The sequence below is a fragment of the Malaya genurostris genome, chromosome 3 (assembly GCF_030247185.1).
Source record: "Malaya genurostris strain Urasoe2022 chromosome 3, Malgen_1.1, whole genome shotgun sequence".
Taxonomy (NCBI): domain Eukaryota; kingdom Metazoa; phylum Arthropoda; class Insecta; order Diptera; family Culicidae; genus Malaya; species Malaya genurostris.
This window is the reverse complement of record NC_080572.1, coordinates 183,038,852-183,160,747: the sequence shown is the minus strand read 5'-3', so window position 1 is coordinate 183,160,747 and position 121,896 is coordinate 183,038,852. Positions and strand designations below refer to the sequence as shown.

The following is a 121,896-nucleotide window of genomic DNA, read 5'->3' as shown; positions in this document are numbered from 1 at the left end:
AATAAAACATAAAAACCTGTTTTAATCCACCTAGTGATGTAATGATGCCTGTTGTGATTGGTAATACTAGCAACACGGATATGCGGTCAGTTAATAAAGTGAGCTCCCAACTTACACACGTGGTTTTATTTAATCCCAACATTTTGGCGACTTTGGCTGGGATTTGTGATTAAATTCGGGGAGAGTCGATTAAATTCGGTGAGGAAATACTAAATTCGGTTCAACGGTACGATTAGATTCGATATTCAGCTGATAGCGGCGGAAAAAATCGTGTTTTCTGTGGAATTAAATCCGAAGTAGAAGCGTAGCACCCAGGGTTCGGTGCTATACGAAAAAAAAAGAAGAAGCGAAAACAGTGAACTCGCCTTAGTTGCGTAAAATTGAATATGGAAAAACCTTCGCTGCAACCTTTTGACATATCGGATACTTCATCGATTGGAACACGGTGGAGAAAGTGGAAAAGATCATTGGATCTATTCTTAGATGTAAGTTGTATCGCCTTGCCATCGAGAAAGAAAGCGTATTTACTCCACTATGCAGGACAAGAAGTTCAGGATATATTTTATGACACGGAAGGCAACGATAATCCCCCACCTCCGGGATCGGATGTTTACAAAGAAGCTATCCGGATTCTAGATGAGCATTTCGCTCCATTTGCGAGCGTTCCCTATGATCGGTTTTTGTTTCGGAGCATCAAACAGCAAGACGCCGAGACTGTCGAGAAATTTACTGCCCGACTTCGGGAACAAGGTCGACTGTGTGAATATGGTGCAGCACTTGATATGCGTATTACAGAGCAAATTTTTGATAATTGTCGATCCGAAGAATTGCGAGAAGTCATCCTAAGAAAAAAACTTATGACGGTTGCCGATATTTTGGAACAAGCACGAATAATAGAAACTGTGCAGAGAAACAGAGAACAGATGAAAAGTCCCAACGTGGTCAATGACACTGAAGTCAATCTGGCGAGAATTTCGAAAAAGGATGTATGCTATCGCTGCGGAAACACGGGACACTTCGCGAGCGACAAGCGATGCCCAGCAAAGGATAAAACGTGCGACCGTTGTAATATAGTTGGCCATTTTCATAAAATGTGTAAAACAAAACCCGAAACTCGACGATCTATGATGAAGAAGCACAAGAAGAAGATCTGGCAAATACGTGACAATTCGGATGAATCATCTCCTGTGGAAGACAGTGAATGCGAGACTGATGTAGAAGGAAGCGAAACCGATGTGCAACAAATAAATACAACTGGTGTGAGCCACGATAAGGTAACTTGCTATATAGGCGGCGTTAAGCTGGATTGGATTGTGGACTCGGGTGCCCACGTCAACGTAATCAGTCGCAAGACGTGGTCATTATTGAAAAATCGTGGATGTACGGCAAACAATCGACCAAATCCAAGGAAGTTTTTGCGTGTGTATGGAAATGGCAAGCTTAGAGTGCATAAAGTAATCAAAACTGATATCGCCACTCGTTCGAAGTCCGTTAATCACAAGGTATACGTTGTTGACCTTGAAGATGGTGCTAACTTGCTGTGCAAAAATACTTCAATTGCCCTCGGCATACTGGAGATTCATGGCGAAGTGTTTTCTGTGTCGAACGGAGAATTACCAGTCGGAAAAGTGAAGAATCTTCAGGTGGAAATCAAAATAAACGATTAAGTCACTCCCGTGCAACAACCATGCCGCCGTCTACCGATTCCTTTACAGAGCCTGGTTCAGGACAAGTTAGACGATTTACTGAAACAAGACATTATCGAGCCAGCTCCGTTGAAAATAACCTGGGCGTCACCGTTGGTAGTCACACCTAAAGACGGAGGGCGAAACGTTCGTCTTTGTATAGATATGCGGCAAGCAAACAAAGCTATTATTCCAGAGCGCCATCCTTTGCCGACGTTCGAGGAGATAATGCCACATCTCGAAGGGGCAAAAATATTCAGCAAGATCGATCTCATAAAGGCATTCCACCAGATTGAATTGGCCCCCGCGTCCAGGGAGATTACAACGTTTGTTACACCAAACGCCTACTACAGGTACAAAAGATTGATGTTCGGCATGAGCTGCGCGGCGGAGATCTTCCAACGCGAAATAGAACGCATTCTGAAAGGCTTACCAGGCACCAAAGTGTTCATCGATGACATACTGGTTTTCGGAGCTACGAAGGACGAACACGACAGGAGAGTCCTTGCAGTAATGACCAGACTGAAAAAGCATGGCCTCACAGTTAATATGGAAAAATGCGAAATTGGTCAACATTCTGTGAATTTTATGGGACACACGTTATCCGAGAGCGGGATTCTTCCCATGAACGACAAAATAAGCGCGATAAAGTCTTTTCGTCGACCACGTAATGCGGTAGAAATGCGAAGCTTTTTAGGGCTGGCAAACTATGTGGGAAGATTTATCCCAAACTTATCCACGATCTCTTCCCCTCTTCGGGAAATGACTCTAAAAGGTTCTAAATTCCGTTGGACAGACGAAAGTGAACAATCTTTTGACAGGATAAAAACAGCGTTATCAAATCCCAAACACTTGGGATATTACAGTCCTACTTATCCTACCACATTGATAACGGATGCGAGCGACTGCGGATTGGGTGCTGTGTTACTCCAGACTATAAACAAAATGCCACGAGTCATTAGCTATGCGAGCAAGAGCCTTTCCGCCACAGAAAAAAAATACTCAACATTAGATAAGGAGGCTCTGGCTATCGTGTGGGCGGCCGAGCGTTTTCAGATGTATCTAAAAGGCCTCGAATTTATCATCATGACTGACCATAAGCCGCTGTTGAATATTTTCAACGAAAAGTCGACACCGAATCAACGTCAAGAAAGGTGGATTCTAAGAATGCAATCATTTCGATATAAAATTACTCACGTGCCCGGTAAAATTAATATCGCCGACCCGTTGTCTCGGCTCTCCGAAGTTCTGCGAGAAAACACATTTGATAGGCGAACTGAAAAAGAGTTATACTCCATTGTTCAAATTAATAAACCGCCCGCGGTAACAATGAACGTGATGATCATGTATTCTCAGGATGACAAGGAGATTCAAGAAGTAAAACGTGCTCTCCATAACGATATATGGAATGATGTAAAAAAGTACATGCCGTTCAAGTCCGAGCTGTGCTTCGCGGGAGAGGTGCTGCTGAGAAAAAACCGCGTTGTTGTTCCAAGTAATCTGCGAGAAACGGTCTTATCGCTGGCCCATTGCGGTCACCCTGGCCGTGAGAAGATGAAAAGAAGACTTCGTGTAGCAGTTTGGTGGCCGGGCATAGACGCGCAGGCCGAGCAAAAGTGCAAAGAGTGTTTTGATTGCCAACTAGTAGCACCGTTTGATAAACCAGAACCCATGCGCATAAGAGAATTACCGTCTGCTCCCTGGGTACATTTAGCTGGCGATTTCCTCGGACCACTTCCAAATGGTAATTATTTGTTTATATTGATCGATCTATACAGTCGTTATGTGCTCGCTGAGCCTATGAAACGGACTACCTCCAGCGACGTCATTCGTGTCCTGAAGCAGAACTTCACTAAGCTGGGATTGCCATACGCACTCACGTTCGATAATGCAAAAAACTTCTCGAGTCAGGAGTTAAAAGATTACTGTGTAGACCGTGGTATAAAACTGCTGCACACTACACCGTATTGGCCGAGTGCAAACGGGGAAGTTGAGAGGCAGAACCGATCGTTTCTTAAAGTACTGAAAATTAGCAGGCAACAAGGAACTGATTGGAAGGAAGCACTCCAGGAATACTTGTACATGTATGCGGTAACGCCGCACTCGGTAACAGGTGTATCTCCCGCACAGCTGATGTTCGGAAGACGTTTTCGTGATGTAATTCCTCATGTTCATGATGCCTGGGACGACGGTGAGTTGAGAGATCGCGATCTATTAGCAAAATGTCACGCAAAGGAGATCAGGGATAAGCGAGTCGGTGCCAAGGAATCCACAGTTACTGTTGGTGACACAGTATTAATGAAAAACACGACACTACAGGACAAACTCGCATCGAAGTTTTTACCGACTCCAGCAAAAATCGTTAGTCGTTGTTCAAACAGTCTAACCCTTGAAACACCAGATGGACAAAGTTACAAAAGAAACACATCTCATGTGAAACCATTTGTAAACACTGCAAAACAGAGAGAAACACGCTACGGGGTCACGGAAATTACACAACCAGATAATCAGTCCGTAGCGGCATCAACGAAAAACAACATTCTAACACCCGTACGTCAATCTGTACAAGAAGAAAAAGTCCAAGGTAAAATTGAGTTACGACCAAGACGAGAAGTAAGGGCTCCCAAATGGTTTAATGATTACACACCGTAAAATTAAATAATAATTTCATTTCTATGCTTTTAATATATGGATTCTACGACTTTTAATAAAATAAGGAAGATATGTTGTGATTGGTAATACTAGCAACACGGATATGCGGTCAGTTAATAAAGTGAGCTCCCAACTTACACACGTGGTTTTATTTAATCCCAACAATGCCTTTCTCATATCAATCATACCATCATATATAATACTGTGGTATTCTTAAAAATAATTTTCTTCGATTCCTAAAAAGAATAACCGAAATCGGTTTGTTTGACCGTCTACTGATAAAAACTATTAATTGGAGAAGATTTGAGGTCGATTTAGAAAACTTTTTCGGTTTTTCGCCCTTTTCAGTAATGGTATACAATTTTTAACACACTTTACCTTATATTTCCGAATCCGGAAGTCGGATCCAGATGAAATTCAGGAATTACGTATGGGACCACAGGACCTTTCATTTGAACCTAAATTTATGAAAATCGGTCGCGCCATCTATGAGAAAAGCTAGAAAAAATGTTTTCATTTTTTTGCACATTTGACCCCATAACTCCGGAACCGGAAGTCGGATCCAAACAATATTCAGGAATTTTGTATGGGACTACAAAACCTTTCATTTGAACCCAAGTTTGTGAAAATCGGTTCAGCCATCTCTGAGAAAAGTTAGTGCACTTATTTTCACTTTTTTTGCACATTTTACCCCATAATTCCGGAACCGGAGGTCGGATTCAAATAATGATCAAGAATTTTGTATGGGACCACAAGACCTTTCATTTGAATCTAAGTTTGTGAAAATCGATTCAGCCATCTCCGAGAAAAGTTAGTACAAAAAAACGTTACATACACACATACGCACATACACACACAGACATTTTGCGTACTCGACGAACTGAGTCGAATGGTATATGACACTCGGCCCTCCGGGCCTCGGTTCAAAAGTCGTAACCTTTATATATGTAAAAGGCAAAAACCTTTCGTAACCTTTATATATGTAAAAGGCAAAAAGAGCTAACCGGCCTACCGGCCTCTCCAACCCCGGATGTTGGAGCGTAATGCAATCAACATATTATTCAAGTCGTTCCATATATTATTCATTCAATTCAATTATGAAACTAAAAGCTGTAATGCATATCTTTATCAAACTGTAACGCTAATTGATTGTATGTGATGATGTTTGCAATACCGTCAAGTCCACCAACCAATGGGAGGGATGTTTTCAGAAGCACCGGAAATAGTGGTCACAAAGTCTAAAAAGGAACGAACTCACTTTCCTCAGTGATGGATTGACCGATTTTTGCAAACTTAGTTTCAAATTATGTTGGTCTTATGATTCCATACATAACTTCTGAATTTCTTCCGGATCTGACTTATGGTTCCGAAATTCCAAGATGATGAGTGTACCAAATTTAAAACCGTCTTATAAAGCGCACCGGTGCATATATGCAGTGATACGAAAGAAGAAAACACAACACCGCGTCTACGAACGAAGCACGCTATGTGAAAAACACAATAAAGAAAACGAAAACCAACAACACGATTTTGAAAACACAATCGTATTCATCACCACCGAGCACACATGACTGTCTGTTACCGGTGTATGATTTTTGTTAAATACGATGCTGAGGTAAAGATACTATAATGAAAGATAAAAATGTCTAGACTGATATGGAAAAGTTCGAAATTTTCGAATCAGATTGTAAAATTAGTCGAAGTTGTAGGTCTGCAATTTACTGCTGCAACTTCGACAGTCTCCCGATTCCGGTTCCGGAGACAGTTATTCAAGATGTCCAATGTGAAATGTTTATGGAAAAAGCACCATTACACCACTAGGTGGATTAAAACAACATAATTCAGCAGCATAATAGACACCATTGCGTTTATCTCCCCCTCACCATTGTTCACAAGTTAGAATAATGGATATATAATGAAAGGAATGTATATAAAAGAAAGGAATCCTTTTCCTACTTTATGAAAAGACGGCGACTCGTTAGACTCTTCCGTAGGTGTCACTGAGTTTTAATGGTTATGAGATATAGGATTCGTTCTAAGCAAGCGATGGGACATGAAGCAATAAATGAGCTTTTATTACCGTCCTTAAGACGTTGCCAGAATGGTTTCCTTTCGAGCACGACACTGCACAACGAAACTCTCATTATAAATGTAGGCTGTAAAATGTTAGCAATTTATTATTTACTAGAAAATGTGTGAGTTCATCTTTTCTAAAACTTGGAGAGAATTTGGGACCAACACACACGCCTACTGCGGGTCGTCAAATGGTGAGATAACTAAGTCCTCACAAGTCCCTATCTCATGCCTCCCCGAGCATCTATGATGACATTTGGTCAATAGAACGGCGTCGACTGGGTGCTATCGCCTTCTGCGTTAGTAGCAGAATGAGAGGGTGCGAAATGGCTTGTAGGTTGAAGCCCATCCTAAAGTGCAGTGTTTATCATAGTATATTACAACATATAATTCTGTTGTTTATTACATCATGTATTATTATTATTATTATTATTATTAGAAGAGCGTAATTTACACTGCGACATTAACTGTTATATTGTATCATAGCATATTATTTCATATATTATCGTCTTACACTATTTTATGTTATTATATACTACGTTGTATGGTATTATACTGCATTGCATTATATCATATTATATTGTATTATATTATATTATATTATATTTATTGTATTCTATTATATTATGTTATATTGTATTGCATTATGTTGTATTATATTATATTATATTATATTATATTATATTATAGGGTTTATTATGAGTAGTACTACGTACCTCTGCGCAAAATATAAATTTGTTTTCCTTATAAGTTATCATTTTTGAAGTAACTTTTAACTAAATATCAAGGTCGTCACAAGGTGAGCTTGGTCCTACTGGTTCCTGTTTCATTCCTACACGCTTAGAAAAAGTTACTCAAAGTTTGAGTACTAGTTACTCATTTTCAAATGATACATGGAAACGTCAAAAATTGAGTAGTTATCATCAATGATATTGAGTAACTCCTACTCTAAATTTGAGTTTAACGCAAAATCTCGTTTTATAGTTACTATTCGCATTCGCGATAAGTCTAAAAGTTGTAATAACCATTTGTAGCAACAGGTTGTATTTTTTGTTAGTGAGACGCGTATTTCGAGGGTGAGTCGATCAACACAAACGGTGTTGTGTCTGCAAAAACCGGAATGATCAGCTTCGTGTTGTGCTTTAGAATGGAAACGAATATGCTCAAATGTCATTTATGAGGAATAAGTGTATGATTGGTGCCTGAGCATAACACACTACTCCAAGCGACCACCACTTGATATAGTATTGAGTTCAATTATTAAACATTTTAATACAATACACTCAGAAAAGGAGCAATTTTTTTGCAAATTTGGTATATGTGAAATAAAATTTCACACAAAATTTGAGTGATAGTTACTCTGTTTTTGTACATGTACGAATAAAGTATTACTCAGTAAATGAGTAGATTTTACCCAAATATCGTTTCCAGTGGAAGAACTCAAATTTGAGTAACTTTGGAGTTACTCTAAATTAGAGTTGTTCCACTTTTTCTGTAGATGAGTGAGATCTTACTCATTTTTGAGTAACTATTTTTAAGCGTGTACACGTGTGTCTGTGGTGACAATTGGTCGATGGAATGCGTTGATGGCAGAATGAGAGGATGAGAAGGACATATAAATTCAAGTAATATAATATCATAGCATATCGCAACATATCATTTTATTCATTCTATTATTTAGTATATATTTCATTGTACTATATTATATTGTTTTTTATTATTATTTTCATTATTATATTTATTGTTATTATTATTGATTTGTCATCAATAATAATAACATATATTATTTTTATAGATGTGTATATTATTATTGTTATTAGAACAGAAATATTCTACTTCCTGCAGTATTGCGAAGATAGAAGAGCATAACTGACACTCTACATTAACTGTTATTTTATATATTGTTTTATAATATATTATATTCATCCCTATTCTGTACGTCGATCGATTCGAAATATTCCGATCGAATGTGCAATTTCCATTCTGCATTCCGTTCGAGTTGGGTATGAACTCGAATATCATTCGTTCGAGTTGTTAAAATTTCGAACATTACTCGATCGACTTGCGTTCCATTCGGTTCGGACTTTTTGAGTGCGCCATATTGGTTTTTTTTAAAGGAGCGAAAAAATCTAGAAAAATCAGTGAATTAGACGTTAAATTAGAAGCGACAATAGAATAACTTATTTAAACTTGTGTTATCTTTTTTCGGAAAGTTGAATTTCATCAGGAAATACAGTTTTCACCGTAAAATACAGTATGGCGAAGCCGCCGGACAGGGGGCGCGCTTACCAAGAATACGAATACAATGATTCGGACAGCGCACCGTACAGAGTCATAGTACAACTGCTGGACAATAAAAATGACAACCTACGCATAAATAAATTGACATTTGGATATTTGATGACGAAATCAGAATATTACCGACAGAATATAATTAACATCCGGCCACTTGGAAAATACAAGCTCATTGTTTTCATGTCAACGCGTCAGTCGGCAAATCTGTTGCAAAAAGATGAAGCACTCAAGGAAAATAATTATAAAGCATACATTCCACGGAGTTTCATTTCCGTTTCCGGCGTGGTTGCTGGAGTTCCGGTAGAAATGACCATGGACGAGATCAGAGAGAACATCAAAAGCGAGCTCCCGATTATCAACATCAACAGACTACATCGTTACAATAACGGGGAAAAAATTCCAACCAACCGAATTGGTATTATATTCCGCGCAAGCAAGCTGCCAAAAGATATTCGCATGTTCTGTTGTGTCAATACAGTCCGTCCTTTTATAAATAAACCCATCTTATGTCATAACTGCTTAAGATATAACCATCGTACGGAAAACTGCAAGTCTAAGAAACGTTGCTCGACCTGCTCGCTGGTGCACGAAAATACTGAAACAGAATGCCATACGAAATGTTTTTACTGCAAAACCGATCATCTCACATCGCACATGGAATGCCCAGAACGAATCCGACAGCGAAACATCAAAACAATTATGGCACGAACAACTCTAACATATATGGAAGCTAAGGAACAGCATCCTATCTACACATATAACAGATATGATGTATTAGAAAACGAAGAAGATTATCCTGCACTGCCGCAATCATATGCGGACATGGTAGCCGGCCAATTTACTTCAAAACCAAGCTACAAGAAGAAACAGCAAGGAGAAAAACGATCTATTACTGCCGAGATGGAGATGGAATCGACCGAAATATGTGCAGACAAAAAAAAGAAAGACCACAAAGAGCTTGGAGATGGAATAGCACTCTTCAACAAATTTCGAGTCACTGACTACGAAAGATGGGCTAAGAAAATTGACGAACAACGATCGCAGGAGATAATACAACAATTAAGTGTCAACACAAACACTTCCCAGGATAGCCTAAATACCTACACAGTTTTAGGTGCCGTTCCCCGAACAGGAAAGAACGAATCGAGTAGCAGACACAGATCACGAAGCAGAAATAATCAGAAAGATAAATTGAACGAGTCAAATCGTAAGTAAATGTCAGACAATATTAGAATATTCCAGGTTAACATTCAAAGTTTAGAGAAACACAAGGAAGAATTAACACGTGTGTTATTCGGACAAAAATACGATGTCTGTTTTATATCAGAGAGCTGGAGTAAAATCGAGTTTGAACACTCCAAATACAAAATACCAGGGTACTTGACATTTCTCAATTCTAGAAGTGACGGTTACGGTGGCGCGGGAATAATAATAAACAAAAAAATTAAAACCAGAGAAGTTCAAATACCTTATTCTAGCAAAATACAGACAGTGGGTCGATATCTTATCGCTGAAGATATTCTGGCAGTATCGCTGTACGTGTCGCCATGCATACTAGTATCAGATTTTGAAAATGAGTTGAAGATGATATTTAAAGCAACAGCCAAATTTAGAAAGATAATAATTGGAGGTGATTTCAACTCACATCATCACTCTTGGGATAACTGCCATTCAGATGGAAAAGGCTCCATTCTTAACGATCTAACGAATGAAGAAAATCTAATCATCATGAATAATGGTCAACCTACATACTTTCCTTTGGATATAAGCAAAACCCCTTCAGCCATCGATTTAGTTATGGTATCAACATCACTTCTACTCGATACGTTTACGAATATCTTGGACTACGGTATCGGAAGCCATCATGTAGCCCTAGAAACAGTTGTGCAACTGTCAGCTCGCCAAAAACCACAATATTTCATCAATAAAAAAAAAATCTTCGAGCAAGTCAAAAATATAGATACAGACCGCGTTACTTCCATAAACGACCTCCAGAAAGCTGCTAAATCTATTATAAAACTCTCTAGGCAAAAGAATAAATATTCGCCGAAATTCTGGTGGTCTGACGACGTTGAACGAGCATGGAAAGAAAAAAGAGTCGCAAGGTCCCTTTTCAACAAAAACGGAGGAATTAAGGAGCTTCTAGATTTCAAAAAGAAGGAGGCGATTTTCGTCAAATTGAAGAGAGAATCATCGAAGGCAAATTTTCACAATTTTGTTTCCAGTATCGATCCTCAAACACCTACTACTATAATTTGGGATAAACTAAGAAAGCTAACAGGTGGCAGAAGGAAGAACGAAAACGTACTAGTACACACAGACAAAAGCTTAGCATATGAATTCCTTGATAAACACTTTCCGTCTGAACCCTACAAGGATGACAATCCTGCGCGCTTTGCAGATTATGATGTGATCACAGAGGATATATGGGAAAAACACCTAGCAAAGAAAACACAAGGAAAAAGCAAAATCTCTTCTCCAGGATCCGATGGCATCTCCTACGAGATGCTGAAAATATTAAAACCAAACGTAAGAGATAACATAATACGGGATTTAAACACTATTTGGAGGACTAAGAGAATCCCAACTGAATTAAAAACTATCAAAGTCGTTGCAATACCTAAACCAGGGAAAAATCCAGAAACGCTAGATGGCACACGTCCGATCTCACTTGTGAACTGCGGGATTAAGTTGTTGAATTCGGCAATCCTCGATAAGTTAGAAACCGTTTTGGAAAACAGAAAAGTTCTTCCCGAATTATCTTTCGGCTTTAGAAAACGAACGTCGACAATTACTTGCCTCGAATTTGTCACGAACAAAATCGGTCAAATAAAAAGTAAAAACTGTGTCGCTGCTATAATTTTTGTTGACCTCACAAACGCTTTCAACTGTGTTAAGGTAGAAAAAATGGAAGAAATATTACTTAACTGCAGTATTCCCCCGGAGATGGTTAGCTGGTTTGTAACCTTCCTAACCAACAGGAAAATCCTACTTCAGGTATCGGGCGAAACGCTGACTCGTTTCGTCAGTCAAGGATTACCACAAGGAGACGTATGTTCACCTACACTATTCAATATCTACACATCAGAGTTCCATAACATCTTTGTTGAAGGTGTAACACTTGTGCAATTTGCCGACGACTTTGCAGTTATCATCGAAGGAGCAAGTAAAGAGCAAGTAGAAGAAAGAGGAGAGAAGTTCATAAGAAAGTTCAAATCTAAAGCCGAAGAATTAAATCTCAAAATGAACCTACAAAAAACTAAAGCGATGCTGTTCAACAGCAGCCCCAAAGACTTGGACATCAGCATAGACGATACAAAATTGGAAACCGTTCGCACGCACAGGTACCTCGGTTTAGTCATAGATAAACTGCTTCGGTATGGTGCTCACATAAGAAATTTAGTATATCGTCTGTCAGAACGGCTAAATCTGATTAAGGTCATAAGCGGGCTCAAGTATGGCGCCCATCCCCAGACAATGCGTATGGTCTACAACGCTTTATTTAAAAGCTGCTTGGATTATGGCTCTACGTTGTACGGATCTGCCTGCAAAACAAATTTAGAAAAAATAGACGTCCTGAACAATCAGTGTCTGCGAAAAGTAACTGGTTGCACGAAAACTACACCGATCAATACACTGTACGCAATAGCTGGACAATCCCCACTAGAGTTCAGAAGATTAGCGAATACTGGTAAGCAGTTGGCAAAACACTACTACCGAAACTCCGTTGTCAAGCAACAAATCGACACTGTAACTGAACAAAGAAAAAATCATAGTTTCATTCAACAAATTGCCTTGAAATACTTACCGATCCTCGATTTGACAACTTCATCCATTATAAGTCGAAAACAATGGGAAAATATCAAGATTGAAACAGAACTACCCGAGGGACTATGGAGAAAAAAAGAAACTAATACAAGAACATTGAGACAAATAACGCTATCGTTAATTCATGGCAAATACACATCACGACGTATTATTTTTACTGATGCATCCCGAATTTGGGATTCGTGCGGAATTGGTATTTACGACGATTTGACAAATTTCCACCTTAGCTTAAAATTAAAAAACTCTGTGTGCATTATGTCGGCCGAGATAGAGGCTATCTGGGTCGCTCTACAATATTTATCACGTTCCGGAATCAACAACGCTGTTATAATGACCGATTCTAAATCAGGCCTTGAATTCATTAAGTCGAACATTAGGGCTCGTCACCGAGACGAAACTATTGAGAGACTGTTGGCGATGGCTTCCACGACCGGCACAACATTGCAATGGATACCCGGCCACACGGGAACAACTGGCAATGAAATAGCAGATCGATTAGCGAAATCAGCCCTAACTCAACAAAACATCTGCAAAAACAAAATGTTTTATCACGATGTAGAAAATTTTTTTCGTCACGAAACAGAGGTAAATACACAACAATGGTACCTTGAATATGCTGCCATCCATGGCAAAGGCAGAAAGTTCTTTCAGTTCCAGAATGTAATACCTAACAAACCCTGGTACACCGGATTAAAACTCTCCAACATAGAAACTCGTACTCTGAATCGGCTGGCAGCTGGTCACGATTATTCCGCTTACTGGTTGGAAAAAATGAAAATACAAGAGGATCCCTTTTGCGTAAACTGCAATGTGATAGAAACCGCAGAACACATAATATTTGCCTGTAACAAATACGTACAAAGCAGAAACAAATTTATGCTAAACAACTTTAGCAACATCTACCAAGTATTTGCCACCAAAAATACAACACTTCTCCGCAATGTGGTTGCATTCCTCGAAGAAATAAATAAACCAATCTAACATATGCATGTCATTTGACAGTAAAGTCGACGAGACTATAAACAAAACAAACTGGCAATATAGCGACAGCTGTGCCATCCCCCACCATCGCTCACTGTCAATGATTGTCACTGAGCAAACCAGAAGAAGAAGAAGAAGAAGAAGACTTGCGTTCGTATTACTTCTGTTCGGTTTAGAATCGTTCTAATTTGTTTATACAAGTGTGACCGTTTTCTTTTACCAAGAAATGAATATAAAAAGAAAAAGAACGTGTAAGTAGTGTTGATAGCTTTGACAGTTAGTGTTCGAAATTTCAAGTGTCCCGAACGAATCATACAAGTCGAACGGAATAAAGAATGCAAAATTCGAACTCGAACGAAAATGTAGATTCGTTCGTATCACAAATCCGTCGGATTTCAGAATCGGGGTGATTATATTATATTATTTTGTAAACTATTATATCATTTTATGTTATATAATTTCATTACACTATGTTTCATTGTATTTATCAATATAAAACATTTTGTACGGGGGCGTAAAGGGAAGGGAGCATCAGGGCATCGGACGAATTGATCACTGGACGAGGGATTGTGGATAGCCAGCCCAAGTCACTTGTTTCCTTCTGAAGGTTTGAAATGAGTCTGACGCGCCCTTCTCAAACAAACCATCAGGCGGTTTCAAGCATGTATAGCGATATGCTTCATCCACGCACTGGATATTATGGTTGGAAGAGCATCTTTTATTCCCGCGGAATACGAGTAAGTGACTCTACTTACATATCCGCCCAACCCTTTTTGTTCGCTTTTCGGTAACAGCTATAGTAAGAAGGTGAATGGATGAGTCATATCGGGGCTACTGTAAGTCTACCCGCATCCACTGGCAAGTCCTTGAACTGATGGTGGCTTCACTTCACATCACACATCACATCACAACACACACGCCTACTGCGATTCCAATCCCCAGGTGAAACGGAGTGTGAGATTCGTTATAAAAACTACACAATAATGTACATTTAATTAAACATATATGGATTTCATAATAATAATAATAATAATAGTTTATCTTCGTTTAAATGACTGGTTGAAAAGATATGAAATTAGTACCACCATATGATACCTGCGATTATTTACTAAATAGCACAGAAATTACAACCGTTTTGATGCGGATGAAAGTATTACGATTATAAATGACTTGATTCGTAAAATATCACATTCGAAAGTACGCTTCTTATATGATCAGTCGTTTGTTTTTTTTTTTTTTTTGAAAATGCGACAGACTACTAATTTTATTTAAACTTTGTCTTCCGCTTCAGTTCTTCGTTTTGCTCCAGAAGTGAGATTGCCATATTTTTATATTTCTCGTACTTCGAACGAAGCATTTCAACTTCATCCTGGAAAATCAATATTTATAGTTTAATTCAAAACGATATTAAACGAAACTGCTTACATTTTTTGCCGCATCAGTTTGTACTGTTTTCTCAACCTTGTTGGCACATTGCTTATTTTGGTACGTGTTTAGAACCTGTGAGTACTTATCTTCGCTTTCTTTTAGTTGATGTTTCAGCAAAGAAACTTCCTGCTGGAAATTTCGGTTTGCAGCGCCACTTCCGTTTTCTTTCTCAGCAATATCTTGACTCAAACTGACAATTTTCTCGTTTCTGATTCTGCACAGTCGTTTCATATCTTGATACTTGCTGTTTAATTTCCGAAGTTCTTCTTGTGTTTCTTCCAACTGCTTGGCATGGTTCGAAGGAGTCGTATGCGTACTTTCACACAGATCTGTGTTGACTGCTTTGTCGCTTCGAAGTGAACGCATCCGTTGCGTTCGCACACAGGTACTGCATTGTTTATCAATTTGCTTTTGTTCTCGATCCAAAGCAACCGAAAGTGTACGGATCTCATCCTGAAGCTTGAAAATATCGCTCTCACGATCCTTCACCAACCGACGTAGCTCAATTACGTCATTTTTCAATGGGTTAACCGAAGCCATCATTTTCGTTGTGTTCAGTTGACATTCTTTGATGGTCAACTGTTTTCGTAGGTCCTTGATTAGAGCATCCATTTCCAGACAGCTGCAATCGGTAGCTAAAAAACAAGTAATTTATAGTCACTGTTACTAGTGAACCGCTCGGTGAAGCTTACATGTAGGGTCAGTCATGGTGGTTCCATCTCTAGTGTTGAAGCACATGCCACGACGATCGTCATGCGTACTCTGCCGCCTAGATCTTCGATCCCTGTCCGCCAGTCTGCGCAAATCGTCCATTTCCATTACCAGGTTCTGATGTTTTACCCGCAGCTCATCGTTCTGTCGCTGAAGCGATCGATGTTTGTTCTTGGTCTCTTCATACACCTGCTCATAGTGATTGATTTTTCCCTCGAGTGCAACGATTTGTGTTTCTTTTTCCTGGAAACTCGAATTGTGCCTAGAAAAGAAGGTAAATATGTGTTTAATAATTATGGTATCAGAATGAAACAAGGCGTACATACCGCATAGTAGAAAGTTCTTCCTTAAGCTCATCGATTCTCTCTTGAAATTGGTTAGTTTTGAACTGATGCGTTTTCTGCAGTTCATTCAACTGCTTTAGCAGATCATCGTTTTCCTTCCGGAGCGCTTGGGCAACTTTCCCATCGCCCAGAGAGGGTCGACCGTCGGGTTGTAATGCTGGCATTAGTTTTGCTTCTTCGAGTTGCTGTGCCAATTGTGAACTGTTCGTTTTTTCTTGGTTATAAAGCTCCGTCAGTCGTTTCAGTTCAAGGGTCTGGTTAGACAAATCTTCGGTTTGGGCTGACAATTTTGCACTAAGCTCTTGCTGGCGATTCTCCAGCTGTTCGATAGTCGACCGCAGCGAGGGAACCTAAGAGACGGATAGTGAAACTATATTTTGAGCAACAGTTCATTGTCGTTCCAAGATTAGCTGTCCCATATGTATAAGAAATACCACAATATATGGGACAATTACACATAGAATGGCAATGCTTAAAAGCTATACAATTCCAGGATGCGTATCAAATGAGCGATGAAAAAACAAAATCTGATTAGAAAAGCAAAACTTAAAGTTCGATCGTTCAAAATATTGGGTCACTCCTAGCTACACATGCCTAGTGAACGTGAGCGAAGTGACCGAACACCCATTCTAAAAATTTGTGGATTTCACGCAAATAAAAAATCCCTCACATTGGATCGAATAATAAACCTACGAATTTTTGTCCTTTTTCCGACGTCCCATTGACGCGAATAGATAAAAATCTAATGGGACTAGGTCTGGTGAGTTTGCCGCATGCGATATCACCATCCGAACTTCTCTACCTGTTTTCGGATCGTTTTCGAAATGTGAGACGAAGCATTGTTAGGAAACAGTATCAATTTCAAAGTAATTGGCTGGTATCAGATCTCGTGGCCTTAGAAAAAACCTGGGCTTATTAGTATTTTGTAGATGCTCAATTTCGTGCAGTGGCGTACTTTACTCGTTCGAAGGTTTTTTTCCGAGTCCAAAATACGCCTCTGCTATAATTATCGGTGGTCGCCAATGAGCCCAAATACACAAACTCGTCAACTACCTGTATATCCTCACAGTCTATCAATATTCGTGGTGGGAGGCTTAGTGTTTCTTCATAAGAACCTCTCATGTATTTTGTAGCATTTATAGCCTATCCGATACGCCTTGCTTCGGCTTTCAATCCGATGTATGTTACCATCATCTTGTCAAGGTTACGTATCACAATCCTCTTCGAATCATTTCTTCCAAAGTAATATTAAACAAGAAATACCTCTCCGAGACCCGAAGGGAACAGAGAGCTTCCCAGCTCTTTAGTCGACCGTTACTTTGACAAATCGCAACAGTTTATCAGTATTCTTGCATAATATGCAACAACTACCTTCTCGATCGATTGTGTTGTTTGCCGCTTTGAAGTCAATGTATCGGTAATGCGTGAGTACGTTGCATCGTGACACTTCTGGAATACTTGTATAATAGCGAATACGTGATACGTAGTGATACGGGCGCTTGTAAATTCCGCTTGGAGCGACCTAAAAAACCTAGACGACGGCAAAGATTGTAAGATTGGAATTGTACGGGAGTAGGCGGGGATCAGCAAGGCGATTGCGTGGCAGTTGCAACAGTCAAACTTATTACACTTTCTCTAGATTAGACTTACTATTTTTCCATTTATTTCTGCGGTAGAATTTCTCAATTCTACCTGGCAATTGGTCATTGCCAGCGGCTTTGTTGTTCCTCACCTAACCCATTTTCTCTTCTTTCTCCGAATCTATCGTCGGTTTAGCGTGCACCCAGATTGGTTCCTGTGTCGTTCTCTGTATCTTGTGTTTCGCCATTCTGATGCTCGTCGCTGTAGTGCTTCTACCTGTCTATCACCTCACATTCGTTCGTGAGATTACCATCGCTAATTCTGCACATTTCGGTCGGAAGTTGCTGATTAAGCAGGATACCCGCCATGTTTAGAGTATCTTTTTGGTGCGTTTTTTTTGGTCGTTTATAAACCAGTCGCTACTTATGAAGGACCTTACGCTAGGGCTGACTTCAACAGATGCGCGTCTCGTGTGGGTAGTGTACGTTGATGATGCGGCGACTTAAGAAATGGCCTTTAATGCTCAATACACACATCTTGTCGGGTTCACGCTTTGGAACATTGTCAATACTTAGTACATTGAATGTACCACCACTCTGCTAGAAGTTAGCCGCTCGATGCCCGATCCCCGATGCCTCCTTTATTCATCGCCTAGATCAGGGGTTCTCAAAGTGGTCGATATAGACCCTTTGGGGTCGACATCCTTTTTGCGGGTGTAGACGTAAATGAAACTGACTATGGGAGTCGACGAGGTCTAGAAATCGACCCCCTATTGTTTGATATAAGTTATTTGAAATATTTACGCTAAAAAGTTGTGTTTATTTTACCATTCGCAGAAATTCGTAAGTATTTTACATCAATATTTGTTTACGGACGTAAGCGGCGAATGATCCATCATTCCCGAGTCAAAGATTGGCTCACCCGCTGACAAAGAGCAGGAATGAGCGAAGAGAAAAAATGGTTGCCAACAGAAAATGTTATTTGTAATTTCCGCCAACTTCTTTTTTTTAATCTTAAATTAAATTACACATGTATAGAGTAACACGCGTTTTTTCTTCCTCTTAAAAAGGCACATGTCCGAGGTAAAAAATTCTCAAAGTTCTCATCGTGACCCATTCGCCGTTTCCGTTGGAATCGACTTAGTTTCGTAACGTAAACTGCTCGCCGTCGGGCAACAATATTCAAAAAGCAAGAAATTGAATTTTCAAAGGAATTTGTTGATGGGGGTCTGAGGCTTAAGTTAATTTTAGTAAAGTGGTGCATGACCCAAAATAGTTTGGGAACCCCTGGCCTAGATCGTTGCCCGATTCGTATTTCTTGCTAGAGTGTTCGCAACAGAACCTTAACGAGCGACTCGGCAAGCCTGTCCCAACCTCCTGTCCAGTGGTAACATTTCAAAATCTGTGTTTTATTTTGAAAAATCTGTTTATCATATGTGATGCATATTTTCGTTTTAAAATCTGTGATAAATCTTCTAAAAAGCTATCAGTTTGACAAAATATTAAGAAAAATCTATGGAAATCTGCGAATTTTGAGAAATCCTCCTTCTGCCTCGTCGGAGGGCGATCGTGGTTTATTGATTTATTTATTCTTAATCGACTGACAAACTTAAATTTTATGATTAGGGGCTGGGGTCCACTAGGAGATTGATAGTACCTATTAGCTCTCTCCGGACTGTACCAGCCTAGATGCCGTGTGGAATCCGGCGGAAAAAAATGAACCAAGAATAGATCCACTGGGTTCCTGCTTCCATGTCGTAAAAGGCGACAATTGCAGGAGTTTCTTTTTCCTTTCAGTTATCAGATATTTTCAATGTTTTACTTCTGATTACTCTATTTTACTAAATCATCTCTTCATTCAACCTATCAATTTCCGTCTAGCTTCGTAGAAAAGTTTTATTAGGAATGATTTCTTCTTCCATGTTATTGATTGTTTATATTACAAACTTAATAACAGAGATGACATGTATCGGTATATTGAATACATAGTAAAAAACACTTGATATTAATATTTCAAACAGTAAATTAATATTTTTCTCGGTAGCCGGCTGCCCAGATCAACAAATATAACCAATTAATAATTTTAATAAATAATTAAATTAATAAAGCGGAAATAATAAAGAATCAAGACGCGTGTTGACCTTTGTTTGGTGATTTGAAATGATTTTATAATAACTGTTTAGAATATTTCAATGCAATGAATCAACTTTTTTGTATAAATCCTATTCGCTCGTTTATTTTGTATCACGTAGTTTCATTTATAAAAACGTGCTTAATCCACCTAGCAGTGAGATGATACCTTTTTTTTTATCAATCCGAATGTGTTTTTTTGCATGACTAAAAAAACGCGAAAGGTAGATGCATAAACGAGTGACTGCATACTCGACAGCCGGCTGTCCGGAGTTTTGTCAATTTCGGAGATTGACTGTTTCGTGCATTATATTGCCAGCACAAAGTACCACATGAAACGATAATACTTTAAAACATTCTTTGTAGCCGGCTACCCAGAGCAATAAACACATGATAACATTATTAAAACATTTACTAACAAAGTATCCTCTCCTGTGATGCATGTGGGAATGCAGAGGATTCCTCGGTTCTTAGTAGCAACAAGCATCGAACTAATAATCCTTTCCCTCCCAAGTAGATCTGCATTCGGACGTGGCCGGCGTCGGTATTGATCAGCATGCTTGGTTCAATACAGTTTGCACAGTGTGAAACAATGTGTTATTCCCAAACATGTTACTTCAAAAAATCATTTTGCAATCTCAATTGGTCCAGATCAATAACGGAGTAGCAACACACGGGCGGTCTCTAATGCTAATGACAAACTTAAATTTTATGATTATTTCTAAGAATATTCAAAAAATTCACTTTTATTTTGTATAGTTGAAGGTTCGCCGTAATCCAAAAGCGGCACCGTTGATTCCGTAGTTAATAGAACGAGAATTTCCAGAGGCATTCTGAGCAGGTTGTTGTTACGAAGTGCTCTAGAACGAACATTGATATTGATTTGACAAAGTTGTGCAGGGCAATCAAAACATCGGCAATTAGCACTGCACGGAACATTTCTCGGCGCACTAGCAGAGTAGCGAGACCGATAAGCATCCCACGGCTTTCGTAACTCGGCAGCTGATGAGGGATATTCCAGGGCAAATGACAAAGAGCGAAACGAACAAACCTGCACTGTATTGATTCAAGTCTTAGAGTACCATTATGAAAGTGAGGGTTCCATGCAGCCGAACAATATTGGAGCGTTGACCATACAAGCGACCAGTAGAGAGCCTTCAAACAGTATATATTTGTGAAGTGCTTCCTATGTCCATTCCTAAACAACAAGAAGCCTTTGCCACAATGTACGAAATATGTTGCTTGTAATTCGGTTGTTCGTCGAGAAGAACGCCAAGATCTTTGGCACAATTGACTATAAATCACTGATCCTCGAAGACAATAAATGAAACGTATGGGTTGTTTTTTTTTGTGTAAACGTGATAATCGAGCATTTGCAGATATTTAGCGTCATTCTATTAATTTCACACCACTCCGTGAAAATTTCCAGGTCACTCTGAAGGAAAAAGGCATCGTCAAGAGTCTTGATAATTTGGAATAATTTTAGGTCGTCAGCAAAAGATAATCGTGGACCTTTCAATGAAAAGTTCAGATATGGACTTGTGAGTAGCGATTATCCAGTTCATTTTGAAAATAGATCAACTTTTCATCACCAGTCATAATCTGATGCAGAACCGATTTCCATGTGAACTTTTTCAGTAGCATTTTACAAATGGATAAATTGTCATTCGTTTAATTCATGTAGTACCCATTTTCCCATCTTATGCATTTTTCTGTGGCTCTCAAACGTTCGGAAATTGCCGACAAATTGACACATTTGATGACTCAATCAATTGTTTGCGTCTTCAAACATGTCTGGAATTAGGTGACTTCAAATTTGTTTGACGATATTCCACGTTTCTCGTTTCTTCTACAAAATCACCATATTTGAGTCAAGGACTCAAATGTGGTGATTTTGTAGAAGAAACGAGAACGTTGGAAGATCGTCGATCAAATTTGAATATAGTTGCATATTGATTCTGATAGAAACTTTTTCGGTACTGACTCAGCTGCAGATTTCTTCAAACGAGAACAAAAATACATCATTGTTGTTCGCGACTGCTCGTTATTTGGTACAAACAAAATTCGTCATATTTCGACTAAAACGAAGTACGATGTGGTATAAAACGTGATCTGTTGTGTATTGGATATTGTTGACCGATGTCAAAAGAATAAAAAAATGTGACAGTTCAGAAAAAGTACAATTTTAATTGTTTCGCGTTATTTATAGACGCTCGTTTGATACTTACATACCGAATATTTGATACTTACCTCAGACTCCGTCAGACTAATCACCTTAGATTGTTCCCGTTTTAGTTGATCTTGCAGCAGTAGCTTCTCCTGCTCGAGACTCTTTATCTGTTGGCCCATATCATAGTTAAGCTGGGTGCTCTTCGTCAGAGCTTCATTGATTTCTTCGGTTTTGTGATAGTGATCCAGTTTCAGTTTGTCGAGATCGGTTAGTTTACTAGCCAGCTCTCGTGTAATACTTTTCAACTTTTCCTCGCGAATGATCAGTTCGGCGTTCAGATTGACAAGCTGTGCGTCCAACTGAATATTGGACTGTTCCAGTAATTGAAATTTTTCGACCAGATTGGTATGTGTATTCTGAAGATCTTTATAATTTTCTTCCAAGATCCCCTTTTCACCTTGTAAGGTTAATTTAACCTGCTCTATTTCTTCTATGTAAAGTTGTAGTTTACTGGAAGAATTCTTTTCCCGAGAAAGATCGGTTTGATGCGCATGTTTTTCAGTTTCTAACTGTGCAATGAGATTGGAAATTTGTTTTCGTAGGGCCTCCAGCTGCGTGGATTCATTCGTGTACTTGGAAACGAATTCAGACTCCTTTTCGGTAAGCTGCTGGCTGAGATTTTTTACGGTGTACTCAAGCTCCGATATGTTTTCTTTCTGGTTAGCTATCGTGATTACACTTTCAGAGCAATCTTTCTGCTTTGCATCGAGTAACGATTTTAGTACACTGACTTCCTGTTCTAAATGTTCTTTCGTGTGAGTGGTTTCCAGTTGATTTAGTTCCATCTGTTCCATTTCCAATTTCAAATCGGACACTTGATTTTCCAGAGAAGCCACACGACGAGTAGCTTCTTCAATTTGCTCATCTTTTGACACCATTTGTTGCATCAATGAACTTTTCGCGGTAGATTCTTGCTGGGCCTGTTCCTGGGCGGCATTTTTGGCTTTCTCCAAAGCATTCAAGTCCTCCTTTAACTGTTTCACTTCGATCAAACTCGATTCCGCTTGTCCCAGCTTGGCAGATAAATCGGTTGCTTGACTTTCCAACGACGTTATCTGTTGGTAAGCCTGTTCTAGGAATGCATCTTTTTCCAGCAATTTTTGCTTCAAAAAGTCACGTTCGGTCGATGCTTCTTCAATTTTTTCCAACAGACTGGCTTTTTCATTCGTGAGTTTTTCCAAAGCTGATGTTTGCTCCTGCCTACAACTTTCGGCTTGTTGCAGCTTTTCCATCCATTCACTTTCGTTTTGACTCGTGGCATCGATCTGAGACAGTTTCTGTTCTAGCTGAATCATGGAGTTTCGCAAATCTTTCTGCGTTTGGCAAGCACGCTCAATTTCTTCCGACTTGTGACTGAGTTCCTGTTGGTATTGATTGTTTTGCTTCTGGAAATGCTCAACCTTCTCGTTATTTTCGTTCAACTGTTGTTCCAGATTACAAAGATCGGTTTTCAGAGCTTGAACTTCACGCTCCAAAAGTTCCCGAATGTTGGACGACTCTTCCATCTCATTCTCGAGTGATTGCAGTTTTGCGGAAAGTTTAGTTTTCTGTTCGTCGACGTCGACGAGCTGCGCTTCCAACGAGCTGATATGATTTTTCAACCCACTAGTTTCCTCCTCCAGCTTCAGTTTTGCTTGCTGTAACAGATTGATCTCATTTTTCAGCGTTAGACGATCGTTTTCGTTGATTTGCTCCTTTTCCGTAATGAGACGCGATAGTTCATTGCAAAGATTTTCGCATTTTTCATCCACTTTATTCTTATCGGCCAGCACGGCCCGGTGATTCTGCTGGAGGTCGTTCAATTGGTGAGCCAGTGAAATGTTTTCCGCTCTGAGGGAAGCTATTTCGGCTAACGATGCCTGAAGGTCTGTTCCATGATGCGATAAATATTCAGAATTCTCGGTTTCCGGTAGCCACTTCTTCTCACGCTGCATTTGCGATAGTTGCTCTAGCAGATTCGAATTTTGTTCGTTGGAGCTAGCCAATTTGCTGGAAACAAGTTGTAAATTGTTCTCTTTATCCGATACAGTTTTTTGTAGGGCAGAAATTTGTTCCAATAGCTTTTCGGCTTCTTTTCTAAGATTGGTAATTTTGCTTTCTTGTTCGGATATGACAGATAGAGTCTCTTTCTCTTTTTCCTCGTATTTATTTTCTACGTTGATTTTCTCTTGTTTTATGTCATTCATTTGTTGAATTAATCGCTGGTTTTCTTGCTCCAGTTCTCCAACTAAGGATATCTTCTGCTCAAGATCATTCCGAATCGACAGCATATCTTCTTGGTATTTATTGTCTTGTTGGAGAAGCAATTCTTTACTCTTTGTAAATTCTTCAATTATTTTCATTTTTTCATCAAGTTCTTTCTGAACACTCGACAACCGATCGTTGGTTTCTTTCTCGCTTTCCTCATTTCTAATCTGCAAATCATCTTCTAGTTTTTTGATCTGGTTCTCATTCTCCAGCTTACACGCGAGAAGTTCTTTCACTTCTTCTTCGTGCTTCGACCTCAAATCGATCATTTCATTTTCCGTCTCACGCATTTCCTTCGCAAGTTGTTCCTTCTCCAACTGAAGAACTTTTACAGTTTCTTCGAGAATCTTGGAATTTTTCGATATTCTATCAATTTGATCTTTGTAGCCGTCGATCTCCTGCACAAAGTCCATCACCTGAGTCGATAGTTCATTGTATTCAAGCGTCATTTTGTCCAGTTCTAGTTTTTTATCTTGCAAACTTCTGGTTGAATTGTTGAATCTGGATCGCTCCTGCTTCAATTGTTCAGACACTTCCTTCAATTGAACCTCCTTTTCGTTCAAATCTTTAAGCTCGTTTTCATATTTCAGCAAAAGGATGTTCATCTCCTTGTTCTCCTTCTCCAGTGATTTGATTTTCATCTTCAGTTCTCCGTTTTCAATATTCATATCCAACATCTGACAGTTATCATTATCGTAAATCACATTTGCCTTACCACTGTCATTGGTTAGCACAATTTTAGTAGGTGACTGACGATCCAAACTCTCACTGAAACTGTCATCTCCTATGCTATCCACCAATTCATCCGTATTGATACTGGTGTTTATAAGCAAGTCTTCTTCCGCCAGTATCCCCCTAAGTTTCGTAATAATCCGAAACAGTTTCTGTGCATCCTTCCGGCTAATGTCCTTATCAAGCACATTCCTAACTTTACCGACCTTTTCCGTTTGCTCCTGTGTAAAATTCTTCAACTTTTCCAGCTCAATGCTACAGGTTTCCAACTGCAACTGTAGCTCGTAGTTGTGCACTTCGAGCTGTTTGAGCTCTTTTCGGGTCTGTTCTAACTTTTTGACACTGTCAGCCTGTCCAACCTTATCACCGGTAGTGCTGACCCGTGCCTCCTGTAGACACTCTATCAGTTCCTTTTCTCGGTTTTTGGCCCGCTGCTGAAACAATTCGTACTCGACCTGAACACTGTTCTGGAGGTTACGACAGTGTTCCGCATCTTTAACAGCGACATCCCGTTCCTTACGAGCCACAATCAACTCTTTTTCCATGTCGAAAATTTGTTCACGCTTCTGGCGCAATTCCTCGTCCAGGTCTCGGCATCTGAAAATTCGAAAACGTAAGTAAAATAATTGATAGAACTTATTAGGGGTTTTTGTGCTAAAATAAACTGCTAATACGCTGATGAGTCGAAGACGAAACGTAAAAATCTGTTTTAATCCTTTTAATGGCGTAATGATGCCTTTCTCATATAACACATATCATCAGAAATGTTACTGTGGAATGCTTAAAAAACTGTTCATTGTTTAGAAACAAAAAAGTGCGTTCGGACGTAAAAAATCAGAAATTCTGCATGAAAGCGTAAGACTTTACATTTGAATTTAAATTAATGATAACCGGTTTGGAATCGGTTCGATCATCGGCCATCTTGGAGTGTGAGTGAGATCCATTTTAAGAATGAGTGAGATCCATTTTGCAGTTTTTAATCACTACTACCGGGACTTCAGGAAAACTAATTCGAATTTGAAGTTGAGGTCGAAACTTTATATGGAACCATTCAATTCGAATTTTGTGAAAATTGGTTTTATCATCTCGCAGAAAAGTGAGTGGGATTCACTTTGAAATTATTGATTACTATTTCCAGTACTTCCGGAATACGATTGTATGGTCATCAACAATAATTTCCTAAAAATTGGAGTTGTTTAAAGTAAAATTTTAAAGAATTTTTCCCCTTTTTTGCGTTGTCACTCCGAACGATGCTACTGTTTGAAATTTTTATCTTTCATAACACTGGAACTGGAAGTCGGATCCGTAGAAAATTCAAGAATTTCTTATCGGCCTGTCAGACATTTCATTTGAATCCAGTGTTGGTGATTGCCGAAAATTTGACAAAAGCTGCTTTATTGCTATCTATATTGTATACAACATTTTCAATCCGGTAGAAGATGCTACAAGAACTCGAGTCTCTCAATGCATGAACCGCGAGAGAATGTTTCTACATGCCTTCGCTCCACTTCATACTCTAAGTATTTCACGGCCCTTAAAAAAATTTACAGTCTGATAATGATTGTTGCTGTGTGGAATTTCCCAAGAGAGAATCGCAAGTTGACAATTATCGCAGAAAATCGAGTCGATGATTCAACTTGATGATTCTCATACCAGGTTGCAATATTTCAAAACCCTTGTGTGGAGCATTCACATACATTTTCATAGACACAACTTATAAAGGGTGATTTTTTAAGAGCTTGAGAACTTTTTTAAACAATAAAACGCATAAAATTTGCAAAATCTCATCGGTTCTTTATTTTAAACGTTAGATTGGTACATGACATTTACTTTTTGAAGATAATTTCATTTAAATGTTGACCGCGGCTGAGTCTTAGGTGGTCCATTCGGAAAGTCCAATTTTGGGCAACTTTTTCGAGCATTTCGGCCGGAATAGCCCGAATTTCTTCGGAAATGTTGTCTTCCAAAGCTGGAATAGTTACTGGCTTATTTCTGTAGACTTTAGACTTGACGTAGCCCCACAAAAAATAGTCTAAAGGCGTCAAATCGCATGATCTTGGTGGCCAACTTACCGGTCCATTTCTTGAGATGAATTGTTCTCCGAAGTTTTCCCTAAAAATGGCCATAGAATCGCGAGCTGTGTGGCATGTAGCGCCATCTTGTTGAAACCACATGTCAACCAAGTTCAGTTCTTCCATTTTTGGCAACAAAAAGTTTGTTAGCATCGAACGATAGCGATCGCCATTCACTGTAACGTTGCGTCCAACAGCATCTTTGAAAAAATACGGTCCAATGATTCCACCAGCGTACAAACCACACCAAACAGTGCATTTTTCGGGATGCATGGGCAGTTCTTGAACGGCTTCTGGTTGCTCTTCACTCCAAATGCGGCAATTTTGCTTATTTACGTAGCGATTCAACCAGAAATGAGCCTCATCGCTGAACAAAATTTGTCGATAAAAAAGCGGATTTTCCGAATGGACCACCTAAGACGCAGCCGCGGTCAACATTTAAATGAAATTATCTTCAAAAAGTAAATGTCATGTACCAATCTAACGTTTAAAATAAAGAACCGATGAGATTTTGCAAATTTTATGCGTTTTATTGTTTAAAAAAGTTCTCAAGCTCTTAAAAAATCACCCTTTACAAAGATTATATGCACATAGTTAGAATAAGCGGCAATAGTAAAATGATTCTATCGCAATTATCAACTGCCTGTATAGAATCGGATCGCGAAACGAGAAAAAGCGACCGTTTGTTGCTTCAGAGAAGATCCCCTCAGCAGCGTGCTAACCTTTGATTCTCAGAAATGTCATAAAGAGAAATTTGCTCTCGCACTGGTGTCGATTCTATGTTAAATGAGCCATGCCGGGTTTTCGTTGTTGCGATGATATCCGTTTCTCCTTGATGGCACTGATTCAATCGTGTGAAGAGTTGCTGGTAAGCGTTATTTGATACGATAAAAGCCATCCTTGTTTGAATCTAATGTCGTTTTCGCTTGATGACAAACCTAACCCATTTTCCATCCTAACTACTGTCAAACCGTTCGTTTGAAGCCAGTGTCGATTCCAGTTTCAACACCGTTTAACTGAAAATCGAATCAGTTTCGAATTCGATTCTTATATTTGGTTTGCACAGGGTGTCATGTTGCTAAGTGCGAATCTAACACAGTTTAGTGAAAAGTGTTTGTTTAATGAAACGGATCCAGATGAAATTCAGAAGTTTTGTGAAGGACCATAAGTCAATCCATTCTTATCCAAGTTTGTAGAAATCGGTTTAGCCATCTCCGAGAAAAATTGATGCATTTATTTTCACAAATTTTTGCACTTTTTTATGGAGTAAAAACCGGAAGTTAAGTTAGATCCAAATTGTTCTCAGGTATTTTGTAAGGGACCACAAGACCTTTCATTTGAATCTAAAAATCCTTTCATTTGAATCTAAAACCACCAAAGAGTAAGATGCCTTTCTTATATTACTTATATTTTCAAACACTTTCATAGAAGTTTCTTTTTTTAAACTTGAATAAATTCAAAAACTTTCTTCGGTATAAACTACCATCACCTTTTCAATTTGTTAACAGTTATGCCAAGTTAATATAGATTTAAATGTGGCAACCCTGCACGCTATTCAAAATTGAACAAAGCACGCTGTGTGCTAGACGGTGGCGTTTTTTTCTTTCGTACCAGCACGTACCGATTTTGCATTATTTTTTTAAAGCCGTTTGAAAATTTTGATACTATATTTGAAAATTTTGGGACTATCCACCAACTAACAAAGTCTGCCAACTAGATGAATTTACCAGTAAATTTTATAAAAATGTGCACCTCGTTTCGACATCACTTAAGAAAAAATACTCATGAAATTGAAATTTTTTTACAAATTAAGCTGTAATACCGAAACTGGAAGTCGGAACTGTTCGAGAACGTTTTGAAGAATTTCAAGACCTTTCATTTGCATCTTAGTTTGTAAAAATCGGTTGAGAAATTTCCGAGAAAATTGAATGCGCAATTTCGCATAGAGTTTCACATATTACCTTGTAATTCCGGAACCGTGAGTCGGATAGAGATAAAAACCAATAGCGATCTATGGGACTATGAGACCTTTCGGTTGAATCTATGTTTGTGAAAATCGGTTCAGCCATCTCTGAGAAAAGTTAGTGACATGACACACACACATACACAGAGAGAGAGCAGAGTCGAATGGTATTCTGGTATTAGTTTGGGTCAAAAGAGTTTGAAATTGAAAAGGTTATGCTAATGTATGCTCAAACTAACTTTTTTGTTCTTATTTAATATTCGAATTTTTTTTCTGAAATCCCATAGTAATATAAATGAGAACATGAGTTATATGAGATGATGACAGCACTAGGTGTATTAAAAACCGTAGGTTATCGCGACAGATTTTAAGTTTCTCAACAACGCAATGATAACGACATATGTTTTTATATAAAATTAACCAATGCTTAAATCCAGGTCGTCAAATGGTGAGATAACTAAGTCCTCACAAGTTCCTATCTCATGCCTTCCCGAGCGTCTATGATGACATTTGGTCAATAGAACAGCGTCGACTAGGTGCTATCGCCTTCTGCGTAAGTAGTAGAATGAGAGGGTGCAAAATAGCCTGCAGTACTGCTACGAAAGAAGAGCATAACTTACACTGCGATATGAACTGCTATATATTGTATCATAGCATATTACTTCATATATTATCGTCTAATGTTATATTTTGTTATGTTATATTATGTTGTATGATATTATACTGCATTGCATTATATCATATTATATTGTATTATAGTATAATATATTGCTAGAATATATTATATTATATTATATTATATTACATTATGTTATGTTATATTATATTGTATTACATTATTTTATATTATGTTACATCACAGAGAACAGATATCCAACAGACATTCATGCGTACAAAGTCGTGTGCAATGGTGATTTTTAACGGATTTTCACATGTATGCTTTACACAGCTTTTTAAAAAGGTTGTACTAGCTTGGATGTCTGTTCTCTGTAGTTACATTATATTATATCACGTTATATTGAATTATATTATGTTATATTATATTATATTGTAATGTATTATATTAAATTATGTTACATTATATTGTATGATATTATATTATATTCTATTATATTGTATTGTATTATATTATACATTTTTATATTAATTTATATTATACTTAATTATATTATATTGTATTGTGATTAATTATATCGACAACGGGGAGGGGTAGGGAGTGCATCAGGGTATCTTACAAGTGAATGACTGGATGATGGAGTGGGTTGCCAACCTGAGTAACCTTGGGGAAGCTTCGTGTTACTCCCTGAAGGTCTGAAATGAGTAAGACGCAATGAGTAAGACAAACAAACCATCAGGCGGGTTTAAGCTGGTACAGCGAAATTCTTTATTATATGGCCGGATGTTCTTGCTGGAAGGCACCGGGTCCTCAAAACCCAGTTATATAAAACAGCAGTTATATAAAAGCTATCTGATAATCAAATTCGGATCTACTGTAAGTCTACCCGCATACACTGGTTATGCCTTGAACTGATGGTGGCTTCACACATACACACATACATACATACATACGAAATTACCCAATGCTTAAATCCAAGTCAGTATTAGTCTACATTGATCTAGACATTCCTAAAAATCCACTGATAGCAAAATTAACCGATTCGTTTTAGTATCAACGAAGATACAGCCATTCAAGAATACCGTTCCGACTGTTTTTGTGGCTTGATGGTTAAAAATTGCAACTGTTTTGAGGAATTTTTGACCACTATTTCCGGTATTGCCGGACTCAGTATAGCACTTGTTTCGTCCAAAGACGTCACGTTAGATTTTGTGCGCTTCGGTGCAAGAGCTAAAAGTGTTTTGCAAATAGCATAAACTTTACGTCTGAATAGCGGTTTATGTTGAACTGCTAAGTCACGTTAGTAGTTCAATAAGAACGGCTAATGCACTGATGAGTCGAAGTCGAAACGTAAAACAAGACAAACATGGTAAAATTTCCTACCGAGCGATCACCTTACCGTTCTTCCAAACTATCCAATCCCTTCTCTCTGCATTTGATGTTCGCTAGATCCAGATTCTTCTCCAAATTAGTAAACTCTTGCAGTTCGAGTAGCTCCTGTTGAAGTTCGCGACATCTACGACGGGAAAAAAGTGTAAACAGAGATTAAACGACAATTGCGACAGAAAAAAACAACATTCCTAACTAACCGTTCCTCGTAGTTCACGTAGCTGGCTGGAGAGTCCCCGGCGGATGATCTCCGTGACCGTCGCTTAGTCTTGAATCCACAGGGGGTATGAATTTCCCTGGCAAGGCTCTGCGGTGATCGTTCACCGAAATCGACTAGCTCTGCCGGAATGAACTCGTCACTGTTGTCGAGTGTATCCACAGCCATGAAATGCCGAACGGGCGTTGTCGATCGAACATTTCGCACGAGGAGGTCCGATCTGCCACGCTGGGCCAACTCCGGCCGAACTACCGGAGATTTTTCGTCTCTGCTGCTGGTGGTGGTGGTGGCGGTAGCAGACGATAGAAACGGCGGAGGAGGTGGCATCAGTCGACTGTCTCCGCTCGTTCTGTGTTCGGTATAATCTACAGGTCTTGGAATGCCTGACGATGACGGGCACCAGGTTCGACGACGAGATTTGTCAAAGTAAATATGAGTCTGGGAATTTATTATCTGATTTGCTCGCATTGTGATGGCATTTTGTAATTCCAACGTTTTTATTTTACTGTTTTTACTTTGCTCTGACTTCAATTCGTCCTGAAGACGTTTTATTTCGCGCTGCAATCGTTTCATCATAGCTGCTTCCGAGATCACCTCGTTGACAATTGGTTTATTTTTTATGGTTTTAGCACGCATTGCAAAACTTAGCGTATAATAACTTTCATCCAGTGCTGCAGGTGTAATGTTGCAAATCATGGAAGTAGCTGCATTTCCTCCCAACGATGCCTGCAGTATTCGGGTCAGTTTCGAATCACGATAGTTGATATACTTCAAGTTATCGGCATTCTCACTAAGCTTCTGAATGACGCAACTCAGCGACAGAAGACTTTTGTTAATATGAGCCCCTTCTTTCAGTCTGGACCCGGTAGCACCTGTCTGATCAGCCCTTTCGCTTCCCGCCAAATCTACCAGATTCAACGTACTAATCTGAACCGCATCATTCTCATCTCCCTCTGTCCTACCGACGTCACTGGATTCGATCGTTATCCGAAATATGGTATGGGACCGACTGGACCGCTCATTCATGTTCGTATCCCCGATCCGCTTGATCTTATTGCCCTCTTCCAAATGCTGCATTATCTGTTCCGGACAATTTGTGATTACTTCTTTGTAATTTAATGTTACATCGCCGCAGGCGGTTTCGAAAATCTTCAGATTAGCATTACTCTTATCCAGTAAATCGAAGATCTTCTCATTATAAATCTCTATGTAGCCGACTCGAATAAGGAACTGTCGATCTTTGCTGTTCTCAATTTCCTTGAAAATTTCCTGTGCCGTTAGCGGAACCACTCCCGGTTCTTCTTCATTTCCCATCATGGTGTAGGTCTTTCCGGATGAGGTTTGACCGTATGCGAAAATCGTTCCATTTATGCCGCTCAGGGCAGACCGTATGATCGGTCGACAGACACATTCGAACAGTGCCCTGGTACGAATCGTTTCATCGAAGATGTGATCTAGAAGAAGGAACAATTTACAATCGTTATTGAATTTGGTGTAGGGAACGGCGATAGACAGTCAGAATAAAACTATTTTGGGCAAAACTCAATTTTTACTGCCTTTCAATTTTCAAATGTTTTGAAATAAAGAGTAATTATAACTGCCATGTGCCTCACGCAAAAAATCGACTATGCAACAACCTAATTTAAATCGTAACAAGGAAATTCTTGAATGAATGTTATCAAATACAGAAATAGGTTTTTGCAAAAATGTGTATTTAAACCAATTTCTTAGATATTTTAAAATTATCAACAACTAATTTTAATTACAGAAGTCATTTCCCTGAAGCTTTACTCATCTACACATGCTGGTCCAGAATTTCCGATCTGGATGTACGATCCCTGATCTCCGACAACCAGCGCCGGTAGTTCTATTTTTAGCAGATAAATAACCGGGCAGCGTCGTGTTTTTGCTAACGCATGGGCACAAAACTCAACAAAATAAACAAAGGAAGCAAAAAGGAAAACCCTTCTCACCGAACACGAACGGTTCTCCATTGCCATCGATGTGAGCGATCGTGTTTTGCCGGATCCGCCATTGCGACGACAGTTTGAGATCCTTTTCCCGTTTGATCAACGGTCGAACTTTTATCGACACGGTGATATTATCGGCCATTATTCGCCTTTATTAATCCACTAAAACACAATACACTTTTAACTATCACTACGAATAATACGAAAACAAATTGCAGTGAATTGATGACAATATTCTATTTCTCGTGCAATATGCGTCCACCTGTAACGGCTGCTATTCTTTTCTAAAAGCCATCGCAGCAACCGAAAAACGATATATTTTAAAGCTTTGGCCTTGTGATGCAATTTTTGTTTTCCTATTTGTATCGACCGTTTGACGTAGGAAACGTTCAATTCAAGGGTCATATCACGTTCACAGTGAAAGGTTGTCTTGCGAAGCTCGGTATTTTGCTGTCAAAGCTGAAATATTTCGACAGTTATTCGCAAAGGGCAAAACTCGAACCGTAACCCGACAATGCCAACTGAGAGTTCCATATGAACACGTACAAAAGTTTGGTTTCAGTAGGCTGATTTCGGTGTGGTCTTTTCGAAGCATAGTTTTTTTTTGACGAATCGACTTCCCCGGATAGGAAAAATTACGGGTTCGAATCTTGTATCTGTGGTATTTCTAGGGTGAATTTTAAGAACAAATTTCAAAATAATGTCATGTTATTTTTTTATTGGAAATCTTCCAAGTAACATTTTTAGTTTAAATAAACACTTGTAGCCGAGCTTGTAGCAGTGTTTAGCGTTATTTCATAAATATGGCATTGAAACTATAAACTTCACGAAAATCATCTAAACAACACTATACGATCATATTACAGCCATGTGGACCATAGAATTTTTAAAGCAAAAAGAAGACTTACCCAATGTTGCACATATTCTTTGTGTAACTAATTCATTCACCCTTCCTCGATGCGAATATAATGTCTATACTCATGCCCGTCTCGAACACCGTTAAACCAAATACAAATAATAATACCCCTAAGTCCCATATAAACGAATCGCCAATGTTTGGTTCACAGCATGAACAAGTAAGCCTAGCAAATATCTCCCTTTCGTTGCGATAGTGTGAAAATGTGAAAGAAGATCGTTTCTGGCAACGCTTTATGCTAGTTGCTACGGTGCAAAAAAAACTTGTTTGTTTATCGTTGCTGTATTAAACAGCAACAATCAGTCTAAATATCGCCGGCTAATAAACCGAGGCCAGAAGAATGAGCGTATCGGGAAATAAACTAGTTCCCGTTAACGTGCAGAAAAATACTAAAATTACAAAACCTGACGATACGCAAATTGTTTTAAAGTAATCTAATGTGATTAAACCACATTGCATTATCCTGATCGTACATACCGTTATAGAGATTTGAAGCATATACCAATAAAATAAATTTTGCAAAAGTATTCTAGATACGAAACAGAGATGAAGAACATTTTCAACAAGTATAAAAATTTTAGCGAAAGGCAATATGCCATAGTTCTTCTGACCTCGCTTGTGTTTACATATTTTTCACTATAATAAACAGTAACTATAGTGAACTTGTTCTTACCCTACAGTGTTGCTAGTTTTATAGGAAATTCGTTAAAGTACATTGTCACTCTGACAGTGTATCATGACAATGTACCGCACGATGTAAAATGTGTCCTTGAAAATTTGTCGGAGTACTCCGTATTATAATTTGTATTTGGTTAAACTATTTACTGCACGAAAGAGAGAAGGGTAAAAATGAATTAGTAATAATCGTAGAGAACCCGAATCTACTGACACATTCTTCGTTGCTGGTATACATCGTGCATGTTCGTTTTATACATTCGTTTGTCATTCGTTCAATTACTTCACTCTTCGAATTGGTTCGAATAGCGTCACTGCGATGATCGTTGGATTCCATTCTTCGCGAAACATTCTTCATCTAATAAATTCATAATATAATGAGGTGGCAGCAGTGGAGAGTGCTGGGCTATGGTTCATCACAAACACATAAGACTATAAAACTAGTACAGAGGAAAACGATCATCACGAATTAGATTTTGACGATCGGACTTACTATAAAACTATGTTAAATCTCCTTCAACAGGAATTTTTAGATTTCAGGATATTCTAAAATCAGCTTAAAGATCATGTCATTTTGAAACATATGTGGAGTATTCCATTTCAAAAAAATGATTTAATGGTTTTAAAAAAATGAGATTTTATTTACGATTTTTAGTACCTTATGCTAAATGACCATGTAATGTGTAATGTCACAGACATAACTGGATGTCGTGAATACGAATATAACTGAAACGTGTTCTTCTTACTTTCGAATATCAATTAGTTGATCACTTGTATTAATTATGCCAGTTTTCCCCTTTTTCACTACTAGAATTTGAAACGATGCACCTAAACTGAGCCGGTGCTATGCATTTTATACAGCAAATTAATAGATAGTTCCTACAACTGCGAACTCCAACTGGTTGAAAAAAGGACCGTATATAGTATACAGTAAAGTAAAATTTCGTATAGTTCTTTGGGAATATGTTAATGGTTCTAAAAAGAACCGATTTGAAGAATTCATGAATTAGGAACTGGACCTGAGTCCAAGAAATAAATTCAGAATTTAGAATAGGCTCAGAATTCAATTGCAATTTAGTTTTTGAACTAGTTTCGAAACTGAACTCAGTTCCAGAATCCAGTTCCAACATGCAGGTTTTGAATTCTAAACCTGTATTCTGGAACGGAGTTTCTGAAACATAATTCTGAAAATAAATTTTCCTCCCGACGATGGAAGTCCAAATAAAAGCACGACCTAAGCATTTAGGCCAAATAAAAGCACGACCTAGCATTACCACGCAAAAGGTCTACTTTTATTGCCGACTGTTCCACCTGACGACCGAAATCCAAATGAAAGCACGACCTAAACGTTTGAGGCTTTATACTTGGTTTGTTCTTACTGATGATGGTGGGAGAACCTCACTTCGACACCCAGCACTATGAACGAATTTCAATCAAAGTTTACCTTTTAATCTGGTTGCAGTTGAAATCTGGAAAATACTTCCAGTGACAATCATTATTATCACGTGCGACGTGGGATATATTGGTTCGAATAAAAAAAACGCGTGATATGATGTCGCAAATACCGTGCTTTATTCGTTAGTGATGCACTAGTATGCGCACTAATAGCGACGTTATGGATTAGCCAATGAATGTGATAAAAACAATTATCGCTGGTTGCGTTTTCCAGACTTCAACTGCAGCGACAATATACTCATCCAGAAGATAATAGGAACTGATATTTTCTTGACTACCTCAAAACCGCCGTCCGTATGCCAAAAAGGGCTAGTAAGCGTGATGAATTTTCCTCATTATTTCCAAAAGTTTTAGAAAACTTTGTTTTTCAATTATTTATGGTTTTCTCACGCTGTTGAAAATTCAATTACACATTCCTGATCACATTTCCGATAGCTTGTAGAAAAAATTATGTCGCTGGGTTAAGTACATCAAGAGATATTCGAGATAAAGTTCTGCCCATTCTTGTACAGGGTGAATTTTGGAAAGGCGCCCCATACTAAAGTAAGTCGTATTCACGACAAAAAAAAAAACAAACAGAAATTTAGTGAAAAAAAAATGGGAAATGGAACCTATCCGTGGCATATAAATTCTCGTTTTAGTTTTTTTTAAATCAAGTTTTATGTCAATAAATGAAGACAAACACGAGAAAATGTTCTAAGTGTAAATGAGATTTTCTCTTTTTTACTTTCTCTTTCGATTATCACGGTCCTATCTAATATATATATATATATATATATATATATATATATATATATATATATATATATATATATATATATATATATATATATATATATATATATATATATATATATATATATATATATATATATATATATATATATATATATATATATATATATATATATATATATATATATATATATATATATATATATATATATATATATATATATTTACCTAGAATAACGACTGAACCCATCGACTTGCGATCTGTAGTTAAGAAATTATTGGAAAATTACAGGAATATGCCGTAATAATTGAAAGAGTAAGTAAACAAATGGAACTGGCATTTGCAGTTGGGACTTTTTCTAACGTTAATCGAGAAATGTTTCGATCGAACATTAAAATGGATATAGAAATTGCCTAATTACAAAGACATCATATTAACAAGATATCCAGCTCTCACATTTCCCGAACAAATCATTGGCAACAACATTTTTTGCGAGCATGGCGTCCTCAGGCGAGTTCGCATCGAATCTCGTACACAGAAGTAGGGAAGAGGAATGTCAAATTCGTGCGCGCCAAAATAGCAGCACTGCGCGCCCATACAATTGACATGATATGTTGAATGTGACACCGTGCGATGGCGTTGCTGAACTGAAGATTGATTTCGCTCCAAGCTGACAGGGTCTGCTAATTATTAATTACACTTAACCAAAGAAGTAATTAGTCCTAAAATTATCCTTTTCTGAAAAAATTCCAGCTTCACGAGAGGTTCAAATTGGCAACATTCTTGAGGATGATAATTGAAAGTATTTGATTATTATTAATCTCATTTATTTTACCCCGGCTTTAACCTTTTGGTCGTTCACCGGGGGTGAAAGTATTTAATTTATCTTACACCGTTTTCGTTTATTGATCAGAGCAGCCCGAGAGCTGACCCAGAGTCGCCCAAACAACTTTTGAAATGTTTGTTTTAGCAACCTGGGGTCGCTCTAGACTCTAATCGCGTAGTTTCGCTCTGAAAATTTTCTCGAGTCGCACAACGATTCACGCGGGTTTATTTTTTCTTTTTTTATGAGTTGTTAAGACCGCGTACCACGTGTTCGTTTTACTCGAAGTAGGTTCGAAAAGGAAAACGGTATTAGATTAGCACTAATTATTAACGATTGGTGTTTTAGTCTTTGTTAAGACGTAGAGCTACCTTGAGCTAGTTTTAAATATGATCAGTATCTAATGGGAAAATAGATTGGAAAATTGACATGCGAATTCAATTATGTAATGAAAACCGCAGAGACTCGATTGAAAGTAATAATAATTAATGCTATATTGCATATTCATTACAAATAAGTTTAAAAATTAATTCATGGGGCATTCAGGGGCACCATCTAATCACAGGAGCCGTCATTGGGACCATCTCTCCAACGCTCGTTTACCTTAGAACAATCGAACTCTGGCTTCCCCAGCTTTGCATTGACCTTGTTGTGCATACGACAAAGCCACTGTGATAGTAAATGCTGCGAGTTTGTTTCTGGTGGCGACTTTTTCAGTCTATAAAATAGTATAACATTAGTGAACAGTACTTATACTGCGTTTTATACATACTCATTTTGAAAATCCTTCGCACAGTATTCACACGGGTAAACCTTTGCAAACGAATCAAAAAAACGCCGGACGTTGTTTTGCTCTTCGTTGGTAGGGCTATCAGGAAAGTAGGCTGCCATCGTGTGTAACAAACCCCATGTGTGTTGCCCTAGGCGCTCTTTATCCAAGGGACAGTGTGCAGGAGGACCACTAGGAGGGGAATCCGTCGGTTTGGAATTATCTCCGACATTAGATACTGCTACCTCTGACGGTTTGTTGTTACTTGCATTGGTAGATAGAGCTTTCCGCTGTTGCTTTGACCACGATTTAAAATCCACACATGTTCGGCAAGGTACCGGTTCTTTACCGGTCGGTTGCGATGATTCTGCTGCTGGCATTCAGGAATTTTATATTACTAAAACAATTTATATACAACTGTGCACCATTTGTTTTGAGTGATGTAATTTAAACAGTGTTGGTGAAATATTTCACCGAACGAAGTGATTTCGATATTTCACTGTTCTGCTTTATCGACATCAGTGAAATATTAATGACATTGCTGTCACAACACAGCGGTCGAGAAACTTCTTCTACATGTTACCTTCTTTCTGCGGTAGTAAAAGAGTTGCCAATTTAGTAAATGATTAAAATAAATGTATAGCCATTTTGATGTAATATAGCAAATGTGTTGGTGTCGTTCTAAAGGTTGTAATATTACACGAAAAGATGCATAATTTCCTACCAGAATCGTCGAAGTATTCAGTCAAGCTGATGTAATCTACTCAATACGTTGTTTCGATGTAATAACGTGTAATTTATCTGCAATATTTCTTGAAAACAGAACATTATTGCATTTGATGTTCAGTACGTCTAATATTTTTCACGATTAATAATCACATTGAGATTGTTACAATTCATTACTTTCTGTATATTACAGAATCATGTGACGAAGAGGGAATTGCTCAATTGCTATGTTTCGTTTTTGTGCTACATAATAGAATTCGATCGACCAAACTTTCAAGAGTATAGTTTTTCATTATTATTGTTACCTATTTTAATAACGAACTTAAACGTAACTGTCACGTTTTTTTAACTAAAGCTGAGCCAGTCTAGTCAACAGTAATAGAATGAAAAAGTTTTCTCTTTCGTCTGATGTTAAATTAATACTCAATTGCTATGGCCCCCCTACCGTTTCTCTTCGAAGTGGTTATTGAACAATCCAATCAGCGTGGTCACGACGATATAGCGTTATGGTGATTGTTTTGACATATCCCATGTATTTAGAAAAATTTTTGACGAATTTTTCAATTTACTTGAGAATGCAGATGGCAAAACCTTACAAGTATGGGTAAGAAAAACGATTATTCACGTGTTGTCATCGAACATATGATTTCAAATTGTCCTACACTCTTGACAATCTCGGATGAAATTTGAAATTTTCAGTTCACATACAGATTTGATTTAGATGATAGAACATGAGTAAATGGACTAGTCATAAAACTTTTGATCATAATTTATCAATTAATCTCAAAATCCAACCCAAAAAACAAAGAATATCCCAGATATGAACACAGTACCAAACCTCACTTCATCGAATTTGGTATTTTATGTTGCGATTTCGCCATAAATATCAATCAAACATACCACGGAAAGTTAATAAATCATAAATGATCGATTTTTTACCAAATTTTCACACGTTTTTGTATGTTAGTGTTCGATTCATAAGAAAAAAATAAAAATCCTGCATTTCGTTCGAATCTTCAAGCAAAATCTGAAAATTATCACCATCGCTTAGTTCAAAGCTCGCCACTCGGGCAGCGCAGCGATCGCAAAAGAGTTGGTTGGATTCTTCAATTCATTGGTGACATGGATTGTTTCTCGTTTTAAGAACTCAACTTTTGTTCTTAACATAAAGTTTGGCAACCTTTGCTTCATTTGTTGGAAGCAGAGATGCCATTTATACAGATTTATCTGTATTATACAGATTTTTATATGCGCATACAGATTTCATACAGAATACAGATTTTGTACAGATTTCCTTAACTCAATACAGATTAATACAGATTTCACAAAAAATTGGAAAGAACAAATTAATTTTTTTCGACTGAGCTCTCTTTGCGGCCCTTATACGTGACAATATTATTGTCAATCCAAAGTATTGTCAACCCGAATAAAAAATATTGTAGAAAAACAATACGATTTGCTGTTACAAAACCATCCACAATTTTGCTTTGACCATTGAAAAATATTTAAATGTATTGTTATACACTATTCAATTAATTGTGAACATGCTTTTTACAATGGAATGTATAGGTTGTTAAGAATCGTAACAATTCAAATCATAAAATTTTCTCATACATGTTTTCTTGGAAAACAATCAAATGTACAGTTTGCATATTGTTTGAATTGTTCAATTGTAGAATCGTCGAAACAATACATTGAATGGTTGGAAATGACAACTATCTTGTCAAGATACAATAAAATGTATTGTAACCAATAGATTTAATTGTGAATCAATTGTTTATGATGTAAAATCAATGGTTTATTTTTTTACGGGAATACCGTCAATCCAACTGGATTGGTAATTTCTGTTCGCATTTTTCGAAAAAATCTAGAGTTTGGAGCTTTAAATATTGTACCGAATACTGAAATCTTCAGAAAAGAGTTCATAGCACACATCAAACAGTTTCCACTCTGGAGAGAAAATATTGTTGGATTGATGAGCTTTGAGTTTTGATTTTTTGACAATATTTTCAACAATCCGATATTAGTTTCCACTACACGGTCAATAGTATTATCAATACTCCTTGTATTGACAATAGTATGGCCTCGTGTGAAGGCCACATTTGCTACTAGTGACGATATAAATGATTCTTAATTGGTATTGAACATCTTAAAATGTTGTTAGTATTTGAAGTTGAACACTGAGATCCCACATCAACTAACCAAGTCAACATTTTGAATGTATTTGAAAATGAAACTGTTTTATTGATTCTGATTGTTGAAAATTTGAAAACATTTCATTTCGTCGTTGTAGAATGAGATATAAATATTGAACGCTCCTTCAATTTCTCATCATAAAACAATAAAATGTTGGAAAAACATTACCTCAACACATTTTCATTTGAAAATGTCGGTTTTATAGCGAATACAGATAAATACAGATTTTTCATTTAGAGTAATACAGATTTTCTATGAAAATATCTGGCATCTCTGGTTGGAAGAACATGACGAGCAGCCATTTTACCTCACCCAAGTCATATTCGTGAACGCAGTGTGTCTAGGTGCCTGTGGAAAATTTTCTTGAGTATCCTGAATAAGGTAATTTTGATATTTTTTTTTGTCTTCCAGCGGGTGTAAAACATCCGACTCCTTTCCCTCAAACAGTGAGAAAATGCATTTCGCGCAAATATTTAGTTTTAAGAGGAAAATAGTTGTTTTTCCAAAAAGGGTGCAAAAATTCTTTCGCATCGAGGGGTTACGAAGAATCGATGAATCTGAAAATGTCTATATGGATTGGATTGCCGAAATTATGTAATATTGGAAAGATGTTTGCAAACTTTCCATGTTACAATAGCCAAACTCTTCGGTGGAATCTTGACTTGATTTAAGTCCATCCTATTCTAATTTATTTTTCATACAAGGCGGCACCTTTTCCAATACAGACACTCCGTTTCTTTGTGTTACATAAGCGTTTTACTTACTCGTAAATATCTCATATAGTCACCTACCTGATTGTTCGTGGGAATGACAATAGTCGAATGGGGAAATTTGAAATGTTTATCTAATGTTAAAGAAAAGGAAGTGTTTCGTCGGTTTCTCCAAGGATCATATACAAACCAAGGTCTAACAAATGTACGAAGCTACATGGAATCAGAATGTTTGCGAATTGTGCAAAAATCGCTCGTTGGTTTGCAAAACCAAGGCAAACTTATTTCAGGTCTTTGTAACAGAACAGAATAGTCTGAAAGATGCAAAAATATACAAGCAAAAAAAGTAATTATATACTGTGTAAGTTCCGCAAGAATTCGAAGAAAAATTCACGTTGAAGTGCACATTTTTCCAGGACAAAACAAATCTCAGATTCAGACAAACAAGCGCACTTTGCCAGATATTCTACTACCGCTGATGCTGCTGCTGCTGCTGCTAGAAGGAGGATTTTAACAACGGTTATAAAGCTGGTGTCAATAAGGAAGGACGAGGCCGGTCAAAATAAGCTGTCGTAGCTGACGGAGGCAGCGAGTCACCAGGAGGCGCCACAACTGAGTAATGTACCATTCTTTTTAAAATTACTATTTACGTTTCTATCACTATGCTACACATGTTTTGTTGGAGTTTCCCAATCGTGTTTGACATTTGCTATTTGGTTAATGTTCTGGATTGATCTATCAAAATAGTGTTCCCTGCATTCGATGACAGGTCAACAATTATCAATGGGACTGCGATGTGCAATCCTGAAAAGATGCACAATCACTTTGGTTGGTTATGTCGGTTCCCGGTTTCCTCAAGCACCCGAAGGTTGCGTATCGAAAAATTGAAGTTGTTCTACATAAAAGAAAAAGAATAGCTATATGTGATTCTCGTCAGTCGTCGAGCTTTTCGCAATGAATTTTAATGGAATGCCCTCTCGGAACAAATACAGCTGCATTCGAATGTGGAGAGATTTGAAATGTCGGTTCACTAAGTACGTTAAAATTTATTCTATTTGTATATTGTTTCGGTTTGACAAGTAACTTTTGAGTTTGATCGAGATTTTTCGGTGTTAATTAGAAACCAAAAATTTGGATTATACATTTACCCCTATTCGGTATTTCGATCGAATCGGATTACTTCAATCGAATGTAAAAATTTGCATTCTGTAATTCGATCGAGTGATGCTTTTGTATGGAAAACTTGAACTCGATCGAGCTGTAGAATGCAAAATTTCGTATTCGATCGAAACAATCCGATTCGAACGAAATTCAGAATCGGGGTGATTATGTTGATTCTAACTAAATTGGATTGTAAAAGAATTGGCACATTGCCGCGAAACTGAATTAACGGTAGCGACACCAGCCAATGAAAAATGTAACCAAGAAAAGGAGGATTCTTTCGAAAATTTTCATATCGGCAGTAGTGATTTGCAACATTTTTATCGTTTATTCAATAGTACAAATAGATATCAGCAATACAAATACACTCGGAGTAGAAGAAAATTAATTTCAAAGTGATTACTACTCCTTGCTTTACTGTAAACTACGATCAAACATGAAATGTGTGAAATTGGGTAAGGTTAGATTTTTTCAGACCAGCATTTTTTTTAACAGAAACTAATGTAATAATGATTTCTCCAGAACTAGAATACTTATCAATCGAGTACTATTTATATCGGATACTTTATTTGTTATTTCCAGACATTTGAAAAATGGTATCAAACCAAGTATAATGCTCCAGTCTTAATAAACGTTAGTTTTCGCACAATGAATTAAGATCAACATTACCACCTCAGAGTAAAAACATTTTTTTCAACTGCTACTATGATTTTTCAGATGAATTTGCCCGGTTTTATAAGAAATCGTTGAAAAGGTGAAGTAATTAAATATTTTCCTACCGATTTGACAGCTCTTGCTGAAAGTGCAACAAACAGCGCCTCTACATTTCAGTTTTGCGACAATGTGCCAATAGAACTCAACACCCTCAATTTCGACTGGGACATCATTAAATATGATGCCCACACCGGTGAACGTCCAAAAAGATTAACGCCGGGTTAGAATAAATGATATAAAAAAATAAATAAATAAAAATGATGGTAAATAACCAATTTTCTAAAAGAAATCAAACACTTTCAATTTTGAAATAATATATTATTCGAAATTGGTTGACAAAAATGTGGGCCAATTTACAGCTTTGATTTAAAACAATTTTTAAATTTGATTCCATAATAATATGAATTAGAATTTAAACCATATAATTCTGTATACTCACTATTTTTTTTACGCTGAATCTCGGCAAAATAGTTGCCGAGATTTGCACCGCCGAGTACTCGGTAATCATCTCGGCAAAAGATAAATTTGCGGAGTCTCGGCAATATCAAATTTGACAAACGACAGTTATTACCGAGATTGTCAGGAAAAAGTTCACGGTCTGTTCGGCATAACCTTCACTGACTGTTTGGCGAAAGAGACGAAGTGAAATTTATGAGTTACTGAGCCTTCAGCAATTAAAAGTGAAAGACCTCGTGTTTTTAATTGTAAACGTTCAGTTGGGTATTAAAATTTTATTTTATTTGCTTATAAACATACACAAAACATACATTGCATTACTTATGTTTCGAGGACGTATAATTGTAAAATATGCAATTCAGACTGTTGTCAAATATGTTGGATTCTCAGGTCTCCCTTTTGGACTAATTCCATATATTTTCTCTGAAATATTTCGTCAGAAAATAACTGCGTAGTACCAATCAAAAATATAAAACGTAAATGACATTTGTCTTGCCGAATTTTGGCTAAAGCTAATAGGTATTTCAAAAATTCGGCAAACGCAATTGCTGATTCCGGGATGATTGTTAATAACCGATGATTTCAGTGCACGATTTTGCCAAATCTTGGCAAAAAGATGCACTTTGCCGAAATATCAGTAATTCTAGTAAACGAATTTCGGAAAACATGATATTAACTATTGAGCAATCAGCAAAATTGTGCGTTGCCAATCTGTATCGGCATTTTATTTAATCGAGCTTGAGAAATAGTTTTGAGTGTGTAGATTTAGGATTAAGGGACAAACGATGGATTATCTTTGTATACTGTCTCGTTCGATTATTACGGTACTCTTAGCAATCATTCTCTCTAACTATTTGCTAAGAATAATGACTAAAACTATCATCTTCAAATCTACTTTGGAGAGACTATCGAAAAATTCAGGAGTATTCCGCAATAATTGAAAACGAAAGTAAACGAAGAGAATCTGTCATTTGCACTGTGGTCGTAATGAAAATGTTTAGCAGGTAAAACAAGACAGCGCTTGCGATTGATAACATTTTCAATCGTATTTACATGAAAATTCGTGACTTAATCCATTTAAATCGATTCGTAGAAATATTTCCAATCGGTAAAATAAGAAAAATATTACAAATCGAAATAAAATTGACTGAGCTGTAAGTGTTCAAAACCTGTCCTGACTTTTCTGTACGTTTACTTCTTCATTTCGTTCAAACTCAAGCATATTGAAAAATTCGGCCAAAATTTTACTATTTCAAGAGAATCACCATAACGCTATCTCGTGGTGACTCTGATTGGATTCTTCAATTGATAATTAATATTTTTTTAAAAAGCATAATATTACATGACACATCTTTGATACCTGATCTCTATCTTGACCGGAATGATGAAGCACGAAATCATTGGTTTCTATAAAAATTAAAATTGAAAGGGCTTGATTGTGATATGTAAATAATTAGATCGCATCGCGACAAAATGAGTAAATTAGAGCCTCTCTTTGATAACTATTTCGATTATCACGCAGTCATAATAAAAATGTCTACAGTTTCCAATATCAATTGAAAGCTTGGTTTTCAAGAAGTTGAAAACGAACTGTTGCAGCCAACCAAACCAAACCGGATTTATCCGTAGATCTACGGATTTCAGTTTTTTCTACGCTACTACGGATGAGCTATTTGAAATCTACGGATTTTTTCTTATCTCCGGAAATTTTATTTTATTTGCTTATAAACATACACAAAACATACATTGCATTACTTATGTTTCGAGGACGTATAATTGTAAAATATGCAATTCAGACTGTTGTCAAATATGTTGGATTCTCAGGTCTCCCTTTTGGACTAATTCCATATATTTTCTCTGAAATATTTCGTCAGAAAATAACTGCGTAGTACCAATCAAAAATATAAAACGTAAATGACATTTGTCTTGCCGAATTTTGGCTAAAGCTAATAGGTATTTCAAAAATTCGGCAAACGCAATTGCTGATTCCGGGATGATTGTTAATAACCGATGATTTCAGTGCACGATTTTGCCAAATCTTGGCAAAAAGATGCACTTTGCCGAAATATCAGTAATTCTAGTAAACGAATTTCGGGAAACATGATATTAACTATTGAGCAATCAGCAAAATTGTGCGTTGCCAATCTGTATCGGCATTTTATTTAATCGAGCTTGAGAAATAGTTTTGAGTGTGTAGATTTAGGATTAAGGGACAAACGATGGATTATCTTTGTATACTGTCTCGTTCGATTATTACGGTACTCTTAGCAATCATTCTCTCTAACTATTTGCTAAGAATAATGACTAAAACTATCATCTTCAAATCTACTTTGGAGAGACTATCGAAAAATTCAGGAGTATTCCGCAATAATTGAAAACGAAAGTAAACGAAGAGAATCTGTCATTTGCACTGTGGTCGTAATGAAAATGTTTAGCAGGTAAAACAAGACAGCGCTTGCGATTGATAACATTTTCAATCGTATTTACATGAAAATTCGTGACTTAATCCATTTAAATCGATTCGTAGAAATATTTCCAATCGGTAAAATAAGAAAAATATTACAAATCGAAATAAAATTGACTGAGCTGTAAGTGTTCAAAACCTGTCCTGACTTTTCTGTACGTTTACTTCTTCATTTCGTTCAAACTCAAGCATATTGAAAAATTCGGCCAAAATTTTACTATTTCAAGAGAATCACCATAACGCTATCTCGTGGTGACTCTGATTGGATTCTTCAATTGATAATTAATATTTTTTTAAAAAGCATAATATTACATGACACATCTTTGATACAGGATCTCTATCTTGACCGGAATGATGAAGCACGAAATCATTGGTTTCTATAAAAATTAAAATTGAAAGGGCTTGATTGTGATATGTAAATAATTAGATCGCATCGCGACAAAATGAGTAAATTAGAGCCTCTCTTTGATAACTATTTCGATTATCACGCAGTCATAATAAAAATGTCTACAGTTTCCAATATCAATTGAAAGCTTGGTTTTCAAGAAGTTGAAAACGAACTGTTGCAGCCAACCAAACCAAACCGGATTTATCCGTAGATCTACGGATTTCAGTTTTTTCTACGCTACTACGGATGAGCTATTTGAAATCTACGGATTTTTTCTTATCTCCGGAAATTTTCAGATTTCTCATCATTTCTCCAGATATAATCCAGATAGAATCATAAAATCGCGCACTTTTTTCTGAGAACGGCCAATCTGTCAACATTCACTTAAAAGATAGATTTTAAATAATTCGATGATCACTAAGAGTCATTTATAGCATTAATTAAAATGAAAATGTTTTATCTTTCATCTGATGTTAAAATCAATACTCCAAAATTTATTAATTAAAGTTCATTTATTCGTCACCGATCACTCATTTTTGGAATCCTGTCTTTATGGCTTAGAGCTTCAAGCTGTTAAATTTAAATATACGAGTGAAACAGAATCTACGGATTTTACTTCAGGGAAAGTTGGCATCACTGAGTGACAGTCACGCTGCCACTGCGTAGCAGAGATGCCAGATCTGCAGATTTGTCTGTGAATCTGCAGATTTCGTACATAGTGCTGCAGACATTTTTTGTTGTGCGGACTTTTGAAAAGTTTTTCACAGACTTTCGTCAAAATCAACAGACTGTTGAAATTTTCGCGAACAAGTCAGTTTAGCGTATCATACTTTACAGACTTTTGCAACCCTATCTGAAGATATTTGAAATTTTTACCTCTGCTGCGTTGACACATATGATTGCCGCCAGTCCGGCTAGAGTGAGATCCAGCACAGGTTGTCTTACAGTACAAATAACTTCTTTTATTGTGTCTTGTGTAGTATGTCCCTGTATTTAATGCCGTTTTTCATTGAAAAACACTGGTGGCGTGGATTGCTCTGATTTTGCACTTTCGAGCAGAAATGCAATATTTTGACGGTGTTTCATTGCCATTTCTGCTCGAAAGTGCAAAATCAGAGCAATCCACGCCACCAGTTTTTCTCAATGAAAAACGCCATAAGTCTAGTAGTTCAGTTACAAATGTGTATATTTATTACTGGTCTGTAAGGACACGCTAATACTGTTCGGTGCTGTCCAACCACACACACACACACACACACACACACACACACACACACACACACACACACACACACACACACACACACACACACACACACACACACACACACACACACACACACACACACACACACACACTCACACACTCACACACACATAGTGACATCAAACATTACCATGCAAACTATTTCGAAAGTAATTATTTGATTTTAGCAAATAAACAAAACTGTATCATTTTAACGAACAAAAATGTTGGTGGAAATAACTAATCGTTTCAAGTTCATTTATTTCAACTAAAAAGTTTGCAAATTCGAAGCACTACAATTTTTAACTTCATCTAAAATTCGTTCATTTAAAACTGATTTTTCAAATTGAATTTACTGTAAAATTGTTTGTTAAGGGCTGAGGACAGTACCGTAAAGTGGTAGGTTTTTTGCTATTTTCCCGTTTCAAATTAAATTTTTTTGGAAACGGTGCAGAATATAGAAAAACCCACCTGACAATGTCTTCGAAATTTAGTTGAGAATATTCTGTGAAATTTACAGAATGAGCGAGTTTAGCGGTCGTGTTGTATTTTTTTCTGACTGAAGAACTGCTGAAAATTGGAACGCTCGGGAATGCATACCTCTACTTGTTCATCGAATATCTCGGCTTTGAAGGCTTGTATCATAAATCTACCGTGACAAATTCTAGATAATTTAGTTTAGATACGATTAGTACATAAAAACATATATGTTATCGCGATAAAAATAAAGTCTTGTATTTTTCTGTGAAAAAAGTCAGTTTCAATGTACCCGCCTTTTTTTCGCTTTGGTTTTCTGATAGCATTCTGAAAAAGGAGAGAAATAAAATTGGCTCGACAAGGCTGCCAAACACACATACATTCAATCTTTGTGAAAGTTGAATATTTTTTCATTGTTCATTGGAATCCATGTAATGTCCAACCCATACGATAGATTAATATGATAAAACTTCTCATCAAAATAATAAAATGTATGCTGGCAACCCGGTACAATTTGCTCATATCTCGGTTAATTTTTCAAAAGGGCGTATAAGCAAGTGACAGTTTCTCTTTGTTTACTTCCTCTTCTATTAATTACCAAGCGGCTTCCACGTTTATCACTCATGATAAACACTCTTTGCATGAAATGATACTCGAAACTTTCGAATTTCAAACAGAATAGTGATATCAAAGAAAATCTTTTCAATCACATCACAATAATCGAAAGAGAGAGTGATTAAAGAGAAACTGTCACTTGCTAATACGCCCTATTGAAAAATCAACCGAGATATACGAGAGAGTACAAGAGAAATACGATGCGTAAAGGGATTTGAGCGAGCCACGTGGTCGATTTAAAACTCAACACGCGGCCCTCTTTCCTTTTGCGTGAAACCCAAACTGGGTTGTTTTGATATTTTTTGCCTTTCTCATATAGCATATACCATTCGATTAAGCTCTACGAACTGAGCAAATGTCTGTATGTGTACGTGTGTGAGACAAATATTGTCACTCACTTTTCTCGGAGATGACTGAACTGATTTTTACAAACTTAGATTTAAATGAAAGGTCTGTTGGTTCCATATAAAGTTCCTGAATTTCATTTGGATCCGACTTCCGGAATTACAGGGTGAAGCTGTGAAAATAATGTCATTCACTTTTCTCGGAAATGACTTAAATTCAAATGAAAGGTCCAGTGCTCCCAAGTTCCTGGATTTAATTTGGATCCGTCTACCGGTTCCAGGATAACAGGGTGACATGCACCAAAAATGTGAAAATAATGTCATTCACTTTTTTCGGAAATGTCTGAACCGTTTTTCACAAACCTAGATCGAAATGAATGATCCTAAGATACCGTAAGAATATCCCAATTTTAATTCGGTTTAAACCCTGCTTCCGGAGGTTGCGTGCTTAGTGTAAAAATGTCAGTTTCAAGCATTTTTTTTTCATAAGCTACCTTTTTATATTAGCTAGTCAATTGCTCTAGCTTGCAGACCATTTTTTTCAAAAATTCAAATCTTCATAGAGAATCGCAAATAAATTTGTAGGTCATATTAGTGTATGGTTGAATGAACCGAATGTCACTATGCCGATATCCAGCTTTCGGTTCCGGAAGTACCGACAATAATAATCAAATATGATAAAGTGGAGCTCACTTCACTTTCTCACATATGATTGAATAGATTTTCACTAACCAATGTAGTAGTATTAATGTATTTCGAAGAATTTCTGCTGTAATATACAGGAGAAAATTAAACTGAGAAAGGCATCGTTACACCACTAGGTGGATTAAAACAGGTTTTTTTTGCGTGTAGAGATTAATGATGATTGGTGAGTGAGTGAAGCATTCATATGGGACTGTATAAAAATAACGAATGTCTGGGAAATACCAAGAAAAATTCTACAACGCAATCTAAGGAAGAACTACATAACATGTATCATGCAAACAAGTTACTAGGTGTGTCGATTTTAGACGATGTTGTCCATGCCATTTGCGGTTTCTGAGGACAGCAAAGAGGATATGATTCGGTTATCATATGATCGAAATACTGCAATAGAGATAAGATTTGATTATTAGATCGCTTTTCGTCTATGAATCAAAGCGTAGTATCCGTTCTAGCATGGGCAATGGCCATTATTACGGGTGTCACTACGCGGTGAAAACCCTTATTATCGGTATCAATTCACGGTGACAATCGAGTGAAGTGAATGTAGGTCCTTATTACGGAAGACGCTTGAGAGACAAAAGTAATTACATGGATGAACTTAATGTCATTATGAACATCACTACACCAGCATTATTTTGAAAAAAAAGTGTTTTCCCACTACAGTGATCATTTTACTATGTGAAGTGGAAGTGAGAACTTTAATAAGGGCCAATGTCTGTCAAATTTCTCATATTTAGAATAATGAGCATAACAATTTTGTTTATTTATTTGTTTGTTTGGGAGCAAGGAAAAGCGCGCTGGAGCTGAAATTTACAATCTCTCTAGCAGGCATAAAACCTCCTCATCTTTTGTCTCAACAGATTACAAAAATCCCACAGATATATTGCTTAATGATAAGGGCTTGAAAATAAGTAAAATTATTGTTCCACTTCGGTGTACTTTTGCCTTTTTGTCAGATATTGTGGTGTGGGTCCTTCTCCATTAAGTACGGATACAAACAAGCCTTGGGACCGTGGCAGCATTATTCAATCTGTCTCAAGGTTCTACTAATGCCCAGGGAATTACAAACATTTAGGATCATTGGTAAATATATACAAAGAAAACTAGAACTCTTGGTTCAAGTGTTTGATGTTTATTAAAAATATTTGTGTAGTGAATGTATATTTCCAGAACGTTGCTCACATTTATCAAAATGGATCTGCGATCATTTTGCTGACGGTCGTTAGCCATACGTTAATTAGTCCTACAGAACATTTGGCATACGATATTCATGCATACGATTCATTTGACATATCGTCATTTAGCATACTGTTCTAAAAAAATGTAATATGACTTAACTAACATTTTCGGAAAATCCATTTAAAAGACAACAAAAACAATCGAGTATAAATATTATACAAACAGCAAACAGCCGGCTGCCATGGTGCCCTTGTCCTCGCTGTGTTATTCCAAATGGAATTTCTACCAAATGACGTTTTGTCAGATTATCTCTACGCCAATTGATCGCATGTCAAATGACCGTGTGCGATGTAACTATAATAATGATTTTGTCATTCCGTCAAAAACACTGCATTGATAGATCAATCCTCCAACCGGTGCAAAACCTTCAAATCTCTTTATTCTGTCGTTTGTATTTGGGAAACATTATTCTGAAACCGTTTGGTCACCCTGCTTATGTGTAGTACTGTGTGATTTCAGATTGATCGCCGAACATCCCGTCCATTGGCGCGCACCGGCAACGGTTCCAGAGCAAGTGGCGGCGATTGGCCGGGCAACGATGCAGCAAAACGATTACCGCTCAGCTATAGTCCGCGACAGAGATCGCGAGGAGAGACACCGTAGCCGTGACCGTGAGCACGATCGTGACCGGGATCGAGAGCGTGAGCGAATGCGAGATCGCAGCCGTGACCGGCAGAAGTACCACGACCGGACTCGTGAGTATCGTCGCGATGAATATCGCTCGGATCGTCACAGAGATGATAAACGTAGAGATCGGCACCGGGATCATCGGTTTGACCGGGAGCGTAGTCACAAGAGTTCACGCAGAGATAGCAGAAGTAGAAGTCGGGACAGTCGACGAAGACGAAGCAAGTCTCGGTATCGAGAAGGTTCGCACGAACGCCGGCACCATACTAAAGACCGAGACCGATCCAAGCGCGATTTATCGGTCGAAATTGAGCAAGAATTGCAACATTTGAGAAAATTGTCTGACTTGAAACAAGCAGCTGCAGCGAAAATGGAAAAATCAAATCACAGCGAATCTGAATCGGAATCTAAACCAGTGTCTGCGGAAAATTCCAACAGTAATAGCTCTCAGCAAAGGAAAATGGAATCAGATTTCCACAAAATGTTCAACAATAGCAACAGTAAAACTGATTATGTGCCAGAGATCCAAACCGAAGAGGAGCGCATAGAATTCCAGAAAAAGATGCAAGAGAAACTGCAAGCTCATCTGGCTGCCGAAGGCAAACTGTATCCTCGGCCGAAGCCTTCGCCGGCAATCAATTCCGTGACGGGATTTGCGAACGATGGGTCATTTTTGGAAATGTTCAAAAAAATGCAAGAACAGTCCCAAACTGCGTACGCCGGTTACCAAACCATGACCGATGAAAGTACAATCGCACAAACCTACCCGGGCTATGTGCCCCAGGTGGCACAATCGGTCACGACCCTGCATCAGCAACAGCAGCAACTACAACAGCAACCAGTCCCTGTGTCGATTGTTGGTCGTCGACGGGGCGGAAAGATTCTCAAAACCGGTATCGTGAAAAAGCAGAGACCAATTGAAGATTCGTACGTTGAAACCCCCAACGATGCCTGGAATCTATACCTGCAGGAGGTGCAGAAGTACAAGAACGCTTCATGTGATGCCGATTCCAAAACGCGTCCGTTAGTCAAATAAAATGGTCCTAACAGTGTATGACTATCATATCTATCTGAATGAATGAAGTTGAGGAAGAATGACGAATTTGTATTACTACTCTAGCGATAGCTCTAGATAAGCCAATTTCATTAACTGAAAATGAATTCGAAAGTGTTCCGGATGTTACCGGGAGATCTAATCACTTCTCTAGTGTAGTTATACTTAATTTTCCGTTAGTAAATAAGTATTTTGTTCTAGTTTGGTAAGTCTTGCTGGCCGAAATGCATTTTCTTGTAACATGTCTCCAAATCCCGTAACCTGTGAAATCACGACCGTTCAATTTATTCTAACGAAAACCAAACTTATTCCCTACCCCGCTCGTACAACAACGCGTCACGAACGATCAGAGCAGTCGTTTCTGCTGAACCCCAAAGACGTGAAATGGCACCAGCAGCACTGCCGTTGAAGGCGGCCCCTTTCGATCCTCGCTTCCCGAATACCAATCAGACCAAGTACTGCTACCAGAGCTATCTGGATTTTCACCGTTGCGAGAAGGTGAAAGGCAAGGGCGATAAAGTTTGCAAGTACTTTAAGGACGTGTTCAATGACTTGTGTCCAAATGCGTGGGTTGAAAAATGGGATACCCAGCGTGCCGAAGGAACATTCGCTGGCAAAATCTAAATTCGACGGATTCTCATTAGTACATGCTGAAAGCACAGCCATTTTAAGGGGGGTTAGGGGAACGTTACAGTTTGCTAGTGGCTTGACACGACATGAGTGAGGGCATCGAATACAGCTAGGATTTTTTGTTTATTTGGTTTTGGTTGGAAATTGGGCGGGAAACTACAATTGGACACTTTGATGTATGGCTATTTATTTACTGGATAGTTAATTTGATTTTGTAGTTTTCTGTGTAAACTGAAACAACATTTACTTGGAAAGTGTTTTCGAACTAGACGAGAAATAAAAAGATGGCTGTTAAATAAGTGACGAATGTTTTTATTATGCCTTTAAACCATAATTCAAAATAATACAGTGATGCAATTCATAAATAGAAATACATGATCGTAAAAACCGTAAAAAACTTATTAAACATCTAAACATTACACATATAAATATTCTAATAATCTACTAAAAAGTATAAAAGAAAAACATAAATTACTAATGAAGAAAGAATGAAATCAAATAACAGTTCTATTAGAAATAAATCAAATAGTCAAATCATATAAAGGATTTCGTTTTCAAAGCGCTCACACTTCCATCAGACGCTCCCTGTCTTTGTTAATTTGTACGCATTTATTAAACGCTACTCGGTTTCGCACGTTTTTATTCTTCTAAAAAGTAGAGGACATTCTAAATTTTATATCAATCAGACATTAAGTCATAAACCCAGAAAAATGAGTTGATTTTTTGAGCGCATAATTGTCCCTTATCCTATAAGATTTCTTATATATTCTTGTCCCTTTTATGTGGAAAACCCCATGTGATATGGGACAATTATGCGTAGAAATGCAATATAAACAAGTAACAGTTTCTTTTTTTTAACTTTCTCTTTCGATTATTGTTACGTAATCATAAATATGGATGGATTATACAGCACTGATCTAAAATCGAAGGTTTCGGGTTTCATTTGACACGGATAGTTAGATAGTAAACGTGAAAATCGCATTGTAAATAATAGAAGAGAAACGATTACTTGCTTAGATGGCCATTTGAAAAAAATCAACCGAGAGTTTAGCGAAGATAAATTTCTCATTCTACAGAAACAACCCCCATCATTTTGGGTAAAAATAAACTTGCTTTAATCGATAGCGGCCAAAAAAGCGCGCGTTAGAAAAACAGTTTCGGAAATGCTAAAAAAAATTAAATCAAGAGAACGGAAAAAAATTTTTTGTAAGCGTGTACACTCTTAAGTAAAAGTTATCTTGAATAGATTAGCAGGTGAACATTAGAAAATGTCCTAAGTGCGAATGAAAGTTCTTTGTTCACTTTTTCTTTCAAATAGACTAACGACTAAAACCATAACCTATAGATTTTACCTGAAGAAATTTTTGGAATTTGAAGGAATATGTCGTACTAATTGGAAAGAAACAGGAAATTGACATACGAATACAACTATGACATGAGAACTGCAAAAAAGCTACCGCAGAGACGGGACTCGAACCTGTAGCTAGCTCCTATCCGAGGAAATCGTTTTTCCAATGAAATTACCCTGCATTTGGATTGTTGGAAAGTTAGAAAATATGTCGTAATAATTGAAGCAGAAAATGAAGAGAAACTTTCATTTGCACTTTCAACTTTTTAAATGTTCATCGTGATTAGTTCTCAAGAGATATTATGTGTGAATGGGTCTGTCTGCAAATGACACAAGTTGTTTACCGTTTCTTTCAATTATTATTGCTATATTTTCGTATAATTTCTTCGGTACGTAACGAAAGATAAAGGTTTTAGTCATCATGTTATGAAAAGAATTAGAGTGAATAATTTGTCGATAGTGCCCTGGATTCGCGATAAAGGGTTAGAAATGAAAAAAAAAAAAATAAACAGAGAAACTGACATTTGCAGATGGGATCTTCTCTTATTTTTCACTTCGGTTTTCTCGGTTCTTCACCGTGAAAATGAACACATCAAAAATGAAGTGTTTTGCCAGCAAGGTAAGGCGCTCTAGTAAGTGCTATCCCAGCTAACATCTCGAGTATTTGGTGGGCAATCAGAGTGCGCTTAAAATGTGGTAAACAAACAATGAAGCATTGTTGATCGAGTACAATCTTTATTTCTTTATCGTAGTGATTATATACTGATCGAAAATGTATGGGAAAGTATGGTAAAAGGCACTGAATAAATGTGTAATTAGAAATATCCGATATTTGCTGGTTATTCTTCTTCATTGTTTTGATTAGAGTGACTATAACCAGAGTGACGACAACTGTTCGTTTGGAATGACGAAACGTTTTGGTTTGTTGCCAACATTACGGATGAGACGTCGTCACTCTGGTTATAGGCACTCTAGTTTTGATCTTTGCAGAAACATGTTAACCACAGAGACATGACTTCCCAGTAGTGGGCTGTGTTGTACACTTATCCGCATCCCACATGTTTAGTTCGGAATTAATTCTGAACCAAAGCAGAATGGGTAAAACCTTTTTACTGGGAATTATACGTGGAATTCATAATGAACTCTGAATCAACGCCTACTCCAGTAACCGATTCCGAATGGAATGGCTTGGTATCCATTGATTCATTGGTATCCAATGAATGTCCAAAAAATGGTCCAATGCAACGGAAATTTTTCCGTTCAGCGCATTCGGCAAAGATGTCCATTGTTCAGCCATTTTAAATTTGAAGCTTCGAATAAGTAGCATAACGAGTCAGTAGTTTTGCAAGTCAGTAGACCGAGGGGACGACACTTCGTGATTTGATACAGGAATAATCCTGCTATGACCTATCGACGTGAACATTTCATAACATTTTTAGCTGAATATCGCTCGCGTACCCGACGGTAAAATGTTCCGTGTCCCTTCATATGACATATGTCACGACGCCATCCTGATGATATCAAAATCAGCTGATTGCAACGTAAATAAACAATCAGTAATGAAATTGCTCTGCTGTTTTTGACTTCTTGGGAGGACTGGTTAAGACCATAGAAATGAAATTGTTTAACAATTTACCTTGTTTATTGGACGAAAATTAGAGAATTTTGGCTCGACTCTCTCACAATAACTTGTCGGTTTACCTAAATTATGTTTTGGGACATAAAGTAGAGGTAGTTTTCACAATTCGAGAGTCGTGATGAGTATCAAAACATCGCAGTGTTTGGGGCTCGAAACGCGAGGGGCTCAACGTAATCGGTGTACTTTCAAATGGCTGGTTCTAAAATATCGGTGTCAGATGTCTCCGTATTTGCCACCCATTTTCACTAGGGCCGCCGTTCATTTTTCACAGGCGCATAGAAACCTCAATTCTGTATAAAATGTTCAAAACGATGAATGTAACAATGAGAGATTCTCTTTGTTTACTTTCTCTTTCGATTATTGCGGTACTCTTAGCAATCCTTCTCTCCAATTATTTACCGATAATAATAATTAAAGCTATCATCTTTTAATCTGCACTGAAGAAATTACCGAAAAAGCAGGAATATTTCGCAGAACAAAACAATATGTGAAAGCGATTCACACGTAGCATCAGGCGACTATCACCGACATGGAACGGTTACGGAATAAAAACATTAATTGTAAGCAATTAATATGAAGGGGCACTACGTCAAGTTCACGGAACATTTTAACGTACGTACGTAACGGGTTCGTGAGTAATATTCGATTTAAAAAAATTAATAAATTTGTCTTGACGTCGACCGAAGTTGATTGATCGTCTGAATAGTATTTAATACATGCCTTTCCTGATGAAAACAAGCGAGAGTAGAGCGAATCTTACAAAAGTAAACAAATCGAGTTTCTCTCACCTACCAATAAATGCTTCGAAATGCAACAATTTTGCCTTAAAATTCGGATTCTATAAAAATCTCAATCTTAGTAATATAAAGAACTATAAAGGGCGAAACTGTCATTCCATTTGTTTACGTAAGTTTCGCCCTCCGTGTTCCATGCCAACAAATAGGGCGATACTTCAATTGTTAGTAAGGAAGGGCGAAACTATTTATTTTATTTATTTTAGATAGTTTCCGAACCTTTTAATACTGGAAATAGTAAATGAGACGATGAAATTATCCGCAGTTTTATCTTGGTTGCGGAAACCACCAACAAATTTCACAAAAAAATGCGCAAGGGCGTAACTTCATAATTCACACAGGAAACATAAAAGTAAACAAATCGCAAAAAGGGCGAAACTCTTTTTATGTTCATTTATTCAGTACATATAGAAGGAAAGTGGTTAAAATTTGCATGCCTTTTAAAGATAAACCAACAGTTCATCGACTAATCAAAAATTGATCTGAGAATATAGAATAATTTCCAAATAGGATTTGAAACCATAGTCGAAACATTTATCGTTGTTTTTTCGCCATTTGCTGTCTATGTTAGATTCGCCCTTTTTTGAAAAACAGCTGATTTGTGTTTGTAAGTGAGCTGTCAGAAAGCCTAATTCGAAAGTCCCACGACAAAAGGACCTAACTGCAAATGAGAACCTCTTTTGTTTACTTTCTCATTTGATTATTACGAAGCCATTACTGCAATTTATTCAACGTTTCCAATATCAATCGAAAGCTTGTGGTTTTAGCTTGAAAGTTTTGCGAAGAGTAAGGCGTCAAATATAAAATCAGTGCGGTAAATCGTGTAAGAAAAAGTAAACAAAGAGAAACTGTCATTTGCGGTTAGGCCCTTTTGTCGTGTGACTGTCGAATTGAGGTTTCTATGCCCGGTGAAAAATGAACCACGACCCTAGTGGAAAATGGGTGGCCAATATATTTCCTGACATGGTGCTAAAAAATTTTACATGGGAGATGGGTAGAACGGAAACATGAACAAACGTATTCCTAGCAAACCGTTTTAGTTTCATTTATTCGAACAGTTCTACTGGCAGATTTTTTTTCATACAGGGGTGGTCTTGTTTTAAATGTATAATTTCAGACAGTTTTAAAATTTAAGGGCATGTTCAGGAATTTTCCAGTTCCAGATACATAAATTAAGACAGTTTTAAGATTTGAATCTGGAAATTATAACAAAATGAATTGGAAACCCCACCAGCATTTCATTCGTGTTTCAAATACTGAATAATAGAAAGGCAACGTATACCAGTTTAAAATTTGACAGTAGATCTGTTCGAATAAATAAAGTAAACGGCTTTCTAGGGATCTTAGTGCTCGGTATGAACATGTTTACACTTGAGATTCAAATGTAATGACACTCACTTATGTATGATATAGTTTAGTGTTTAGAAAATTGAAATGCGTTTAAAGGAAGACAAAAGTAGCTCATCTGAAATTCTTCCGCTAAATCGAATTCGAATATTTGGTTTTACGACTTCATTTTCAATCATTGTTATAGTTTCAAGTTTTTTTTTCATTTTGTGCTGAAGTTATAAGTAGAGCGACATCTTAATCGAACTGTGGGCAACAACTCATAAAAAAATAAATCTGAAATGTAGTCGATTTCTAAAATTTTACTACATTCGACAGGCCGTTTGTTCGTTTGGAACGACACCGACGGAAAATATTTTTTTCCAATTGAAAAATTGTCACTCTTTTTATACACTCAGATTTAGTGGAACAAAACCGTTGATAGTTTTTAAAAGGAACAAACCGTTGATAATCGAATATATCATTATACTGCATTCCATTTTCGGCTGTTTTATCATATTGCATTAAAATTATAGGTTTCCCAAGACTATATCGAGATTACTTTCATTTAAAATTGTACTTTCGGATATTTGAGTAGAATCTAATATTCCAAATAAATCTGATTGCATCAACTGACAATTTAACTGAATAACCGATTAACAGAGTACGTGTGATATAAAATTCCTAAAAGTAAAATATACAATAGAATAAGAATTCAATATAAAAAATAAAGAAAATAATACATATCGCGACAAATCGATGATGACGTTTTTAGATTATTTTGTTTCAAAATGTGGACTTCGGAAGGTAAATAATTAAATCTGTTATGGTTGTAGTTTTATATGCACGATACTATAATTAACACAACTTTCCCCTAGCTTAAGACGGAAAACATTGTCCAGTATTTCGGTATATTTAGACCTGCATGCTACTAAAACTGGTTCTGATTACATCAACTAGTTTTGGGTAAAATTCATCTACCAAATATAGTGGAATGACATTTGTTGACTTGAACAATGACACTCCATTGAACTCTGATTGGCAAATTATTGGAAAACTAACAGCATCAAAATTTGTGGAAAAAATGGTTCACGTATTTCCCCACTAATTGGTTTGCTAGGACTTGTTCGTTCCTATCGATTAACCCTCACATGATCAGAATCAAAATTATCTGGAAGTGCAATGCTCAAAATTGGTACTAAAAGCATTGCGAGGATTGATCCAACTTAGAAAAGTTGCACACATTGCATGGTTGAATAAATTCATCGAACATTGGGTAAGATTTTGCTAATGCCTTTCTCTCTCTCTCATCACATCGCAGCCCAGTGTACCTATTGGTGGAAATGTCTCCTAACTCGGAACCACTAAAGCTTCCCGGTCTGAAGACAGCACCATGGGATCCACGGTTTCCGAACCAGAACCAGACCAAATACTGCTTCCAGAGTTACCTGGACTTCCATCGCTGCGAAAAGATCAAGGGTGAAGGGCACAACGTGTGTCAGTACTTTAAGGATGTATTCCAGGATATGTGTCCCAACGAATGGGTTCAGAAATGGGATGATCAACGTTCGGCGGGAACTTTCGCAGGGAAGATTTGAATACTATTGAGTTGGTGCACCAAAAAAGCATTTGAAATATAGAACCTTCGATTGTTGATACAACATTGTTTATTTAAAAGAAACGAATCCTTCAAACTGAACTGATGACCTTAAGAGTAAGATGAAAATAGGTCCATTCGCTTCCAGTTTTCGCGTAGCTGTAACAAAAGTATTGCGTACTTTTCAAGCTCTTTTTCTTGCGGTATCGCTTCTTAGAGCCGAAGCAAAGATATTGGCCCTTATTACCGTTCTCGCTTCCACTATCACTTTACTCATATCCCGGTAAGAAAAAACGTTCAACGAAAGTCCTCCGTTGGCCCAATACGTTTCACGATGAATGACTCCATTTCTCAGTGGAATATCACATCACTTGATTTTTTGCATAACGGCCAGCAAGCCATCTGCCAACATTCAACTTCTGAAAAATTCAATACTCGTTGAGTTAATCATAACAGTTAACGGAATCAGACAAGTTTTCTTCTTGTCTGGTGTTAAAATTTATTTGCTTGGAGTTCTTCTTTAAAGCGGATGTTGACAGGTGGCTTATTGACCGCCTACAAAACAGATATGATAGATATGCACCCTTAAATAAATAAATAAATATGGGTGATGGATTTCCGTTCTTTTAACCCTTTCACGACCATAAGATGTGCAGGACGCAATATGTCAGTTCAAGACAATATTTTAGCTATTGAGGGTGTAAATTAAGAGAATATCACTAGAAAAACATAGCAGGGTGCATAAGTTTCCTATAATTTCATGGGAAATATTTTTCTCTGATTTTTAGAAATAAATAAAAGAAGAGTTGGCTTTATTATATCGTTAATTTATTGCTTTAATTATTAGAACAGTGAAATAAATAGTTAGTTATGACATTCTATGAAACGATTTCATGTACTTGTGGACGTTGCACATAACACATTTATTATGTGTTCTATTTTCTATACGTCATTTTGCACAAACTTTTTCGTGCAATAAAGATTGATAGTTCTTTTTACTTATTCGTTCAGAAACACATTTATAGCCCTGGAAATAAGTTTTCTTTAACATCCTGTAGAAAAAACATCGATTTAATAGTAATTGAAGAATCTATAACAATTTTTATAGAAGGGAAACATAGCGTTAAGGGGTTAAGAAGCCCAACGAATAGAGTAAGTAATGAATTCTGGTGGCGTAAAGATCACATCGTCTAAATAAAAAAACCTTTTCTGATAGAATTTTCTTTATTAGTTAATCAAGCAGTCGAACAGTCTCATTATCTACAACTAAACCAAGCTTAGTAATCTTTTTACTAAATTTTCGCTCTATTTTATCTCCAGTATCGACACCACATCCCTTAAACTGTTGGTACCTCTTCAGGACCTTCTTCCTTAACTTGTTCAGTTTCATTTCGTTGTTTTTGGTTCCAAGGGTACTTAAAATTGCCTCCTTCCATTTGAACTTGCCTTCTTGTGGGGCAGCTGTGCTATCGCTTTCTACCGCGCTTACATTTACAAGATTTTCGTTCTCTTCAGATTTAACGATCGGTTGATCTTTAAATTTTTTCTTTGCCTTTTTGCTTGCGGGCTCGGCTTTAATCGTTTGATCTTCTGTTTCATCAAGTTTTCGTTTTTTCAACCCATTTTCTTGAGGACTACTGGTTTGATTGGTCTCCATATTCGATCCATTCGGGATAGTTCCATTGCCCGTCTTAATTGATCCGTTCGGAACAGTTCCATTAGCTTGGTTCTGATTTGCACTGTCGTTATTCCTTTTCACTTCCTCTTCGAGTAGAGACCAGGCGGCGTCCACATCGTTCGTTCGAATATATTTGGCTGAGTTTTGGAAAAAGTTCATGAAACCTTTCTTCTTTCGAGGAATATTATCGTTATTACGAATAACATTGAACACGTCGCTGATGCCTTTTGGAAGATTCTTTTTGCGGTCCGTTATGGAACGAATTGTTTCCAGCCATGCTTCCTGTTTTTTCGCACCCTTATTGGCATTTGCTTTCGGAACGTAATCCTTTCCGGAATATTTTTCCTCCTCGGTGATACAGCTTGTGTGAGCGGTGTACGCCGTACCGTAAAAATCTTTATGGCAATCCACGCAGCAAACGTCGATCTCTCGTTTGCATCTCCAACCATGCTTTTCGACTGCCTGCTTTTTCAGTGATTCACCACAGTGATTGCACGTAAAGAATACCATTTTATTTGTTAATGTTAATGTCTCCGTTTAGAATATACACAATATAGCGGTTAGAGTGCCTATAACCAGAGTGACGACATCTCATCCGTAATGTTGGCAACAATTCAAAACATTCCATTAGCTTTACATTGAATTGACAGGTCGTTTACTCGTTTGGAACTGGTAGCTGTCATTCCAAACGAACAGCTGTCGCCACTCTGATTATAGTCACTCTAATAGCGGTCAAAGGCGCTAAGTGTTTTGGAGTTTATACACGTGCTGTTTACAAATCTGACAGCTTGATGCAGAGCTGCCAGACAGTAAAGTTGCCTTTGAAATATACAACATTTTTTTCGCAGTCATTGCGTTTAGGAGCCTATTTGATTTGGAATGCATATAAAATGCGAGATTTTTGAAACCTCATCTAAATGTATTAATAGGTAATTGATGTGTTGGCGGTTCAATGCATAGGATGCTGGTCTTACAAGCCAGTTGTCGTATGTTCGAGCCCCGACCACAGCCTCCTGCTATGATATCATGAAACTGTGGCCAGCATCATTCTGCAAAAACCAAAACAATGAAGAAGAATGGCTAACAAAATACTGGATATTACAAACTACTTGTTTATTCAGTACTCTTTGACGCACTTTCCCGCAAATTATCGATCAGAATATAATCACTACGATAAGGAAATTAAGATTTTACTCGAATTGAAATGCTCGAATGTTTGTGTACCATACTCTGAGCGCTCTGATTGCCCACCAAATGCCCCAGATGTTGGCAACGCTAGCACTTGCTGCAGCGCCCTATCCTTGCCAGACCATTTTCGATGCAAATTTTTAGGAAAATGGCAACTCTGAATGACTGCTAGAGAATATGTTCAGCTCGGTGTTCCTAAACGGTGGGTATACACTGTAGAATAGAATTACACACTTAACAGACGCTACCTAATTTTGGATCGAAACTAACCCAAAAAAACTAAAGTGCATCTCTGAAATTCTTAGCAACTAGCATAATTAACCAGATTAACGAGCGATGGCCACAATGTTAAGGTAAATGTAAGATTGTCAAAAGTGTTGCAATGACATTGCCAAAGGATTTGAAAGGATTGATAGAATAATACGAACAAAATAAAATATCTAATATCCATTTTCCATGCAATTAGACAAAATGAGTAATCAAACATATATTTTATCCTACACTCATGCAAAAAATAGCCACAAGAATATCGTATGCGATTCATAATACTGCCTTATGAAATCACGAAAATTGGTATTCCAATAAAAAGTCTTATGAAATTCATATGGAATTTCTAGGGACATTGTGCGAAATTTCTATGACAAACATAGCTTCTCTCATATACTGTGGGAGTCATAAGCTGTTTGTATAAAAACTATAATAGTGATATATAAGATGTATATTGCAGAGTCATAAGCATTAATATAGAGCTATATTTTTCAAATAAATCTCAAATCGAAAAAGAAATTGCGATTTTGGTAATTGTTGATGCATCATGAGTTTTGACTTAAAGCTTGCTTCATTTAGAATTGGAACAAACTTTTGCTCATATTGTGGCGCTCCTGGTGGACGGATTTGGAAGTTTTTGGCGCCTACGTGTCGGGAATTTTGTCAGCTTCACGTATGATTTTCGACATTCCGCAAATTGACTGTACTTTTTAAACAATCAACATGGAAGCCAAAAGAAGGGAAAAAATTGGGCACAGTTATTTGGAAACTCCATTGTGGTCTGCATCTAGGCTAGCTAAACAGCTGAAATTGCCCAGAAATATCATATGGCGCGTTATCAAACGGTATAAGGAAACATTGACGACGATTCGGAAGTCTCAAGCCAATCGTCGGAGTGGAACTGTCGACCGGAAACTGCGTGGTAAGATTTTGAAGACGATTAAGAGGAATCCTAATCTGTCGGACCGTAATTTGGCCAGAAAATTCGGTGCTGCCCATAGTACCGTGAGGAGAACTCGACTCCGGGAAGGAATCAAGTCGTATCGAGCTAGCAAACAGCCAAATCGTACCATAAAACAGAATAGTGTGGACAAAATTCGTGCTCGGAAACTATATGACCAGGTGCTGACCAAGATTGGCCAGATTTTGGTAAGCTGTCATTACAGCAAAGTCGTTCAAGAATGGTATGCAGAGAAAGGGGTCTAGTTTGTTCCGAAAAACCTTAACCCACCCAACTGCCCCCAGTTGCGCCCTATTGAGAAATACTGGGCAATCATGAAGAGGAGTCTCAAGGCAAAGGGTAAGGTTGTCAAAGACATCAATCAAATGACGACCTGGTGGAATAAGATAGCTAAAACGATGGACGACGAAGGTGTGCGCCGCCTAATGAACCGTGTTACAAGAAAAATTCGAGAATTCCTTCGAAACCGTGACGAATAATTTTATCCGTATTTTTTCTTAAAAGTATGAAGAAAACGCTACATTTGTATAAAAAATCTTGAATTCAATAATAAATAACTGAAATACAGGCAATTGTCTTTGTTCCAATTCTATCTGATGCAAGCTTTATGATATTCACTACCAGAGATGCCAGGTAAAAAAATTAAAAATCTTCAGACAGGGTTGGAAAACTCTGTATATCCGAAAAAAAAATCTGCAGCCATTCTCTGTAAAGTATGATACGCTAAACTGATTTGGCGAGCAAAAAAAAAAAAAAAGGTCGCGGCAATTTCGAAAGTCTGTATATTTTAACGAAAGTCTGCGACAAACTCGATTTTCAAAAGTCTGCAAAAGTCTGCACAACAAGAAATGTCTGCAGCACTATGTACGAAATCTGCAAATTTACAGACAAATCTGCAGATCTAGCTTCTCTGTTCACTACTCATTTTGTTTACGTGTATGATGCATCAAACATTTCCTCAAGCAGGTTTGCATAAGATTGAGTGGATTGTATTACACAGCTAACTCCAAATCGAACAGCGGTATGAAAGTGTGCTAAAACAAAAGTGAACCTGAACTTAATTTCAGGTTTAAAATTTAGTTTCACACTTTAGTTGCAGAATTTAGTTCCAGATTATCAGGTTGAGAATTAAAAACTATGACTCTGGAACTGAATTCTAAGTCTGGAACTGATTTCTTGACTAGATTTTGGAACTAATTTTAATTCTTTAATTTCATGAACAAAAATCAGGATATGAATTTCCGATCTGGATTCTGAATTCCTAATCAAAAATCAATTGTTCGGTTCAGTTACATAATTTAATTCCTAAATTCAGTTTCAGAATTCATTTCTAAAATGTGTGAACTAAATTCGGAACATGAATTCTGACGATAGAACTTCGGGAATTAAATTTACGATCTGATTTCATGATTTGGATTTCGTATCTGGATTTTGCCACTGAATTCCGAGCCTGTCACAGATTTCGATATTAGCTTTTGGATCCAATTCCAGAACGATCGATTTTACGAAATACGAAAAATGGTTTATACGACCTCGGATCATATCTTTCCAGTGGGTACAGCTTTTCATGCTTATCGTGGCATGACATCGCATATGACGCGCGGACACAACATGAATTTTAATTGACTCGTTCAACTAAGTGATTTTCAGTGTGGCTCTGAACTACAATTATAATTACCACCATCGCCTAAGCCACACACACGGCGATCAAATGTCCCTATTCATAACGGAGCTGCGTATCGTAAATGTTCACTTCCCAGTCCAAGCTCGAAGTGGCGTCACCAGTATGGACTTTTTATTATCTATTCAACGTAACAATTATCAGCTCGCTGCATTTTCTTCCGCTAATTTTGCGCACCCTGTGAAGGAATACTGCGATAAAAGCGTCAAATGCGAAAGTAACTAATTATTCTGTCGTTTAAACATGCTGACATATTTGTATTTGTTGTTCACTTCACTATAACAGTTCGGCTGAAAAGTTCGTATCGTTTAATAGAAACACACATTTTTTGCCAAAATTCGTTTTTATTATTCAACATAATTGCCATCAGAGCGATTATAGCGATCTTTCAACTTTTCGATACCATTTTTGTAGTACGATTTGTCCTTTGCCTCAAAATAGGCCTCAGTTTCAGCGATTACCTCTTCATTGCTTCTAAATTTTTTACCAGCGAGCATTCTCTTGAGGTCTGAGAACATGAAAAAGTCACTGGGGGGCCAAATCTGAAGAATACGGTGGATGAGAGATCAATTTAAAGCCCAATTCGTTCAATTTCAGCATGGTTTTCATCGACTTGTGACACGGTGCATTGTCTTGATGAAACAAAACTTTTTTCTTCTTCAAATGAAGCCGTTTTTTGAAATTTCGTCCTTCAAACGCTCTAATAACGCTATATAATAATCACTGTTGATGGTTTTTCCCTTTTCAAGGTAGTCGATGAAAATTATACCATGCGAATCCCAAAATACAGACGCCATAACCTTACCGGCCGATTGTTGAGTCTTTCCACGCTTTGGGTTCGGTTCATCGTGTGCAGTCCACTCAGCTGACTGTCGATTGGACTCCGGAGTGAAGTGATGGAGCCATGTTTCGTCCATTGTTATATATCGACGAAAAAAATCGGTTTTATTTCGATATAACAGATAATACACTGCTCAGAATCATCAGATATAACACTGCTCAGAATCATCAATTCGTTGTTGTTTTTGATCGATTGTGAGCTCACGCGGCACCCATTTTGCACAAAGCTTTCTCATATCCAAATATTCGTGAATAATATGTCCAACACGTTCCTTTGATATCTTTAGGGTGTCAGCTATCTCGATCAACTTCACTTTACGGTCATTGAAAATCATTTTGTGGATTTTTTTCACGTTTTCATCGGTAACAGCCTCTTTTGGACGTCCACTGCGTTCATCGTCTTCGGTGCTCATATGACCAGTACAAAATTTTGCAAACCACTTACGAATTGTTGCTTCGCCCGGTGCAGAGTCTGGATAACACTCATCAAGCCATTTTTTGGTATCGGCGGCACTTTTTTTCATCAAAAAGTAGTGTTTCATCAACACACGAAATTCCTTTTTTTTCCATTTTTTTCCCAATAACAAAAGTAGCTTCACTAAAATTGCAATATCTCACAAACTAATAATCAGACAGCTGTCAAATTTATACACGTATCTTTTGAAGGTTGGTACTAACTTAAAATGGTATGGATTTAATTCTAGTGGCGCCCTCTCATAGAAACGATACGAACTTTTCAGCCGATCTGTTACATTCATGATCACAGGAATTTTCATTGAAATATGATCATCGGTTGATTTTATCACAACAGGTAAAAGCTTTAATTTTCAGCGTTTTCAGCTTTGATATAAAATCAAAAAAAAAAAAAACAAAACAAAAATGTGATCTATATTCACTAAACAAATTTATAGCAACGCAGAATCGCAAAGAAAAAGCATGGAATGTTCAAATTCGTTGTTGAATATAGGCAAATAAAAACCGGAATTCCCTAAGTCGCATGTCCGTCAATTATCTCTACAAACTACCAAATTCGTTGAGAAGCTTGACGCGTTAAAATGATATGAAATTCTCAAATTTGTCGGCAAACATTTTGTTTTGAGTACGGTCAAGCATTTACAAAACTTCTAGATTCATATTCAATTTGCAGAACTAGTATAAAAAACAAACAGTTATTGGCAAGATTTCAAAAGATAAAAAATAACATTAGAAGGTTATTTGGTTGCCTTTTACAAATCACTCTAATACCTCTCTTGTTTAGGGTTTGAGGTCCATTAGATTTTGAGTAAATGTTGAGTCACAGATATACAGACTCGAACAAAATTCTTCAAAAAACTGAACAAATTTTAAATCTGCGTTACGTTAATGATAGAGAGTCATCTGCTTGGCAGGTTCGCATCATTCATACATAACGCTCCGCTTCGTTCCAGAACGATCAGTAATGTTCTCTTGTCTATTGCACGTTTTTTTAACTTCAACAATTGAAACACTTTTCACTCGATTTTCACAAGTGTAAAACTCACATTTTATTCCTATGTCGTTGGAATTCCACTTTATTTCAGTCCATATTCAGGAATGTTGAAGTGTAATGTAGTAAAAATGAATAATTTACGGGTAATTCTAACGACTTTTGTTGTTGATATAGTGACGTTAACAATTCAGGTTTTATTTAATCAATGTTTTTCGTTAAACAACTACTATCTATTCGGAATAACTATGTCCGCATCTTGATAATGCGGTTTGAATACTTACTTATCTGGCGTTTGAAAACAATTTTTGTTTTGATGATCAACAAATCGATTTGCCGTTTTAAAAAATCGGGATTTTTCTGCGTGAGGTAACAGACCGGCGGATGCAAAAGCCACAAATCTGGCAACCCAGTGTCGAGAGATGTGGCTTCGAAATGTGCAAGCCTGTGAATGAATGTATTTATAATCAATTTAATCGTCCCACGACAAATGGGCCTAAACGCAAATGAGTGCCTCTTTTTGTTTACTCTATTTATTTACTTATATCGTTTACTTTGACTTGGTTTTAACCAGACCCTGACAGCTTGGAGCGAAATCAATCTTCAGTTCAGCAACGCCATCGCACGGCGTCTCATTCAACATGTCATGTCAATTGTATAGGTGCGAGTGCTGCTATTTTGGCGCGTACGAATTTGACATTTCTCTCCCCTACTTCTATGTACGAGATTCGATGCGGACTCGCCTGAGGGCGCAATGCTCCCAAAAAAAGAAGGATGTTGCCAAAGATTTGTTCGAGAAATGTGAGAGCTGGATATCTTGTTAATATGATGTCTTTGCTTTAACCTAGTCGCGGTCGTTCGTCAGCTTACCTTTGTTTTTCAATGTTTGTGGTTTTGGCAAGGAAATTATGCAAAGAGTTGTGCATCTAAAATAGAATCAATCTGGTGATTCACGAAAGAAAAATGTAAACAAAGAGAAACTGTCATTTGCAGTTAGGCCCTTTGGTTGTGGGACGATCGAATGATCCCGCTCGAAACAATTATACGTTCGTAATTTTTCTCGTTTCATTGATGAGTTTTGTAGTTCTCATACGATATATCATCAATAAGTTATGTATAGTTATGAGACTGCAGCTATTTAGCTACGCTTGAGATTTATTTTTTTGGCTTCTTTTATTATCTAATCACAATCCAAACGAATTGCTATGTTTATCTATAAAGCATGAACAGTATCGCCAGCCGCTGCCAACATTTTAAGTTTACTCATAAATGCGTTATCGATTCGGGTATTTTTCTCTCAAAACAACAATTCTTTTTCGTTTCAAATCAATAAAATGACGTCTTGTTCGTTTGGCTCCCTAATAAATTCTTCGCCGTTTTGTTACTTTGCGGGTCTGTGGAAATGATATGTCTTTAATCGTTTTAATGCTTATTGGTTACTTGGAAGTATCTTCTTATTTAAATTTATTAGATATTTTAAAATATCTAGTAGAATACGAAAGAAATTGTTTAAAAAGTTTCAAATTGTTTAAGAAGTTTAAATAATTGGGTTTGAATGTATGAAGAAAGTCATTTCGAAAATTCCATAGCTTTATATAGATAATAATATCTGCTAAAAGCTCACCGATAGAAAATGATAGTGAATTATCCTGAGGATTGACAAACGACTGCCAGCAATTGCGAACATCTAATTGACAAACATCTGCTGATTTGAATTCATTATGTTGTTTTCGGAGACATCAAATTCGTAAATAAAGTGGAATACCAAAAAGATCGCAATTTCGCTACCAACTTCGCTTAGCATGCATGTTTGCACAATTTCGAGCGTTGTTCGTTATTCGGCGACAAATTAGTATAATGACCTCTACAAAACTAGTAGGCTGAAGAGTTAAAACAAAAATTAGAGCGGCCAGGCCCGTGCGCAATGGGGGTTTAGGCGCCATCACCAAGTATTATCGTGATACAAACAATGTGATAAACATTGAAAAACAACAGACATATACATATTAGCAAGTTGGTCAATACAGGGTCCGGCACTCGAAGTGTAACCAATTAAAAAGGCCATAAATTCAGTTTGGAAAATTACTTTTACTTAATTCAAAGTTTAAAATGTGTAAAAATAATACAAAATTCAGAATCAATTCACTTTTGCTCGATATGACCACCTTTTGCCTTGACTTGATGACTTGAGAGAGCGAAGGAGTTGCTTCGTTTGGCCGAATGTGACTTGCAGGTATTTTGGCCCACTAGCGGACAATAACTTTTTTCAGCGCCTCGAGACTGGTGTATCTTTTAGTTCGGACTTTGCTCTCCAAAATGGCCCAAAGAGAATAATCCATTGGATTCGCATCTGGTGAATTCGAGAGCCATTGTGTGGACGTGATGAAGTTCGGAACGTTGTTTTTCAGCCATTCTTGGTTCACTCGAGCTTTGTGAGACGGTGCCGAGTCCTGCTGAAACGTCCATGGTCTGCCACCGAAATGTTTGTCTGCCCACGGCTTCGAAGCAACCTCCAGAATACTTTCCCGATAATATGTCGCATTTACCTTGACGCCAGGCTCGATGAAAACGATTGGAGAGCGCCCATTTGCGGTTACAGCGGCCCAAACCATTATCTGTTGCGGGTGCTGCCTCCTGGTGGCCAATCGATGACTCAAATTCTCGTATGAACGGTCGGTCAAGTAAACCCTATCGTTTTGAGAGTTTACGAATTGCTCAATTGGAAAAATTTTCTCGTCAGAAAATACAATGTTCGAAAATTGACCACTTTCGGCAAAACGAAGCAACTCTTTCGCTCTCTCAAGTCATCAAGTCAAGGCAAAATGTGGTCATATCGAGCAAAAGTGAATTGATTCTGAATTTTGTATTATTTTTACACATTTTTTGCTTTGAATTAAGCAAAAGTAATTTTCCAAACTCAATTTATGGCCTTTTTAATTGGTTACACTTCGAGTGCCGGACCCTGTACATATACATATAACCTCATGTTAGTCATTCATAATTACTCATGATTTATAGCTCTAGTGTAAGAGTAATCACTAACAATAACGATTGAATTAGCATATATTCAAAGCTCGAAGGATTCAAAAATCCATTACGTCCAGTCTTTTTTACAAGCCAATACAACGAGAGGTAAGCCCACTACGCTCAATCATTGAACAAAGTTCTTGTTTCTATGTGTCCGTTTTTCTTGGTATGCTTTGTGCGACGGTTCGTTCAACTGAAGCGGATAAAGTATTGCGCGCATTTTATGACGCTAAATTTCACCTTTATTTTTCTTTTGGCTCTAATGCTAGTTAATTTCAATACAACATACAGCGAGAAGTTAAAACAACTGTCCAATTTCCTGGCAGCGATGTCAGGTGAAACTTTAGGCGTCTGCGTATTAGAAATGGTCCTATGCGACCTCAATAATTAGAAGTATGAAGAAAAAACCAAACGAAAACCCTACAGTAATAGCAAAAGTCATTAAAATGGACGATTGTTTATAAAAATTTCGAAAATCTGCAAAAAAGTCGGCTTAATTGCAAAGTCTGCTAACAAACGAAATTGCAAATTTACATACCAATCTGCAAACCTGGCCTCAGTGGTTCTGACGCTCAGGGATGCCAGGTTCACAGATTAATCTGTGTTTCACAAATTTTCAATTTTCTGCACAGATTTTCACAGATTTCTGAAATGATCACAGATTTTCACAGATTCTGGAATATATCACAGATTTTCACAGATTTTGTAAATCGAGCACAGTTTAGCACCAAAAAGTACACAGCGGTGGAAGAAAAAGGTACAGAGAGTGGTGGTAGTGAGACCTTTTTTTTGCTCACCAAATTGATTTCGATCTGCTATTATGGTACGGGAAACGGGAACAGATTTTCACAGACAGGTTTTTGGCATGATCAAAAATTTTTGACAAAATGACCTGGCATCCCTGCTGACGCTCATTATTTCGCTATCCTGCGACGATTCCGTCGCATTCTATGTCCAGCTGAAAATCACTATATTTCTGAAAACTTAAAATGAAAGTATAATGTGGAAACACGACATTATACTTTCATTTTAAGTTTTCAGAAATATAGTGGTTTTCAGCTGGACATAAAATGGATTTTTGTTCCCGAATATCGGGAAAACTTTGACAGGGTTTGCACAGCCGAGTTTTTGGCAAAGATTGCACTGAAACAAAGTGGCTACTTGGATGAGTCACAAAATTTCGGTTGTCTAAAAACTGTTTACCGAGATTCTGGTAAGTTGATATCATTAATATGCTGATTTCGGTAAAACGACCGATCGTTTTCGGCAGCTTTTGCCGTAGGACTACGTCTTTCTTTACCATGCTCACCTGGCTGCTTTTTCAAAATTTTACGACACGAAAGTGTAACGAAATTACTCCAAATTTGATTTCCTAATAACTTTTTTGCTGTTTGAGTATTTTCTCTAATTATTTTACGAAACGAATGGAAAATAAGACGTTAAATGTACCACGTTTGCATTGGAGGAAAAGAAAACGAAAAGTGGACAACAATGGAAAAAATTATACAAAATTAGCCGTTCTAATGGTTCTAAATGTTATCTAAAGACCTATTAAGATTGCTTTTTTGATGTTCCGAACAGTGTTTAATATCGTAGTTCTCTACAATTTGCCCTTTTGAATGCCAGAAATGAAACCCGTACAGCATTTTAATAGTTTTTTTTACTGAAATATTGAGGTAAATTAAATGATTGCGTCATCATCCACCTGCTGGTACTTCGCATTCGAGAAAAATACACAGAAATGTGAGCAATGCAGAAAAATCAATCAATCGGTTATTCTAAGGGTTTCCCAAAGACTATTAGAATTATTGTTCCTTGAAATATTCAAATTGGAAGTAAAAATAATCCGTTTAGAAAAACATAATAAAATAATCAAAATAGTGAACGGTTCGCAGTGTGGACTGCACATTAAACGAATGCAAATAAAACCAACATTCAGTTGCTTTAAGTTCAAGAAAAATGCACCGAGTTTATAATATGGGAGAAAATTCCACAATATGGTACCTTCAGGGAGTAGAAATGAATCACAAATAACATTATGACAGTTTCATATCGGAAATCTTCCATGAAGCAACATTCCAAATTCTCTAGTTTTGAAAAATCTAATATGGGCTGAACTTAAAGAAGTTATTTTGAAGATATAGAAGATATGTTGCCAATCGTTTAATTTTATCTTTATAAAAGATTAGTGAAAGCTTAAGCATGTCTCAATACATGCAGGCAAAATACGGCGCGGAAAAGGCCAAGAAGAAGCGCGATAACGAAAGTTTGCATAATTCGTCGAGGACCGCCATGTCAATTGCGGTGCGCGTTAAGCGTCACAGAGAGAATAAAATACAAACGCAATCTTTTGAAACCGAATGGTCCTTTTCAATACTACAAATCTTAAACGGTCAAACGGTATCAAATTAATTACTGTCTATACTCATCTCGAATGCAGTCCTACGTCAATCTCGCGGATTTGTCTCTGCCCTCTCAGCAGGCCGTTCAATTTTGTTGGTATTTGAGCGCTTGTTGACTGACAAATTGCACGAAATTATCCAAATAAGTGGAAAAAATTTCCGAAATTCTGCAGTAAAACTAGTCCAACGGGGCTCCAACTCCTCATGTTAAAAATGGCTCAACAATGGACCTCTGTCTACCGGGTTTGTTGAGCGAAAAAAATGGCATTCGGTTCAACGATCTGTTTCAAAATCGGCAAACGAAGGTTCCGTGCTGGCCTCCCGTTGAACGATTGATTGGACTTTCATTGGACCAATGATCCAACGTATTGGACCAATGAAGGACCACCGTTGAACGTTTTTTCTAAGAGGGTGGGGTTACCTACTCCAAGTTTTTTCGTCGAGATCAAAATTAAGTTTTAAGTGTGTATGATTGGTAGTCATCAACTAACGAAACTTTCAAACTGTAACACGCGTCACCTTGTACCAGACGTCGAATCCTGTTGAAATGCAACTGCTGCCGATAAGATTGTGGGACTGGGTTTGTCAGGCTATCAACTGACAAAATCCGCAAAGTTAAAAAATGTAGTTAAAACAAAATCACAACTCGTTTTGCTTTGAATGGATTTTTTAGCAAAATGTCAAACTACTTAAAGCTTAAGGATTCACTGCTCGCTATTTTTAAGATCTAATTTTTCACACTGGAAATTCACGTAGATTGTCAATTCACGTATTTGATTTTGCCATTTGAAACCTTTTCACGCGTTTTTTTTCAATTAATTCGAATGTAAATTTTTATTTCAGTGATAGCCACTCGTAGCCGTGCAGCCAGCGTGTAGGAAAATATAAATTGTTTTTTTTTATACTTGAAATCCATAACTGTCAGTAATTATTTAGCTACATGAAGGAACGATTGGCACATTGTCGTAAAGCTGATTTACCGGTAGCGACACCTGCCAATGAAAAATGGAACCAAGAAAAGGAGGATTCTTTCGGAAATTTTCATATCGGCGATAGTGATTTGCAACGTTTTTATATCGTTCATTCAGGAGTACAAATAGATATCAGCAATAAAAGTACACTCGAAGTAGAAGAAAATCGATTTCAAAATGATTACTACTACTTTTTTTAGTGTAAACTACGATTAAACATGGAAAATCTTCAAAAATATGTAAAATTGGGTAAGGTTAGGTTTTTTCGGATCAATATTTTTTTAAACAGAAACCAGTGTAATGTTGATATCTCGAGTACTAGAATGTATAGCGATCGAGTACTATTTATTGGATACTTTATTTGTTATTTCCAGGCATTTGAAAAATGGTATCAATCTAAGTTTGATGCTCTATTCTGAATTAAAGGTAGGTTTCACACAATGATCTAAGATCAACATTACCACCTCAGATTAAAAACTTTTTCTTCGACTTCTACTATGATTTTTCTAATGAATTTGCCCGTTTTTATATGAAATCGTTGAAAATGTGGTGGAATTAGAAATTTTCCTACCGACTTGACAGCTCTTGCTGAAAGTATCATCTCTAAACAAGCAGCGCCTCTACATTTCAGTTTTGCGACAATATGCCAATAGTTTGTTCTGAAGAGTAGAGCAAAACAAAAATTGCTAGTAAAATTGCTATTCGTCATACAATCAATTAAATTTAGAGTACTTGATTGCATCTTCCATGAAATTCATCTATGTTATGGTACAACCATTCAAGACGTTTATGTCACACGGCATAGACAGAACAAAATTTCATCTGTAATTTTTATGTCGTAATTAATGGATAGTGTTTATTCCCATACTTCAGTGATGTATGTGATTAGTAACCAGTTGCAGTGGGTAATGGCGTTATGATTATGAGATGAACGCGAATGAAATATTCCGTTACCCTAGTCCGATGAAAATGAACATGTCATATTAATATGCCTAGAAAAGAATAGTGATATTACTTTTTCTGCGGTAGCACGAAGAACACGTGATTATGATGCATTAGTGTTGTTGCACTAGCATTGCTTTCAACATGCGAATGATCCGTTTTTCGCAGTAAATATTGTCACCAGCTTCGTGTCTCAATGAGCGAAAGAAGTCGTTTGAAGTGGTACTGGCAAGTCGTTTGCTATTCGCAAATTTCTCATACAAAAAACTCAATTAAAACTCGACACATTATTGCCGTTTCGGTCAAAGAGAAGGATCGAATGCATGGTTGCTCATCAGTGTTGTGGAAAACCCGTTTAATACTGAGAAACATGATATAACTCAGTATGTATTTTTCAGCTCTTTAATACTAAAACAGTTCTTCAACAGCTAAAAGTATTTGAATTAAAATTTTCTCATAGATGAATCCAACTTAAATTTTCAAAACAACGAAAGTCATTGATAACATCATCTCAATTCGATCACTCCTTGCAATCATTCATTGGACGAATGAGAATAGTCATTAATCCATCACCTCAGCCATTATAGCGAGCATCAGAAGTGTCAGACTGACAATCTCCTACTGCCATAATCATCACCACCGGTGTTATAACAGCCACTGGCGGTTCCTCGCGGTGAGTGGTGATGCGAACGACAAAGATTCAAAAGGTGACATGATTGATGTCAATAGATTTCGAAGTCGGTTTCATTTAGTAAATAGTACTCGTGATTTGAATGCGGAGCTAAGGGAATCTTGGACGCGGTTGAGTAACACGGCTCTGTACATGATGGGTTCGTCGCATGGTCGAGTATAGCAAGTCTACATCATTGTGATGTGTTTTGTTGATGGTTATCTCGGCTGCTGTTTGACAAGAAATTAGACTGCCGGTTGTGTCTGATGACACAGTTCATAATGGAACTTGGCGGGTTCAAATGAGCCGGCATTTATCTTCTGGTACAGTTAAACTCCGTGATATCTTTGAAATTGGGTTGCGCCATGTAACGATGTGGCTTGATGAGCGAGCCAGTACCCGGGTAGAAGTGATTTGCAAACCAATACCAAATTCTGTCATTAAAATCAAACATCTAAATGGTAGAAATTAACATTATTTAGTTTGAAATAAGAGTTAAAATATCAAAAATCATATCAAAGCTTGCATGAGAAAATAGCAACAAAATACAAAATTCTGTCATTGTAATATCAAACCAAGAACAGAATATTTATAGAAGATGAATTTGTTAATTATTAAGCAATCTAGCATTTAGAATAGAGTAATATCTTAAGTATTTCTCTTATCTGATTCTGATGCAATATTATTCAATGGTATTTTATTTGAAGATAAAACTACGGGGTCAATTTACTTAATGAAATTGAAATAGCTCATCAATAACGAAATAAGATATTATAACTAATTTTGATGTTGAACAGATATTATACAATGTCTTGATCCCTTGATGAAATATCACGAAAATATCAAGTATCGCTCTGACAACACAGAAACATCAAGCCAAGATATGATGGTAAAATTTGTTATTATTTTGACCTTTGTTTGTTATTTACACCTACCCGGGTATGGTGTCATGTGTTGATAAATGCGGTTAACTGTTGAGCAAAAGTTCGTTTGCATTTTGGTATTGTATAAACTTACAAAATCTATCATTTTCAGACTTTTTGCAGTGATTTTTGTTTCATCAATATGTTTCCTGAATATTCTTTCGAAGGATAATGCTAAAAAGGTAGACAACTTGTGTAATTTTTCATGCAGTGTGTGGCTTAGAAACACGTTACCAAAAATTCTTAGATACATTAGAACTGTTCTAAAAGTGTTTATATAAGACATAGACTAAAAAAGCTGACAGGCTCATACAACAAGGTTTCACCATTAATACCAGATATTTTGGTTGATGCGAAGATTTGGTCCACCTTAGAAGCTAATTGTTTTAGATCTGTACTTTACCATACTAGGTGCAGATGATGAATAACTTTGACATCATTATTGTACCGATTTATAGGTTATGATCCATGGTAAATTTTAATTATCTTAATATTTAACTTTTATATCGATTTATTGAGAAAAGTGTGATCAATCAAGAAGTATTAACTTGAAGAAATAATATTTGTCAAATACTCAAAGATGAGCTAAAACTAGGATATTTTTGAAATAATTGAAACTGCTTCGTATGTGAGGGAAAAAATCGAGATCAAGCAGTTTATTAAATTTGGATCCATGTTTGTTAGAATATCGACATGAAGATTTTGTACTCATTCTGGTTAAACTTTTTGATAAATGGTTTGCGTTGTCATTATTTATTTATTTAGTTATTAACGATCAAATGCGAAGAAAAAATCACCCAACCAATCCCAAAGCTGGGGTAGGTTGGCCGAGTTTGGTGTGTACACTTTTTTTTGTTTTTTTTTGCCCACCACACTCCCTCACACCAAAGAGCTTCATTTTGGAGCCCCCTGGTAGTGGACGCAACTAGTCTCAGCGGAAAACAAGAAACAAATAAACACTGGCAATAACAATACTAGAAATACAAATTTGGATTTGATACAAAGTCCGCTGAGATTGATGTACAATTTATTATTAACATAGAGTGAAGTCCCAGTGGAAAAGATTTCCTTTTAAGGGATCCACAATTTAATTACTACGCTATGTTGGAAAGAAAGTACTAATATATTAGGAAATTAGTTATTAATATGAAATACTGTTGACGATAAATACATTACATTATAAAACAAAAAACTACATTAGCTAAATATCTCGTTCAGTCTGTGCTTAAAATGGTACTTTAGTCTAGCCGCAAATGTGGCACGATTGTTTATTCCTCGTATATCAGACAGAAGTGCATTATATTTAGTTGGACCAACAAAAAGGATCCGTCTTTGACCAAGGCTTGTAACTGCTGAACTGAACATGAAAAAAATTGTTACTACGGCGTGTTGTTCTAGAATGGGATATAGTTGGGAACTGTAGGTTATGGTGAACTGTGGAGTTATGCAAATTATCATGGATGAATAGCAACGTTTAGACATCACATAAGTATGTTATTGGTAAAACATTATGGTTTCTGTCAGAGTATAACAATAGACTCGAGAATAGTAAGGGTTTATTGAAAATGATTTTTAGGCATATGTTTTGTAGAGTTTGGAGTTTCTTCAAATAAGAACTAGCGGCTCGCCCCCACACCGATACCAAGTAGTTGAGCTGTGAATGGATGTAGGCAAAATAAAAATTTAACAGAGCAAGCTGGGGAACAAAGGACTTGACTCTCCATAAAATACCGCAGTACGACGCCACGTGCTTGGCAACAAACTTTATGTGGTGAGCCCAGGTTAATGTGGGGTCGAAATATATGGCCATGTACTTGAAATAGTCAACTTTTTCAATAATATTGTGTCCGAGCTGGGGATGATTATGCGTTGGTATAATTTTCCTTATGGAACGGAAAATCATATACTTAGTCTTTGTGGAATTTAATGATAATAAGTTCGCATTGAAATATTAATCAAGAGTTCTTAAATCACTTTCCATTGAGTTAATAATAGCATTGATGGCACTGTCAGAATAGAACAGAGCTGTGTCGTCGGCGAATAGTCGTGGAGTTCCTTTAAGATGTAAATTACCTATATCATTAATATATAAAAGAAACAATAGTGGTCCAATATTACTTTCTTGTGGAACACCAATGTTTATTGTAGCAAGGTTGCTGCTGTCACTTTCGATGGATACAAATTGTTTTCTATTAGTCAAGTAACTACGGATAATTGAATTAGCAATGTCCCTGATCCCATAGCAATCGAGTTTGTCCAGAAGTATACTATGATCTAATGTGTCAAAGGCTTTTTTAAGGTCTAAAAATAATGCACCAACTATATTTTTACTATCGATTTCGCTTATAAATTCATCAACTAATTCAATTATAGCGGTATGTGTGCTAGAACCTTGTCTGAAGCCATATTGGAATTTAAATAGGATATTATGCTTACTTAGGAATTCGATAAGTCTAGTGACTAGAAGTTTTTCAAATATTTTGTTGAATACGGACAATGTAGATATAGGACGGTAATTATTACAATCACAACGGTCACCCGATTTGAACACAGGAATGACTTTAGCGACCTTGAGGCAATCAGGTTAATAACCGACTTGAATAACGGTAAAGCACTGAGAGAGTATTTTAGCGAATGCAAATGAATTATGTTTTAGTACACTAACAGAGACGTTATCAGGGCCGTTACTCTTCTTATTATCCAAACCTTGTATTAACAGTATCACTTCATTTACAGATGAAGGACGTAGAAAAATAGAATCACAAACATGACGAACGTTACTTAATGGACAAAAAGACGAGTTTACAGGAATAGCTTTGGCTAATTCGTTACCGATAAAAGAATTTGTTGAAAATATCACAAATTTCCTTGTTGTCATTATTGTTGTTGCCCCTATCGATCAAGCGTATCTTATCCTTTTCTTTTGTTAGTCCGAACGTAGATTTAAGATTTGTCCAAAATTTCGAATGAGGTACGTTAGTGAGAAGGTTTTCGTAATAATTTTTTTTATTCACCTTTTTCATGGAATCGACTGTTTTAGAGATATGTTATAGCATTTGTTTGAGGTGCTGATCGTGGGGGCTTGCCTTAATACGCTTGAGGTAATTGCTTTTTATTTTCACTAGTGTCCATAAATCAAAGGTCATCCATGGGCAATGATTACCTTTCACTGTGACTGTTTTAGTTATTATTCTAGTATGTTGTTCGAGTAGCGAGTTATATACGAAAACTATAGATTGAAGAACTGTTTCAGCGTCCTCAATGACATCAATACTACTAATAAAATTGGAAAAATCAAGATTTACCTGACGATAGTTTATGATTTTTTTCGTTAACGTCATAGGTTCTTTATCAGCCAATATTTTGAAAGTTGTTAAGATTTGAGAGTGGTCACTTAGTTCATTAAATATTGTCGTTGCGAATCCGATTAACGTCGTCAAGTTTACAAATAATATGGTCAAGTATATTGTCGCTGATTGGTCTTGTAGTAAAACAATTTGTACACGAAAAGTCATATGATTCTAGCAGAGCCTTATATCACCTACAATAAAACACGTATGCTTCGGTTGAATTGAACACATCAAGCTTTCTAGGTAAACGAAAAATTCGTTAAAATCAAAGCTAGGGGGACGATACACACCATGAATATTATAAAAGTGTCCTTTGATACAAAGCTCGATGTTTATATGGTGAAATCCATCGGAGGTGTAATTCTTAATCAGTCTATGTTCAATATCTTGTTTGACATATATTGCTAGGCCTCCACTAGAATGTTCTACAAGCATAAAAGGCTTTATAATGCGGTATTTTATAGAGAGCACAATTTTCATCTTTCAACCATGTTTCTCCGATTACTATAACATCTATAGGAGTTTTAAAATTGTCAATATCATTTAATATACCATCAAATTTTGAAAGATCGTTAATACCTCTTACATTCCATTGCAAAATCTTGAGTGTTTTTTGTCGTTTAATGTATAGTTGTTATTGAACTTATAAATATTTTCGTGAAAAAAAATATTTGTAGTCGTATTATCCATTTAAAAGAGAAACAAATAACAACACATGTAACATCAATATAATAGCTAAATTAAGTTCTTTTACGCTTGAGTGGTACTTTATCTGGGGAAGGAGACGTCAACTGTGTGGATCGGTAAAAATGTATAACACGATCAAGATCTATTTTATTATGAATTTTTTCCAAATTCGAATGGTCATCCTTTCTTACTAATATAACTCCTACACGACCTGGCCAGGCATACTTAATATTTAACAATTTTTGAGATTGTCGCATGTTTTTTAACAGTTCCAAAGAAGCAGTTGACAGCTCTAATTGTTAAATTAAATTAAATTATTTAATGGAAAACATTTATTATTGAGAAAAAGTGAGCGATCACCATGTTGTTTTATGTTTTTTTTTGTGAATTTATAACAGCTTCACTGCTTTCTTTTCCTCCGAAGTTAAGAATCTTTAAAGTTCATTCGAACTATGCCGGGACGTTTTTTTTCCAACCCATGCACACACCGGCAGCTCAGTCATCGCCAATGACGAAAAAAACCTCCCGGATCGGCCGTCCCGGCATAGTGCGAATATACTTTTACCCGACCCGGACCCGAAAACACTTCGGCAGTCGAAACAAATCAAATTTTTGAGCCCGAACCCGATCGTCCCCGTTTGAAATGAGTAAACTCATTACCCTTATCTGACCCGAACCCGGCAAACATTTTGTTTCTGCACCCGAATCCCACGAATCTCTACGCTAAGTCGCATCGTGAAGTCGATAAAAGTCATGAAAGCCAATGAACTTCCATGTGTAGTGACAAATAAAATAAGACATTATAAATGTTTCCACAGAGCTCAATTATCAAAAATCCTACTGCTCATAGCATTACTTCGATAAAATTGTTAACATAGTAACCCTGATCGCTGGACAATAGCTGGAAGGAGCGTCAATTCGAAGGATATTAAACTTGTGGATGGTCTAGCCGGTGTTAATGTCTTTTAAGGCCGTGAATCATTTCGCGAAATATTTTAACTTTCAGTTTAAATTTGACAGTCGAACAGTTTCAAAGTTTGACGGATAGAAAATTATTTCGGTTTATTTTTCACTGAAAATAAAGTGATACTAAGTGGTATTTCCATGCAGAGAACGTAAGAAGAACTTCGAGAAAAACTTACGTTGTTTTACAATGTATTGAATCTTTTTTTGGAGTAGTTTCTTTGACTGGAAGTATAAAAATGAACTACACAGATATTTTTGCTAAAGACCTGAAACTAGAATTGTCAAAAATAACCATGCTTCCGTGCAGAGTTATTATTGACATCGACAAAATAACTGCTCGAATGTCGAATTCTAACTAAAAGTTTAAATAATACGCAAGATGGTCGACAGCCTAAGGTTCGATTAATTTCCTTGACTGGGTGGTTTTTGCACCGTATTTAAATTAAAATCCCTGCGATTAAATTGTTTTGTACTTTAATCTCGTATAACCTTGTCCACCGTTCCTTCTTTCCCTGTCCGTGAATCATCCGATAAAATTTTGAACATAGAGAATTGTATAGTGCCAACTTTTCTTTTCTTTCCATTAAATCTTACCTCAATTGAAAGATTTACCATCCTAACACATGAAAAGTCCCGGGCCTAACAAAGAGAACACGCTTTGAATAGAGCTTTCTCATAGTCAAATACTCATACAATATAAAGCCAACACGTTCTTTTGATATCTTTACGATGTCAGCTAACTCACGCAACTTCACTTTTTGAGTCCATGTGTTATGCATATCGTATCATTGTGTGAGGTGTTCGAAACTTATTTAAATATCTTTCCAGAAGTCTATAAGCTTGTCAAGAATTCATTTGCTCTGATCCGTTCCAAATATATTATATATCAATATGGATCACTTTAACGAATTCAATACAAATCGAAAAAGACAGCACAGTAACACCATCGCGCGACGGAATAGGCTATTAGTTCAGTCATGTTTAATAGTTTGCGTTTAGCGTGCACCCAGAAGTGAAATGTCAAAAATAATTGAGCATGATGCCCACAATATTTTAATATTTAAATGTGTTTTTTTTCTGACGAAAGTAAATATCGCCTATAAATAATGTAGAATTATGCTCTTTTAGACCTATCGTATTCACTTTCAAGAGTTATGAAGTAGTATTTAACTTTGCTAATGAATGTTATGAATAGTACTCAAAAGACGAAACCTATAGGCTGTGTTTGGCAGATCACTTCTGATATATAGAACAAAATTAAAATGAAATAAACGGGGTATTACAAGTTACTTTGATTGCGATAGAATGTAAAAGAAAATGGTCATTTCTATAAATTGTCTATAATCAAAAGTGTATTCACAATGCGATCTGCCCTTTGCTGTTGTTTAGATCAGTGTACTAATTTAGAAAACTGTCATATGTGTACTAAAAAATTGTAGAGTATTAGTAACCTTTTTTGCCACCGCACTTTACTGCGATGTCCCTCGTGAATCGCAAGAGTGATCCATATTAATATCTAGTATAGTTGCCCATTCTCAAACAATTGTTTTGAAAAGGCTTCGAAGCCCACTATGTACGTCTCATTACGCACTTGTTGACCATCAAGAGTTTACTACCCACTAAAAAAAGAGTTAGCGCCCAGTGGTGGGGCTGTAGGGACCAGTTATAGAATCTCTGCTCTAATTCGACTTGACATATAATGATTTTTATAGTCAGCAATATGTTGCACCTGTTTTTTTTTAAGAAGGGCGAGTTGCCATGAACAGAAAATGAAGAAAAACAGAAATATATTTTGAAATTGATTTAAATTCCTATTTAGAAAACTATCGTAATTATTATTGTATCACCCTATTTCGATTTGTTTACATCTATGCTCTTTGCAGAGTAATGAAGTTAAGCTCTGTTCGTGAAATTGACTGGTTTTTGTGGTTGAAGAAAATTGTATTTTTAGAGCATTTATTCAGTGGAAAGAATATTTTTGTTAAATTTGATAAGATTCGTCGTTTTCGTCTGATACCGAGTTCAATCCATTTTCCACACCTTCAAAACAGTTACAGTTTCTTCGATGCCAGTCTCGAGTCTAGTTTCAGAACAATTAAACTGAAATTCAGATCAGTTTCGAATCTAATTCTTATATTTGATTCGCTTACGGTTGCAAAGTACGTGAAAATTGTTTTTTTGAAAAGAACTAACATATGTCAGTTCAAGATTTTACAGTGTGGAATCTAGGTTAACTTAATTTATGATTTTTAGTGACATTCATAAATCGAGATCATTGTTATAAATTACCCTTTTTAAATGGAGAATACAAATAAAAACATTTCGATCACCTCGATTCGGTTAGCCTCTAAAAAATTAGCACAAATTTTCTGGCGAAATTGTCAATATGTTGTTCGTGTTTAGGAAACCTGATTAACATAATTTGCAATGGAACACCTTCTCGCTGCATTTTATCGCAAAAGAAGCATGATCAAAGTTGCCGCGGTCTAGTTGTTATTCTTCGCGATTCGAGATGCACCCTGTTGATCTTTGTTTTTTTTATACGAGCACGCACTGTAGAAACCGCAACTGCAGTGGTCGAACGAGTAACGAAAAACGGTTTCCCGTTGATGAAGTGATATCCCACCGACGCAATACCGCTAAGCAAAAAGAACTAGGTTTACACTTTTGATATGCTTACAACCTGATTCAAACGGAATTACTAATGAAATAGTCAACAAAGCTTTCTGTGCATGACAAATGTCCGTAATAGCTGGCAGTGAGTGAAGTTGGTAAAAAAGTATCGTCACAATCGTTGTGCAACGGCTATCGAATCGATTTGGCCGAACGTGCGTTGTTTGTAGATATAATAGATGATTACTGTATCACGTGTCAGTATATGTTTTTGTTATGCAATGAGACCTTCGAAAGAAAAGCGTATGTTTCGTAATATAAACGGAATAAAAGGTCATGGTGGCATTATTTGTTGGTCACTTAATGTAGCAGGACATAAAGGACCAATGAATTGATTCGATTTGAACTACATATCAATGTTGTTACTGACTTCGTACTAATTTTGGTTGACAAATATTCTTTTGATGTATCAGAACTAATTGGCTCAAGTGGCCAAACCAACCAAGAATTGATGCACTGGTTTCCTGTTCCATGTCGTACAAGGCCACTAAAACGGGAGCTCGCAAGTCAAGGTGTATTTTCGTGTCGATGATTGAATGACTGCAGGAGCCTAACAAAAAACAGTCGTAAACGGAACATTTGAGTGCCTTGCCCGTGCGGAGCTCAAAGCTTCGTGTCACAGGAAGACTGACTAATTGAAGGCATAGAGAGTAAATTTATCTATGTTCCGGTATATTTTTCGTATGACCGATCTTCGCCGAGCGATTACTTCATATTCTTCATATATGAATTCCAGTGGAGCTAAAGCCATCAATAGTAAACTAATTTTTATTTATTTGTTCTTATACAATGCTTAGTTGTTTATAGTGTTAGTTCATCATGCTGCAATTCTTTTGGTGAGGTTTTTTTGAGATGGCTACGTAATTCATTCAAGTATCTGAGTTTCAAATGCGGGATGATGTAACTATTGCATCTTCATCCTACGATACAGAACCTCTTAGTATGGATGATGCAGTTGGGATTTTACTCGTCACTGAAAATTCGAATACTGGAAATTGTTAGTCATCAACTATCTCAGACAAGTTTGCTAGAGATGGAACGACGAATGAAAGATCCAACTTTATCACTGTCAATTAGTTGGATAAAGCACAGGATTCGTTGTAGGCAGTGTTGGTGATTGCCGAAAATTTGACAGAAGCTGCTATATTGCTCTCTATATTGTATACAACATTTTCAATCCGGTAGAAGATGCTATAAGAACTCGAGTCATTCAATGCATGAACAGCGAGAGAATTTTTCTACATTTCTTCGTTCCACTTTATACTCTGAGTATTTCACGGCCCTTGAAAAAAATACAGTCTGATAATGATCGTTGCTGTGTGGAGTTTCCCAAGAGAGGATCGCAAGTTGACAATTATCGCAGAAAATCGAATCGATGGTTCAACTTGATGTTTCTCATACTAGGTTGCAATATTTCAAAACCCCGTATGTGGAGCATTCACATACATCTTCATAGACACTACTTATACAAAGGTTATATGTACATAGTTAGAATAAGCGGCAATAGTAAAATGATTCTATCGCAATTATCCACTGCCCATACAGAATCGGATCGCGAAACGAGAATAAGCGACCGTTTGTTGCTTCAGAGAGGATCCCCACAGCAGCGTGCTAACCTTTGATTCTCAGAAATGTCATCGAAAAAAATTCGCTCTCGCACTGGTGTCTTTTCTATGTTAAATGAGCCATGCCGGGTGTTTGTTGTTGCAATTATATTAGTCTCTCTTTGATGGCACTGATACAATCGTGTAAAGAGTGAAGAGTGAACATTCTTTGATACGATAAAAGCCATCCTTGGTTGTAGGGCTGCATCCTAAAATGCCAGCTACTGGCACAGCTTGCCGATTGACGCAACTACGTATCCGGGTTTTTGATTCTCCATACATGGTTGCATCTGTGTATGGTGAGCTAAAATTATGGGATATTCTATCGTTTCTCACTCAATATGGTAAGAAGTAATAGCCAGAGGAGTTCATCGTTCTTCCTGGAGTGATTGAATCCCTTTTATTTCTATCCTAAAAAGTTTTAGTAGATTGTTTGGCATTCCTTTATGGGATGCCGAATTTACTTCTGTTTTAACATATTTATTTCCACATGCATCACGGAAGTAGCCTTGAGAAAATGTTATCATGAGTTTTTTTGCACTGTAAGCAAGAACGCATTAAAGTATTCTAGTTGAAGTGTTCATTCGCAATGTCGATTGCAAATGCAAGAGCTGAGCTGTGCTGAAGCAGATCGCCCGTAGTTGCACTTCGTGATTTACCGAATGAGTGTAAATGTACAATGAACCAAGAAAATGAAGCTTGGGAGAAGCAAATCATTTTCACTGTACATACCCACTAGCTCAAAACTTTTCAATAATAGATCAATAACGACGCCGGCCTCGACCAAAGGCTGTGCTACTGAGGAAAAGGAAGAAATGTTAGTCCAATACTCGTTGTTTCTACAGACCACGGGTACCACTGTATCTCCACGAGTATCACGAGATAGGAGATATGTTAGTAGGGAGAGAAAGAGATCCGGATATGTTTTGGTAAACAAAATGATCTCAACAAAAGCTAATATTCGATACTCAGAAGGAATATAATAAAGTATTATAAAGCTACGATCAGACTAGCCAGTTTATCTGACACAGTTTATCTGCCACAGACAAGTAATTTTTCTGCAGTTTATATTTGGTCTGGCAATGTGATTACACTATTCACAGTTAAATGACTGCAACAGTCAAGTTTGACTGCCGACAGTCAATACTTTGACAGTTGTTATGTTTGACTGTGACAGACTTTTTGAGCATGTCTGTATTGTGATTACATTGATCAGACAAATCAAACTGGTTACAGACTTAAATATAGGGAGTGGGCTGTTTATTGCAGTTTTTCTGCACAAAGTGATCACATTGGAAGAAAGTTTGTGGGGCAGAGAACTTTTCACGGAATATTGCATTATGATAAAATATCGATCTGATCTCACAAACGGAAGTTCGTTGCGTTGTTACTTGGTGTGTTGTGTTTCGAAGCAATTAAAGAAGGAATATAAATGTCCTCCGGTTTTTTTTACCTTTTTTATAAATATCAAAAATAGGTATAGAAATCGCTCAAACTTTAGAAAACTTTTCCGAGGCCCGGAGACGCATGATGGATTGGTTATTATTCTAGACAATTTCAAATACTGAACTTTTCCACAGTTTTTAAAAATATGAAACCGAAGCTCTTCGATGTATCTAAAAATCATTTATTAACCAAATATGAAGTGAGCGTGTTTTTGTTAAAATGAAACTTTTATTTTGAATGAGAAAAAAAAATAGTCGAAATAGTGACCATCTTTCTGGCAATTTGTGAATACCTCGAGAATCAGACATCCCATTTTCGACTTCTTCGTAGGAATTGAAATGGTGCAAAGTCAATGCGTGGCTATTCGATAAAAACAAATGGTAGTCATTTCATTTAAATTCATATTTGTTTCCCTTACTTTTTTTATCCCTGAATGATTCACATTTCAAGTGATTCTATAATAAAATTTTACAGTACTTTGGTTGTTCTGTTTCTTATTTCCTATCTGTATCTTGGTGTTCACTGATTTAGTGTCATTTGATACAAGTAGTATTCGGAAATAAATGAATACGACGGTGAGGGAGAAGCTCCCAGTCCAGTGCTTTGATTGTATCCTTCCTGAACTTTGAAACTGATTTTGATTTGACTCTGCAGTATTTATCTTCAAATGCAAACATAATTCTAATGATTTCCCCAAATCATCTCTTTCTAATACAAAATTCGACAATGTTTAAATGATGAAAATATACGATGTTGTTTGTTCTATGATATGTTTAGTAGATGTCACAACAACAAAAAAATGAGATTCTTTCACATCATATGTTCATTATCTACACGTTTGTGTCTTAACGCTCACATCATACGGGTATATCTTCTATTACTAAAAAATCCAGAGTGGCACCGAGATCGAAAGCGTGAAAAAATATGTTTCGCAACTGTTGAGTTTTTTTCACGCAACAAATACATTTTCAATAAATTGTAAATGGAGTGGTAGATTCAAAAATCAAATGCAATGAAAATCCATAGAATCATCCTACCTCCGTAAATATGACAATTAAAGAGTTGAAATTTTGGGAAGCTTGTCTCCAGTCCAAGCTCTTTCAAATATGGTATAACGGTATGAATTCGCTTTGGGCAGAGTTCAGATTTTGACAGATCCACAATTTTATTACTAAACGCTTTGTAATCAATTCAATTATCGAACTAATGAACGAACGATAAGCTATTGGAAATTCGGTAACTATTTACAAAATTTAGAAAAAAAATTCAAATAAGTACATTTTCTGTTACCGTTCAGAATTTTTTAATTTGGAGTAGTTAATATTTTTTTCATTAGTTCATTATTTAATTTTTCATAATTATTTCATCCAAGTACAAAGCAAAACGTTCCAGTACTATGCTTCTGGAGATCCATTGCACTTTATCGTGAAGGAGGAGCTCGAAAAATTCAGCAGTAATTTCGATTAATAATTCTACGAAATATGCAATAAGCTTCATTATTTCGACCGGAAATGACAACGTGGTTCGGTGAGAAGTTAGTACACGTGGTTAAGAGATAGAATTGGGGTCCAGTACTCGTTAATCGATTTCGATCGATTTCAAGTACATTTTTGTAAAATAAACAATATTTGTGTATAAAACTAAAGAGCCACAGCATCATATACAAGGAGCCTTGGGCTATTTCCGGCTTCCTGTTCCTGAAATAGTGATCATATACACAAAATGGAACTCACTCACATTTCGTAGAGGTCGCTTGACCGATATTCACAAATTTAGGTTCAAATAAAAAGCCAAAACTCCTGAGCTTCTAAACTTTGCGCGGATGCAAGTGTTTAAAATTTCATTTTTGCCATTTCTAAAATAATAAGTATTTAAAATTTAACCCTCGTTTAAAGTACGATGGCCGAATCATATAGAATCTTATAAAATTGACTAAAATCAATACAGTTTGTAAGTCATGTTATCAGATGATCATTCAAACCGACCTCATTTACACCGGTTGCAGAAGTACCTGCAATAGCAAAACTGTTTCATTTTGTTGGTTGTTGGTTGTGCTAATTGATTTTTTTTTTGTTTTCTTTCAAGAAGCAATAAAATATAATTTCGAAGAATACCACACATATGAGAATGTGAGAATATGAGTAATACGAGAAAGCCATCAATACACCACTAGGTGGATTAAAACAGGTTTTTTATTACTATCTGGTTTCTACACATTAGAAAACAATTGATCACGAAACCAACCCTCTTGGGGAAAACCACGTGTACTCACTTCTCACACAGGTGCTGGAACGTTTTGCTTTGTGTTTGGATGAAATAAACAAGTTTATGGTTGTCATAGAATCTGTGGCAGACAACTTCTGCACAACAGTTTCAGAAACAGTCGAATTTGTCTGTACAGTCATCAACTGTTTGTCTGTCGACTATGATCACACTGTGATTACATTGTCACAGTTAATCTGCACACTTTGACTGCATACAGATGGACAGTCAAGCCGATTTTGACTGCTTGCAGACAACTGCGAACCGATTACACTATGATACAGTCAAACTTCACAAGTTTGTGCAGATAAACTGGCTAATGTAATCGTACCTTAAGTAAGAAAAATATACAATATCTCTAAGGAACGATCTCACCAGTATCCTGTTTCTCCTATTCGTTACAAAGCGATATAAAACACTACTGAATAAAATAAACACTCGTGGATGAGTTTGCTGCAGACCATGTTTAGATTTTCATATTGAATAACACGATTGACTTCATTTAGGGGTTAGCCTATGTTTGTGCTTAGGGCACATAACCGTTTTTACTTTTCTTTACGTTTCGTCTTAGACTCGTCGGTGCAGAGCAGTTAAAATTGAACTGCTTATTGCTAACTTAAACAGTTCAACTTGAACCGCTAAGCACACGTAAAGTTAATGCTATTTACAAAACACTTATATATTTGGTACCGAAGTACCACGTCTTTCCTGACGTGCCGAACGAAAACGTCCTAGGCACAAACATAGGCTAATCCCTAAATGACCATACCTGCATCGGCCAGAATAAGCCGAAAACAACGTTTTCGTTCGGCACGTCAGAAAAGACGTGGTACTTCGGTACCAAATATATAAGTGTTTTGTAAATAGCATTAACTTTACGTGTGCTTAGCGGTTCAAGTTGAACTGTTTAAGTTAGAAATAAGCAGTTCAATTTTAACTGCTTTGCACTGACGAGTCTAAGACGAAACGTAAAGAAAAGTAAAAACGATTGACTTGTAATTTTTCACACATTCCATAGAAATCTAATAACACCGACAATGCTAGGCAGATGGCGCTTCGATCGATTGACATCACTTAATTTTGAGCGGTAAATTAATTAGCGGTAAACGAATTACTTAATAATTTCTCAGAATCTAATATGTTTTTTCTGGAACTTACGAATTTTATACTTGTACATGTAGTAGGGTAACAGCTCCCTATTTTATATGAGTACCTTATTCCATCTCATCCCTTCATCTCATAATTTGAACATGAATCATATGTTTCAACGTACTTGAACCGAAGTGTAAAATATTTTAAAATGTTTAGTGGTTTAAAATCCTTCAGCGATCGTATTTTCCATTTAGAAGAAATTCACTTCCCATTTTAGGAAACATTTTCGTTTAAAATATTACAATTGGTTATGTTTCTGAATATTTACTAATTGATTCGTCTCAAAACGTGACCACTCTTACATAATTACACCACTATTCAATGCTGGATGTCTCCATAATTGGCAATGTTTACTTTCCATTGTTTAATCAACGATTTAAAATTTCTAAAATGACAATAAAAATCTTCAAAAATATGAGATAAAAGTTTGCAGTAGATTGCGCTTTGTTTTCATCTCATTTCTTATCGCAAGGTTGCCAAGTTTTCTTTTGGCGCTATGCAAATTTTTTTTTAAGATTACCATCAGCAAGCATTTTTTGGTATCTTTAACATTATTTGATTTATATTTTTGATATTTATATTTCAATAAAACTATTTCGACTTCGAATATCAGTAAAAAGCTCTTGATACATACCTAAGACGAGACCTGACAACTGGCTTTTTATTTTTCCTTTCGAATCATCCTTCTCGTCATTTTCGCCCTGTGGACTGAATACCAACGTATCGGCTAGAGTGTAGCCATATTTACAGATTTTTTAAAAATTTTATTCTAAGAAAAAAAAATTTATTTAATTTAAATTTTTATACTCGGTGTTTGATTTGCAATAAACATGAAAAATGGTTTAGTGAATGCATTTTTTTATTATATATTAATGCTTAAAACAATTCATTGAGCTTTGATGAAAAAACATGAAATATCTCATGTTGAACTCAAAATCGATTCCATTGTTGAAGTATTACCGGATCTTTTGGAATCCGGAAAAAGTCAAGTTTGGATAGAAATGCTTAGTGCGACCACAGTGTGGAACGCAACAGTTCATTCTTCTCGTAAAACTAAACACACTTTCGAGTTTATACTAATTTAACAAATCTTTTTTGCTTACACTTTGATTCACTAGAAAGAAAAACGGCTTGATGCTGATTTTAATTACACAGTGCTGCCACTATAAACATTTATTACAAATGAAATTTAAAAAAAGTGAAACATCCTCTGAAAATTTTCATTTTCATTGGTGAGCTAAAATTATACATTTTAATAAACTTGTTTTCTGATTTTCTTTATACTTGGCATCATTGCTCGCGTACCCTGCAAAATTTTTTTCTTTTCACAATGTGCGGGTAGCAACATCAAAATCAGCCAATCAGAAACTGGTCCATTTTGGAACAAAAGCAGCCCCCCCAGTTGTCAGGTCTTGTCTTAGATACATACGAGTGAAATGATGGCAAATCTAGTAGCACTGTTTTCATTCCGATATATGTCAACATAACGCTGTTCAGTGTTTGTGTTTCATCGGCTGTGCATATGATATTTTTTATTTTTAAAAGGGCCAATCCAGATTGACGTTGCAGTAAAAGAATCGCCTACAAAATTTACTTCTCTTGAAAACAATAAATCTTTTGAAGAACAGTTCCTAAGAATACATTGCCTGTCTTTATATGTGAAAGACAAAACAGAGTCACCGTAACCAGAAATAAACCAAGAAACTTCAACATCATCAATAGTTGCACAAACGGGTTGCTAACCATCAAAGTGTATAGTTTGATTCTTGGTAATCAACATCTACTTTGGTTCCCAAGACATGACCCTCAATAGCAGCCTATTTTCCGTACAGCAACTGAAGATTAGTCACACATAAGTCCCCACAAAATAGCAAAAACAACGCCAGTCTCCCAAAATGACGAAAACAGACGGATGAATATCAAATTAGTTTCGAGTTTTGGGTGATCAAGATTTTATGTAACTGTTGAAGATGATCACGGATTGTGGGTTAGTGTGGTATCGCATGGGATAGCAAAAAAGAAAAAAATCGAATGCGATCACCAAGAGGCTGTCTTACCAACCTGAATCAGCCATCGAGTAGGAAGGAGGGAAATATGGGCGAACAGCAATCGTGAGATTAGTGGCTGTCTAGCATCAATTGAAACTATTTGCAATAGGTGGAATGTTTACTATGGTCGCGCGTTGGGTGAATCATACCGTGGTGATCGTACATAAACAGGGGAAATTAAAACATCAACCGCCCGGGGACCACAAATGAATAGCTAATAGTGCCGAAAGAGTGCCAATTTGTGAAGAGACCTCACTTGGATTATGCAAGTAGCGGTGTGCGGTTGGTATTAACGAAACGAGCTATTTATGCTGCAGGTTAATAATTCATCTGCGTTCGGGGCGGACGGTTTGGTCTGTAGCTTGGAAATGTAGGTTTCTAGGTAGTAAAACCATAAGGTTGAATTTTTCTACAACTTGCTAATTACCGATACAATCGCGGTCCAAACGGTTGCAGGTTGAGTTTGCATGCATAGTTCAATAATTTTTGGAAAGAAAAGTAATTTTCACCGGAATACCGTTTCAAATATCTGAAAATCGAAGGTAAAAATGTTTAATAATTAGAGGAGACAGGGATAATTAAGCTTACGTTTTGGAAAGTTCATTTTTAACAGTACAATAATGATTTTAGAATAACAAAGTAACGCATCATTCCATAAGTCAAATGACTTTTTAATAAAAAACACATTATTTTCCCAAAAATTGATTTTATTCATCAATCAATGATTCTCTAACTTGTCGATGCCGTGCTTGTAGAAGGATTCGTCTTTTGTCTCAAAATAGGCTTTCTTTTTGGTGAGATTTTTTTAGATCAGAGAAAATCTGGACTATATGGTGGGTGATCGGTACATTGTCTTGATAAAACAGGACTATGAAGTCATTTTTCATTGATGACCTTCCAACTGACCGTTGTGCCTTTGAACGCTTTGGACGTGGTTCACCGGCTGCAGTCCTCTCCGATGATGATCGGTTTGATTCCGGAGTGACGTGATGGATCCATGATTCATCCATTGTCAAATGCCGACGCGAAAAATCTAATTTATTACTTTGAAAAAAGGTTTCTCATGGTCAAAAATGTTCATGCTTAGTTGTGAACACACTATCTTCTGATATCTCAACTCACGCAATTTCAATATACGATTAGATATAACCAATCTTTTTCATGTTTACTACTAGAGAAACCACCTCAGCAAACCAATAATGAATGATTCTTTTCGATGAAGCAGAGTCCGGATAACACATTTGAAGCCATTGCTGAGCCTGCACGGTTTAATGAAATTGTTATGAATTCATTGTTTCGAAAATGACAGAAGTAGTTTTAATTAAATGACTGTAATTTTTTCTGAGTAATCGAAATGTCATGAAAGACAGCTCACGTTACGATTTCGGATCAAGCCTGGGAGCCACTTTGATGTTTTTGGTGTTGTACTGTTTTCTTTACCACAGTATACAGTTTCGTAGTATTATGCATATATGAATACATATATACATATATAAGGCGCGTAAATTAAGGTTTTGTATTACGGTCATTTCCGTTTCAATTTTTTTTTTGCTAATTAGTTTCTGATATAATTTTTGTTAACATGCCAGGTATTATTATTTGAATAATGGAATGTATATAACACGCATTAAAATATAAAAGAAATTGGCTGCACTGTCAATGTCACTAGTCACATACTGTCAACTATCAATAACAATTTAGCAGGGTCCATGAAAAGCAAACAAAACAAGAGTAAGCAGCCAGCTGTCTTGTCTTGTCTAAGGTTGAAATTTGGTATTGTCGCTGCAGCACTAATCTGCAATTCGCTGGACAGTCCAGCGCAGCGATGTTGCCGAGCGACGTCAGTTGAACTTTCATTTTCTATACATCAACTGATAGAATCATGTTACTTTATACATATTTTGTTGTCTTGTCTACGAGCCACGTGCTTCAACATAATTGAATACATTGTCTTGCCTCCACTATCGAAGCACATAACGATTAAATGTCCCTTTCTGTTTGCGCTTCAAGTTGATAATGTACGTTTAGGAATCAATGGGTTTAACACTGAACGTTACAAGGAAGTGAATTTTCGTACAATTATTAGTGATTAATATATCGCATGACAGTCTACATACCATTGGTGCACAGTGAATCGAGACGAGCTTTTGGAAAATCATGGGGACTCAAACCCAGATATATTCATTGGATCTACACAACTATTGTCAGACCAATTTTAACATATGGATGTCTTGTATGGTGGCAGAAAGGAGAAGTCGCGACAGTTCAGTCAAAGCTAAATCATCTCCAAAGGATGGTCCTAATGACGATGACAGGAGCATTCACGACAACTCCTACTGCTGCTCTAGAGGCGCTACTGTGCATTAAACCACTACATGTGTTCCTAAAACAAGAAGCATTATCTTGTACATACCGTCTTAAGGTTACAGGGCTTTGGAACAGTAACCCATTAGATTATGCTACCAGCCACACTAGCTTGTGGTCTCAAATGGTTACGTGGGATGAGTATTTACTCGCTCCTAGTGACCTAACTCTCACATGCAGTTTTCCTTTCAAAACATTCAATGTGAGCTATCCTCTTCGTGAGGAATGGTTGTCTGGTTGCCTGGAACGACAACTTGATGAACACATAGTTTGTTATACGGACGGTTCTCTGTTGAATGGTCGTGCTGGTACTGGTGTCTACTGTTGTGAAATGAGGCTGGAGCAGTCTCATTCACTTGGTAGATACTGTACTGTGTCCCAAGCAGAAATCTACGCGATTCTGTGTGGAATACAATCGGCACTTCAGCAGAGGATCTGTAGAAACGAATTTATTGTTGTTCCGACAGTCAGGCAGCCTTAAAAGCACTCAGTTCGAATGATTCACGGTCGAATCTAGTGATCGCATGTCGAACTCTAATTCAAGACCTCAGCATTTCAAATGCTGTTTACTTCTTATGGGTGCCCGGCCATTCTGGTATTACTGGAAATGAATGGGCTGATGAGTTGGCTAGAGCTGGTGCAACGAATGATTTCGTTGGTCCTGAACCAGCCTTACCACTTTCAACTAGTTGGATAAAGCACAAGATTCGTTCTTGGGCTGCATCCAAACATGCCAGATACTGGCGCAGCTTGCAAACTTGCGCTCAGACAAAAGCATTTCTACCAGATTTAAATCTGAAAATGTCAAAGTGTCTACTGCATTTCTCCAAGCATCATTGCAGTATTCTGGTCAGAGCTCCGAGCAAACTTAATTATCACATGGCTACTATTTAACGTGCTGAGTATTATTCGTGTGATTTGTGTGAATGCGATTGCGGTCCTTCATATCATCTGATATGTAACTGTCCCGCATTGACGCAACTACGTATCCGGGTTTTTGGTTCTCCATACATGATTAGTCTGTGTATGCGGAGCTAAAATTAAAGGATATTCTCTCATATCTCACCCAATGTGGTAAGGAGCTATAGTCAGAAGGGTTCATCATTCTTCCTGGAGTGAATGAATTCTTTCTGTATTTACCTTAAATAAGGTTTAGCAGATTGTTTGGCATCCTTTAGGGGGTATCGAATTTACTTCTGCTCGTACATACTGCGAATCGTTCTGCATTCTTGTGGGAGTGCAGAATGGTGTCGCTTTTGTAAGATTTCTAAATCCTCTCGGGGGTTGGAGGTTTTATTAACAGCAGACTGTTCGGGGCCTCGTAGAGGTTCAGAATTTACTTCTGCTTCCACTAAATGTGATCCTCAGCAGATTGTTCAGCATCCCTTAGGGGTGCAGAATTTACTTCTGCTTTTATGTGTTTTTGTGTCGTCAATTTTCCCCATCCTCTCAGTCCAACCCTTACCATTTCCTTTCAATCCTTCCCTCATATATATCGGGAAAATGATGCTAAAAACAAATTGATGGCAAGGCACAAATCTCCAAATATCAAGGGGAACGTGCCATTTGAGCCAATTTGTTCTGATTCCTGATTCCTGGAGCAACATAATCAGGCGAGAGAGACGTCGCTTCCGATTTTTTTCTGCATGCACAATACTTCATAAACGTCATATAGATTTGACAATGGTAGCACCACCTGTGTGTCAGCCAGAGATGCCAGATTCACAGATTAATATGTATTTCACAGATTTTCAATTTTCTGCACAGATTTTAAAAACGACACAGATTTTTACAGATTTCTGAAAACGATCACAGACTGACAAGCCTTAAAAAGTGTTAGATTTGCTAGGGAAAATTGAGAAAAAATGAATATCCGACAGAGCGGAAGTAGCAAAACCTTTTTTTGCTCACCAAAATGATTCCGATCAGCTATTATGTAACGGGAAACGTGCACAGATTTTACACAGATAGTTTTTTGGATTGATCACAGAATTTTGAAAAAAAAAATTACCTGGCATCCCTGGTGTCAGTCACACGACTTATTGAGAGATGAACAAGCTATATGTACTACATGTAGTTATAAATTTTCAAGTAACATTTGCATTTAAAAAAATGGACAAAAATTGGAAATTTTTCATGAGTTTGCTTTTACCCGCACTGACGAAACTATCCATGTAGCATCAATCATAGTGACCAATGATTCAGCAGAGAAAGTTTGACAGTTCTATCAGTCGAACTCTAGCTGTGATGGCAAAAACAGTAAAGCAACTCCGCTCTGAAGTGTGTGCATTCAGAACGGCACCTCGCCGCGTCGAAAACGAACATCGTGCTGCACTTTGTGGACGGCGGATACGCCCGTTCCGGCATCTACAACATTTTGGCACTATTAGATAACAATCAGAGCATCGGAAGAAAGCTCTGTTCCAGGCCGAGGCAAAAGTGGCTACTTTGCTGCGAGCGCTTGGCCGGGAGATCAGTGCAACCAGCCTAACAGTAACCTTGCGAACAAGGACATACATGTCAGGAAGCGGAAGTCGCGTCCACTGTTTTCGGAGCTGCAGGCAATGATGCTGCGGCAGCTGCTGGTCAACAAAATTTTCCCGGCTAATCGCGACGTGGCGGTGGTGATGGACGACGAGACATATACCACTCAGGATGGCAACTACTGACAGGGCACTTCGTATTTCACTTTTCCCACGCAGGAAGAGAGCTCCGAGGTGAAGTTCATTTCACAAACCGATTTTTCCAAGAAGGTTCTGCTGTAGCTGACAATCAACGAGAAGGGGATGTCAAAGCCGCTCTTCTTTTACTCCGGACTGGCTGTGAACGAATAGTATGAAATGCATACCAGAATTTGCGTCGTTCATCAATAAATACCATAATGACAAAGACGCAGTATTTTGGCCGGATCTGGTGTCGGCCCAGTACTCGAAGCGATCGTGGCTGCGGATAAATATCGATGTGGTACCCAAGTCGACGAACTCTCCCAACGTTTCCCAGCTGCGTCTCATCGAGAATTTCTGAGCTAACCTGAAGAGTAAGATCTACTCCCACAGTTTCGTCGCGAAAACTGAGGAGGAGTTGATAAATAAACCGAAAAAAACTCTAATACATTACTACACGCATCTTTTCGTCCGCCGTGACGAATGTTCCGGTTAACTGCCGGAAGACCGCTCGAAAGGGCGTAGAATTTTTTTGCAAGTAAGCTGGAATAATGACCTTCCATGGAAATTTATCAAAAACGATGATCTGTTTTATCTAGTCCATTTTCTAATGCAAATTTTATGTTATCTCTTACAGGAAAATTGACAATTTATTTTAACAAAATAATTATCTCGGTTTAACAAAATAATTATCTGGTTTAAAATCAGTTAGACTATAGTGGGTAATAGTAGTGAACTATTTATTATCTATGAATGTCAATACAACTTCAAATTTGCAAAGTTAGCATCTTTGTTTTTATTAACACAAAAATACCTTGTAACCATCACATTAACCGTCACTATTTAATAATACAACTTCCCTTACAGATATCTTCGTGTTGTTACATCAAACCACCCAAGTGCGAAAACAGCTGCTGTTGATGCTACTGTTAAACAGTTGGCCCCCGACTAGGGTAGACGATTTGTTGTTTTATTTTCGAATAATACTTGAGAATGTGTTTTGATTTGTCCAGTATTTATTTATCCTTTGCTTCCATTCGGATGTACAACCGCTTATAAATGTTGTGTAATGATGGCATGGCTTTCATGAAGGGCGATTAAGAGCTACTCATTTTTCGGTAACATCTTCAATCGGGAAACCGGTAACATGAAAAAAGATAGTATTTTGAGCAAAACAGCCAACACAGCGAAAACCATGCATAGCCCAAACTCAGAAGAACGCATCGCGAAGTGGAAAAAAATGTTTTAATCCTGTTAGGCATCCTTCTTATTTACCCATATGCTCATATATAACACATGGGCTGAAATGTTCCGGGCATAACATATAGATGGCGCTAGTTTTATTGCACTCACCTTTTCAGAACAATGGATCAAAAACAATTTCGTGTTTTAATTTTACACTGCTTCTTGATGGGAAAAAATACCTTTCAATCAAAGCAATGGCTTGAAAAGTGTTAAGAAAACTCTGCTCCATCAGAAACAGTAATAGAACGTTGGTTTGCTGACTTCAAACGTGGTCGATGGTGCAGAACGTAGTGGACCTCCAAATGAGACGGTAACACCAGAAAACATTAAAAAAAATCACAAAATTGTTTGGAATTTTTGAAAAATGAAGTTGCATGAGTTAGCTGACGTTAGATATCAAAAGAACGTGTTGGCTTTATATTGCATGAGTATTTGACTATGAGAAAGCTCTGTCCAAAGTGGGTACCGCGTTTGTTCACGGTTGACCAAAAACGAGAACGTGTTAATGATTATGTGCAGTGTTTGACCATGTTTAAATGTAACAAACCGGAATTTTTGCGTCGATATGTGACAATGGATGAAACATAGATTCATCACTTCACTTCGGAATCGAAACGATCGTCATCTGAGTGGACAGCAACTGTGAATATTATGTAGCGTTTTCGAAGCGTTTGAAGGCAGAAATTGCAAAGAAACGACCGCAAATTTTGTTTCATCAAGACAACGCACCATGTCACAAGTCAATCAAAACAATGGCAAAGCTACATGAATTGAACATCGAATTGCTCCCACAACCACCGTATTCGCCAAATTCAGCTCCCAGCGACTAATGGCTGTTCGCAGACCTGAAATAAGGTAAGAAACTTCGCACAAATGAAGAGGTTATCGCTGAAACTGAAGCCTAGTTTGAGACAAAACATAAATCGTTTTTACAAAAGTGGTATTGAAGTGTTAGAGCGCCGCTGATGTGATTGCGTTGCTCTTGATGGAGATTACGTTGATAAATAAAGGTAATTTTGAACCTAAAAATCGTGTTCTCTTTGTTAGGTCCGGGACTTTTCAGCCCATGTGCTAACACAGTGGCATTCTTCAAAATACCGTTTCTTTGACACTATGATGAAATTTTTGTATGAAAACCAAAAAAGATGTTCGGGCTTGCACTAACAAGACATCGAAATTTAAATAGTTTAGAGCCCAGTTTGAAAGCTTTCTTACACAATAATTTGCCTTGTCGTTTAGATGAACACAAAGAAAATTCAGTGAAAATGATATTGTTTGTCACAGCCATTTTAACTTAGTATTCATTATATTTTCTTAAATTTCTTCGTATATCTTGTTGATCTGGTTAAATTGAATCAAATAAAATGTTATTTCGGCTGAATTTCACACATAGAACTTGACGTATAAGCAACAGATGCGCAGGATTTTACTGGCCTAGCGAACCCTATAATAACAGTGTTTGAACTCTTGTTTGTGTTCGCTTAGCTTGGGTACTTGCTGGAAAACTATTAGCATCCTTTTTCCGGAACATCTAAGCGGAACTTGCCGTCGATTTGCTTGGTGTCCAAATTAATGCACGTTTCGTCGTCCATTACGATGCATTTTGGTTGTTTGAATACGTCTTCTCGCCCCGACGTCTGCTTCCATCCAACGCACAAGAAGAAATGATCGATTTTCGACCACGGTTCCCCTTTTATAACGTTCAGTGAAGATATGTGCCTGACTACCTCAAAATCGTCGTCCTTGCGCAAAAAACCCAAGCAAAGGTAAAGAGTTTTCCGCGTTGTTTTAAAATTTTCAGAAAACGTAATTTTTGAGTTGTTTGTGGTTATCTCACACTGTTCAAAATATTATCCTAAATTCCTGATCATATTTTTGATGAAATGGTGAAAGAATTATGTTACTGCTATTAATACAAGTCGAGATATTCACGATTAAGTTCTGCCCATTCTTTCATATGGCTAATTTTGAAAAGGCACCCCATAGTAAAGTAAGTCGTATTCACGACAAAAGTATTGTACTATTTAATTCACAAAATAAATCGAATTTTTCAATGAAAATACTTAAAAACTTCCATATGGAGTGCGACATTGAAAAGAATCGACTTTAAAAATTTAAAATATTTACAAAACTAACATTTTGTTTTGATAAAAAATAAATTTACTGTGTCTTTTTATCGAAAAATAAACTGAACTGAAAGTCATTATCATCCAAGAATTTAATGAATCTCAATTTGAGGAGATTACAAAAAATACTGGTTGCCTGATATTTACAAAAAGTATCAGTAATGGACAAGAGAAAGTTTTAGTTTCCTGAAATTGCCCGCCATACAATACATGGACGCTTATAAGGGAACGTAATAACTTACCTTGGGACAAATTTTCATTAAATTGAAAGTGATGTTCTTTTTTAGTAAATTGACTTTAAATTTTGAAAACTAAATCGTATTTGGAGTTGGCAGCTACTTTGCTAACTTTATTTCTCCAAAATTGATCTACACACTTAAGTTTGATTGCTGAATCTCGGCAAAAAATGCCGAGATTGGCACAGCCGAGAGATCGGTAATCCTCTCGGCAAATTTGTTAACTGTCAATTATTGCCTAATTTGTCAGTAGCAATTTTGCTGTTAACTCGGCAAAAGCGATTATGATCGAATAATGAACTGCCGAGTCATCAGTAATCGAAAGGATGTCTCTTTATTATTTTATACAATAAATATCACGAAAACTCAGGTTGGGGAAAAGGAATGTTTTATTGATGCCCATTTTAATGCAGTATACAAAAAAGTAAAACAAACCTCAAAAGAAAACATCATGGTTAAAGACAATTATTTCCAGTGCTCCTCAACTTATCTACCTGGATATACGAAGACTTTTGTAAGATTTTGTGTTTTTTGTTTCACTTATTTTTTAAAGAAATATAAGAATCTCTTACCTTCATCCAATATATATATATTATTTTCCCGCTTCACCAGCAATGGCTACATGGTGTGTCTCACCGAGGTTCAGTAAACACAGTGTTCGAAATCTCGTCAAAAGGATTTGCTGATTTCGGTATATTAGTTGTTTACTGACAAGCTCAGCATAATATTTTTCCAAACTTCGGCAAAAACGCGCTTTATCGAGAGAACAGAATATTACATTAACGAATTTCGGAAAAGAGCATATTGATTACTGAACAATCAGTAAAATGTCGTGTTGCCGATCTAATTCCGTATTTCATTATGCCGTGCTCAAGAATCTGTTTTAAGTGTGTAGACTATTTTTTGAAAAGGATTACCATTTCATAACATAATTATTTTTAGGACATTTTTACCATTTTTTTTGCAATTAATTAGAGTAGAAAAATGACAAATCCTACAAAGAATGCTTTCAAAATAAGTCTAATTTAAGAATGAACTGAATACACAGAAAAAAATCGACCTTAAAAATTGGAAGTCAAATAACAACAAAAAAACACAATTCCTTATTTGAATGAAATTTTGTCCCAAAATAGATGATTATATTCCCTGCCAACCTTCTATATATTGTAAGATGGGCGTTTTGAAAAGAAACAATTTTTCTAAAAACTACAAAGATCAGCCCCATGGGGTTGTTCGAGCCATTGATGTGGAACAAACAACCAAAATTTCTAATGATCTACAATCAATCAATCGTCATACTTTTGAATCCGCAATTGCACGAGAGTCTGCTTAGATTGATCTTGATTAGGAACCAACACCGAGCACGTAAATTCAGAATATAGACTCTGTTTGTTTAGATTTGTATTTGTTTTATAGCCGACGAAATTACACCAATGTCTCAAATGTATGCATTTATATCTTTGTACATACTTGCGATACGGATTTCGATATTTAAGCTTGTCTTCGCCAAGCTTGTGTTCAAGTTTTGTATGCAAGCTGTTATTTTTATAGCGTTAAGTTGCTCTGCAATTCTGCGATTTCGGTTGAAGCGATAAACTTTTTCGCATTATCAATCGAGTTCATCTTATATAAATTAGAAAATAATCTTAGGCACTCAAAATTTACCCTGGGGTAGTGGTCAATTTCTCAGGCGAAACGACATAACATGGAATTACATCCGCAACAACTAGCAACAACCTACCTCTAGCATGCTACGCGTGAATATTTCCAATCAAATGATGAAATAATATTAATAATTGATACAAAATAGACTGAACTATAAGTGTTTAAAACTTGACCACATTTCTACATGTATTTTTCATTGAGTTTCTGATTTGCACTCCTATATAGAAAAAAAAGATGTGTTCTTTTTCTTATCCAGCACTGACACTTTCTGCGAATATTGGGCAAATGGGTATTCGGTGAAATTTTCTCAAAAATTAAGATTCATTGGAATTTGGGATAGTTATGACTTTCAGTTTAATTTAGTTTTCAATAGTTTGTTGGTACTTAATTATCTATCATGGGACAAGATTTTATCAAAATCAATAATGGTTTTGTTTTGTAAATCGATTTCAAATTTTTAAAGTCAATTTTTTTCAGTGTAGGACTCGATAAGGTTTTTTTTCAGTATTTTCATTAAAAAAATTGACTGATTTTTTGAAAAACACTAGTATAAATTTTTTTGTAGGGTTTATCATTTACGACAATCACTCTTTGAAGAACATTGTTCAAAAATGTTTAGCTTTTTTCAAAAGACAGTCTGGTTCAATTTTGGAAAAGCAAAGTATGCAAAGTGACTTTTTGACAAGAAGCCTACATGTCCAGAAAGTTTCATTCTAATCAGAGAGAGTGCGACAAACATTTGTTCGAGTTGGTGCGGAAATTTCTAGAGAAATGCTTTCATAACATAGCTAGTTTTTAAAGTTTTAGGAGGAGTTTGAACCCCTTAAACTCCTCTTTGGACAATGCGAGGCTAAATTTTGAAATCAATAATATGATATCTTTTTCTGAGCGAGTGAAAAATAGGTACATTCACTCTATTGTCTTTACAGGGGGTCCGGGGGTTACTTTCTCACGCGTCAAGCTCGATTTCAGGTACACGTGCCACATCGGAGGATGTTCAAAGACCGACACGTATTAATCCACACATTCCATAGTAGTGGCATTCTTCATAAACCTATCAGGCATAATCAAGGAGAAAGGCCGTTCGTTGGTTCAGCCAGTGATCACCCGAACGAGAACAGGCTCAATATTTTATGCCATCCGTTTGTTGAATCCGCACAGCCCAGCACTGCCGCGGCCACCAGCGCTTCGTTACCACACCCGGTCATCAAAATCAATCGTTTCTCGCAGGGTATTAAATTAAGGTTATTATGCTCAATCAATCCGCCGTTGACTCAATGATGATGATCACTAATAAATTTAGCCTTCCCAAGCAGATTTTGTTTCTAAGCTCGTAAGTGGCGAGAGTGAGGAATAAATCACATCCACACTGCTTCGTTGAGAGATATACAATAATGTTTAAAAGAACCTGTGCTTGAGTTCAGATGGAAAAAATATAAACGGAAAACTTCGACCTTTGGTTTCGTCGAGCTTACAGGACTTGTGGAATAATCGAAGTGAAACTAGAGCGTAAGTCTACAGTAAAATAAATTTCAATCCCAACTTCGAATAACGACCGAAACCATTCGAAAATCTTCGTCATACTTTCACCAACTTACCACCGATGCGATGCCGATCATCCGGCAGGAAGTCGGGGAGGCTACTGAAGGCACATCACGACCATAGTCTACGCCGTTAGTCACCAACCAAACCGATATGTTTAGCCACATGTTATGAATGTACCGTGTGCCGAATAGTCTTTGAAAAAAAAATCTCGGCAAGCATCCCGGCCTGTCCGGTTGTCGTTCGTTAGCAGATGCACCGACATGCTTCGACCGTACTCAGTGTACTTAGTTATGCATCTCAAATCTAGACACGTTTTCCATAATAAAAACATATTGAAATTTTCACCCTGTTTCAAGCATGACGGTAGTTTCCAACAATAAGTTTGAGTGTTTTTTTTTTGCCGGAATCTGCCTATTGATGTTGCAGCTAATAGGAATCGCCTGTGCTGAGATGGAAAATCAATTTCTTGTCCCGTGAGCAGCAAACACCATCCAGCTAAAATTGAAAGTGTTGGCCTATGGAAAGACAACATTGGCATCTTGGAGATTACTTGGTTTGACCTTTTCAGGGAAGTAATTTCTTATTTTTTTCACACGTCGTTCTATCACTTGTCGTCATTTTTAGCTGGTTGAACTTTTCGAAACAATAAATTGGTCTTATCGAATCGAGTCAACAGAACACTAGTTTTGCTAAAAGCGGGAAATCAATCAGTTTAAAGTATCATAATTAGAATGTATCTGATCCACCGATATCGACCCATCCAAATGTTAATGTTCCGGCAGGCGAACCGACAGCGCTAATTACATTTCGTTGGCCTGCCCTCAAAATAACAACAACACTGATCTTATCACCGATCGCACATCCAATTATCGTTGACGGTGGTACCACCTGAAGCAGCCGTTAAGGCAACGTAATCATTCGCCCGGGTCGCGAGATAAATGGTTCAACCTTTCCATCTTTATACTCGTGGTGTCCACTTCTCACGCTGAATTCCATCGATGTACCGGAGAGCCGCCGGTGTGTCGGATCTGAAACGGTACACATCGTAAACCCAGCATAGGAACTGCGGACTACATCAGATTTGATCTCCTTCAGTCAATCAGCTGTGGTCCGAATGCAAATCATTCCATCCCAGCATGACTTTGATGTTGCAGAGCAAGAGGAAAAAGCGACGTCACAACTTATTATGACCTGCCACGATATTCCCATGCAACGTTGCAACATACCGAGCCATAGATAACGATTGATTCCCCCCTCCCCGACTGCCGACCATGATGTCGTAACTGACCCCGTTTATGCCGTAAAGGGACCGCGAATAGTTTAAAGCCACACTCGGTGCGGTGCGGTTTTGGGGTTACGGTTCGCTATCCTTTTTTCCTTTTGATGTCGCTTAAGATATTTATGGTAGTTGACTACTTATTGACAAAAGCATCTCCGTAAGGTAGGGTAAATAGTACGACAATAAACGAGTGTATGATTTCACTTTTTGAAATGATCAATCTGTTGAGTGAAAAACATAAAGGTAATAACATTTGTGCTCAATATTTGTTGTTCTGTTGAAATTCAACAGAAGATTTTTTCATATCAGATTTGATACAGTCAGTTTGGGTTGAACAGTCGTTTTGTTGAACGATAAAACAATAACCTGAAACTTGAAGCTTTTTCAAGGCTTCCGGAATAACTAACAATTTTTTTGAAAACTACTAATTAGCCAGCTTTTTTAAAGCTATTTTTTGAAAACTACTAATTGGCCAGCTTTTTTAGGGATATTTAATCAAAGAAAGATATTCCGAGCTAATAAGTCTTTTTCAAGACTAATAAATCAGCATTTTTTAAGGCTAACTATTCAAAGAAGTATTCTTCTCGGTCAGTCTTTTTGATAGCTAAAACAAAATTAGTCTTTTTTAAGACTTTTGCAAGACTTTTTCAAGCTAGGAGTCAATTTGAAAACTGATTTAGCCTAGTTAATTTATATTCTTTGAAAATGCCTTTGCCTAACCGGCAAGGAAACCAACATAAGGTTTAAAAACCCCCTTTCAATCCACCTAGCAGAGTGATGATGCCTTTCTTATATTACTTATATGTCCAAAAATATCACTAGAAGATTCTACCAAGAATTTTTCTTTAATTTTAAATAAAATAATAAGCTTTTTTTGGGTATGAACTAACATAACTTTTCAATTTGTAAACAATTATGTCAAATTGATAATTTTTTTTCTTCATTTTGAATCGTCGCACTGAATAATTAAACACACCTTACCCTATAGCTCTGGAACCGGAAGTTGGACCCGGATGAAGTTCAACAGCAACCTATGAGACTATAGGAACTTTTATTTGAGCCTAAGTTTGTGGAAATCAATCAAATCATACATGAGAAAATTGAGTGAGTCTCGTTTTAGAGTTTTTTTAAAATAAATATTTATTCAAATATTAGTTAAAATTAAAATATTAAGATTTACATTGGGTGTTGATCCACAAGTGGTGACTTTTCAGCCCTATTATATACATGATTTTGTTATTACCATTAAGACATCATTTGCTTCCGCGATCCTGTGATTTTTGTGTAGGGAAAATTTTAAACCTACTTGTAACACATGGATCAATAAGTCCCGAGACTAAAGCAGAGATGGCGCTCGTAGTAAACCAGTAACCACGTCCTTCTAGAGTACTAACCTTTGCTTAAAACGGGTCAAAATTTTAAGTCGATCCGACCAGAAACAGCTGAGTTTTCGAGGTTGGAGTAAAGTCGTTTTGTAGTTTGTTTGAAAAATGGAATAAACATTGTTTTTTAATGGGTAAAAACACCGTGCAAGCGAAACAATGGATTGAAAAATGTTATCCGGACTCTTGTCCATCAAAAGCAACGATTTGTCGGTGGTTCGCCGAGTTTAAACGTGATCGTACCGACACAAATAACGCGGATCTCGGGTAGACCTGTGGAAACCGTTACACCGGAAAATGACACAGATATCATATGGAAGTGTATTTACTATCCTTCATGAAAAATTGAGCATGAAAAAAGTTTTTTTTTTTCCAAGTGGGTGCCGCGATTGCTTTCGATGGAACAAAAACAGCAACGAATCGATGATTCAGAAAGCAGTTTATCGCTATTTACTCGCAACAAAAAAAAATTCTTGCGTCGTTACGTGACCATGGACGAAACATGGATACATCACGACACTCCAGAGTCGAAGCGGCAGTCATCTGAGTGGCGCACAGCTGGTGAAAGCCGTCCGAAGCGTCCGAAAACGCAGCAGTCAGCTGGCAAAGTGATGGAGTCAGTTTTTTGGGATACGCATGGCATGATTTTCATTGACTACCTCGAAAAAGGTAAATCGATCAACTGTGATTATTATATTGACTTACTGGTGCGTTTGAAGGAGGAAATCGCAAAAAACGACTGCACATGCAGAGAAAAAAAACCCTTTTTCATCAAGACAATGCACCCTGCCACAAGTCGATGAAAACAATAGCAGAATTTGGCTTTGATCTGCTTCCCCACACCCCATACTCGCCAGATTTAGCCCCCAGTGACTACTGGCTCTTTGCTGATCTTAAAAAAATGCTCCAGGGAAAAAGATTTGGCTCAAATGAGGAGGTCATCGCTGAAACTGAAGGTTATTTTGAAGCGAAAGATAATTTTTTTTATAAACATAGTATTGAAAAATTGGAAAAACGTTGGAACCATTGTATCACCCTAAAAGGTGATTATGTTGATGAATAAAAAAAAATTTTGCAAAAAAAATGTTGTTTCCATTGTTAGTCTCGGGACTTATTGATCCATGTGTTATTGTGTAATGGGGAAAAGGAACTCATATACTAACATACTAACTAATACAGAGAAATTAAACTAAGCCTTTGTATAACATTCTTTTTGTGGAATTTAACATACTTCGCAGTCGATTCTTAGTGTACTAAATACATTGCATGGCTAGTAGTGCAGACACTAAGAATCCTTCCAGAAACATACGACAACTGGCTTATTATACCAGGGCCATACGCATTGAACTGCCAACCCGGGTGAGAGTTACTATAAAATTATTTGATAAGTTCACAATGCTCATGGCAAATACTTTTAGTTTCAACAACATAATCGTATAACTGACGTAACCGACAAGTCGCGTTTTGATCAAATTCAACTGTGTTTATGCAGTTTCGTTCGTGCAGTCCCGGGTTGGCGGTTCAATGCATAGGACGCTGGTCTTACAAGCCAGCTGTCGTCTGTTCGAGCCCCGACCTGGAAGGATTCTTAGTGTCAGTAGGATCCATAGTACTAGCCATGCAATGATTCTGTACACTAAGAATCGGCTGCGAAGTCTGTTGAAACAGAAAGGCCAAATTCCACCACAGGAATGTAATGCCAAGACTTTGCTTTGACTTTGCTTATGCAGTTTCGTAGAAGGTTTTTGAATGAACAACATAAGCGTTTAAATACGTTTTTGTTAACTACTCAAATCATTCTGAATGAATCCGAATGAATTTACCTTAATTTATTTCAAACATAGCTTAATGAAAAAACTTTTTTTACTCCACTTAGTGGGGTAAAGGCACTTTCTTCTATTACTTATATTTCCAAAAATATCATTAGAAGATTCTGTCAAGAAATCAATCTCAAATAATAAGCTTTCTTTGGGTATGAACTAACATAAACTTTTCAATTTGTAAACAGTTATGTAGAATTGATAAGAATTTTTCTTCATTTTGTATCGTCGCTCTAAATGATTAAACATACATTAAACAGCATCCAATGAGACTACAGGAACTTATATTTGAGCCTGAGTTTGTGGAAATCGATCAAATCATCTCTGAGAAAATTGAGTGAGTTTCGGTTTAGAGTTATTGACCACTATTTCCGGTATTCTGGAACCGGGAACTTTGAACCAGTATAACCGAAGTCGGTTCGTTTAGTAAGTAACTAATATACAAGCCTACAAGTTAAATCAGTTTTGAGCCAAGTCTACATACCCTTATTTGCATCGTCGGTCTCAATGACGGTGTGCAATTTTAAACACATTTTACCCTATTAAAGCATAATGAAATTCAATAGCAATCTATGGGACTATAAAAATTTTTAATTAAGAGTGACATTACTTGACACACACTCACACACATACATACACACATACATTGCTCAACTCGATAAACTGTGTCGAATGATATAGAACGCTTAGCCCCTTGGACCAGTTTTGACTAGCCAATTTTTCAAGTGATTGTATAAACTTTCTATATGAGAAAGACAATAAGTGTACTTTTGTAGAAAAGCATCGTTATCATTATTTTGTGAGAATAGTATTAGTATTAGCAGGTACAAATTGAATAAAAGATTTACATATTTTGCACCTGAAAAATATAGATTCAAATGTGGCAACCCTGCACGCTATACGAAATTGAACAAAGCACGCTGCGAACGGATCAAATCGATGGTGTTTTCACCTTCCGTACCGACACTTACCAGCTTTGCATCGTCATTTTGAATGACGATTTGAATATTTTGACACTCATCGCCCTATAATTTCGTAACCGAAAGGAAGAAATTGCATGGTACATTTTAAGACAATGAGAGTTTTAATTTGAATCATGATTCGTGAAAATCTCGTTTTATTTTCGCTTTTGGAAAAAATACTAATGAAATTGAAAATGCTCCACTTATCGCACTGTAACACCGGAACTGAAAATATGATCTGGATCAATTTTTAGGGGCCTTTGTAAAAAATAGACATTTTATTTTCATTTTAGTTTGTGAAAATCGATTAGAAAATTCCGATGAAATTGAGTGCGCATTTTTCATAGATTTGCACATATTACCTTGTAGTTCCAGAACGGAATGTCGGATCCAAATGGAATTCAGAAAAATTGTATGAGATTATAAGACCTTTCATTTGAATCTGAGTTTGTGAAAATCGGTTCAGCCATCTCTGAGAAAATTGAGTGACATTATTTGCCACACACATACATACACACATACCTACACACAAACATTTTGTGATCTCGACGAACTGAGGCGAGTGGTATATGACACTCGGCTTTCCGGGCCTCGGTTGTAAAATCGGTTTTCACAGCGATTGCATAGCTTTTCTATATGAGAGAAGCGAAAAATAACACGGAAGGACTCCCTTTACGTTAATCCAAAGCATTCTAAAAACATTTGGGGTGATAGTACCAATATTCATGTCATTAGTAGAGTCGACGTTTTTATTTCGGATAACTTTAAACCTTTCAACATTAATCGGTGACCACATTGTAGCTTTTAAATAATCCTAAGATTATCGAAATTCGTGAAGCCATTTTCAAGAAAATTAAACGGATGAAAAATGTGTGGTTAGTCGGCTACGTAACTAATATCATTATATCTCAGAAACCGGAAGTGTTAGTCATTTAATCTTTGAGCTTGATTGATGACTCAATAGTGTCTCTCAAACAAGCATTATCATATTGTTTAGTCATCAAAAATTGAGCGGAGAAGAAAAAAGTGCGTTGTTTTGTTTCAATTATCGAAATTTTAACCTTAAGGTCTTTCACCTCTTTGAGCCAGAAAAGCTTTCTGACTCTACTGGATCATCACGCTATACCCGTCTCGAGTACGTTTTGTGGTTTACGTCACTTATGCCAGTATAGCTTTAGAACCAGAGGTGACAGATACGCTATCTTAGAATTTTATTTGAAACTTAAACATCGCTTTCAAACGAGCCTAAGTTTGTGAAAATCAGTGTTAATCTTCGAGAAAATTGTGCGAATAGAAAAAAAATGCGTATTGTCGTTTACGTTACTTATGCTAGTATAGCTTTAGAACAAGAGGTGACAGATACGTTATCTTAGAATTTGTTTGAAACTTAAACGTCACTTTCAATCGAGCCTAAGTCTGTTAAAATCGGTGTTAATTTTCGAGAAAATTGTGCGAAGCGAAAAAAATGCGTTTTTTCGGTTACGTCACTTATGCCAGTATAACTTTAGAACAAGAGGTGACAGATACGTTATCATAGAATTTGATTTGAAACTTAAACGTCGCCTTCAATCGAGCCTAAGTTTGTTAAAATCGGTGTTAATCTTCGAGAAAATTGTGCGAAGAGAAAAAATGCGTTTTGTCGGTTACGTCACTTATGCCAGTATAGCAGAATAAACGAATGTCATTGAATTCACATTTATTTGAACAAATATGCGATTTTCACAGCCAATTGAATGATAAGTGCGATTGAAATTGAAAACGCAGGTTCGCTTCGTTTGTTAGATTTTGTCCAATTGGTTTAATCGAAATAAAGCATGACATAGTAAGTCTAGGTTTAACTAGGTCAAAACTGTTCCAATTTGTAGGTCATATTTGTTGCTGGCAAACAAACCAACTTCGGCTATTTCGGTCATCTGAATCCGGTTTTGGAAGATTTGGAAATGGTGATGCAAAAGCGTCTCACTCGTTTTGCTTCAAGATGGCCACGTCGATTTTCACAAACTTATAAATTTAAAGGAAAAGTCTTACAGTTTAATACGGAATTCCTAAATTCGTTGTAGATACTACTTCCGGTTCCGGAACTACAGGGTAAACAGAGTTTGTTAGATTAGGTCCGAACGAACTTTCCTATTTCTATTCAATGGACAGTAGTTTTAGCGAATTCCACAGTAATATATATAATGTATATGTATGTAATATGAGAAAGGCATCATTACACCACTAGGTGGATTAAAACAGGTTTTTTCGTTGGACCCGGATGAAATTCAACAACGTACATACATACATACACACACAGACCAATTACATTACAATAAACGCTACATATAGAGAGTTTTGATCTCCCGAAACAGATTTACAGATTTTTCTCCTGGAAAATATTAAATTAAATGTGGCAACCCTGCACGTTATACGAAATTGAACAAAGCACGTAGCGGTTTTGCATCGTCATTATGTATGGCGGTTCGAAAGTTTTGACATTCATCGCCAGACAGTTTTGAAACCTGAAGTCGGATCTGGATGAAATTGCTCAGTATCTTTTCAGACGATGATAGCTTTAATTTGAATCTTGATTTGTGAAAATCGGTTTAACCGTTGTTAAGTAATGTAAGTGAGTTCCGTTCACTCTTCACTATTATCGGTTTTCTTGGAAGCGAAAATCGGTTAAGAAATTTCCGAACAAATTGAGTGCGTCGTTTTTCACAGTGATTGCGTAGTCTTTCTATATGAGAAAGGCAATAATCCTTCTAAACTACTTCCATCTGATACAAAGTATGAAGCAGAAGCAGGAGATAGTGAGAAAAGGTTAAAAATTCATTCGAAACGGAGCATTAGAGTATTATTAATTAAGTATGGGTTGCCGCTTACTAAATTGCTGCTTCATAAGCTCATAATAAACATATGTTAAACATTGATTGCCTCAAATGATACTGACCTTCGCATGTGGTATTCAATTACGGGCGTCGACTGTAAACCTTGTGGCGAGAGAACAAAACTAAGCACATACAATACATTTAATAGCTTCACCTGGACTTACAAAACTCCTCGCATGATCCTATTTTATTTCAGACAATCTCCGTGTACCATCGCACCCATCAGAAATTATACGCATCTGTTGAATGTATGAAACAACTGACTTCAAGTTCATAAAAGATGGGCTCCGTTTAAACTTTTACTGATCCCCAAATTTACTTCGGTACCCAATAAACCGAGACATCGAATCGGATACAGCACCATTACCATCATCGTCGTCATCAGCATGCTCTTCATCATAATCATCATCATCGGTCAGGTATGCCAATTATGAAATCAAGCACTTACTGGCTTCGACTACCTGGGACCGATTAAGTAACGGACGGGCAGCGTGGAACTCCAATCGACTCCAATGCTGGAAACTAAACAAAATTTTTACACGCTCTAAATTCATTATAACACGCATTTTTTATATTGTATGTAAATCAAGCTGCCACTATAATAAATCATGGATTAACTAAATGCACTTAACTCGGCTGCTCTGAAGCTAATCCACGCAACACCAACTCAGCCGTGATCTTGAAACTCCGATTGCCGTTCGAGCGAACGGAAACCAATTGGGCTATCGGACGGAATCACTTCATACGGGGAGTGAGTCCAAATTAGACGTCCATGTTTGCCACGGTGCCACGATTGACGGTGTTAAATAACGTACGTACAAAGGCCGGACAACCAATTTTGGTCGCAGCTTTACATACTTTGGTGGTGCGCAAAATTACCATCTCTTGGTTCGAGGCCGGAAATTGAAACTACAACTGTTGATGTAGCGTGTAGCGATTACTGGCCGTTTGAAGTTTGCTCCTGTTTTACCACCAAACGGATCACCTGTCGAATGATGACGGATTTGCCGGTTGGAAGGAAATAGAGCGAATGATTTGTGTGAATCAATTGCTTATGTCGTTTTCGCTTGATACCAAACCTAACCCAGTTTCCACCCTAACTGCTGTCAAACCGTTTGTTTGAAGCTAGTTTCGAACCTAGTTTTAACGTTGTTGAACTGAAAATCGAGTCAGTTTCGAACCTGGTTGTTATATCAGGTTTGCTCAAACCGCCGTTGCTAAGCGCGAAAACAACACAGTTTCGTGAAAAGTGTTTGTTTGATGAAACTACCCTGGGTCAGTTTCAGTGTTCTCAAGCGAAAACGACATTAATAAGCTTTTTTTTTAGCACAATGTAGAACAGCTTATTCTGTTTCGCATATTGAAGATTTTTGCTTATTATGAGATAATCGAGGACAACATGTGAGAATGATGAGCTTTTTTTAATGCGGTTTTTTCATGCGGTACGTAAACTCGCATAAAAAAAGACTTCAGTGTACTAGGAAAATGACTTCGAGGGCTTCAGAGATACAGAAATATGGAGTAAATAGCTTCTCAAATATTCCAAACATATTAATTATTTCACCAACAATCAATAAAAATGGAATGGCTTGTGTTGTATGTTTTTTCTGCATGGAACGAATGCATCTAGACGTTAATGATGTAAGTGAGATTCAATTCAACAAGGCCTCTAACTCTGTGTATGTACATTATGTTCAAACGTGAAAGAGATGCAATTCCATTCGCTTCGGTTAACAACGAGGTGCACAGTGTTGATCATGACAATGTGAAATCTGAAATCCCTTTGTACATGGTGGACAATGCCATAGAAATACGCGTGCATGACCTTCCTCCGCAGACCAGCGATCAGTTCGTTCGGGAAAATATGTCGCAGTACGATGAAGTGCTTTTCATCAAAGGGAATTTTTTCCCCGATATCCGGAATGGCGTGCGAGTGGTACGTATGCAACTAGCCCACCTGGGTTCGATCCCCAACCCCGCACATAGGGTCAGAAAGCTTTTCTGACTCGAAAAGGTAAATGACCTCAAGGTTAAAACCTCTATAATCGAAACAAAAAAAACTACACAGATCAGTCCCATAGGGTTGTTTGAGCCATTGATGTGGAACAAGGCAACCAAAATTTCTAATGATCGACATTTTTAATCCATCGTCACACTTTGGAATCCACAATTGCACAAGAGTATGCTTAGATTGATTTTTATTAGGAACCCACACCGAACACGTGAACTCAGAATATAGACTCTTTTTGTTTAGATTTGTAATTGTTTTGTAGCCGATGAAATTACATCAATATCCCAAATGTATGCAATTATTTCTTTGTACATACTTGCAATACAGATTTCGATATTTAAGCTTCTCTTCGCCAAACTTGTGTTCAAGTTTTGTATGCAAGCTGCGTTAAGATTCTCTGCAATTCTGCGATTTCGGTTGAAGCGATAAACTAAACTATATGAAAATAGGTGGCTTGAAACATTCAAATCGAAACTTAGAGATATTTCCAATCAAATGATGAAATAATATTAAGAATTGATATAAAATAGACTGAGCTGTAAGTATTCGAAACCTGACCACATTTCTACGTGTGTTTTTCCTTGAGTTTCTGATTTCCCCCCATATATAGAAAATAAAGATGTGTTCCATATAAAAAAAAATCAGATTAGCCCAGGTTCAACACTCTCATCAATTTGCAATTCCTGAACCATTCATCTCTAAAAAATCGACGGGTGTTCCATTCCGGAGCCTTTGACATAGAGTACGGAAATACTGTGACCGAAAATCGGCAGCCGGTTTTGCCGAAAAAACTTTGTTTGGGCATCAGCTCACACTTCCTGCCAATTTATTGGTTAGTATTGAGGTTCTACTTATAATCTCAAGAAAACGGCCATTGCTGAAAAACACAACACCAGTTTTCTCCGCTACAGCTTAATGATTTTTCAAGAAAAGTGCATCAGTTTATTTAAAAAAATTCCGCTCAACAACAACGAATAGAACTGCTTTTGCGTTTTGCAACAATGGCAGTTTTCCTTAGATTGTAAATTTCCCATTGAGAGCTGAGGACAATACGTTTAGCACGTTAGATTTTTAATATTTTCCCGTTTCAAATGGAATTTTTTTTAAAACGGTGATGAATAATATGAATAATCTACCTGATTTTGTACCTGAAATTTAGTTAAGAATATTCTGCGGACTTTTTTAGACTGAAGAATTGCTGAAAACTGCAACGCTTGTTCACCGACTATCTCGACTTTCAAGACTTACATCATAAATCTAGCGTGATGAAGCCTAGATAATTTAGGTACGATTAGTACATTGAAACATATAAGTCATACATTTTTCAGTGAAACACAGGCAGTTTCAATGCGTGTACCTTTTTATTCACTTTAATTTTTTGGTTGCGTTCGGAAAAAAGAAAGGATAAATAAAATCGGCTCAATTAGGTTGCTTTACACACAGACGCAAACGGAATTGATTTACAATCCATACGCGACTCACTGTCCTTAGGCCTTAAATAAATCGCTAAGTCAAACCATCCCAATAATAAAACCAGGAGTTGAATGAAACAAGTTAACAATGGTTATTTTTTGCTCTTCTATTCCGATATGGATATCAGTTATATAACAGGCTTTGGCACCATGTGGGCTGTTATTTAAATATCTGATCTCAACAAACGGAATCGTATGGTATTTGAAACACGATCTTCCAAGTTGAAAAATCGTCTTTCTATACGAATACGGCTAAGATTGAACTGAAAATATGCCAAGTTTCGTTCTGCATGGGTAATGTTCAATAAAATTTAAATATTTGTTTATAATGAAGAATAAAAAATCTTAGAATTTTCGGGCTCCCAGAAAAAAATCAAGCCCTGGGGAATTCTCCTCTTTCCCCTTTCCACTCGGTGAAAGAATCTGTAAAACAAAGATGTTTAATTTTGTGGCTGCTTGTTCCCGCTGTGCTCCTTTCCCTATTGTAGTAGGATACTTTCTTTCGGTGGATTAAACTGTATTGTACACAAAGCGAACAATGTCAATCGATTATGACAAGTTTAACAGATTACGCATGGCAACAGCATTGAATTGTTCGCCATTCGCCATAAAATCACGTTCGAAATAAAATGCAATTATTCGACTGTTTATCTTCGTTGCTGAGCGATACTTTTTAGCATATTAAAACGCTTTTTATTAATTATGCACGTATTGTAATCAACAGCTGACTTATGGAGATGCATTCCAGAAATGTTTTCAAGAGAAAGTGTCGGAGGGCGACATCAAAACAGTAAGAAAAAGATTTCAATAACATGCGTCAACTCGTCGAGCGACTCTCGAGAAGAGTGCAGTTGTACAAAAACGAGTTGAACAAATGATCGATTCCGAAAAAGTTACATCAGGGCTAATATTAAACTTAATTACCAGTAAATGCGACCAATCCAATTTTGTTAAAAGTGAAACAAATTGTATCTAGCACATTGATCTAAGGATGTTTTTTTTAGATTGAATGCATCAGATCAATTGAATAACGGGCAGTTCTAAGTACAATGGTATTTCAAAAGATTTTGTCATCTCTCGTGTTGAACGGAATGTCCAACTGTTTCAGTATGATAATGACCTCAGGACACCGCAAACGTAGTCAAACAAAAGCTTAACGAAAATCACATTTCGTTATAGAACTGGACACTCCTATCTCGCGATTCAAATCTTAGTAAAATATTTTTTGGAGAAAATGAGATTGTAATAATCAATCGTTAATGGATTTTAAATAATAATCGAGAAGACTTTGGTATCAAAGTTAACAAAGTAATTAGATTGTTGAGTTTGAAAGTTGTTTTTGTGATATTGTACTTTTCTTTAATAATACCGATAATACCGACCAATAACTTTAAATTACCATCTGCAATTATCTGACAAATGTATTACTGAGCTCTCGGCGATTTAAATCTCGGCCAAGTAGTGCCGAGATGTGGGGAACAATCTGTTCCTTAAATGATCGTTTCTAGTAGTGTTATAACAGAAAACTTCCAGTATAGTCTGCCAGAAACTTATTCCAGAATTCCGGCAAAAATTCCGGTGAAAGCCTGCCAACTATGTCACTGCCGATCCGACCCACACCCCTAAATACAGCGAATTTAAAATCACAAAAGGATAAAAAATCTGCTCATAATACAGACATATTCTTCCCTCGATTCTATCGTTCAAAATAATGTTGATATGAAGAAATGTTAAATAAATTCTCGGAAATGGCTAAACCGACTTTCACAAACCTAGATTCATATGAAAGGTCTTATGGTTCCATATAACTTTATTGATTTTTATCCCGGTCGTACTTCCGGTTCCGGAATTACAGGGTGATGTATGCGAAAAATGACAACAAAATAAACACAAAATAATTTTACCGGAGCTAGGCTAAATCTATTTGCATAATCTTAGATTCGTAAGAAACGCTATGCTTTCCCATAACACGCTGTTGAATTTTTATCCAGATCTGACTACCTGTTTCAGAGTTACATGATGATATGTGATAAAAATAGCAAAAAATAAAGCATTTTATGTTCTTGCAGATGGCTGAACCGATTTTTACAACCTTAGATTAAAATGAAAGGTCTCACATACTCAGAAAAGTTTTCCCCAAAACTATTTCTACTTGAAACTTGTGTCGGTTGCTGATCAAACCAACGTCCCCGAATTTTGAATTTAATCTTAGTTACAAATGGTTCTTTATACTGCTGTTCAATTTCAAACTACAGGGTGAAGTGTGTTCAAAATTTCAAACGATCATTTAGCACGACGATGAACAAATCGGGAGAAATTGTTCGAAATTTGGTTATTCAAAACTGTTTCAATTTGGAGGATATAATAATTCTCCATTTTTTCAATTTTCTGAAGAAAACTGAAAACGATTAAAAAATTTTTTGTGCAAACCAAAAACCCCTAAATGTTCAGGATACGGTTCTTGTTTTTATTCAAGATTCAATGGAAGGTTTTTTGAAAAATGCTTGAGTAGTATTTATGAGAGTATGAGTGACATGAGAAAAGTGCCTTCATACCACTAGGTGGATTAAAACAGGTTTTTACAGTTGATTTGACGTGCTGTTCATGCATTTTGATTTATTTTAATATTTTTAAACATGTAATTTTACGTTTCCACGTGAAAGGCAGAATATCTTTCATCCAGATTTACGTCATTCTTGTAAAACTCAATCAGTAATTTACGTAACTTGTTTTTTACGTTTACGTAAGTTGTTTTACCTTTTTTTATATATATATAAAAAATAGGTATAGAATCCGCTCAAACTTTCGAAAAATTTTCCGAGGCCCGGAGGGCCGAATGTCATATACCAATCGATTCAGCTCGACGAACTGAGCAAATGTCTGTCTGTGTGTGTGTATGTGTGTGTGTTTGTATGTGTGTTGTCAACTAAAAGGTCGAGATCTCAGAGATGGCTGGGCCGATTTTGATCAAACTAGTCGCAAATGAAAGGTCTCCCCGTCACCCAGAACGCTATTGAATGGTTTTGAGATCGGATGTTTACTTTTTGAGTTATACGAAGTTTTATGTCAAAATTTTCAGAATATGTTTGTATACTTAGATTCCACACGGTAATAGCTATCCAACAAGCCATAGATTGTTAAAATTCGTCCATTTTCAACGGAGATATCAACATTTTTGTATAAGCGACTTTTCCCCCTATTCCAGCAGTAGGAGTTTTGAGCGCTGTATGACAAAGAAATGCTTGGGAGCAACGGAAAACACGATTTTTATACTGTGACATACAATTGTTTCTAAGTGCCCAAAAGACTGTGTACAGCATCCTTTTTCATGACAATTTGCCTTGGACCGATTTTAGCACGGTTCGTTTTTGGCAACATAATCGTTCGAATATGGCATTTATAAACCAGATGATATCAGCATTTTCGAGTTGAAAGTAATTCCATAATTATATTGATTTAAACTACTTACAGCAATAAAAGCTGGAAGAATATAACTTCCATATACCATACGACTCAGTTCGTCGAGATCAGCAAATGCGTGTGTGACAAATAATTTCACTCAATTTTTTCGGAGATGCACGGAAAAGCCAGCGATCGCAAAACAACTAAAATATTAGTTGTTTTTCTGATTTTGATTGGTTAAAATTTGGTACAACTAATCAACTGTTGTTTTAACTAATCTGTCATTTTTGATTTATCGTGCTGGCAGCTTAGCAACGACACCCAACAAGTAATGAAACGTTTCAGTTGAGCAATGCCAAACACCCTGAGCGAACAATGAAACGTTTCAATGAAATGTCACACGTGCAATTGAGCAAAGACACAATCCCAGCAAAGTTACTTGTATGCATGAAGGCAAAAAATGTCTCAGTTGTTTCAACCAATTATTCAGTTATTTGAACGTAAACGCCAATTGCAATAAATAATTTTTACTGTTAGCATCTTCGGGGGCAGCTAATCGTTCACTGCTTAAACAACGAAATTTTACCTAATTAACTGCTTATATCTTTATCACTAAACTCACAAAGGATGTGGAAATGAACCAAAAGATTACAATTCTCAAACTCAAAACTCACCAGA

General features: G+C 36.9%; 7 protein-coding genes across 10 annotated transcripts; 4 read left to right on the top strand and 3 right to left on the bottom strand.

The window, feature by feature from the left end:
- The first annotated feature begins 386 nt into the window (after nt 1-386).
- On the top strand, nt 387-4,337 carry LOC131434134 (uncharacterized protein K02A2.6-like). The gene is made up of 2 exons (XM_058600780.1): nt 387-1,643; nt 1,716-4,337. The coding sequence occupies exons 1-2, from the start codon at nt 387-389 to the stop codon at nt 4,335-4,337; spliced, it is 3,879 nt and encodes a 1,292-aa protein (XP_058456763.1).
- Nucleotides 4,338-14,448: 10,111 nt separating this feature from the next.
- Nucleotides 14,449-33,427, bottom strand: LOC131436163 (uncharacterized). Its single transcript, XM_058604703.1, has 8 exons — nt 33,147-33,427; nt 31,157-32,627; nt 30,967-31,083; nt 21,958-25,513; nt 15,980-16,347; nt 15,635-15,915; nt 14,940-15,577; nt 14,449-14,883 (listed from the first exon to the last, which is right to left on the bottom strand). Exons 1-8 carry the CDS (start codon nt 33,283-33,285, stop codon nt 14,779-14,781), a joined length of 6,675 nt encoding a protein of 2,224 aa, XP_058460686.1. The 5' UTR covers nt 33,286-33,427; the 3' UTR covers nt 14,449-14,778.
- Nucleotides 33,428-38,217: 4,790 nt separating this feature from the next.
- LOC131436570 (FAD-linked sulfhydryl oxidase ALR) lies at nt 38,218-39,000 on the bottom strand. Its single transcript, XM_058605362.1, has 2 exons — nt 38,521-39,000; nt 38,218-38,466 (listed from the first exon to the last, which is right to left on the bottom strand). The coding sequence occupies exons 1-2, from the start codon at nt 38,895-38,897 to the stop codon at nt 38,304-38,306; spliced, it is 540 nt and encodes a 179-aa protein (XP_058461345.1). The 5' UTR covers nt 38,898-39,000; the 3' UTR covers nt 38,218-38,303.
- A 2,695-nt stretch (nt 39,001-41,695) lies between these two features.
- On the top strand, nt 41,696-54,568 carry LOC131439210 (cytochrome c oxidase subunit 6B1-like). Of its 2 annotated transcripts, none has more exons than XM_058609964.1 (2): nt 41,696-41,820; nt 53,990-54,568. In XM_058609964.1, the coding sequence occupies exon 2, from the start codon at nt 54,024-54,026 to the stop codon at nt 54,261-54,263; it is 240 nt and encodes a 79-aa protein (XP_058465947.1). In that variant the 5' UTR covers nt 41,696-41,820; nt 53,990-54,023; the 3' UTR covers nt 54,264-54,568. The 2 variants fall into 2 exon arrangements, with proteins under 2 accessions (XP_058465947.1, XP_058465948.1); XM_058609965.1 differs by having other exon boundaries at nt 41,705-41,820; nt 53,995-54,568.
- LOC131439209 (cytochrome c oxidase subunit 6B1-like) lies at nt 41,716-61,037 on the top strand. The gene is made up of 2 exons (XM_058609963.1): nt 41,716-41,820; nt 60,698-61,037. Exon 2 carries the CDS (start codon nt 60,720-60,722, stop codon nt 60,972-60,974), a length of 255 nt encoding a protein of 84 aa, XP_058465946.1. The 5' UTR covers nt 41,716-41,820; nt 60,698-60,719; the 3' UTR covers nt 60,975-61,037.
- LOC131439208 (RNA-binding protein 25-like) lies at nt 41,827-54,086 on the top strand. 3 transcript variants are annotated; one of them, XM_058609961.1, is made up of 3 exons: nt 41,827-42,495; nt 42,566-42,765; nt 52,418-54,086. In XM_058609961.1, exon 3 carries the CDS (start codon nt 52,497-52,499, stop codon nt 53,619-53,621), a length of 1,125 nt encoding a protein of 374 aa, XP_058465944.1. In that variant the 5' UTR covers nt 41,827-42,495; nt 42,566-42,765; nt 52,418-52,496; the 3' UTR covers nt 53,622-54,086. The 3 variants fall into 3 exon arrangements, with proteins under 3 accessions (XP_058465944.1, XP_058465943.1, XP_058465945.1); XM_058609960.1 differs by having other exon boundaries at nt 41,827-42,510; XM_058609962.1 differs by having other exon boundaries at nt 41,827-42,770.
- Nucleotides 61,038-62,178: 1,141 nt separating the features above from the next.
- LOC131438319 (cell growth-regulating nucleolar protein) lies at nt 62,179-63,426 on the bottom strand. Its single transcript, XM_058608239.1, has one exon. The coding sequence runs from the start codon at nt 63,159-63,161 to the stop codon at nt 62,205-62,207; it is 957 nt and encodes a 318-aa protein (XP_058464222.1). The 5' UTR covers nt 63,162-63,426; the 3' UTR covers nt 62,179-62,204.
- Nucleotides 63,427-121,896: the final 58,470 nt, after the last annotated feature.

Coding starts and splice junctions, on each gene's coding strand:
- LOC131438319 (XM_058608239.1), bottom strand. CDS start 63,161: ATGGTATTCTTTACGTGCAATCACTGTGGTGAATCACTGAAAAAGCAG.
- LOC131436570 (XM_058605362.1), bottom strand. CDS start 38,897: ATGCCAGCAGCAGAATCATCGCAACCGACCGGTAAAGAACCGGTACCT. Junction 38,467..38,520: donor GCGAAGGATTTTCAAAATGA/GTATGTATAAAA, acceptor ACTATTTTATAG/ACTGAAAAAGTCGCCACCAG.
- LOC131436163 (XM_058604703.1), bottom strand. CDS start 33,285: ATGGCCGATAATATCACCGTGTCGATAAAAGTTCGACCGTTGATCAAA. Junction 16,348..21,957: donor TTAGTCTGACGGAGTCTGAG/GTAAGTATCAAA, acceptor TCCGTCTCTTAG/GTTCCCTCGCTGCGGTCGAC. Junction 14,884..14,939: donor AAACTGATGCGGCAAAAAAT/GTAAGCAGTTTC, acceptor TTGATTTTCCAG/GATGAAGTTGAAATGCTTCG.
- LOC131439209 (XM_058609963.1), top strand. CDS start 60,720: ATGTCTCCTAACTCGGAACCACTAAAGCTTCCCGGTCTGAAGACAGCA.
- LOC131434134 (XM_058600780.1), top strand. CDS start 387: ATGGAAAAACCTTCGCTGCAACCTTTTGACATATCGGATACTTCATCG. Junction 1,644..1,715: donor GAAAAGTGAAGAATCTTCAG/GTGGAAATCAAA, acceptor ATTCCTTTACAG/AGCCTGGTTCAGGACAAGTT.
- LOC131439210 (XM_058609964.1), top strand. CDS start 54,024: ATGGCACCAGCAGCACTGCCGTTGAAGGCGGCCCCTTTCGATCCTCGC.
- LOC131439208 (XM_058609961.1), top strand. CDS start 52,497: ATGCAGCAAAACGATTACCGCTCAGCTATAGTCCGCGACAGAGATCGC.